The sequence below is a fragment of the Peromyscus eremicus genome, chromosome X (assembly GCF_949786415.1).
Source record: "Peromyscus eremicus chromosome X, PerEre_H2_v1, whole genome shotgun sequence".
NCBI classification, from domain to species: Eukaryota; Metazoa; Chordata; class Mammalia; order Rodentia; family Cricetidae; genus Peromyscus; species Peromyscus eremicus.
In genome coordinates, this window is record NC_081439.1 from 108787428 (window position 1) to 108931606 (window position 144179).

Below are 144179 nucleotides of genomic sequence, written 5' to 3' on the forward strand. Positions count from 1 at the left end.
ACTTAGAAGTCACCTGAGGAGCACAAAATGCAGGGATAGGGGGTGGGCCAGAGGACTGAACTGTGGATAATTTCCCAATTTAGGGGATGGAAGAGAAATACAGAAAAAGAAAGAAACATTAGAGGATGGCCAACAGAAGGTTTCATAACCTTAAGGATTTTTTTTTTCAGCATGCTGTGGGTCCCATCGGCCCAGATCATCTGGTATGACTGTTTCTTTTCTCTGACAGTCTTCAAAGTCCTCTGAATCCTTCTGGTGTGTTGCAGATAAGCATTTTGAAGCCCGCCTTCTGCTGGCCCGGCTCTGGAGTCCTAAAGTCCTTCGGGTGTCTGGCTGCAGTTCCCCAGGTTGGTCGCAGGGGGCGAAATCTGCGGCGGCCTGGCAGGCGGGCGGGGGCGGGAGGCGCCGCTCTCTCTCGGGTCAGACTCTCTCTTCCCAGCTCCCCAGCTCCCCGGCTGGCTCCCAGGCTCCCGGGCTCCCGGGCTCCCAGGCTCGCAGCGCCCGGTGGCGCCGGAGCCCTTTCTGTCCGCCTAGCCGAGGCGGGTGGGCGGCAGGCCGCAGGAGGCGGTGTCGTGGAATCCGCCGGCAGTCCGCAGCCCCGCAGAGCCTGGAGGCCGCCCTGATGGAGCCACAGCTCCCGATCGGAGCTCAGCCCCTGGCAGTATCCGTCTGAGAAAAGGGGGAAGGGGAAGGGAGGCCACACGGGCGGGGGTGCGCGGGCCGGGGTGCCGCACGTCCTGGGGCGAGCGGAGCAGGGGAATGGGGTAGGCTCGGGAGGGAACACTGGGGGAACCAAGGAGGGCGGCTGGTATGCGCCCGGCCCCGTGTCACCCCTCCTTGGCTGAGTTCGCAAAAAAAAAAAAAAGAGAGAGAGAGAGAGAGAGAGAAAGAGAGAGACCCTTGACCAGTGCCTGCATGTGGTGGAGGGTTTGGAGATGAAGGGTCCCTTCCGGGAGCCCTGCGCCCTGACCCTAGCCCAGAGGAACGGGCAATATGAGTAAGTAACCACCTGACTCCCACGGAGGAGAGAGCCTTCTTCCATAAGCCTCCTTGAGTCCAAAACTGCAAGGAGCCACCCACCTTAGCCAAGCGGGCAACAGGTTCACAGCCAGGTGTGAAGAGTGAGCTCTTCCTGAGCAGAGGCCTCCCATCACCAACTTCTAAGCTGCTAGATAACTCCAGGCCCTGAGGCTCAGTGGAAGGGCGCAATGGACAGGGAAGCAGGAAGACTGGGTTCTTAGTTCCTACACCCTGTAACTGACATGTGTTGTGTAACCAAGTTAATAAGGCTTTCTGAGCCTTGGTTTCTTTCCTCTTAAGTTGAATAAAAGCATAAACTGACTTGTGGCTTTTGGAGGTATGACTGGGGGATCATAAATGAAAAAGTGGCTCACAAAGTAAAAGTGCTATGGAAATGCTGTATTGTTAATGTTCCAGACTTGTCTTTTCCCCATTCGACTGGCCCTTCCAGTTCCTGGATCCTCTTTTTCCATTTGCTTGAAGGCATATTCATTAATTCACTAATGTGTTGGCGTAGGGCAGTAGCTGTCTCACTGGACTGGACTTTTGGAAAGAAAAGCTAATGAAATGTATAGAAATAAAGCGACATTTGACATTTTATCAGTGCATGTCACCTCCTTGGATGATAGGAGCTCAGTAAATACTGTTGACTGATTGAGCAAAAGATTATTTTGATAAGCTGTCGAACAGCTGCTAACCTTGCCCCCTTGCTACTAATGACTCATCTTAAGTTTCCATGGTTACGATTATATATCACAACACCCTGTCACTGTGTATGTACAAGCTACTTCCCTTGGTTCACTGGTTTCTGGGAATCAATTTTCCTCCCCATTTAACAATTGTTGATCACATAAATCCTACCATCTCTTAACATTGGATTCTGCATGAAAAACTGTTTGTCTCAGGCCCTATGTTTAAATCCTCTGTCTCAAGCTGTCTAACTCACACAGAAAAAAAGTATCACTATCCTGGCCTGAACTTAGCTGAGGCTATGGGTGCCATTGTTACACCACATGTAACTGTGGGTGCTGATTGTCAACTAGATCTGCAAAGTAGCTATTTCCTAGATCCTGCTTGCTTGGTTGTGTTGATATGAAACATTCATGCTATTTTCCCTAGACTTTATAAAATCCAGGAAGACTAGTATAATAAGAGTACATTCAATGGAACAGGGAATTGAAAGATGCAATTCCACTACCATGTCCAGAGGTGGAAATGGTGTGTAGAAGTGTAACCAGTAGTGCACAAACCAGTAGATTCTATGTATCTTGGTTTCCTCTTCTATATAAAAAAAAGTTATAAGAATGAGTGGAATAGCTACATTGTTGAAATAACCACAGCACAGGAATTGGTCTCCCCTGTTTAGTGGGTTTAGAACTCTAGTGAGGGAGCCAGCAGCAGGTCTGGGGATAAGTAATTTGTTCTGTCTAGTCTCTTGTACTAGAAGAACTTTTAAACTTGGCAAGGGGAGCACTCTTGACTATCTCCCCACAGAGAAATCAAACCCTTGTGCTCTGAATCTATATAAATGATAAGGGTATAGCAACAGCTACTGTGTGATGGTGTGATGATGGCTCTGAGCACTTATCATGCCCCTTTACAGGTATAGAAATTGAGATTAAGTATTGAGTTGCAACATTGCATAGCTAAGATCTAAACCTATGCAATATAATTCAGAATTCCACTGAGAAATTTCGTGTTTTGTTTCGTTTTGTAGACAGGATTTCTCAGTGTAGCCCTGGCTGTCCTGGAGCTCCCTCTGTAGACCAGGATGGCCTCAAACTCAGAGAACTGCCTGCCTCTGCCTCCAGAGTGCTGGGATTAAAGATGCAGCGGGGAAATTTCTTTTGAAAACATTCACTGGAGGCACCTAAAACTATAATAAGCCTCAAAAGTTTTTTTCTCTTAATGTCTTCTCTGACCTAGATGTCTAGAAGTTTTTACTTTGGGCGTTTTTGTCTTAGAACCTGAAGCCTATCTCCATATTTAGCTCTGTGGTTCTGAATATAGAAGAGCTTTGCTTGAGAGACCAAAATGAAAAATAAAAGTATGGAGGTTCAGGAGAAAATCAAATGTTAAAATTACTTATTTCTGGCCGGGCAGTGGTGGCGCATGCCTTTAATCCCAGCACTCGGGAGGCAGAGCCAGGCGGATCTCTGTGGGTTCAAGGCCAGCCTGGTCTACAGAATGAGCTCCAAGACAGGCACCAAAAATACACAGAGAAACCCTGTCTTGAAAAAAAAATACTTATTTCTTCAGAGAGTTTCATTTAAACGTTTACTTCTGCTTATAGTCTAATTAAAGTTGTTCACTTTTTCAACCAGTAGTCATTGAGTTTCTGTAGACTGTAGACAAAACTGAATAGGTTCTTTGCTCTGAAGGAGCTCCAATCAATGAGGGGAAATAGAAATAACTGCTGTTTAAGTGTTCTGTTGGAAAACCAGGCTAAGGGGATCTGCTTGGAAGTATTTGGAAAAGGCTTTACAGAGGAGGTCATATTTGAACTGGGGCTCAAGAAGAAAAAAAAACTGAAGAGTACTTGATGTGGAAGAGCCAGTTGATGTTTAGAATGGCAGTTTACCAATTAGGTTATACTAAAAAAAAAAAAAAAAGCCCAACATGGTGGTATTCATCTGTAATCCCTGTACTTTGTTTGGAGTCTGGGCAGGAAGATGATGAGTTTGAGATAAGCCTGTGCTATATACTGAGTTATAGGCCAGCCAGAACTACAATAGTGAAATCCTGTCTCAACAATGTAAGGAGTGAGTATACATGAATTTAGAAGTCTTGCACTTCATACTTGCGGGTCAGATTCATTTGTGTTTTCATAAAAATACCAGCCTGAAGTTAGAAACCAGAGGACATACACAAAGGGTGTGAAGACAACCCACTTACGGTTTTGGCTGCCTTTTTGGTTGCTGGTGTTATTTTGACAGTTCCAGGAATGACTGTTATTATTCCTCCAGCAACCTACATTTATGTGTGAAAGAGACAGAACCCTTCTTTGGTCAAATACATGAAACCGAATGTGAAAAGCTAATGAGCAGGTTGTCTAATTCATTGATTCAGTGCACATAAGTGTCTGTGACATGCCAGGCTCTGGGCCAAGCACTAGAAATACTATGACAAAAAGATAGCCATAGTCCCTGCCATCAACGAGTTCCCTTAAAGCTGGAAGTTCTTCAGTCTGAGGTTTATCCAATGAAGGTGTATAACTTGCAATGCATGCTCTGAAGACTGATTTTAGGAAATAGACTATTATACATTCTTCAGGCCTGTAAGCCAGTTTGGATGTTCAGATGTTGATCACCACTATTATCCTTTTAGCCCTTGAGCAACATCTACCAACCATGATGCTCAGATCGAGTGGACTAAATGCAGCAAGCCTAATAAACACAGATTATATTTGTGTAGCAAGACAACAGGTGTTTTGTTGCTAAAGATTTGGCATTTTCAGTAGCTATTCGTTAATACATTCTTCTATGTTCTAGGTTAATAATCCAGTTGCATGGGAAGGAACAGCATGTTCAAGATATCATCCCTATAAATAGCCACTTCAGATGTGTTCAAGGTACTTGCTTTAATGACTTAGCTAGTTTTATAAGACTTCGCCTCGGTCATTAATGCAGTGTATAATGTCATACATATTCAAATTTGTCACTGCATGTAAAATCACAGAAAAAGTTAACACTTCTAACCTGCCATTGAAAAGATAAGTGCTATGTTTAAAATGCTGAAGAATTATATTTTAAGATACATATATAACCTGCTTCCCTGAGTAGGGTTGGAGATAGGTGTAAGTAATCTTTTATGCTGACTGACATATATGTGGATTTAAATGACTACCTTGGGTTAAACCAACATTCTGTCCATTGTAAAGGATTCACATATTTTGGCACTTTGTTTCCAAAGTACTGGATTTAAGTTGCCTTGGCAACATGAAGTATCAGATTGTAATGTCTCATACTCAGTTATGTTGGTTCTTAAGCCTTGACATTGGTGAATCATAACTCTGGGGAGGGAATACTTGGCTTTCTGCCCTCACATTTGAGGACTGAGCATAGAAAAATCTTATTTCATTTGCTACAATGAAACTCAAAACCTGGGAGAGCTGTGTAGGAGGTATTGCTTCTGCAACTTCACATTGCTCTAGAAAGGAAACTGATTACTAGAGAACAAATATATTATGTCTCCCAAAGGTCCAGGTCCAGTGTTTCTTTCAGGGAGAAGCATTCTATATTCAGTGTAGAGTCTTGAGAACTGGAATCCTACCTTGCACGGGTGCTTTCTGCACTCAACTTTATCTTTTCACAACAGTAACATGCATGCTGTAAAAGGGTTGGAAAGAGCAGCAATGCACAAAGAAAACAAGTCACCTACATTCTCATCCTTTAGAGACACCTAGCATTTCTTTTTCTCTGTGCACATAACACATCATTTAAGTAGGACTCATCGTGTTCAACATTTTTTTTCTCATCCACTTGCTACTGTATTATGAATGTTGTCCATGCTGTTGATGGCTATATGCTGTTCCATTTTATGAATAGCTCATAATCTAAGTATTCCCTCTGGCTGACATTTGGATTACTGTTCACTGGTATAAATAGTAATGGAGTGAACATCTCTGTACATAAATCTTCCCACATATTTATTATTTGCTCAGGATTTATCCCTGTAAAGTGTGTATGACTTTTAAGACAGTATGCTGAAAAGAAAACACAGTACGTATTAAGAACTAAAAAATACTGAGCTGGCCATAGTGGCTCACACCTATTATCCCGGAGGAAGGCTGAAGCAGCAGGGTTGTAAATTAGAGGCCAAGCAAGAGTTCCAGGCTAGACTTGACCATGTGGTAAGACCCTCCCTCCAACAACAACAAAAAGCAGAAGGAACAAGGAGAGGACAGAAAAGGGGGAAGGAGGAAGAGAAAAAGGAGGGGGTAAATTGAAACACCTACAGGAGTAGTGTCTACAGTGTGGCAAAAAGCAAGTCAGCTGTTAGTCTGCCCCATGTGGGAGACATTCTTAACAAGGCCCCTGCATGCCGTAATAGGTTACTGCACTCACCTTACTTTGTACGTGGTAGCCTAACACAAAAGAGCCAAAGGTTTTTTGGTGTCTTACCATGGTTTTGGCCTTTCCTACTACTTCTAGGGTCTCGTTTCTATTATTATTATTATTATTATTATTATTATTATTATTATTATTGTTTTTTTGAGACAGGGTTTTTCCATGTAGTTTTGGTGCCTGTCCTGGATCTCGCTCTGTAGACCAGGCAGGCCTCGAACCCACAGAGATCCACCTGGCTCTGCCTCCCGAGTGCTGGGATTAAAGGCATGCGCCACCACCGCCCGGCTCATTTCTATTATTTCTAATAAGAAGTAGATGGCCTGTTGCTATATTGCAGTGGAAAACATGTATGCCGTTGTTTCCCCCATGACAAATTGAAATGTTATGCCCTTGAGTTTTCACTTCCTTTCCGTTTCCTGACTTGTGTTTCTATTTGGAAAACTAATCACTCAGTTTTGTGGAACTAAAGGGTGCTACAGAACAATGGTGAATGTAGACTATGTCTTCATTTCCTGCTTACATCAGTCACTCGGCACAGATAGTAGTGAGACTGCATTCTGCTATTAGACAACTAGTCCCTTACTAGTTGCTTTTTTGCACCTGAGTAGTAGAACCTGGTGTTGAATCTAGCGTGGTGAAGGAGCTAGAAAAATGTGTGGTTTCCCATCTGATCAAGAGAGGTCTGGGTTGATTCCAACTCTCAGAACCAAGAGTCAGCTCTGAGGCAATAGCCTGTGCTCAAATCTAGGGAAGTCTGAGAGGAAAAGATAGGTTAAGTTCAGATACTCAGGCAAAAAAAGGAAGTCCAGGAAAACCAACGAGAGAAAAGAGAACTCTAAACTTGCAAACAGCTTGTGCTGTCTTCTTCTTTTTTTTCCCATTGACACATAACTCCTCTGCATATTATAGGGAGTACAGTGTAACAATTTGAAACATGTTATGATCAAATTGAAGTAATACCGTTTCTTTCTATTGGGAACCCCCAAAGTCATCTAGTTATTCTAAGATCCGTAACAATGTGTGATATACTGTAGTTTTCCTGCTACACGGTGGAACACTAGAACTGAGTCCTCCTGTCTAACTGTACTTGGATATCCATTATTCCCTCTCATGATCCCTTCACCCACTACTTGATCCTAGTCTTTAGTGCTTCTACTCTGTGCTTCTATGAGATCACTTTTTAAAACTTCCACGTGTAAGTGAGAACGTGCAATATTTGTCCTTCTGTGACTGGTTTATTTCATAATGTCCTTCAGTTCCATCCAATGGCCCAAAGGACTGGATTTCATTTTTTTTGTCCTTAAATGGTATTCCACTGTGTGTTATGCACTAGATCTTCTTTATTCATCTGTCTGTGATCACTTCAGTAGATGGCTCTTGTGACTAGTGCGCCAATTGAGATGGTACTGTAAGAGTCTGAAACTTCTTATTGAGTATTATAGCTTTTACCCACAGACATTCACTGAAGCCTAAGAGAAAAGAACTTTAAGTATACTCTACTCTTAGACAGGGCAAAAGCAAAGATAATGAGATCATTGACAAATTTTCAGAGACTATGTCTGAGTTGAGAGAATCATTCTGAGAATAATTCTGTTCTGGGGCATCTAGTCACTTCCCTGGCTTTCTAAAAGATCTAAAGAACACAGAGAGCTAAACTTTCCTTCACTTGCATGAACATGTTATCATGTTCCGTACTACTAAGTCACTGTCTCTTATTATTCTTTGAGGAGCTCTAGTTGGGTCCTTGATCAGAACTTTTTAAAGTTGAATTGTACATAGTCTTTATAACCTGGGCCTATTAAAATTCCTTTTCAAAATATGCCAAACAAAAACAATCAAAGAATTCTTTAATGTGTTCTAAGACTCATGAGAGGTGACTGAGAGATGCTCTTATTTAGTTATGAAATAGTGCTTTCATGATAATGAGTAGTTTTCTTCTCCTCTGTGATTCTGTTGTGTTTTTTTCCTCCCCTTAGAAGCAGAAGAAACTCTTTTGATTGATATTGCTTCAAACAGTGAGTATCTTTTTGAATGGAGTTGATTTTCATTCTATATATACTGACTTTATTACTCTATATTTAAGAAACTTTTGGGGGTATATCTTATATTTTTGCCATCTCATTCTGTAGTCGCCATTTTCTTAAGGCTACAAATTATCCTCATCTCTCAAAGCCATTCCATCTGAGCCTGAGAAAACACAGGTAACTGCTAAGAATCCTTACAAACCTGAAATGTGATCAGCTCTTCTGCTGCTGAAGAGTTTTAAACCACTTGAAGCTGCAAGTGTGGTCACTACCAAGTGCATCACTGCTGTAGGACTGATTAATTATAAAGAAGAGCTAGAAAAATGCTTAAAGCACGTAAGGTTTACAGGTCTTTTTTTTTTATTGGTGTGGGGGGGCCCTTTTGCATGTGTTTTACATTTGTGTGTATGCAGATGAGCATGCATGTGTGTGTACATGTACATGTGTGTGCATTTGTTTGTGTGGAGACCTTGGGTCAGCGACAATAAGTAGCATTTTTTAGATGTTGTCCACCTTTGTTTTTGAGACAGGGATTCATCAGCTTGGAGTTCACCAATTAACCTAGGCTGGCTGGCCAGGAAGTACCAGGAATCTACCTAGTTCTGCTTCCCCAACACAGATTACAAGTATCCACCACCATTTTGAGCTTTTTTATGTAGGTTCTGAAGACCAAACTCAGGTCCTCATGCTTAAATGCCAGACACATTACTGACTAAGCTATCTACCCGGCCATATTAATTTTTTTTAAATATGATTACGTTCTTATCCTTCTTCTTTATCCTCCCCCAGCCCCTCTGAAGTCTTTCCCTTTCAATTTCTTCCATGGCACCCTACTCTCAAATTGTTAGCCTCTTTTTTATTATTATGGTTACATATGTATATGCATGCATGTATGCATAAATATATAAATACAACCTGCTGAATATGTTTCTGTTGTTTGTGTGTATATAGTTTCAGAGGTGACCACTTTTTATTGGATAACAAATTAGGGGCTCATCCCTGGGTGAAGCTAATTCTCCCCCTCTCAATAGTCATTAGTTGCCTTGTCTTTTGTTGTTAGCATACAAAGTAATAAATTTCATCGTGACATTTTCAAACAAACATTTTCAAACCAAATTACTTTGGTTTTATTGATTTTCCTCCCACACCAGCCTGCCTCCTTCCTCCTGACCCCTTTCTTCACCTCGCTGATCCTCCTTCTGCCTGCATGTCACATATATTCTTTTACCCTGTTTTCCTCTCCCCCACTTTCCCTTAAGATCTCTCTCATGATCCCCTTTCCAGTCTCATAACCTGTACCCCCCCAAACATATACAGATGCACCTGTAAACATATTAAAATTTAGGCTCTACATATGAAGGAAAACATGCAGCATTTGTCTTTCTGAGTCTGAGATACTTCGTTAACACTGTCATTGTAATTTGGTTACACCCATTTTCCTGCAAATGTCACGATTCTGGTTTTCTTTGTGGCTGAATAAATGTTCATCTTTCGACTACTATTATACTGTAGACTTTTCTCCCACCTTCTTTTTATGTTTTTGTGTAAATTCACAATATTTCCCCCTGTTCCTTATATTATGTTGAAAGGCACAGAATACAGTAAATTACTTGTTTGAGCATTCTTTTTTCTTTGTTGAAATAATTTGTGTCCTACTTAAAGCCCTGTTCCCTCAAGGCCTCCATTCATCAAAGGGAACATGGTCTTCTTTTTGCTGTTTCTGTGCTTTCATTTTTATCAGTTTGATGCAAATCACTGACTTTCTGTGCAAGATGTTCTTTGTTTATCATCTAATTGTACTGTGCTCTGGAGAGGAGAAAATGGGGGCACTTGATTGCTACTGTGACTACTGTGTGGTTGCTATGGAAAGTGTATCTGACCACATAAATCTAAATGAAATGGCTTGCCTTATCTCTTGCTGGAGTCCTTGGATAAGTAGAACTTGCCATTTAGCTTGGGGCTACAGGTTGCACAGAATTTTGTTTGGAGACAGTCTGTGCCCTTGGCACTATTAATTTGTGCTGAATGGTTTTCTAGTTTGGGTTCATTATTCCTTTCTTTAATCATAGAATATGGCTATCTTAAAGCTAGTCCTAACATGCTATGTAAACCTAGCTGCTAGCTTCTGTTGCAGGTATCCTAAAGAGAAAATAACTCAGAATCTGTCTTTCATTGTAACTAGACAAGAGAAGGCAAAAACAGCACCAGGTTGGAGACGTAGCTCAGTTGATAGAATGTTTGCCTAGCATCCAAAAAGCCCTGGTTCCATCATCCCCAGCATGACATAAACCAGGTGTGGTGGTGCACATCTGTAACCTCAGTGCTTGAAGTGCAGGCAGGAGGATCAGGATTTCAAGTCTATGCTTAGTTACATAGTGAGTTCCGAGGTAGCCTGGGCTGCATGAAACCCTTCCTGTCATCAAAACAGGGTTTTTTGGTTTTGTTTTGTTGTTGTTGTCTTTGTTGTTGTTGTTGTTGTTGTTGTTAAGGAATACAGAGTCAGGGAGAAAGTCTCAGTGAGTAAAAGCACTTCCTACACAAGACTGATAATCGGAGCTCAACGCCTAGAAAATAGTACCCTTTGTTAATGGGCAAGACTGATTTTAGTGTAAATACATATTGTCTAGATACTACTAGTAAACATCTTGAAAATAGTCCTTCTGGTTATAAAGTTAATACATCTTGATTATGTATAATTTGTGACCATCCAAAGGTTTTGAAGAATCAAATTAAAATTATTAGGTAGAATGGGAGAGATGGCTCAGGATTTAAGAGTAAGTAGTGCACTTGCAGAAGACCCAGGTTCAGTTCCCAGCACCCACTTCAGGTGGCTCACAACTGCCTGTAACTCCAACTCCAAGGGATCCAGTGCCCTCTTCTAGACTCCACAGACACCTGCACTCTATGTGCACAAATGTACACACATAATTAAATATAATCTTTGAAAATTATCGTATAATCTTGAAGTTATACTGTAGCTAACATTTATATGTGTTTCCTACTGTTTTAGATGTTATATTTCCATATAATTGGAATCCTTCTACATAGTTTTTGTGGGAGGGTTCTCATGCTGAGCTTTGACCCCAGAGGAACTGAGCTTTATCCCTACTGCTTTATTGACAGTTTTTATTATGGATTTTCACTTACCACTTTGCCATGACATTTCCGTTATGTCATTTCACATCATTTTAAACAGAATGTTGCTGTAGTTGTTGTTCTTCATTTGAGACAGAGTTCTATATATGCTAGGTTAGCATCAAACTCTAATCAAAGATGACACTGACCCTCTACCCAGTGCTGGGATTAATGTCTTACTCCACCATGCCTGGTTGTTTAAACATTATTTTAATAACCAATAGTTTACCATAGCTATTTTGTCATAGTTTTATTAAATTAGTTTCTTTATAAAATTAAATCATCTTGAGGGGACATAATTCATGTTATGGTCCTCTTTTATAGCTCTCTGTAAAACCATGTAGTTTCTTTATATACATCAGATTTTTAGGTTAAGAATTTCATGGTGATTTGATTTGCTGATATTGTGGGGGGTTTTCTGTTACCTTCTGATTGCTTATTACTAACATATAGAGCAACTAATAAGTCATGGGTATTTTATCCAGCCACTTCGCTTAATTTATTTTTAATATTTTTTGCTGTTTTTTTCCATTTTGGTAGATAGATAACCTTAATTATCTTCAAATAACTATTCTGCCTTATTTCTAATTGCTGCAGCCATTACTGTCTTTCATGTCTTACTGGACCAATGAGAATTTGGGGACCAATGTTAAGTAATGGTGTTAATCCTTGGGTGGCTCTGGGTTTCAGTGAAGATGCCTCAAGTGGCATTTCCCAGTTAAAGACATTCTTGCTCAACGACTTGCTGGTTCTTTTTTCCAAAATTAAGAAACTGCATTTAAACCAGACATGGCATGTTCCAGTAGTCAGAATACTTGGAAGACTTAAGCAAGATGGTGATGAATTCAAGGTTAGGGCTATATAGCAAGTTCAAGACCAGCCTGAGCCACATAGCAAAACTCTTGTCACCTACCAAAAAAACAAAACCAACAGCAAAAAAGGCATTTAGTTTTTGCTGTTCTTTAACATATGCTGAATTTATTAAATTTTCTCCCTGTTCATGGAGATGAATATATTTTCCCTTTTTCTTTCCTTTATATCTTTATGACCTTTAGATGAACTCTATTATGCTAATTTTTAAATATTACCCTACCTAGTCTATTCATTATTCCACAAATATTTGTTGAGTGCCTTCTATTTGTCAAACCTGGTCATAAATCCCACAAAATCATCCAAGCACAGCAGAGATAATAGTCCTGCTGTTGCTTTGGTTTTTCCTTCTGTGATTTTTGTTGCTAGAGCCACAGAGATGCCTATAATTCACAAATTTATTCAATAAACATCTGAGTACATTTGGGGTATATACGCTGTGCTACTCTCTAAAAACACAAGAAAAAGCAGGAAGGGTTACTAAGTTGGGCAGTGTAGTCGGGCAAGGCATTTACAAAGAAGAGACATTTTTGATTGGGAACAGAGGGACTAAGAGACAGGTAACAACTGGAGGGGGGAAAGAATATTCCTGATAAAGGGGGTCAAGAGACTCCAAATTTAGAAGTACCCTGACACTTTCTGGGAAATAAAAGCTAGGGTGCCTGGAATAGGGCTTGAACACCAAGGTAAGAGGGGCTATGGCCCCATCCCGTAGAATCTTGTAAGCCACAGTGTTGAATCTGCATCTTTAGATTTTAAAATGAGAAGTTAAGGATTTTATGCTGATATAGCATCATTTGCCTGGAAGCAGAAAGACCTCTTGAGAGGCTGCTTTGGTTGCATATGCTGGAGAGTATGATGGTGATAGAAATGGAGAGAAGTGAGCAGATTCGACAGATGAATTTGGAAGTGAGATCAAGAAGAATTGGCTTGGGTGTGGGGAGTGGGAGGAAGAGAAGTGTCAAGGATGAATACAGGCTTTCTAATGGTGCCCATTCGCATAACTACATTGGAGATAGAATGAGTTTTCCTTTGAGAGGACCGTCAAGAATTCATCTTTTAAGCTGGGCGGTGGTGGCGCACGCCTTTAATCCCAGCACTCAGGAGGCAGAGCCAGGCGGATCTTTGTGAGTTCGAGGCCAGCCTGGACTACCAAGTGAGTTCCAGGAAAGGCGCAAAGCTACACAGAGAAACCCTGTCTCAAAAAACCGGAAAAAAAAAATTCATCTTTTAAAATAGATTTTATTTGTTTGAGAATTTTATATAATACATTTTGATTGTTTTTACCTACTCCTGGGCATGGAGTCATCCACTACAGGGTGGTTAACCTACCAGGAGCCACACTCTTAAAGAAAGCTGACTCTCCCTCCCCTTGAAGCCATCAGCTGTCCATAGCTCTTCAGTTGGAGTAAGGGCTCACGAACTCCTTTACACTTGATGCTAGAATGTTGATTGGCTGATTTTGGGCAGATGCTGTGCACATAATCACAGCTGCTGTGAGCTCGAGTGCAGTGTGGTCCTGTCATGTCAGGAAGACAGTTTTGTTTCCGTCTTCCTCAGCCTCTGGCTCTTACTGTCCTTCTATCCTCTCCTTCAGATGGTTCCTGAGCCTTGGGAAAGGCGTGTGATGTAGAAGTCCCATTTGTGGCCAAGCATTGCCACTGACACTTACCCTTTGCATTTTGACAAGTTGTGAGTTTCTTCCTTAACCACTCTCCACTGCCCAAACTTTTGGATAAAGGCTTAGTGAGAGCTTTGAGGGAGGTTGATACTGTGTCTATTTAGCGGAGTAATAGCAGTAGGTTTAGCCCTAGGGCTTTTGAGCGCCCCCACCAAGGGTTTGTGACTAGACTTACAGTAACAGTGAATGCAATGTTTGCCATGTTTGACTGAGATTTCTCTGAGACACTTGTGTGTGGATGACAAATTGGTAGCCAAACCGATGTCACTCAGACGTGAAGTCTAAACCACTAGCACGTGAATGATATACAAACCATGAGAAATGATGTGATTGTGTCGAGAGCTGTGCTGTTTCACACAGTGGAGTCTAATGCATATACCTTACATGAATTAGAAGTAAAATTTAAAGTTCCCTGCTCCATTTCAGTACAAACTAGCCATATGTGTCAGTACTGGGTAGCCCAGCTCTAGAGCATGCACATCAATCATCACAGAAAATTTGGGACAGTGCTCTATAGAATGAGAAAATAATTTGAGTTAATTCAAAGAATTCTGTTTCTTCAAAGTTACATAAAAAGTTACAAAAAAAAGTAGTAACAACTAATGTCCATAGTAGACCAACTGGATGAGTATTTTTGTAAATTTGGAATGGAAAACATCTACCCAAAGAATATTAGTAAGTACAATTCCTGAGAGGGCTAGGGGATATGTGAGGAGTGATTGGGATCTTAGTGGAAGGGGTCTTCTTTGGATCAGATAGGAGAAGAGATGAGTACAAACAGGTAGGTTCTCATTCTTTCAAGTCTAGGTTAAGCAATCTGCTGAGGTGGGAGGACATGAGAAAGAGTTGGTCCACAATCTGAGAATACATGTGAAGATGTGAAATAGTTATTCCTGATAATATTAGGAAACTAGTTAACTGTGGGAAACTATTGATTTCTAGGCTAGAGGGTCCCTTTGAGGTTGGTGATCAAAATTTTATTATGATAACAAATCTGAATGTATATGTGTCTCAGTTCAGGTTTATATTGCTTTGATGGACCACCATAACCAAAAAGAAAGTTTGTCGGGGAAAAGGTTTACTTGGCTTATGTTTTCATATTACTGTTCATCATCAAAGGAAGTCAGGACAGGAACTCAAACAGGGCAGAAACCTGGAGGCAGGCACTGATGCAGAGGCCATTGAGGGGTGCTGCTAACTGGCTTGCTCATCATGGCTTGCTCCCCCTTCAATCACTAATTAAGAAAATGCTCTACTGGGGGGCCCACAGCCAGATCTTATGGAGGCATTCTCTCAATCAAGGTTTCCTCCTCTCAGATGACTATAATTTGTGTCAAGTTGACATAAATCTAGCCAGCACAATATGTATGTGTACTTGTATGCAGATTTCCTCTGGTTGCTCTGGTAGAAGTACAGAGAAGGCAATTAGTTGGACTTTTGTGGGTTGGCATTTAGCCAAATAGGTGCTGTGGGAGACCAGAGGTAAGGCAATTGTGGATTTTTGCAACAGACTATGATGATGACATCTGTTTGAGAAAAGGGGAAGTGAAAGCAAGAAGGCTTCCATGGATAAAAAGGGATTAATGGACCAAGATTCTGTGAGGTCCAAAACAATTACAGTAAAAAGATAATAAGCAAGTAAATTGGGAGGAATAATAGGTCACAGAAAGATGTTTGATTTGATGTGTGTTAGGTGATGGTGTTTCCATGATGAAAAATCTAGGATATTATTGAGGGAGTCCCTGTAGGGAGGGAGGAAATGATGGAATGGGAAGGTCATTGGGTGAAGAAATTGAAGGTGTTAACTGGATTTTCTGCACCAATTTTGAAACAAGACTGAATAATGACAGGAATTTGAGTGGAGGTTTTATGTATCAGGCGTTGGATCCTGAATTCTGAGGTTTGTGGAGAGTGGTGCTCTCATAGAGGAAGAAAGAGAATGCAGTATAGCCCAATGGATAATCCTCAGGAGGAAGGAGTTTTCTGAAAGAGATGGGGAGGGAGTAGTCTACAGGTGGTACTGAATTGCATATGTTTTAAGCCAGGCATGATAGTACCTGTCTATAGTGTCAGCTACATGAAAAACTGAAGGAGAAGGATCACTTGAGACCAGGAATCCAAGGCCAGGCTGTGGAAGAGTAACCCACTTGGAAACCAGTCAGTTTGCATTTGCCTCTGATTTTCAATGTGGTTGTATGTTGGAATCCCTAGCAAGTATTTCACTTAAAACTCCCAGTGGAGTCAAATGTAGTGGCACGTGCCTATAATTCCAGCACTTGGGAGCCTGAGGCAGGGTTGCGGGTTTGAAACCAGCCTGGGCTACACAGTGAGACATTTCTGGGCTTCCTCCCGAGATATTCTCTTTTTATTGTCCTGGGGTGGGGCCCACATGTCCATATGCTCTAAAAACCACCTCTACAGCTGGGGAGATGACTCGGTTGGTAAACTGCTTTCTCTGCAAGCATGAAGACACAAGTTTGATCCCCAGAACCCATGTTTTTAAAAAATAGGTGTGATGGCAAACGTGTGGAGGCAGAGACAGGTAGATCCCTGAGGCTCCCTGGTCAACTAGCCTATACTACCCTACGAGTCCAAGGACAATGAAAGACCCTGTGTATTTTTCAAAAAACAAAGTGAATGGCTCCTGAGGCATAATACCAGAGTTTAACCTCTGTCCTCCACCTGTATGTGCACACATGTATAGGTACACACCTATATGTGCACACATGTGTAGGTGCACACATGTATAGGTACACACCTGTATGTGCACACATGTATAGGTACACACACCTGCACACAAATAAATAAAGCTCTGGTAATGTAATGCAGCTGTGGTTGAGAACTACCAAGAGATACAAAGACTATTCAGATGAAGTGAAAGATACAGGAATGTTTGTTGCCCACAGAAGGCTGAGAGTTGGGGCAGGGTGGAAGAAAAGAGAACAGAAGGATGGGTCTTGAAATAATTGATTAGATTTTCTAAGCAATATGGTAAGAGAACATCCAAAGATAATTTGCAAACAGTTTCTGAAATCTTCTGGCCATCAAATAGATCTATTTTATATTTGCTAAATTCTATCTTTCAAGAGTTGTAGAAAAGAGATAAAATGTTCTTGTACTAAATTTGTGTCAGATAGAGATTGCTTTGTTTACCTATTCTGATTGTAACTGCCATGAGACAGGGAGGGCTCGGGTCCTGAAGCTTTGCCCAGGAGCTTTAAGGCTGCTCCTAATTGACATATGTCTCCCTGCCTTTGTTCTCTGTACAGTGGATCCCCCATTGAGTATCTTATCTGTGGCCCTCTTGGTTGTCTTTCGTTTTCTCCATTTTCATCCTTTTTATTCTTCTGACCAGTAATTTTATTTTCAAAAAAAAAATCACTGTGTTCTATGAAGATGGAAAAAAAAGAGATTTTTTTTTAAAAGACAAAAACAGAACCAAAGGTGAGAAGTGGGATATGAATTCCATTTTCCCCTTTCTTTATTATTTGTAAGTGTAGAAAAATCCTGTTCCACAGCCATTTGTTAAATGCCTTCTAGCTTTGAAGTCTGCCATCATTGTTACCAAGAGAGTGACCAGCTAGCTCAGGACTTTCTCCATCCCATTATCTGAAAAGTCTTGAAGCACACATGGGAAGCCCTTAAGTTTCAGACACCTCTGAAACTGTCGGTTACCCTCGACTGTGGAGATCATTGGGTGATGTGTATGTATGTCCTGCCTCCTGACTATGGAGTGTATAAGGAACAGGAGAAAGCAATGTATGCAATCAACCAATTAGAATAAGAATATAAACAAGTACATCGGCTCCCTAGATCACAAAATCTGAATAGTTGAGTCAGACGGTAATTTTAGGCCATCCAGAAACAGGAGAGAGTATGTTGTGCCCTTAAAAAGTCTAAGCTTGGGGCTGGAGAGATGGTACAACTGCTCATCCTGACGACCTGGGTTCAATTTCCAGAACCTTCATGGTAGCTCACAGCTGTCTGTAACTCCGGTTCTAGAGGGACCCAATGCCTTTTCTGGCCTCCAAGGGCACTAGACACACATGTAGTGCACAGACATATATGTAAGCAAAAACACTCATAAAATAAAAATAATATTTTTAATAATTAAAGCTAAGCCAATTTAAGCTAAGTAAATTTGCTTTCTTTAAGTATTACTTATTTTTAATGTGTGTAAGTGTTTTGCATGCATGTATGTATGTGCACCATGTGCATGCCTGGTGCCTGCAGAGGCCAGAAAGGGGCATTGGATCCCCTAAAACTGGATTTCTAGAAGGTTGTGATTTAACATGTGGGTGTTGGGAATTGAACCAAATCATCTGCAAGAGCATCAAGTGCCCTCAGCTGCTAAGCCGCCTCTCCAGCCCCAGTAAATTTGCTTCTAATTCTACTCTTTCTCAATTGACTATTCTTGAACCAACCCACTCTTGGAATAGATTATTATGTTACATTTTCAAGATTCTTCAAGATACTCATTTTTACTTGTATTTTTCACTTGTGTTAATGAGACATAGGTACATCTTTTCAGAACACTTCAAACCAGTCTTGCTACTTTTAATTTACTCTGAACCTAACCATGTTATTTCCTATATTACCTTCATGCTTTAGAATACTATATGATCTGGACTTGAAATGGTAGTAATTTCCATTGTGGAAATAGGAAGAGGGTGATTGATGAATTTATCTTTTGATAGAACTTAGAAATCCCTGCACTGACATCTGAGAGATCGGGACTTAGGAAGCTATGATTTAGTGTGCCTATTGCTAGATCAGTCTGCTCATTGATACAGTTCATCAGCACTGTGAGTACTGTCTTCCTGTAGGGTTTCTTCTCTGCTTCATCCCATCTACCACTGCAGTACCAGAGCCCTTGCTCTTAGACATGTGCTCCTTATTAAGAGTCTAGAATATTTGTAATCGGGACCTCCTACTGAGCAAAAAAAATGAGAATGTTATCTCAATAAAGCAGTATATCCCATAGCTAGGTATCTGTGGATTTAATTCTTTTTAAAGGTGGCTGCAAAATTCGGGTGCAGGGAGACTGGACCAGAGAGCGCCACTTTGAAATTCCTGATGAAGAACACTGCTTAAAGTTCCTCTCAGAAGTCCTTGCGGCTCAGGAAGGTAACTCAAGACTCGGCAATTTTCTTTCCACTATTTCAATGGGAGTAAAATACTGACATGCTGTTTCAGAGGAATGTAGCCATTAACAAAGCCCCTTGAGCCCTGATAACTGGTTTTTTTTTCCTTCAGGAATGAACCCAGGATAGATTAAGGAGCAAGTCTACCCAGCTCTAAACAGAAAGTCAGTGGCATGGCATGCAGTTTTCTGCAGCCTGTAATCCCCTGCTTCTGCCCCCAGATGACTCAGAGCTGTTGGTATTTCCTTAGTCTCTTCCATTCCCTTCCAGAATTGTGCTGACCGTGCACTCAAGGACTTTGAATAAACAAATAGCTTTGGGTTGTAGTTTAGTGATGGTCTTCCCAGTGTCTGACCTAAATCTTGTCTTTCCAGCTCAGTCACAGCTTCTTGTTCCAGAACAAAAAGATTCATCTAGCTGGTACCAGAAATTAGACACTAAGGATAAACCTGCTTATTCAGGTATTGGAATGACTCTTTCACCTCTGGTTGCTATGATCATTTTAGAGTCAGTAGATTGTATTAGTTCAGATTAATTGATTGTGTGGAGTGGTTTTATTGACCCCATGGTCATGGACTAATGCTTCCCTCTGTGGTATAGTAGCTCTTTACAAGCCAACTGGGCAAAAAAAAAAAAGGTAAAAAAGTACAAACTCCACAGCCAGACAGCCTAGGTTCGAATGTCAAGTCAGTAAAATACTGACATGAAACTTACTAATTACGTCATCATCTTTGAGTGACTCAACAACTCTGAACTTCTATTTCCTTCTCTACAATGTGGGAAGATTTTTAATGGCACATACCTTATGAGTTATTGAAATGTAAGGAAGACAAATGGCATATAATCCCTTCTGTAAATGTCGGCTTGTATTATTCAGGGTCCAGATTGGTATAAATTTCTATCATTACAGTTAGTGTGTCAGTGCATACCCCTGGGGTACCCTTCTGTTTAGCAGCATTACTGATGCAGTCATAAGCAAATAAAAGCCTTGCCTCTTCTGGCTATGTTGGAGGGTCTCTGTATCTTCACTTTGACTTTGGATCTTGTGTCCTTCAGGGCTGCTTGGATTTGAGGATAATTTTTCATCTATGAATTTAGATAAAAAAATGAACACACAAAACCACCCCACAGCGATTCATCGGGAACCACCCCCTCCACCTCCTTCAGTGAATAGAATGTAAGTCCTATGTTGTGACATACTTGCCCCCATAAGAGGCTTACATTTTAGCCAATTTTCCTCTTGAATCCCTGCTTGATTTGCTAGGCCTCCACGTGAAAAGGAAGCTTCAAACAAGGAACAGCCCAAGGTGACCAACACCATGCGGAAGCTATTTGTACCAAATACCCAATCTGGGCAGCGAGAGGGTCTCATCAAACATCTCCTTGCAAAGCGAGAAAAAGAATATGTCAACCTCCAGTCTTTCAGGTTTGTCTGTCTTCTACTCACTGAGTCTAAAAATTTAGGTATAACAGTATAAATTTTATTTATAAAAATACTAGCTTCATTAAGAGTCAAAGCACACTAATAAGGTTATGATCATCTGACTCAGGCTCCTGTCTCTGCCAAAACATGTATCTGAAATTCCACAGAAGCTATACTTTCAATTTCCTACCTGCTAATGATACCATGCCCACTAATATTTCTATGCACACTTAGAGGAACAAATCAGACTCACATATAATAGAAAATTGTCCTCTCCCACCTTCTATAAACAAGTATGTGTCCCATCTGGCCTGCTGAATCTTTGTCCAGCCAGTACTGAAATATTAAAGTCCACCATTATTACCATATATTAATTTACTGCTTTGATAAATTAACTAAAGTTTCACCTAGTCCCCTTGATTGGAAGATCTATCCTGAATCCTTTCCTATTAGTTTTCATTTCGCCTTGGCTCATTAACATCCCCTTTTCTGGACCCTGGTATATGTGGTATAAAGGGGAGGTGATGAGGTATAGCATGTATCACCAGTGTGTTACTCATGGGCAGAATAGCCTTTCTAATCCAAGACTCCAGTCCCATCCGCTATCTTAGCATGCATCATTTCCTCGAATTCAATCACAACTGCAGTTCCTCATATTCTACACAATGCTTACATGTGAACAATTAAGACAGTTATATGAGTCATCCCTTCTGCCTTCCCGCTTAGTGTACTATCTACTCATCGAAATTTCCCAAACAGTTGTCCTCATGAGCTTCGAGAAGTAAGTTGGTTTTTTCAGTTTAGCTATAGCTCTTTACAGAGCAGTTGTCCATATTAGACTGTGTCCAGCACAAAGATACCTCCTTCCCATCCTAACCTAAAGCTCTCCCTTAATGAATTTGGATGGACTTCAGTTGAGTGGAAATTTGGCAAAACAGTTAAGTGTGTTTAAAATACAGACCTAGTTCCTTTTTGTTGATTCACTTGATGTAAAATGTAGAGAAAATAAACCCATGCCTTTGTATTCTACGAGCAAAATTTTTTTCTTGTATATCTGGGAAAACACTTTGAAGAGTTATGTTAATCAAGATACCCTTTCATAGAAGTGTTAAAAGCAGTATTATGTTTGTTCATACGTTATCTTTGTTTTCAAATTAATTTTTTGTTGTACTATATTAGATTTTTTGTTGGAACTTGGAATGTGAATGGCCAGTCTCCAGATAGCAGCTTAGAACCTTGGCTGAACTGTGATCCAAATCCTCCTGATATTTACTGCATTGGGTAAAGACCACTTGTGGACCTTCCTTTTCCTATATTTGGTATTAATGTACCATGACTTTGGCCTCTCTCTCATCTTTGTTTGTGTATGTGTTTGTGTATGTAAATGTGTTAACGTGTACATGTGAGCACCAGGTCATTAGGGGATTCCACAATCACTCTCCATCTTACTTTCTTTCCATTTTTTCCTCTTTAACCATTTCGTTCATTTATATAATGAATTTTAGTTGTTTCTAGTCCCTATTACCCTCTCTCTGTCCTGCTGAAACCTTTCTTCCCAACAAGTCTCCCTCCTACATTCATGTCTTCTTTATATACGTGACCCATTGCATTTAGTTGGAGTTTCTCATGTGAGCATAGGTCGGAGGTTATGTACTGGAGCATGAGCAACTTATCAGTGGCTATTCCACCAAAGAAAGTTTCCTTTCCACCAGCAACCATTACCTGCCCATGGCCCCTCCCCTATCCATGATGAAATGTTGATGGGCCCAATCTTGTACAGGTCTTATGCAGATAACCACAGCTGTAATGAGTTCAAGAGGAGCAATGACTATATCATTCAGAAGATGTCCTTTTGCTGTACATGTCCCCATCTTCTGGCTCTTACATTCTTTCCAAACCCTCTTTCACATGTTCCCTGAGCCTTGGAATGTGTGACGTAGCTGTCCCATAGTAGCAGAGCACTCCACCATCACTAGTTCTCAGCACTTTGGCCAGTTATGAGTTCTACATTAACTGCCACCCACTTCTATGATAAAGCCTTATATACCTTTTTCTTTTTTTGAGACAGGGTCTCTCCGCTGAACCAGGGGTTTGCCTAGAGATCCTGCTCTCTCTTTCTCCCCAGTGCGGGGATTGCAGACATATGCCTACACACCCAGCTTTTTTTACATGGATGCTGAGGATTGACCTCAGGTCCTCACACTTGTACAGCAAGCACTTTCCTAACTGAGCCATTTCCCCAGCCTTGATCTTCCTGTTGTTTCTAAAACTTGTTTGGTACAAACTTGATGTAGACTATATGTGAGGGCTAATTTGTGGGTCAAAAGAAAATATGAAACCCATAGGAAACTGCTCATCGTAGAAACAGATGAGATCAGTTCTCACAGTGATTATTCAAAGGTTATAAAAAGAAGTTTCACTACTGTCCCTATGAGATTTTTGATTGTTATTGTTTAGTTTTTGTATAGCCCATGACTATAATGGTGGAGATTCTTTAAAAAAAAAAAACTATGTGTCTTTTATAAAATGTACCTTGCATTCTTTTTTTCCCCTTTACTCTAATGTCTTAGCAAATGGGAAAGGAGGTAGCCAAAAAAATTGTGGGCTGTGTATAGTTCCTGCATCCATTTTTTCCCTCAGATTCCAAGAGCTGGATTTGAGCACAGAAGCCTTTTTCTACTTTGAGTCTGTAAAAGAGCAAGAATGGTCCATGGCTGTGGAAAGGGGTCTGCCTTCAAAGGCCAAGTATAAAAAAGTAAGCTGCACTGGATTCTCCTTTTCAGTTATTCTATTATCTGAACCTCTTCCAAAAGGTTTGTTAAGTAATTGAATTCTTGCCCATGTGAAATACTGGGCTAAGGGGGCCTAATCTACCATAGTTACTTCTGAGGGCAAAAAAAAAGCATAAGTTTTCTGTTAATAATTTTTTATCACTTAGGTAGTTTTTAAAAGAAAACAATGTATTGGTTTTGCATTAATAGTTAAGTCAAAATAATTACATATAAGCTAACTGATCTGTCTGTGTAGTAAAAGTTTAAGATTGTCTTCCAACATGGCCAGAACTAAATGCCTACAAGAAAAGCAGAAAGAAGCTTATGGAGTGCATAAAGTATGCCTTAGATTCAAAACAAGAATAGCAGTATTGTGGGATTTAAACAAATTCTATACTTTTTTGTAGGTCAAGAATAAAGTTGAGGGGCTGGAGAGATGGCTCAGCAGTTAAGAGCACTGGCTGCTCTTCCAGAGGATCTGGGTTCAATTCCCAGCATCCACATGGCAGCTCACAACTGTCTGTAACTCTCAGATCTGACACCCTCACACAGACATACATGCAGGCAAAGCACCAATGCACATAAAATAAAAATAAACAAATAATTTTTTAAAAAAGGTGTGTGCCAGGGTTGGGAATTTAGCTCAGTGGTAGAGCATTTGCCTAGCAAGCACAAGGTCCTCAGCTCTGGAAAAAAAAAGACAAAAGGTGAGTGCCACAACACCCAGCTATTTATTAAAATAATAATAATAATAATAATAATAATAATAATAATAATAAAGTTGACTTGGTCCAATTTGTTGGTCTTTAGAAGATATCTGGAGAGGCATTTAGCTACTAGGAGAGTCGTTTTTCTAATCTCAGAAGGAGTAATCTAATGTTCTTCTATGCTTTTGAACAGTTGGTGTACGTGGCATCAATCGTGAAGATGTTACAGCTCTCTAGCTCAAGCTGAGACTAAAAATACTCAAAATTCAAAGGGTCACTGTTTGTAGATTTAAATATCTGAGACAACTAGAATTTAGAGTCTAGGAAGGAGAAGGGAGAACAAGCTGGGATAATAGCTTGCTCTTTACTGTTTGAACTTTTCATGTGCTCTCAGTAGGCTACAGGGTGACTTAAAAAGAGAGCTAAAACTGGGAATATGACTTAGTGGTAGAGTGCCTGCATAGCATGCTCAAGGTCCTTTATTTGATCTTCAGCACTGACAGAGAGAGAGACGGAGAGAGAGAGACAGACAGAGACAGAGACAGAGAGAGACAGAGACAGAGAGAGACAGAGGGGGGGGACTTATACACTGTCCTCAGGGATTCTGACTTTCATTAGTCAAATCGAGACTAGAGCTTCCACAGAGAACCTTGGTTTCCAAATTATGGGGTCCAATAGGAAATTAGAGGATGCATATCCAGATGTGGACATTAGTAATCACTTTGTGGGTCATTCTAGGAAGGTAGCTATGTAGCGGAGAGTGACGCTCACATTAGCTGTTTGTAACTCCCTGGAACTCATAGGTTCAACTAGTCCGCCTTGTGGGGATGATGCTTCTGATATTTGCCAAAAGAGATCAGTGTCGGTATATCCGTGATATTGCTACAGAAACGGTGGGAACGGGAATCATGGGGAAAATGGTGAGTTACTTCGGCAATTCATTTGATTATTGTTTATGCCTATGTGAAGTTCGATGATACCTTGTGCTGCAAACCTTTATAATTACTTTTGCTAACAGGGAAACAAAGGTGGAGTAGCTGTACGATTTGTATTTCATAACACCACCTTCTGCATTGTCAATTCCCACCTGGCTGCCCATGTGGAAGAATTTGAAAGAAGGAATCAGGATTACAAAGACATCTGTGCAAGAATGAGTTTTGTGGTTCCCAATCAGGCTGTGCCACAACTGAACATCATGAAGCATGAGTAAGTGGCCTCTCTGTGGCCTTTGAGATGTAACAGTGATTAAATAGGGGGAGACGCTATGGAGCTGTGCAGAGGGAGGGGTTACCATTTGGGGATTGGGGCCACAAAGAAGAGAATGTTATTTTGAAATTAGGTTTGGCATTAGGGGGGAAAAAAGTTTTGTAACTTCTAAAATAATGCTGAAGGAATCTGCACATTAGCATCATTTTTAAAAAATGAAATAGAAATGTTCACTGTAAGTGTGATGATAATAAAAGATAAAATGAATAAGCATGGTTTAAAACCCTTTACTTCCCTCCTTTTCTCCCTAGCCAGTCTCTCTCCCCAAAGGAGATTGTCTTGAACATTTGAGTGTAGACCTTTCTAGGGCTGCACTGTCTAGTATGATAGCCAGCATCTGGCTGTTGGCATTTGAAAGTCATTAGTCAAGCTGAGAGGTCTGTAAGCAAAAGCTATATTGGACTTAGAAGATTGCTTGGGGGAAATGTGGGATACCTTAATTTGCAAAATAGTAATCACACATTAATGGTTTGGGTGTATTGGATTAAATAAAAGTTGTTATTTTTACTTTTACATTTTAAGCGCAGCTACTAGAAAAAATGAAAGGATATGGAGGCATGCATCATTTTATTGAACAGTCTCTTTTCGACTTTTCTCCATACATATACAGACACACATACTTGTTGTATGAGAACATAGTGCCCTCTCTATCTTTCCAGCTTTGTGTCTGTAGATCTACATTATTCCTTTTACTGGCTGTGATTATTAAAAACAGGAGTGGCAGTGGCAGTTCTGTGAAGAATGAGGTTTCCTAAGGACGGGAGCAAAAATCCACTGAGGGATGGGTTGGGCAGTGATAGAAAATAATGAGTTGTAAAGACATGAATTGCTCTTTGAAATTCTGAGGGTGATTTGGAAGAAATAGTGGGAGGTGGGAATTGTAGTAAGTCAAGAGATAATTTAGGATTATTAGAATCAGTGGATATTAGGGGAACTAAGGAAAGAATAGGGAAAGATAGTGATACTTGAATGTGTCTGTACTGTCTCAACAGTTAGGATCATATAGAATTCTGTTTGACGGTGACAAAGTCAAGGCCTTGAAATTTATGATCATGAAGTCCCCAGAAATTCCACAAATTGATTTTTTAAGAGTCCAAACTTTCCTGTTGTCTTTGAGAACCTGAGATGACTCAAAAGGGACCCATTTTGATGTGGTAATTTCAGGGTCTTCTCAGCACATCTCAAGTCCTGCTTCTGTGACTGAGGACTAAGGTGCCAGTTTTGCTTCTTTCCTGGAACTTGAACTTCAGATCTTCAACAGATTTAGTCAGGTTGGCTACACTGAAAAGCCAGGCTTAATTTTCCTAGTGGGTTCTGTCAGTCCTTCCCACCCTCCAAATTGTAACAGAGCACCTACAAAACCTCGGGGCTCTGGGAGGCAAAAAGCATTAAGATTCTCCTCGCCTAGAGACCTGGCAGGCAGCCAGACAAAATTTTGAAGCTAATCCAGCAAATAAACTGCATGCTTCTCAGTCCATTAACTCCTTGGCTTCCAAATCCCATATGTATACTGCATTGCCCCGTTTTCACTCCGTTTTAAGTGGCGTGCCTATTTTCCTAGCTATTTTACAATCTATTGTCTTTCTTAGGTGTTAGTAGCACTTGCCCCTAAAGAATTAATTACATCTTTAAACCCCTTGTCAGTGATAAATAGATCCTTATAAGGAGTCTGCCCATTTTCTTCTCTCTGTTCTCCTCTGATTGACTTTAATGTTAATTACTGCTATTCTAATCTATTTCTTGGTCCTCAGTGTTGTCATTTGGTTGGGAGACTTGAACTACAGACTTTGCATGCCTGATGCCAATGAAGTGAAAACTCTTATTAATAAAAATGACCTTCAGAAGCTCTTGAAATTCGACCAGGTAAGTGAAGTTTCAATGGCAGAGATTGTGATAACTATGGGATAGACACATGGTAGGCATGACTTATGCTAGAAAGAGATGGCAAGTTTTACTATCTTGCAAGATATTGTGGCTGGGGATATAGAGATTTGGAGTACCTTGATTAAGTGCTAAGATTCAAGGGACATAATGTTGGTGACAAAAAGCAAATATAAAATTCATTCAGTAAGTCCTTATCAGGCAGAGATTTTAGAGATTTGTGTACATGGGCTACAGAATGGGTGAGGTTAATTGGAGAATACTTCCTAGAGGAAATGGCCTTCTGCTGTGTTGATGTGGTTTAGCAGATGGAATGGGGAAAATTGTTCTATGATTATTTGGCAGACTGAACAACAGTTTGGAGGTAAAAGAGAGAGGGGGGCCCTATGAAAGAGACTGGGAAACTACTAAAAGGAGTTTGTTTGGGATAATAGCATAAGCTATATTCTAATAGGGAATGATTGATAAGTTAGTGTTGACTGGTATTTAGCTGTTGATGTTAAAAACAGTGGAAAGGGCTGGGAAGGTGGCTCAGTAGATAAAAATGTTGGTTGCACAAGCATCAGGACTTGAGTTAGGATCCTCAGCACCCATGTAAAAGCCAGGCACAGTAGCATGTATCTGTAACCCCTGCTCTGAGGGAGATAAGTGTATCCTAAGCGCTTGCTGGCCTACCAGCCTAGTCCAAATAGTAAGCTCCTGGTTCAATGAAAGAGCCCAATCTCAAAATATAAGGTAGAGAAGTGATTGAAGAAAACATCCTGATACCACCCTCAGGCCTCTGCACATTCCCACATGGATGCCAACCCACATATAAACAAGCAAGAAAAACAAAAGTCCTTGTAGGAAAATTACTGATTATGGAGCGATCAGACAAAACCTGATATTCAATAAACCAGTCTCTATGAATAAGCCACTATGTTAGTGTATAAACCTGGTAAATAGTTGAATTTTTATTTTCATACATTTATGTTTTTCTTTTTGAGCTAGAATATCGCTATGAAACCTATCCTAGCATGGAACTAGTTGTATAGCCTAGGGCTGGCCTTGAACTTGTGATCCTCCTGCCTATACCTCCTAAGTGATGGTATTACAGGCATGTGCCAGCACACCTTGATCATAAAACTAATTTTTTTGGAATATAGGTACTGGCCAATAAAAATGAATGCTTCATGTCATTTCATATTTGATTAATATATATTAATCACATACAATCTTTGTGTTTATTGTGATGTATCAGCATGTAGAATCAGAGTATAGTAATCAAATCCAGACTCTGGGATCTGGGGATGTAGCTCAGTGGTAGAACACTTGCATAATCTATGTTAGGCTGTGTGTACAATCTACAGCACCATAAAATCACCCAGGTTATTTGTATGTGACCTCCCCTCATATCCCACCTTCTGATTGTCACTATTCTACATTCAGGTTGACTTTTGGCTTTCATGCCTGAGAGCTGAAATATAACATACGTCTTTCTGTGTCTGGTTTATTTCATTTAACACTAATTATGTCTAGTCCCATCCATTTTGCTGCAAATGATAGTATTTCACTCATTATGGCTGAATAATTTATATATGTGTCATGTTTTCGTTATCTAGTCAGTATTAACAGGCACTTTTCTTGGTTTCTTATATTTGACTATTATAAATAGTGCCACAGTAAACATATGTGTACACATATCTCCTTGGTATGGTGATTTCACTTCCTTTGATTATGTGCCCAGAACATCATGGTACACGAGTGAAAGTAAATGTTTCTTAATGAAGAAAGACAAAGTTTTGACTTGATTCAAATGTCTTTAAATCCTTATGAGAATCGTTTGACCTTTAGACACAGTAAGAATTCAGGTGTTTTGCAGTACAATAGTTTTTATAGTGAGTCTTTCTTAGCTATCTTCCTTTACACTGAGGTTGAATGGCTAATTCGTTTGTATTGCTTCCTCTTTCTTGCCTCCAGAAAGGGTACAGTTGGGATAAATGCTGAGTCGTGTGTAACTTTGGTAAAATATCTGAGTAGGGATAACTTTTACAACAATACATTATAGGGCTAGAGAAATGAGTACTTGCCTTGTAAGCCTGAGGACCTAAATTTGGATCCCAACAGTGCCATAAAAAGCCAAGCATGGTCACATGTACCTGTAACCCTAGCATTAACAGGGGGAGGTGGAGACAGGAGGATCACTATGTGTATGTGTGTTTGAGTATAGGTCAGTGCATGTCTGTGCAGTGCCCATGGAGGCCAGAAGAAGGTTGTGGATCTCTTGGAGCTTAAGTGACAGGTAGTTGTGAGCCATCCAACAAATTTGGGTCCTCTGGAAGAGCAGTGCCTCTTAACCACTGGACCCTCTCTACAGCCCCAACCCACCCGCTTAAAAAAGAAAGAAAGAAAAAATGTTAACTAGTCACTGAAATTGGTTTCAGAAATTATCCTTTCAAGGTTTATGTGGTTTTTTTGTTACAATTATAATTATGCTCGGTTGTGCCTGCCCAGTTCTCAACATTGTGGGATTATTCGGAATTCTTGTTTCCACAATTTTATCCTGGCCACACTTGGCAATAAAATGGCAATGTGCTAATAACAAGTGTTGTCAGAAGGTGAGTTCTGATGCTATGGCAGTGTTGACATTGAATTCAAAAGATAAGCCATCTTATCTGTGTATTTTTCCACAATTGAAAAGGCTGTGGAACTGGATACCTAGAAAGGGAGCAGCGGCAAATCAGCCTGATTATCAGCTCTGTTGATGTGGTGTTACTGTGCTTATGTGGTGTTTCTTTCTATCTGTAGTTAAACATTCAGCGCACACAGAAAAAAGCCTTTGTGGATTTCAATGAAGGGGAAATCAAGTTTATTCCCACTTACAAGTATGATTCTAAAACTGACAGATGGGATTCCAGGTAAAGTGATAAGAACTTTCTCACAGAAAAGGTTAAGGCTTGATCTTTTCTGTGTCCTTTCATGTCCCTCCTGACAGGCTAGGGTTTTTTTTTTTTTTTATAACATTCCATATGCAGAAAGGGAAATCTAATGGCTCAGTGTTATTACAGAAGAGTATTTCAAACTGAGCTTATATTAGGAAAGTATTAATTAGATGTCAGGGCTGGTGACATTTTATGAGCTGCCTCTGGTACCCTGTTTCTGTCACCTCTGCAAACTCGCTTAGATTTTTGCCTTCCTGATCTTACCCTTCTTTCTTACCTAATGCTCTTAGCCCCCTCTCCCAAACTACTTCTCTGCTACTTAACTTTGGATACCAGAAGGTGAGAACAAAGAGTCATAAGCAGTTCTTCTATATAGTCATTCTTGGTCCTGAGAACACATTAGAATCCATTGGTAAGGGCCTGGAAAGATTGCTCAGTAGCTAGAATACTTGGTGCTCTTGCAGAGGACCCAAGTTCAATAACTCCAGCTCCAAGGGATCTGACACCCTCTCCTGGCCTTTATATGTACACATAAATGAAAATTTGAAAATAGGTCTTAAAAATAATTCATTGGTGACCTCTTAGAAATCCTAATGTCTGGACCCACACCTGCTGTTGTTGGAAAAAAGAGAACTACTCCTTGGAGTCCCTTTGATTTCTTCATTTCCCAAGCAGAGTAGCCCTGTTGGTAAATCTTTAAGCTTGTCCCCTACATACCGTTTCTTTCTTTTTTCTAGTTTCCTGGGTAGCTCAGAATCTTGAAAGACAAAAGAATCCATGGGCATACTCATCTGCTTTAGACTCTGTGAGCCTTGGATGAGATTCTAGGTGTCGGGGGAAGGGCCAGTGTTTCTAAGGAGCCACTCAGCAATTGAAAAGGGACACCAAGGGACCTCTTTCACTTTGCTTGGTGTCTGCCACTTAAGAGCCAGCTCCAGAGCCACTGATCAGGAATATTTGAGTCCCCTACTAGATCAAGTGTACAAGGCATTTCTTATTTTAATGAACGATGAATAATTTTTTCTTGCCCTGGGTATTCTATAGACTGTTCTGCTCTCAGGCTTGCATGCACGCATGTTAGTTCATCTCTATCAAAGAAGCTAGATGTGTCCATAAAAGTCCAGGCTTAGAAGAGAAAGCTCTACTCTTCTCCAGAGATTAAACCCAGTCTAGGAATAGAGGATGGCAGTTTTCCACATGAGTAGTTGTCTATTATGAAGCACCATTGCAGTCAGGTGGAGCAAAGGAAGAGTAAATATTCAGAATGGAACCCTGACCTGAGAAGACTATTTTAAGAAGGTGCTATTCTATCTTCCTCTGTGGTGACATTGTTTAAGATGCAGACCTAAATTTAGGAAAACCATCCATCCATTAGTTGATACGAGGCACATGCTTTGTACTGGGCAGTAGCGCTAGGAGTTCAGTGGCTTACAAGCAGACACAGGCCATTCTCAGGACTTGCAATGTAGAGAAGAAGATGATAGGGGTCCTCCGGGAAGGAGAAGTATGTGGTTCACTGGAAGCATATAACAAAAGAGGCCTAATGTGATTTCTAAACCAATGTGTGTTACTACAGTCTAGTGTGGTATGTTCTGTGTGTGACTCATTCTTTTATTTACAGTGGGAAATGCCGAGTTCCAGCCTGGTGTGACCGAATTCTTTGGAGAGGAATAAATATTAATCAACTTCATTACCGGAGTCACATGGAACTCAAAACTAGTGACCACAAGCCTGTTAGCGCCCTGTTCCACATTGGGGTAAATAGTTGATTGCTCATTCATTTCCATATTAAGTAGCTATTTCCAGAGCATTATGTAGATACAGAGTGAATTCATAATCCAGCATGCCATAAACGTTCTCTAAACAAATAGTTATTTGCAGGGTTGAGTGGTTAACACCCACCTCAGCCCTCCCAAATGCTATCCTTAGTTCTCTTTGTGGTCCAGACTTTTTACTGATGTACAGGTATTTTATGCCACGTAGGCACAGACTGACCAGAATAGGACCAGATCTACTTATTAAAGAGAGAGAGAGAGTCCTATCCACTACAGTGGCATCTTCCTCTCAAACAGCTTAGATATTATGTTGTTTTGTACTTGGTTGCATCTTAGGCTGAATTTATAGCCAGTTATTGAATGTTTTGCCTCTATTGTGATTGCATTTTCCCATTTTTAGCTGTGTTATGAGTGTGCAAATTATCTCATAGGCTTGCTGATTTGTGTTTTGACTATTTCTTGTGGATTTTCCACATCTGTGGTTTTGTAACCTGTCAGGATATAATTAGTGTGATTCTCATTAGGATGAATTGGGTAGTCTACTACTTGGTTTTGCATTCCAGGTCAACCACTTTGTAATTGTGGAGACTGTGGACAATTTATTTAACATCCTTCTGTGTCAGTCTACTCTACGAAGTAGGCTGGTAATGGGACCTCCTCGTAAGAATTAATGAGTTCAAGCATGCGAAGGGCATAGTGGGACAGGTTACTTTTGTTTATGTCAGTTTCAGGAACTGCTGACATAGGTGTTACCCAGGTGTTTTATGGTTACTCTTATCCTGAGTCCTCTTTTTTTAAATTCTTTACTTGTCTTTATTTTATGTAGGTTGGCATTTGGCCTGCATGTATGTCCATGTGAGGGTGTCGGATCCCCTGGAACTGGAGTTACAGACAGTTGTGAGCTGTTATGTGGGTGCTGGGAATTGAACCAGGGTCTTCTGAAAGAGCAGCCAATTTTCCTGACCACTGAGCCATCTTTCCACCCCCACCTTCATCCCCTAGTCCTCTTTTAAAGAAGAGTGACTTTAGGGCATTTCCTTGAGAAACAAAATTAGTTCTTGGTCTTAAAGTATATTTACAATTTTTCAAGACAACCAACAACTTTATTTTTTTATCCATTTTTGGGTTGCAGTTGTTGTTTTTGTTTCTTATTACATTTTTAGTGGGGAGGCACATGCTGTGTGATGTATAAAGGTCAGGTGACAATTTGCTAGGAGTTGGTTCTCTCTTTCCAGTGTGCATAGCTGTTTTTCATGTGATGCTAGGAATCAAACACAGGGATTTGTGCCTTCTAAACATGTGCCTTCTAAACACATGCCAGATCACTGAGCTGTGCTCACTCCCACCCCTTCCCCCTCCGACTCCCACATACAGCAGCTAGTAGCATCTGTGTGCTAGAAATGGTGTTAGGTAATTTGTGCACGTCGGTTACTTACCACAACAGTGCTCACATAAATATTTCCCATTTTACAGATGAGCAGCTAAAAACCCAGGGAGCTTAAAAACGACTTCCTTGAGATTATTCAATTAGAAGGAGAACTAAGATTCAAATCTTAAGTCTGCGTAACTCCTACATCTGTGGTCTTTCCACTACCCCCACAGTGCTTTAATAGTTCTAATGTACTGATTCAATGGGCCTTCAGAAGCTACCCCATCAGAATCCAGTTTGTACTTCCAGGACATCCTCTTTTCTGCATTTGAATCTCCCTAATCTGTTTAAGGAAGGCATCACTTCTTAAATAAATTTTTGCTGTGTTTGCCTTTAGAACCTTGGAATATTTTTCATACTACACATCACTGCTAGACTCCCACTTAGATATTTTTTAAATTTACAAGGCTTCTTTATATGTCTGTATATCTTTAATAGAGTTCTCTGTTTCTGATTTTAAAATGATACGGCAATTTAAATGAGTTCTTTGTGGGGCTGGCAAGGTGGCTGAGTAGGTAAAGGCACCGTCACCAGGCCTGATGACTTGAGTTTGATCCCACAGTGAAAAGAGAATCAGCCAACTTCTGGAAGTAGTCCTCTGACCTCCACATGTGTGTCATGGCACATGCTCACACACACACACACACGAAACACACAAATAAAAAAATTAAAATTGCATTTTCTTTAAAATAGAGATCTAAGCAGAAATTACATAGAAGGCTGAGATTCTTTAGTAACTGTCATCTCCCACTTGAGACTTCCCCTAAATCCCTACTTCCTAGCCAGGCCAACACCACTTAGGAGTATTTGTCTTTCTAGATGTGTGTCATCATTGGCACTTTCTGTGATGATGGAAATGTCCTGTATCCATGCTAGGCTTCAGTATATGTCTTTCTGCTTAATAGTGTGTATGTGTGTGTATTATAAGTGGTCTCATACTATGTGCTGATCTGAAATATGCTTGCGGTATATAGTATTATCTCTCTCTGAGTCATTATGATTTTCCTTTTATACTGAATTCCTAATTTGCTGGGAATTTCCTCTTCTGAAATTAATGTATCACGTGGTAAAATTTTCCCCACCACCCTCCATTACCCTAATGGACTATTAAGTAGTATTAATCCACTGAGAAAAGGCTTGCTTTTATTGAGTAACTACTTCATACTTTAGAGCCTTGGGCTAGCTATGATTAGAGGCTTTAAAAACTACATTACACATTGGTGCACCACCACTGGCACCAGTGACTCGTAACAAAGCAGCCAACTGTTCTGTTGTCAGTTAATTTCTAGAGTTAATTTCTAGAGACTTGCTGTGGGCTGTCTGTCATGAAGCTCTTTTGAGACAATGTTCCACCCTGCACTGGGTTCTGTGATCTGTTGCATTGGCTCTCGGACTTCAGTGGAAATACCCATTTCCTAGAGAACTTTTTAAAGAGAAAAAAGGATGAACCCATGAACCCCACACCTCAAGATTGTGATTAATAGGCCTGGATACCTGTGATTTCAAACCTCAGCCAAGTTGAGGCTGTTGCTTACCTCGTCTTTCTGGAAGGATCCACATGGTAGTCTAGATCTTGCCAATGAGCCAGTTAGGTGAACTGCTCAACTCTCAGAATATTCCTTACTTCTATGGCCTTAAAGTTCTGAAAATGTTACAAAATTTTGTAAGAATTTAAGATTCATCTTAACCTAATGCTTACATACTGTGGGGCTTAAGTGATCAATCTCAGTTCTCTAAGTTATGGGTCCAATGTGTTTTGTTTTTTTTTTAATTAAGAAAAGTTTTTTATTCATTTTACATACCAATCAAAGATTCCCCTCTTCCCTTCTCTCGCCCCTCCAGCCTCCCCCTCCCAATCCACCCCCCATTCCCTCCTACAAGAAGGTAAGGCCTCCCATGGGGAGGTACACTTAGTAGAGAGGCAGGTTCAAGCCCCTCCTCCTCCCTCAAGGCTGTGCGAGGTGTCCCATCATAGGTAGTGGGCTCCAAAAAGCCTGCTCATGCACGAGGGATGGATTTTGATCCTACTACCAGGGCCTCTTAAGCAAATCAAGCTACACAACTGTCTTGCTATGCAGAGGGTCTAGTCCAGTCCCACACAGGCTCCACTGCTGTTGATCTAAATTAAGAGGGACACATGGATTGTCCTGGGAAGGGGAAATAGATGAGATCTCCATGAGCAAACTGGGGATGAGGGGTGGGCAATGGAGGGTAGGGGATGGGGGATGAGAACCTAAGGGAATGGGATGGTGGAGCTGGAACAGGGATGGAGTGGAAGAGCAATGAAAGAGATACCATGATAGAGGGAGACATCATGAGGTTAGGGAGAAACCTGGTGCTACGGAAGTTCCCAGGAATCCACAAGGATGACCCCAGCTTAGACTACTAGCAATAGTGGAGAAGGTGCCTGAACTGGCTTACCCCAGTAATCAGATTGGTGAATACCCTAACTGTCATCATAGAGCCTTTCTCTGGTAACTGATGGAAGCAGATGCAGAGATCTACAGTCAAACACCAGTCCAAGCTCCAATGTGTTTTAAAAAATAATCCCCTGGTCTGTTTAGCTCAGCTGTTTTCCACATCTGCCTCAGAACCTTTGCTGTATACATGAATCATTTTTAACATGGATTTTTGTGAAATCTTATACTTGATATAAAAAGGAAACTGATGCCTCAAACATAACAATGATATGTTACATTACTTATGCTAAATGGTAACATTAGTTTACATGAAGTTTTAATAATTTTTAAAAATACAGCTATAACAGGAAGTTGGAAGTGCTGTGTCACCTAGAAACTTTCTTGACCCATTAGTCCAAATGACTTGTCTGTTGTCATGGTTTTATGCCAGGACATTTTGTGGTGGCCTTTTTCTAAAATGGTCACTGGCTCCATTTACTAACACTATACCTTTCCTGGTATCTAATCTGAGCAATTATCTGATTCCTACCAATGTGCATAGCAACTAATGGATTTAAATGCTTTGATCATATCTTCTACAGTTTCACTACTTTATGCTTGTTAAAAATAGCAGAGGATGCATTTTAGCACTGTCATTTTACACACTGCAAGAAATCATTTTTACTACAATTATCTCATTTTCTCCACTGTCAGATGATTAATAATGGAGCAAAGAAAAATCCTTCCCAGATATATACTGTTATCAAGCATCTTAGATATTGTACTTTTCCAGAAATTTAGCCAATTGACTTTCTTTTCCATAAAGTGTATTTTTAATAATGCTTATTATTTTAGTTTGTTTTAGTGGCTTTTAAAATTTATTAGAGGGGCTGGAGAGATGGCTCAGAGGTTAAGAGCACTGCTTGTTCTTCCAAAGGTCCTGAGTTCAATCCCCAGCAACCACATGGTGGCTCACAACCATCTGTAATGAGATCTGGTGCCCTCTTCTGGCTTGCAGGGATATGTGCAGACAGAACACTGTAGACATAATAAATAAATAAATCTTTAAAAAAAATAAAATAAAATAAAATAAATAAATAAATAAAATTTATTAGAGACTCTTAAAGATAGAAAGGTTGAGATTACCTAAAACTAATAAAAATCTATTTCCTTTGAGGTTAAAGTTATGGATAAAGCAGGATATTGAAGTTTTTGAGGATGTTGATTATACTACAATTTAGTTTAAAGGTATTCCCATAATGCCCAGTTTGAAATTATTAGATACTCTCTGATGGAGCTGAGCTGGGAGCCTGTGGAACTGAGAATGGTGCCTTCTTTCCCGTTAGGTGAAAGTTGTGGATGAACGGAGGTATCGGAAGGTCTTTGAAGATATCGTACGCATTATGGACAGAATGGAAAATGACTTCCTTCCTTCATTAGAACTTAGCAGGAGAGAGGTGAGCAGAGCTACACAGCTTCCTGTTTGCTGTCCATTTTTAGTTAACACAAAGGAAAGTGTGTCACTTGAAGGTGCATCAAGGTTAACATCTCCACTGGTGGCAGACTGTCTGTTCCGGTGTCAGCTTTGCAGTTTGGTAGGTGGAGGAGCACATGAAGTGTCTTACCCTCTCAGAGGTACAGCTCCCTTTTCTGGACACAAGTTAATACATGATGAGCTCTTAAAACAGCACCTCCCAGCTCGGAAGCCCTCATATTGGTTACTCTTGTTTGGCGCTCAGTTCATGTCATGTGTCTGAGAGAACAGAGCCTAGTCACAGAATTGGCATGCTGGACCTCGATCATTTCATCTCAGGATCCCTGGAACAATCGGAGTAGCCTTGAACAAGGTCAAAAGTTACCTAACACCTTCTCTGCTGGTGTTAGCTAAATAATGTATGAAAGCCAGTGCTAGGAAGTTGTCTTGGTCTGTGAATACATGTGGTGGTTACACATCTGATTAATAATTACCTTATTCTTGATTCATATTGTCTATGAATAATCCAACTTACTTCCCCTACTAGTGATGCATGGTTGTGTCTGTCTGTTATTCCCCAGTTTATGTTTGAGAATGTGAAGTTTCGGCAGCTGCAAAAGGAGAAGTTCCAGATCAGCAACAATGGACAGGTTCCCTGCCATTTTTCTTTCATCCCTAAACTTAATGACAGCCAATACTGCAAGCCATGGCTTCGAGCTGAACCTTTTGAGGGCTACTTGGAGCCAAGTGAGTTTTCCCTTTACCATTGCCTCTGCTTGCCGCCACCTTGGCTTAACTTCTAGTTCTCTAACCACCTGACTCTCACTCCGCTGTCTTTATATTAGTGATAGCTCTTTGTGTCCCATCTCTCCCCTGTGGCTGTTTGGTTTTGGTTTTTTGAGGCCAGTCGATTTTCCATTGGGAAGCTCTGTGCTACAATGCACCATCTCTTTCATTTCAGATGAGACAGTGGACATTTCCCTTGATGTATACGTCAGCAAAGACTCTGTAACCATCCTGAACTCTGGTGAAGATAAGATTGAGGATATTCTCGTCCTTCATCTGGATCGCGGCAAAGATTACTTCTTAACCATCAGTGGGAATTACCTCCCAAGTTGCTTTGGTACATCCTTAGAGGCTTTGTGTCGAATGAAAAGGCCAATCCGAGAAGTTCCTGTCACCAAACTCATAGACTTGGTGAGAAGTGCCCTAAAACATAAACCATCTTCACATTTAATTTGCACATTTTGTCCCCATTATTTCTGTGCCTTCTCTTTCCTTCTGGGATCAGGGGAACTGGCAAATGATACAGAAGAATGTCACTTTATCTTAGCACTACTTTAATTCAATTAAGCTGGAAAAGGAAGAGAGGAGGCTAATGTGTCGTTAACTCTTGTTGCGACTATAGTAGATAATATATTCTACTTCTAAAATAAGATTAAAGGCTCTCGCAAAGCTCTAATGCTTGTTAAGCTCGTCACACTCTTTCACATAAATTGGCGTGTATGCTAGGTGTGGAAGCGCACCATGCAGTATTATCCTTATTACGCTTACAAGAAAATTGAGGCCCAGAGGCATTCAGTTGCCCATAGTCCAATAAGTTAGTGACAGATCTACCACCCAGATTTTCTGACTTCCCCTCCAGTATCCCTCCCTACAGTATATCAAATCAAACTTTGCTGCTGATGAGAACACACGCTGTTAGGGAAACTTACAGAACTTGCATCAGAGTCCCTAGGGGTGCTTACTACAAGTAGAGGTCTCTATCCCCATCCACCATTGGTAACAGACTCTTCAAATATGGAGCCTATGAATCTACATTTTACTAACATTCCAGAAGCTTTTTTCTTTGGTAGCCCAGGCTGGACTTGAATTTCCTGTTCAACTTAGAGTGACTTTAAACTTCTGGTCTTCCTGTCTCCACCTCCCCGGTGTGGGATCACAGGTCTGCGCCATATGTCTGGTTTATGCAGTGCTGGGGATCAAAGCCAGGGCTTCTTCATACATGCTAGTCAGGCACTCTGCCAACTGAGAGGCAAACTCAGCCCATAGATAATGCACACTGAGGCTTGTTCACTTCATGTGACTCAAGAAAGGACAAGAGAAATATTTCCTCCCCTTTCCCAAGCCAAGTTATGAGATAATATCTATATTCTTAAGAGGAAAAAGTATATTATTTTCAGTGGAAACATGATTTAATAGCAAGTTCATCCTATTAAAGACATTTCTGATAAGTGAAACTATTGTTGGATTTGTGTAGAGGTTGGCACTACAAGTTTATTCTTATCTGTTCTTTTTAACCAAATATAATGAAGAGCCAAATGTTATCATGTGTATAAAATCACACTGGTGCTTAGGCCTGGGCAGAGCTAGTGATTGTAGCATCTAGCAGAAAGGGTTAGAGCAGCAGCCACAGCAGCAGCAGCCGCCACAGCAGCAGCAGCAGCCACAGCAGCAGCAGCAGCCTGCTCGCTTGGATCTGTGCCGTTGCCATGGAACTGTTGCACCTGTGACTCAGAGAGCAAATTACAGCACTGGAATCTTTTTTGTTTCCATAGAATGGTTTTTACCTGTGTTTGAAAGAAAACCATTTTCTACAGAAATTTATATCCTGCCAGCCTGGTATTTCCCATAATTGTTTTTCTCCTACCACCATATTCCCTTTTTGTACTGAAAAAAAAAAATTATACAATGTAGTCTGATCACAGTTCCCCTCCCCCAACTCCTCCCAGAGCCTGCCCGCCCCACCCAACCAACTCCACACCCGTTCTTTCTCTCTGATTGCAGAAAGCAAACAAAGAGGCAAACAAAAACAAACTAGAATTTTTTTTAAAGGAAAAAAATCACAAGAAACACACACGGGCACGCACACGCACGCAAACAAAAACTATAAAAACACAAGATGGGAAACCATGCAAAAGGCCAGTAGAACAAAAAAAATGCCCAAACAAAGCAATATGAGACAAAAAGTCTACAAAAATACCATTGGGTTCATTTTGTTTTTGGCCATTTCCTATTGGGTATGGAGCCTACCACCATATTCCTTATTTTTCAAATTTTGTGTTTCACCTGTTAAAATAGATTATGCATGATTTTTTTCTACTTTATCCCAAATACTATTTCCTAGCTTTCTTTGTTTCTGCTTTTTATTGTATTATTTTTAATTTTTTGAAAACGTTTTTGTTATATATATATATATATATGGGTGTTTTGCCTGTACACATGTCTGTGAACCATGTGCGTGCCATGCGTACCCACAGAGGCCAGAAGAGGGTGTTGGATTCCTCTGGAATTGTGTGGTTGTAAGCCACTGTCTGGGTAATGGGAACCAAACTCAGGTCCTCTGCAAGAGCAACAAGTGCTCTTAACTGCTGAGCCATCTCTCTACCCCTTTCCTTCCTTTTATGAAAAATGTCAAATGTGTAAGAAAAAAAAACAGAATAATACAGTGAACTCCCACATGACTTACACACACACACACACACACACACACACACACACACACACACACACACTTTTCTGTACCATTTAAAATTAAGTGGCATTATATCATCTCGACACTATAAACACTTCAGCCTGTATCTCTTAAGAAAAAGGACAAATTTTTACAGACACACAGCACTATTATTGTACTTCAGAAAACAGCAATCCACATGCCATGTAGCATCTCATTTATATTCATATTTTTCCAGTTGTTCTATTAATGTCTTTTATAGATTTTTAAAAACAAAAATGCAATCTTGGTTCATGCAATATATCATATGTGTATATATATGTATATATATGTATACATACATATATTCATATATATGCTAAGGTTTCTGTTGTATTTTTCATAGTAGAGCAATTCCCCATTTTTTCTTTTTTATTTTTAATAAATATTTTTATTTTATAATTAATTTAATTTTACATATCAGCCACGGATTCCCCTGTCCTCCCTCCTCCCACCCCCCAGCCTTCCCCCCCAATCCATCCTCCTATTCCCATTCTTTATTGTCATTTGCTTTTTAAGAGTCTAGTTTAGTTGCCCAGGCATAGGTCTATTATTTCCTAAATTTGGCCATTTCTTCTTGGTATTTTTAACTTATCCCTGTATACCCTCTCTTTACTTTTGATTTCCTATCAACTAGACCATGGCTTATTTTTATCAAAATCAGTGGCAGCATAATAGTACCCTGACCATAATTTTTCCATATTCTGGGCGTGACTAGGAGGCTCAACCAGCTTTAAAGGGTCTTCCTGTATATAAAATATATTATCAGGCAAGTCGACCACATCCATAAATAGAAAGTAGACAAAATCATTAGAAGAATCAGTGGCTCTGTAGAGGGCCCTCTGTGCTCTTTTAGGACATAATTGACTCAGGGTTAAAGAAATAGAACCTTGGTCATTTGTAATTACATAATGACTTTTTATTATATTATGCGTGCATGATCATCATTTGTTCTTTTTGAAAGTTCTTATCTTGTAGGCTTTAGGGTTCTCATTCTTTCCACAGTTTATTGCATTTCAGTGTTATTAAATTACTGTATCTCATCAGTAAGGAAATTATCCGTCTTATTGTGCGGCAGTAAACAGGAATCTAAAATAATCGCTTCCCTTTCTGAACACCTTTCTGCCTGTTTTGACTCTGAAATACTTCTTTAGGTGTCGTGTTCACTCAAGCTTTTCCAGGACCCAATGGGCTATTTCCAAGCCCATGAGACAGTGCCCTTAGTACTGGTACATGTCCTCTATTATAGTGTGTGCTATAAATTCATGGTGAAGCCAGGACTGAGTTCAGTGCGTGTGCTCTGTCTCCATGTACTGATTCAGGAAGATTCTTATGTTACATCTGCTTCCTGCCAAATGCAAAATGAGATAATTGGCATGAATCTTTTTGTTCTTCCAACCATTTTCAATAGTAGAGATTCTACAATTCCTAGGGTATTTGGGGTTAGGTTAAGAGGGAACAGATGAGAATTATTTGCTGTTGTAATTATTTATAGTCTTTTTCAGAACAAAGATCCATTTCTCTGATTTATTAACTAACATGTTAACTAGCAAATAATCATCAATATTTATTACATGCTGGATATAAAGTAGTATGGAGATTATGTGAGTTTCTGTAATTTAGTGATCAGGAAAGTATACTTGCATGCAAAATATAGCTAAATTCAAAGTCATGGTTAATAGTTTTGTTTGAGATAATTTGAACATTAATGATCTTTACTGGCTACTATTCACTATGTTTGGTTAAGTCAATATTTTGGGAACTGATTTAAAGTGAATGTTACAGAGACTGTAATTTGTATTCACAGTAGATTCTTTCCTACAGTTATTCTAGCCCTTGTGTGCTATAAAAGCTTATCGATTCACCGGGCAATCTCTGTAAAATCAATCTCGGAATCAGCCTATTTTTGTCTTAATGGATATTTGATGCTTGTAATATTAACATGATCTAGAAATATGTCCAGTACATATTAATAAAGTAGATTAGAAAAGTGATTTGGAGTTGACCATAGGCATGTTTCCAGTCAAATCAGAGTACTTAAGCAACAAACATGTATGTAGGTATAGGCTGAGAGACTCTTTTAGAAGTTAGGTGGCACCTTGAATTTAGGATGCAAAATAAGAGAAAAGTGACAATGGATGGGAAATTCTAACATTTCCTGGAAAAGGTGAAGGGTCAGATTATAATACATGGAACTGGTTCTGTAGTACAGGGGTAGGCAATGGTCTCAAAATCAAGAGATGTACTTATGCTTGAGCCAGAGATTATCTAGAACCTTCAGGAGACTTTGAGAATACTACAAGGTTATAAATTGACATATTAGAAGGAACCTTCTGCTGTTGCATATAGAATGAGCTAATAGAAAGGAGACCAGGCTTGACGTGCCAGAACTGGTTAAGGGTTTTTGTTGCAAGTACAAACGTGGAAAAGATGAAGAATGATGGGTGGAGAAAATTCCAGTGAGGAGAAGGATATAAAGCCTGAGATAAGAACTTGGTGATTCATTCAGTACCAGGGTTCTCCTTACTCTGTGTTTGCTTTATCTTTCTGATCTAATCGTTCCTTTCTTGTCCTGTTACATGTATGTTTTGTTTCTTCTATATATTTCATATGAATTATTTCTTCTGAGAACTTCAATTTCCATTTAGTTATTCTTAAATTTGAACCTTCTAGTTGGGCCCGGTGGTACACACCTTTTATCCAGCTACTTGGAAGACTGAAGGCAGGAGGATCACAAGATCAAGGCTAGCTTAAGAAAGTTAACAAGCCTTGTCTCCATGTAAAAAGTTAAGAGGGGATGGGGGAGCTGGAGATGCAGCTCAGTGGTGGAGCACTTTCCTAACATACCCCAGGCCTTGGGTTTAGTCCTCAGTACGGTCAGTCTGAATCCTCTATTTGTAAAGAACCCTTTTATATTGTTTTGGCTACGTTCACTACTGAGAACGTTCTTCTTAGGGTAAATGTTGGAGTTAGGAATGATTTGCACTATACTTGCTATGTGTCATGTCACTCCAGGGAAAACAAATCCTGAAATAGGCTCCTGTTTCGAATGAGATCAACAGAGCCTTTTATAAGTACTCTTTCAAGTCCACTGAACTCCAAGATGAGTGACCTTTTATTAGTGGAGATTAACTACAATTTATAGTTTCAAAATTCAGACTAGTGTTGAATTAAGCATAATTTACATTTGTTTTCTTTAAGCCTACATCCAGAGAAGTAAACTCAACTCACTGTATATTTTTCTTTTTCCACTTTCAAGTGTATGTGATGTGCATGTGTGTGTATGCATATTTGTGTGTGTGTGCATTTGTGTGCACATGCATGTGAAGCCTAGAGCTTGATGTTGGGCATCATTCTCCATCTGTCTCCTACCTTATTTGTTGAGGCAGAGTCTCTCAGTCAAACCCAGATCTCAATGATTTGGCTAGTCTTGCTAGCCAGCTGAAGCTCTCATATCTCCCCAAGACTAGAATTATAGGTGGGTCACACTCACCTGGCATTTGAGTATGTTCTGGGGATCTGAACTCCATCACACTTATGTAGCAAATGCTTTAAACACTGAGCCATCATCCCAGCCACCAGAGGAGTAAACTCTTCATGTAAATTTGCTGCCGCTCCGGTTGCATTTAATCAGTCCTTTTGACTCTTTTGGAGTTTTCTCTTTTATTCATTCCTCATGTTTACAGTATTGGGGGTAGAACTCAGTGCTTCATTCAGGCCTTAGTAGTAGATAATCATTTTACTACCAGAAACACTACCTGGCCACTATTTTAAAAATATATATATTTTTCCTATTCTAGATTTTTAATGAATTTGTGTGTGTGTGTTTGTGTGTGTGTGTGTGTGTGTGTGTGTGTGTATACTTGGATAGACATGCATGTCCCACAGCACATGTGTGTTGACAACTCTTGGATGTTGGTTCTCTCCTACCATGTAGGATCCAGGGATTGAACTAGATCTGCATAAGTGCACCTCCATCAAGTGAGCCTTCTCCCAGGCCCCATATTAGTAAATAAGTTGATTCACTGGCTCATTTAGCTTACGCATTCACACAAAGGCACACATGTAAGAGGTCAGAGGACAGTTTTGTGAGTTTTCTTCTACCATGTGAGTTCCAGAGATTTAACTTAAGTGATCAAGCTTGGTGGTAAACGCCATTAACTGCTGAGCTCTTTCATGGGCCCCCATATTAGTTTTTGTTTGATTGGCTTTTTGAAACACTTTCTCTGTGTAGCTTTGCCTGTCCTAATACTCTCTCTGTAGACCAAGCTGGCCTTGAACTCACAGAGATCTGCCTGCTTCTGCCTCCCAAGTGCTGGGACTAAAGGTGTGCGTCACCACTATCTAGCCCCCGTGTTAGTTTTCAGGTGTTTTTCTCCCTCTTGACCTGTGTTGACAGCCATTTAATGTTCCCCTTTGTTTCTACACTTCATGTTTTCCTATTCAGTTCTAGCAGATTGAACTTTCTATAATGCTGCTCTAGTGGGGGCAATGGTTTTGCTTGCTCAAAGGTAGTGAGTGGCTCCCCCATGCCTGACGCAGACAATCTAGATTCATTAAGTTGTCATTCAGTGCCACCTTTTGTTTCTTGACATTTTTCTCAACATTGTCTAGTTAGCTTATGCTCCCCACAAACAAGATGAGTAAATTCTTCCCAGTCACCTTATCATTTAATTTTTCTGAGCACTTGTTTCTTTCTGCCTCTTCGACCTTTGCTTCGAGCATGGATCTTGCTATGTTATCCGGACTGGCCCTGAACTCCTGCATCCATGTGAACGTCCTGAGTAACTGTCGTCACAGGCCTGTGCCACTGCGCCTGGCTTACTTCCACTTGTTATAGCCCTTCCTCCAAATCCTGTGAATCAAGGGCTTACATGTGGCTTGGTAGTAGAAAGTTCGCCCAGCATGCACAAAGTTCTGGGTCCTAACACCAGCTGACAAAAAAAAAAAAAAAAAAAAAAAAAAAAAATCCTGTGGTTTTTTTTGTTGTTGTTGTTGTTCTTGTTGTTTTTTAAGTACATGTGGCCATATATTGGCAACTTGTACATATGAATTCTGAGAATATCAGGCTGTACATTCTAAGACTAGGGAGGACCAGACTCCATTGGAAGCCAGGGTCAAGGACCAGCCACGTCTTTCTCCTTTCTGTGTTCTTATTTGTCACTGCTCTCCTTAGAAGATATTTAACATAGCCCTTTGTACTGGTAGATGGTTGCCAATCAGAGGAAACGTCTTTCAGGGCCTACATTGACATAAAATCCCTGCTTCATTTTGTTTGGTATATCATGTGTCACGTGTTCATCAGAAGACAAATGTAAAGTCTGTCAGATGTGGTAAAAAGTATTTCTAGCTGGGTGGCGGTGGCGCAAGCCTTTAATCCCAGCACTCAGGAGGCAGAGGCAAGCGGATCTCTGTGAGTTCGAGGCCAGCCTGGGCTACAGAGTGAGTTCCAGGAAAGGCACAAAGCTACACAGAGAAACTCTGTCTTGAAAAAAAAACAGTATTTCTAAATTTAATAAAATGTTGGAGTACAAACTTTTGTTAAATTAGATGGCTGGCACTGAGAATCAACTTCACATTTAGAAGTATCATGATGATAGAACAATGTGTACCTTCTAAGTACTATGACTAGGACTCTGACTACTTTATTTCACATGGTATTTAAGTTTAGATAAACTTGGAAAATCATGTTCAATTCATAATGTACCTAACAGTACTAAAACCCCTAATTGTCATATATAACAACTGGGGAAAATAGGTTCAGGATTATCACTTGGAGTGTTAGGGAATACATACATACTCACTCCCACTCCAGGCACCCTTGCTTCTCTGACAGGCAGGAAGACTTAGCTTTCTCCTTAGAGCTACCAGACCTGAGATGTGATTTATACTCGATTTTCTCAGTGGTCTATAATGGGAACGGGAAGAGTCCAGTTGAGAGTCTCTGGGGCAGTGTACCCCACCTCTTCCTAACTTTAGATTGCTTCACTGTCCCTATGAGGAAAATATTTTACCTGCTTTAGAGCTAAAGACACTGAGACAATATGAATTTTGGTAAATTGCTTGAGCAATCAGTAAGAGGCAGAAGGAAGATTTGTACTAAGGCCTGTCTAATATCAGTACCTATACTCTTGGTATTGACCATGCTGCCTTGTGAATAGCATTTCTCACGGTTCCTAGCTGATTATAGTACTCTCACAGATTTCCCCTGCCTCTCTATCTAGGAAGCACTTGTGTTGTCCTTTCTGTCTACATGAGTATAGTGATCATGAATAAGGTTAGTCAGACCTGGGTTCCAGTTCTGATTCTGTCACTTATTACCTATGTGTGACCTTGGGCAAATAATTTAACCTCTCAAAGCCTCAGTTTCTTCATCTGTAAAATGGGCATAATATTTCACATTAATGTGCAGATAAAGTGACATCATATATAAACCCTTGGCTCGGCTGCTGCTGGTACATGGTAGATATTCCTGGGTGGTGGTGACCATTGCTGCTGCTCTCACTCATTGGGCTGTAATGACTTCAGAAGTAACAAGGAAGATAAAAGCGCTCTTTCCCCGCTGCTGCTTCTTTGTGTTCTGTGTCCACTAGGAAGATAGAGGCACGGATGGAAACTCGGATCCACAAAGCTCTGAGATAAATTCATTTACATTTCAATAGGACTTTCAAATCTGGGGAGTCTATAGGCCTTCGCAGAAGGAAGTGGGTGGGTACTGGGAGAGGGGAGAAGTTCTTGGAGGCTCTTGGCGATTCCGGGGACTAGCTGGGATGAGAACAGCAATGAAAAGGGGTAGCTTATCCTTCTGAGTGTTCACTCTCAGGCCAGCAGCCAAGTTCTTCCATGGAGGCACCATTAGGATGTGGTAAGAACTCCACATGACAGCAGATAAGCAGGAAGACACAGCACCAGGCTTGACTAGATCCTCAGACGGCTTCCCGGGGGCACAAAAGTCAAGGCCTGTGAAAGGATGGTTTTTGAGTGATAATTTCAGCGAACTATATAATAATATAGTATGCATGACAAAGAACTTTGCATGTAGAGAATGTGTTCTGTTTTCAGTGTTCATCATTTGAAGGATTCGGAGCTTTTAAAAACCTATGTGTCTAGCAAGCTGGCAAGATCTAATACTGAGCTGTTTCTAATTCTGTGAATTAACTCTGATCATTATCTATCTGCCAATGACTTTTCTCCTGCTCTGCTCTCAGGAAGAAGACAGCTTCCTAGAAAAGGTAATTCAATCCATTGGTGGTAATGAAGGTTTCCTTGTGCCTGATTAACACTTAACTGTGGTCCCTGGAACTTGTCCCTAAGCATTCTCATATCAGAGGCCTCTGACTTGGAGAGAATTCCCTAAGAAGCCCTGATGTCCTGCCAGGTGTCTTGAAGTATGCTCAAAATACAAGAACGATGTTTATTCGTCTGATAAGTTGTTGATACTCTGTATGTAAAAGAAATCAAACTCAAGGGTACAGATTTTTTTTTTTTTTTGAGACAGGGTCTCGTGTATTACAGGCTAGCCTCAAACTCACTATGTAGCAAGAATGACCTTGATTTTTTATCCTCCTGCCTCCACTTCCCCAGTGCTGGGATTACAGCACTCCTCATTTTATGCAGTCCTGAGAATCAAACTTGAGCCTTATAATAGATGACAGATAAGCATTCTACCGACTGAGCTACATCTCTAGCTACCAGTGTGTGTGTGTGTGTGTGTGTGTGTGTGTGACATGATACACAAATGTGCTGCCATTGAGCTATACCCCAGCCACATTTGCATTTCCTAATTTCCAGACAAGTGCTGTACCGTGAAGCTAGATCTGTAGCCCAGATTTGTCTTGATCTATCTCATCTGAAAACTCATGAGTTGGAGGGTACTGTTTAGCTGCCTCTGATTCCAATGATAGTAAAACCAAAAATTGCTATCCTGTTGCATTAGTAGTGATTTGGAAGCTGAGGAGATGGCCCGGTCAGTAAAGTATGTTGTTCGAATCTTAGAGAGTCTTTTAATAAAAAAAAAAAAAAAACCTAGAGCCAGATATCAGGGTGAAAGCTGAAAGCTTCTCTGAAAGATCAGAGAAACAGAGCAGCCAGCCACTAGTTCTTCTACAAAATCCTCAGGCTAAAGAGAGTGAGTTCCTGTTTCCTCACACTTTATATGCCTTTCTCTGCCCTGCCGTATTACTTCCTGGGATTAAAGGCACGTGTGCTTCCCAAGCAAAGGCATGAGATCTCAAGTGATAGGATTAAAGGTGTGGGCCACCACTGCCTGACCTCTATGTCTAATCTAGTGGCTGGCTCTGTCCTCTGACCCTCAGGCAAGTTTATTAGGGTGCACAGTACTTTGTCACCACAAAAGAACTTGTCGTCATGCAACCATGAGGGCCCAAGTTCAGATTTCCAACACCAGTGTAAACAAAAGAGCCAGGTAGAGTAGCACCCGTGTGGAATGCCATGCCAGTGCTGGGGAACAGATACCAGGTGGGCCCCTGGAGCTCACTAGCCAGCCAGTCTAGTAGAATCAGTGAGCTCCATGTTCAGTGTGAGAACCTGTCTCACAAACTAAAATAAAATGGAGACAGACTGAGGAAGACAACTGATGTCAACCTCTGGCCTGCATATACACACACACATACACATGCATCCACATGGACCTTACATACAACAAAGGAGTGTTTTAGGGGGTCTTGATAATAGTGGTTAATTACTCAGAGAATACCCAGATATAGTCAAGAAACAGAGTACAGAGTAGAATTGTGGAGCTAAATCATAGATGGAGTAAAATCATAAATCATCTAATCTAGCCATCTGTCTTTAGACACAGAAAGATATTTTCTGTGTTCTATCAGCCAAGGCCCAAGGCCCAAGGCCCAAGGCCCAGAAAGGTAGAAAATACTATGAAAAGTCCCACTGCCACAGAGCACCAGAGTATAAGGTATGGGTATACTGTTTCGTGACTCTCAAGTGGTATGCCAACTTACGTAGTGCCTCACGGCCTCTTCCATCCTCAACTGGAGATGCCAGGCTTTCCTCAGGGCTGGAAATGCTCAACAGACATTCCACAGCATGTTCATAGAGTGTTTGAGGGACCTTCCCGTTGGGTGGAGTTGAATGCATTTTGAAGGTGAAGATTCTTTGACCACTAGCATTAAGATTACAAAGTATAGGCTTATAAGGCAGAGTATGTCTTGTTGAAAGAAGGCAGAGTGTCTTGGTTCCCCTTTGAACATCAGAGTTCACAATAATGTACAGAACATTTTTTTGGTAAATATTCTTTCCCCATTTTCTTACTGTATCCTTTCCTAGACTTCAGAGTCACAAGTGTGACATTTCCCATTATCACACATGAATTTGGAAGTGGAAGGTAGATGCTGTATATAACCTACTGACATTTTATTAACCTTTTAAACCACTAAGGCTTGAGACATCTTTGCTTCTTAGCTCTTCTCTGTTAAGGGCAGTCCATGTTCTGTCTATTCAGTTAGACAGTGCCTTGTGTTGTCTTAATGCCTCAGGACAGGAAAAACCTTTAGTTGGATGTCAGATTTTTTTGAGTCAATGATGAATAATTTATATATGGTAAGTTTGGAGGCATCTGCTAAAGAATCTGTTTGGTCCAGAAAGTTAGTAGAGTACATTATGAAGTGTTTGGATGCCTGCATGTAATACATACAACCAGAATGAAGTCCATGGGTGACTCACCAATAGAAGTTATAGAAACTATGTAGAATATGAATATCGAGACATAACATCCCAGGGAAAGAAAGAAAATGAATGTGCAAATAGATACGTAGAGAGATTTGAAATAGTAACCAGCAATCACTACTCCCTTCTCTTCCCTGTAGCAGCTCAGAAAGTTCATTGGTGCTTATTCAAAAGCACCATGTTAAGAAAAGATCTGGACGCTGCCGAAGTTATGTGGTCCCTCTGAGCATAGTGATTTTTTTTTCTTTCTCTTAAAGCTATATGGCTGGAGGTTATAGGTAGAACAGTGTCAGGCGAGAAGCTGAAAAGTTGATAATATATAATGTATGACTTAGAGGTGGCAAAAGGAAGCGGATGCTAAAACCTGAACATGGCTTTCTCCACTGGAGTTCTTCTGAGGCTGCCTTCAAATGCCCTTTTAGCCTATTTTGAATATCTTTTCCATATGCTTTATATTTGAATCTATAAACCTAAGATAAATTAATACTTATTTTTGAGTGTTGGGAGATAATTGAGTTTATTTTACACTTTGAATTTAGTTATTTGTCTGGTATGTGTCACTTCTGGATTTTTATCTTATATTCTTTCAGAAGACTCTAGCAATAGAAAGGTAGGTAAAACAAATAATAGCCCTTAGAAATCTTTGCTGAGCTATTGATATAAATAATAACTTCTGGAAGTAGACCCTTGAGTTTTCATGGTATTCTAGCTCCTCAGTTGCTATTATATTCCAGGTTATTAGTTTTGGATTTTGGAGCTTATGGTTAGAAAATTGGATCAGGTTCATATTTGTGCATCTGATGTGCAGAATTGTCTTTAATTCCTCAGAACCAAATCAATTCAGTTAAAGAAACAATGAGAACTCCCAGTAGTATTTGTGGTGAGACCTGAAGGAGAGTTAGTGTAGAAAAAACTGAAACCTGAGTGTAAGCACAGTCCCTCAAGGTGCCGTGTTAACAACTGTGATTTCATGGTCCAGCTACTAGTCATGTGTAGACTCTACTGTGACTGTACTATATTCTGCCATGCTGGTTCTCACTGCAGAATGTGGAATGCATTCATAGGATGCACTCCCTAAGCACAAATTAAATGCTTACTGATTGAATGAAGCATTTGGGGAAGGAGATTGTTTAACTACTGGAATCATTACTGAGGGCCTCCTGAACATGGATGTCTCTTGTGAGAAAAAAAATACAAAAGCGGAAGAGACAAAGATCACGTTGTATCCACTTGAGCAGATTTTGAAAGAGATTTCTCTCTGTATTCTGAGGCCCCTTTGATTTTCATCCCTTTTCATCTGTTAGGAGAAATCCCTTCTGCAGATGGTCCCCTTGGATGAAGGTGCCAGCGAGCGACCCCTTCAGGTCCCCAAGGAGATCTGGCTTCTAGTAGATCACTTATACAGATATGCATGTCACCAGGTGAGTGTGAGAAAACCTTTCCTGAAACTTCAGAATGTGTATAAATCCTATAGGAAATTATAATGCAACCTCCATAGCACTGTCCAACCTCTAAAGCATATAAGCTAAGCAGGTACCTGAGACCACACTCTGAGTTTATGCACTTTGCCCTGAACAACTGAGTACTCCAGTCTGATGCCTATTTTAGGTGCCCTGTAGCCAATTGCAAATTTTAAAATTGAAGCAAACTTCCAAGCCCATTTCTTTAACATAGCACTGAGCTTTCTTTTCAATCCTATACTAAAACACTAGCCATGCCCAATTCATTCCCTAAAAGAAAGAACTTTCTTTGACCATGTTGAAGGTACTGTTCTCAGTTTTACTTAGACCAATATGACTTGAAAACCAAGTTTTATCAGGAATGTGCCATTTCCTCCTTTCCGGGCATCCAATTCTGTCCACATTTGGTATGCTTGGGATTATGTAGGGTACACTCTGCCTTATTTTTCGGAAGCTCAGTGGACTGCCTGGCTTCCTGATCTAACCATGTAGTCCCTTGCCCTATCAGAGGCTAACATGTCATTTTTGTTTTTTTTTTTTTTTTTTTTTTGGTTTTTCGAGACAGGGTTTCTCTGTGTAGCTTTGCGCCTTTCCTGGAACTCGCTTTGGAGACCAGGCTGGCCTCGAACTCACAGAGATCCGCCTGGCTCTGCCTCCCGAGTGCTGGGATTAAAGGCGTGCGCCACCACCGCCCGGCAACATGTCATTTTTGAACAGGTCATTTTCTTGCTTGAAATAAGCTTTCACATGGATTATAGAAACGCTAAAGGAAAACAATGCTACACCCATACCTCCTTCCCTAACCGTTAGTGCATGCCCCACCCCTCATCTTTCTTCTGCTGCCCTCCCAGTTTCTGGGCAAGCTTCATAACTTAAGTGGATGGATAGCTTGCCTTGTTCCCTTCATTCTGATTTCTTTGGTAGGAGGACCTGTTCCAAACCCCTGGAATGCAGGAGGAGTTACAGCAGATCATTGATTGTCTGGATACCAGCATTCCTGAGACAATCCGTATCCTTTCTGCTCAAGGCTTGGGAGGCTGGACAGATACGTGGCCAAAGTCTTTTCCCACCTGCATTTGATGTTTGTGTTTCTACAATGATTTTTGTCAGTGTCTTATTCTAAGATAGTCACTGACTATCCAATTATTTTCTCAAAACCTTTCAGGAACTTTTAGTCTCTCTCTTTGTGTTGGACTAAGAGGGTGGGTAAGAACAACTTTGAGTGAGCATGGGACATAGGCTCCATAGCATGAGTACTGCCATCCTTCAGCCAGCTGGTCATTGCTGCTAACCTTCCCACCCACATGTTATCACTAGGGCAGGAAGAAGGATGAGAAAAACACTGGCAACTAGTTTATACCCCATCCAGTGGACCCTATCATTGTGCAGGGTGTCTCCCTGAGTGTCTAGTTTAGTGAAGGGACTCTAAAGGGACTTTGGCCAATTCTGTACCTACTTGGCTGCAGAGTACCTGGACCAGTCAGGAGCAGTGTGTCCTAAAAAAAAAAAGAGGGAGAGAAACCATCCCTAGAGAGGCTTGAGGAAGGGAGCCAGTCAGATGTGTGTGTGGCTTTTCTCTGGGTCCCTCTCCCCTTGACTCGAGGGGATGCAGCTGGCAGTAATCACTCTGTGGCTGAAGCACTGCTCATTTTCCTGGAGGCCCTGCCAGAGCCCGTCATCTGTTACGAGCTGTACCAGCGATGTCTTGACTCTGCTCACGATCCTCGGATCTGCAGACAGGTGAGTCTTGCTGCTCTGAGGATATGCCCCGTGCAGGTTCTCCCAGAGAGAAATCATCGGTTTTACAAAGCTACGTGATAGAATGGGCCTGGGTCTGTCATTCATCACAGAACACCATTGTTCAAAGTTACAACCCTCGAGCCAGGCGTGGTGGCACATGCCTTTAATCCCAGCACTTGAGAGGCAGAGGCAGGTGGGTCTCTGTGAGTTCAAGGCCAGCCTGGTCCACAAATCGAGTTCCAGGAAAGCCAGGGCTACACAAAGAAACCCTGTCTTGGAAAAGAAAAAAGTTAAGACTGTGGGAGCCAGTGAGATTGTTCAGTGGGTAAAGTGTATCCCACTAAGCCTGATGACCTGAGTTTGATCCCCAGAACCGAAATGGTGAAAGAATCAAGTCCCACTAGTTGTTCTCTGATCTCCTCAAGTGCCCTGCCCTCGACACACACTATAAATAAATGAAGTCGAACCCCTTGATTTTAGGTACTATTATTTTCTGTTCTAGTGGAATGTTTTCTAGCTGATCTATTTCTGTTAACAGAAAATTTAGTGGGGTGGTTACTTGAACCCTTGGGGTATTTGGCAAAGCTAATGGAAAGTACAGTTCTAGCTGTCATTACCAGGAAAAGTGGGTAGCAGTTGGGAGCCTTTCTTCCTCCTCCTCCTCCTCCTCCTCCTCCTCCTCCTCCTCCTCCTCCTCCTCCTCCTCCTCTCCTTCTCTTTCCTTCTTTCCTTCTTTCCTTCTTGGTATGTTTTTAATCTTGAGAAAAATTTGGTCTACAATGGCTGAGACTAGCTGTGAATCACATTGGTGAGTGTTGGTAGGAGGTACTCATCATTGCCAAGTAATTGTAGAGAAAAACGCTTAAGTTGACAGATGCCTTTGCTGTTGGGGAAAAAGGAAAAAAAGAACAGATGAACACTTACCTTCTGGTGAGGCACTGTGGGAACATGACTCTAAGGTGAGTGGATGACCAGGTCATTGAATAGAGAGAAACCGAACCAGACTCACTTCAGAGTTATAATTCAGTAGGTAATATACTGGTCATGAGTAAGTAATAGAGTATAGTGACAGACAAATGGGGCCTATAAGAGTTAGATTACAAAATGTTCTTATGGCAGCTATAAATTCTTATTCCCTTCAAGCTATTTACCTCACTACACACTCCTCTTTAATAAACAGGTAATTTCCCAGCTTCCAAGATGCCATAGAAATGTTTTCCGCTACTTGATGGCATTCCTTCGTGAACTCTTAAAATTCTCTGACTACAACAATGTCAGCGCCAACATGATCGGTAAGGGTGCTTCACAAGAAAGTCTGTGTGGAGTGTTTGCTCAGAATAATCTGTAGGCATCGTGCATAATGTATACATACCTATTTGATATTCGGGAACATGGGAGTCACCTCCCTCCTGCTGTTCTTGTTCCCTGCACCCCGAACCTTGAGGTTTTGCTAAGGTCATGTCTGACAATGGGTTTCCCCTTTTCTTTCTCCTACCCTCCAGCTACTCTTTTCACTAGCCTTCTCCTAAGGCCTCCACCAAACCTCATGGCAAGACAGACTCCAAGTGACCGCCAGCGTGCCATCCAGTTCCTTCTGGGCTTCCTGCTCGGGAGTGAGGAAGACTAAGTCTTTTCCTATCTGAGATTCTAGAGGAGGAATATCTTGGGCTCCGAGTATTTCAAAGTGATTTGAAAAATCATGACACAAAAAGGGTCTACTGCAGGATCTTAAGTTCTGTTAATAGTACAAAGGGAAGAGTTTCTTAATCCCTCCTCACCATATCCTACACAGCAAAATCCTTTTAGACATATATTGCAAAGCCAAAGTTACCATATTTTGGTGTTTTGTGTTTACTCTTTGTAAAGCAAAGAGGTCTGTATTTACAGTCCTTTACCTAGGGCTGTGTTTTCTGCCCTGCTTCCCAGTCATCATGATTATCTTTAATACCCTAGGCCTAGATGGTGAGGCACTCCCAGTCTAGGCCTACAAGCACTACTTGCTGTAACTCAGACTTGTCTGGAGTCCTTTGTATCATGCACTTTGGATCCACCCTCACCCCATGTCACTACTTCACACTCCTCCTCCATTCATCCTATGACTTTGAAGGAAGCCTGGATGAGGCTAGTGACTCCATGGGTGTCCTCATCAACGAGGCTCACTGTCTACATGTGATCGTTCCATGCATTTGTGCATTTCTACTACAATGATGTCTGTGTGTCACTGTAACGTTGGCCTTCTTGTGGATCCGCACTTGGTGGAGCCGTATTCCCTTGTCTCAATCATATTAGCTTACATAATTTTATGACTGTAGAGATGGCATCCCACTGATGTGAGAAAATCACAATAGCAAGGAAAGCACTGTGAGTATTTCGGGAGTGAAAATGCCCATGCTTGGCAGTCCTGCTTCCTACTTCCCTTTACCTGTTCGTGTCCACACTTGACATGAGGAGTAATCCTGGATGTTAGGGAACCCATCTCCCACTAGAAACCCGCTTCCAGAATAATGTTTGCATCACAGTCTAAAAAGGAGCCTGTGCACCTCAAGTGAGGCCCCTGGATCTTTCCTCCTCCCCCAGACCAAGTATTGAGGGGAACCCTCAGAACCCTTTCTCCTATCTTCTGAAGTATCAGGGGGAGACATTGCCCTCTCTCAGCAGGGCTGACTCTGGGCTCCATATCTGGCTCCTTCAAGTAAAGAATTTAAAGACTGCCCTTGCCTCCTAGTTACTCTATCTAGTGCTGTGTAAAAGAGACTGGTCAGTGGGACCAGCCACACACATTACCTCTCCCACCTTAAACGACTCTGCAGTTTTCATTTCATTCAAGCCTTGTGGGACAGACAGACTTTCTAAAAACTAGTATGTTGGTTGACTAACAAACCACCAGCTACTGACTGCAGACTGCCTGGTGAAATTGGCTTGCTTGGTTTTCTTTCATCGAAACCAACCCAAGTTGTCTCATTCTTGCCTATTAACATTGGGTGGAAGGAACTTGTATAAGGCTCGGGTACTGGTTCCATGACTCTTGTAGCATCCAAGGAGAGGGCCAGGGAAACATCCACCATCAAATGGTTTTCCAGTTCCCTCATCTCCTCAAAATTGAGTTCTTTGGAGAACAAAAGGTATGTATCCTGCAATAGACCGCTTAAGCCCTTACCCAAATGAGAATTGGGAAATCAATCGGAGTCCAAGTGTTGGTGCCAGCTCACTGAAAATCTGACTGGTCAACAGTTAGTTAGTGGAAGACTGAGAGGGAAGAGTCTTGTCACTCTTAGGCCAGAAAGTAACCACCAAAAAAGCAGATGATAGGGGCTAGGGCAAGGTGGTCCACAGGGAAATGCCTCTCCTGTGCCCATTTTATAATATCTTGCCAACCTTGGGTGTTTGGGTGACCAAGAATATGGTTAGTAGGGGCTCTGTGAAGCATGCATGTAGTGTCCTTCCTTCATCAGGCCAAAGCACCAACTTGCTTCACTGCCTCAACCTTTTGTCCAGCTTGGCCTGGGATGTATATAGGGTTGAGGGTTTTAGACAATCTCCAGGTAGGGGATACAAAACAGATCAGATGGAAGAAACCTGCTTCCCTACCCTGCCGATTCAGCACGCCAACCTCCAATCCCTAATTCCTCCAAGGTACTATTTCATACTTCTTCTGAATTAAGGACTTCAGATCCAGCTGGTAGAGAAAGACTCAGCACCTAGTGTCTTAGGGAAGAAATGATTCAGATCTATTGGGTGATATTGCATTGGTTTCCCTTTTACTCTTTTCTGATTCTTAACCTGAAGTTCTTTGTTATATTTCACAAAAATGTCTTGGTCACTAAGCAGAGCTGCTAGTGGGATTCTGTATTTTGTGTCATCTTTTTTATTATAATTTATTGCAATTTTTCTGAATAAATATATGTTGTGTGAAAAATCATTGTGAACTTAGAAAGAACTGATGTGGGGAGACTTATGTCACCTGGTCTCACTTGGTTTTTTGGTAGTCCCCATCAACTATACCTGTACCTGTCACCACTCAGCTTACATAGAAATGCCATTTTAAATTTTTGCACTGGGTCTGTAATTAGTTACCATGCACAAAGCCTTGGGTTTGGTCCTCGGCACCAGGACCACAAAAGTGTGTTTTCCTGGGCTGATGAGATGATTCCACGGGTAAAGTTACTTGCCATCAAGCCTGATGCCCAGAGTTCAGTTCCAGAACCCACGTGGTAGAAGGAGGGAACTGACTCCTGAATATGTCCTCTGACCTCTACACATGTGTTGTGGCGTGGTCACATAAATAAATAAAGTTGGGGCAGGAGAGATGTCTCAACAGTTAAGAGCACTAACTGCTCTTCCAGTGGACCCAGGTTTGGTTCCCAGCACCCACATCTGGCAGCTCACAACTGCTATAACACCATCTCCAGGGGATCTAACGGCCTCTGCAGGCACCTGCACACATATGGTGTGTGTACACATACACACAAATAAAACAATAAAAATAAATATTTTAATGAAAAAAATAAAAAGATGTATTTTCCCTAAGAGATGAGAAGCCATGTATTTTCAGAGACTGATAAAGGAGTCATGTACTTTTGGGGGTCAGCAAAGATCCTTATTTTGACCATGAAGATTCAGGCAACAGTGAGTTCATCTATTCCATGACACACCCCACCCCACCTCCTGGGATGGGATGTGCAGTGGAATCCCACTGTATTGCTGAAGCTGGTCTTGAACTTCTAGACTCAATCAACCCTCCTGATCCAACCTCCTTTGTAGCTAGGGCTATAGTCACAAACCATCTTGCCTGGTTGAATGTTGATCCTTAATCCTATAAATGTCACATCCATGATCCAGCAGCTCCAGAAGTATGACAAGTCCTAATATAAACATTTCAGAGGAGCCCAGTTGCCCATGCTGTCAGCCTAGCTGGATTAGATGTGTGTAGCATGAATCTTAAAAAGTTCTTATTAATAAGATCAAACCCGGACCAGGTATTGGGGTGAATTCTGGAAGATCAGAGAGACAGAACAAGCCACAGCTAACCTCACCTGGCCAACTTCTCAGCTGGTCTTGTTTCCTCAGACTGGACACTTCTGTGTCCTCATCCCAATGGCTCTCAGCTGAACTGCTGCTCGAAATCCTGAAGCTTAACCAGCTAAAAGCTTAACCAGACAAATGCTTCTTGTTTCTGATCTTCACACCTTATATATCTTTCCTTTCTACCACCACTCCCTGGGATTAAAGGCGTGAGTCACCATGCCTGGCTGTTTCCAATGTGGCCTTGAACTCACAGAGATCCAGAGGGATTTCTGTCTCTGAAATGCTAGGATTAAAGGTGTGAGTGCCACCATTTTCTAGCCTTTGTATCTAGTGGCTGTTCTGTCTCTGACCCTAGATAAGTTTATTAGGGTGCACAATATTTTGGGGAACACAATACCACCACAGATGTGACTCCCAAAGAGCCTGTCTTCACATAATCCATTTTATAATTTCTGAAAACCAGTTTATTACTTGGGGTAATGAGGTGCATATATTTACCAAGACTTTGGGGAGGCTCTGGTATGAGCTCTCTGGCACGTGGAGGGGATGCTTGTGAGTTGAACAGGACACCAATGTTTCCTGGCCCATCTACAACATGAATTTGTAGCTTCTGATTTCATTACCCTGGAGACTAAAGAAGCTTCAGCTGGAGGTTTCTTCTCAGCCAGGGCCTTTTTCCAGTTCCCGCCCTCTGTGAGGCTGCCAGATGCATGTGCTGACTCAGTGTTGTTAGGAATCATTGTGGGGGTTTTCTAGCTCCACCCAAAGGCTTGGCAGAAGAAGGCGTTTCCTCCTGTGAGTGGCAACTGACACCCAGCAGTTTCTGTGTTAGCAGGGGGCAATGTGGCATGCCAGGCGCCAGAGCTGCCCTTACCTGAAGTTAGAGAGATTCCATTAGAGCCTTTTTGTTGCAAGGCAAGTTGAACAGGCTCTTGGTGTGGCTTAATAATCCATAGCCACATAGTGTAACTATAAAACCACAAAATGTTAAGGCGAGAGCCTCAGTAAACGATCTAATCCATTGTCATTGTTCCAATAGGGAGTTTCAGGGGGTCAGTGATTGACCTGTCATGTAGTATGATGGGAAGAAAAGGCTTAAGCTTCACAGGTTGACATGGGTCAATGAACACTACATAACCTTAACCTGTACTCCACGGTTAACATTTAACCACAGTTGTCTTGAGTCTGCTGTTCCATCCAGTTTCTGCCACTTCTTTATTGTGAGTAACTTCGCACTAGTTACCCTGTAGTTTTCTTGCCTGTAAAATGAAACAAGTATAATATTGGTCTTATGTGGTATAATTACATCAGTCATGTCACTTCCTTGTTAAAAAACAATCCTGAAGCATTACCCAGGAGATTTAGAATATTGTCCTGACTTTCTCCTGGCCTTCAAGGTCTGGCATTGTTAAATGGAAAGTAAATATGTGCCAGCAATAGTACATGGTACATAGAAGCTGCTATATGGATTCCCCACTCCCAGATTTCTGTTTCTATCAAACTGACTGCACCTAAGGCTTTAGATTTCTTACTTAATGCTAATAACCTTGTTCACTAGGCGAGAACCAGCTTGTACTCAGTCTATCCAACTCTCCATCATCATCTGACTATGAGACATGCCACCACACCACACCTAAGCTTCTGTATTTCAGACCTTATCTGTAACTTATTTTCATATTATTATTATTGTTGTTGTTGTTATTAGTGTGTGTGTGTGTGTGTGTGTGTGTGTGTGTGTGTGTGTAGACCAGGGAACAACTTTCAGAATTCAGTTCTCTCCTTATACTGGGATTCGGGGATTGAATTCAGGTTATCAGGCTTGTGTGAAAAGTTCTTGTCACTCACTGGCCCATCTGGGTGGCCCCCAGAAACCTTTTGGAAAGTGGAATTGGGATATAACTTAACACCAAATATAGTGGTATACATCTGTAAACCCAGCGTTTGCTTGGGAGGCCAAACCAATTTCGAAGCCAGCCTGGGTTATATGCTGAGATCAAGGTTAGTCTTAGCTAATTAACAAGACCCTGTCTTGATTGATTGGAGTTGGTTTGTTTTTTCATTCATTTCTCTGTGAGTGTGAGTGTGTGTGTGTGTGTGCGCGCGCGCGCGCGTGCTCACTTATAGGCACGTACAGGCATGTGAAGGTGCCCACAGGAGCAGAAGATGGCATTGGATCCCCTGGAACTGGACCTGTGATTACAGGTAGTTGTGAGTTACTTGATGTGAGTGCTGAGAACAGAACTCAGATCCTCCTCAGGACAGTATGGGCTTTTAACACTGAGCCATCTCCTTAGCCACACCTACTCAAATTAAACCACCACCAAAAAGGAATGAATAACAAGCACACCCATGTGAAACACCTGGCTGCTGTCCAACTTGAGGAGCCGCAGTGGCTGCTCCCCCCATTCCTCCCTGCTAGCTTCTTGCTCTTTTAAGGAGCTTTGTCGTATCCTGTGTGCCTACCTTCTACCCCTCTCTGCTTTGTGAGTAAATACCTTGTTTTGGCCTTTGTTACCTGGGCCACCTCCAACTCCTTACCTGAATTGATTCTTAGCCCACAGTGTTACTTTCTGTCTCCTCTGTCCTGGGGAAACTATTCCCGTCCCTCTGGCCCGCTCAGTAAAGAAAGGGAGTTTGCCTGCTCCTGAATCATGCTTTGAAGCCATGTTTCTGGACTGTTTGTTTCCTTCCTCATCTGCAGTTGAGGTGAGTGGTTCTCAATCCTGGCCTTCATTGTAGTCATCTACAGCTATGGTTCTCAAACTGTGCTCCCCAAGGACAGCAGCATCAGCAACACCCGGAAGCTGCTCTAATGGCTGCAGCGTGTAAAAATTACCACTGCCATGGCCCCACTTAAGACCCTTCAATGAGATTTCTGTCTCAGGTCTTAGGCATAAAAATACCTTTAGAGCTTCCTAGGACATTGGTCCTCACACTACAGAGAGTCACCTGAGGACTTAAGAACTACCAGGAAGACTTGAACTCAACTCCGAATTTCAGAGTAGGTCTATGGGTGGATATCTTGTTCCATGTTCTGTTACTATAACAGAATACTTGAGGCTGGGTAATTTAGATGAGATCGGGAATAATCAGGGTGGTATGGCCGTAAAGAAGACTAGGAATTTAAGAGGCATAGATATTTATTTTGACTGACAACTGTGGAGGTTGGAAGATCCCAGGAGCATGGCACTGGGATGTGCTTGGCTTCTGGTGTGGGCCTCCTGGTTCTTCAACTCTTAGCAGGAAATAGAAGGGCAAGAGGAGACATTTAGAAGTGAGAAAGAAGGACTGACCTCACTCTAGGTTACCCATTCCCACAAGAAACACATTAATCTCTGTCCTTATGAACCCAACCCCTCCCATTAGGTCCTACCTTCTGACACTGCTGTGACTGGGGACTGAACCCCAACATGAATTTTTCTGAAGACAAGTATATTTAAAGCCTAGCAGGGGAAATGACAAGCATTTGTATTTCTGACATGTTCTCAGGTGTTCTAGTTTCATTTCTCTTGCTATGATAAAATATCCTGACAAAAAGCAACTTAAGGGAGAAAGGGTTTATTTTTAAGAGAGAAATGGTTTATTTTAGCCCACAATTCTAGCTTACAGCCCATCACTAACAGGAAAGTCACAATGGTAGGAGCCTGAAACAGTTAGTCCTATTACATCCATAGTCAAGGTCAGAGAGAATCAGATGCATTCATGCTTGCATGCTTGCTTGTGCTCAGCTTTATTTCTCTACTTTTATACAGTTCTAGCCCCCCTGCCTAATGAATGGCACTGCCCACAGTGGGCTAGGTCTTCCCACATCAATTAAGACACTCACCTAAGACATGTCCACAGTCCAACCCAATGTATACAAACCCTCATTGAACCCCTCTTCCTAAGTGATTCTAGGTTGTGTGAGGTTGACAATCAAAGCTAGCCATCACACCAGGTAAGGCTGAGGCTGATGGACCAGAGACCACACTGGTTGCCTGTTAACCTCCACAATACACTTATCATTTGTATTGCCCTGTCTACCTCACCCCCTGCCATCATTCCTGACAATGGGGATGTCTACATTAATAACACTGTTTCAGAGCCTCTGAAACCTTCACCTCCATCCTCTTTTGATACAAGGTGTCACTACATAGCCCAGACTAGTCTCAAAACCAGCAGCAATCCTCCCACCTAGATTAAACCACCACCAAAAAGGAATGAATAACAAGCACACCCACGTGAAACACCTGGCTGCTGTCCAACTTGAGGAGCCGCAGTGGCTGCTCCCCCCATTCCTCCCTGCTAGCTTCTAGTGCACCAGGTCTAACTCGCCTCGTGTAGCCATCTACCCCATGCATAGGCTTCCTACAGACCAACTCGTGTTCCATTCTGTGGAACTAGATCTTCTAATGAGTCATTTAGGCTTCTTCACACCCATTAAGCCTCTTCTCCAGGGCTGACCTTTTCTTAACAGTTCTACTCTGCTTGTCCATAACTGCCTTTCATGGTATCTTATTATTTGCCATGGCCTTAAATATCACTACAATGATCCCGACTCTAAATGTCTATTTCCAGCTCATCTCTCTTTTTCTGCCCAATGTGTCAAATTAGTTGGCTGATATCTACCTTTGAAAAACCCATAGGCATCACAAGCTTCACATGCGCAAAATGAACTTTTACCCCAAATACATGTATTTCCACCCAATCTCAATCCTCTATCAGTTTCCTTCAACTCTAAGTATGCTAATGCAACCTATCCAATGGCTTAGGCTAAACATCTAGGTTAACTTTAGTTCCTCTCTTTCCTTCCAACTCCACCTCAGTGTTGGTACCACACATTCATCTTTCTCATAACCTCCACTGTCAACACACTATCCAGGCCACCATAATCCCTTGGCATGGCCTGTTGTCCCCCGTCTCCTACCTGGTCATCATCTTTCTGTGTTGCCCTTCAGTCCATCCTATAGCGGGCAGCATGATTTAAGACCATCACTCTCCTGAACTCCTAATTCATGAAACTGACACAGTGGGTCAGATCTCAGAAAAAAAGAAAACTTAAATTTTCCCAAGGCCTACCAAGCCTTGAATTTGATGGGTGCTAAGTCTCTGTGTACACAAGAATCACCTGGAGACAGGGTTCAAAAGCAGGTCTGCGGGCCTCACTCTCAGAATTCTGCTTTGGTAAGACTGAGGTATAGTAATCCACACTCGACATCAGTGGTTCTCAACATGTGGGTTGTGACCCCTTTGGGGTTGCATATCAGATATCCTATATATCAGATATTTACATTGCAATTCATAAAAGTATCAAAATTACTGTTTTGAAGTAGCAATGAAAGGATTTTATGGTTGGGGGGGCACCACAACATGAAGAACTGTATTTAAGGGTCACGACATGAGGAGGTTTGATGTATTAGTCAGGTTCTCTAGAGTCACAGAATTTATGGAATGAGTCTGGGGGGGGATTTATTGGAAAGATTTACAGGCTGCAGTCCAACAATGTCTAGCTGTGAACGGAAAGTCCAAGAATCTAGTAGTTGCTCAGTCCCACGATGAGATTGGATGTCTCAGCTGGTCTTCTGTAGATGCTGGAATCCCAGAGAGGTAGGCTCCAATTCCAGTGAAGGAATGCATGTGCTGACAAGGTGAGGGCAAGCAGGTGAAGAACGAACCTTCCTTCTTCCATTGTCCTTATGTAGGCTTCCTGCAGAAGGTGCGGCCCGGATTAAAGGTGTGCCTTCCAGTTTCAAGGTCTGGATTAAAGTCTGTTTCATCCAGCCTCAAGATCCGAATCAAAGGCATGTTGCCTCAAGATTCAGATCACAAGTGTGGCCTCCATTTCTGGATTATAGTTCATTCCAGATATAGTCAACTGGACAACCAAGAATAGCCATTACAGGTGAGCACCACTGCCCTAAAGCATCCAAGAGCACTTGATGCATGATTATTTGACCATACTTTGAAGAATTCTGCCCTGAAGTATCTTATTCATCTACCAATAACCCTTATCCATTACTGCTAACATACTCTGACACTGTTCTTTACCTCTCTCAGTGAGCTGAGACTTCTTTTCCAACTCAAGCCTTTATACAGGATGTAGAGTAATTCCCTCTTTGCCTCACATTTCAGATTGCTGCAGATTCCAGCTTGCTGTGCCTAACACTAGCTCACCATTTTGCCCCATTTCTCACCTCCCAATCCTTGGCTTTCTTTCATGGCATTGTGGCTGACTACCCCTGTGTCCATCACATGTGGCTCCATGAGCCTCTTATCCCCATCCAGCTGATCTTTTACATGTTCCACTAAGAACTAAAGAGATAGGAAATGTTATTGGCTTTTCCTTTAAGCTCCAATATGAGTTCAAAACCCAGATCTGCCATTCATATATATCTTTTTTCCTTAGGCAAAAGTTAATTGATTCTCTCTCTCTCTCTCTCTCTCTCTCTCTCTCTCTCTCTCTCTCTCTCTCTCTCTCTCAACATTTTCCTCAGCTTCATTGAGATACAATTGGCAAGTCGAAATTTTTATACATTTAGTTCATTTTATGTTGCTATAACCAACTACCTGAGGCTGGGCACTTATCTACAGAAGAAGTTCCTACAGCTCAGCATTTGGGTATCTCAGGCATGGTGCTGGAATGTGCTCAGCTCTAGTGAGAGACTTCTGGCTACATCACAACATAGTGAGTTACATCATGTAAGGAGCACTGCAATAGGAAGAGATCACATACATGGAGGAAGCAAGAGTTTTGGGGGGCCAGCTCTTCTCTTTTAACAGCAACCCACTTATGAGAATTAACCCAAGTCCTATGAGAACTACATTAATCCCTTTCAAAGGCAGCACCCCCAGTGATGACTATGTTCCACCTCTTCAAGATTCCTGCCATCTCAACACCAGGGACCAAGCTTACAATACATGAAGTTGGGCTTGATACACTCAAAATATGTCCAAACTGCAGTAATCCCACTCTTAGAATAGAAGCAATAATAGTCCTCCTCCTCCTCCTCCTCCTCATCCTCCTCCTCCTCCTCCTCCTCCTCCTCCTCCTCCTTATAGACTCATGATGATGACAAACTCAGTTAATGTATCTTAAAGGCTTAGAACAGCCCCCTGGTAAACAAGTGCTCAATAAAGGGCAGCTAACCTAATTATTCCAAAATGTTCCATTGGCTTCCAAGCTCCGACCCCTCATCTGCTGCCATTCAGTTCTCAGTAGATAACAATACACTTTGTAAACATGTCAAAGCTATCTGGCAAAGGCAGCCCTCTCAAGAGCTGCCCCTGCACATCACAATATCTCTATCTTCACCCCACCCATCTTTCTTACTTGTCTCCGAGATAAGTGGTGTTCTTCCTCGCTAAGGCCAACTCTTCCATCTATGCCTTTGAAGCTTTCTCCACCCACCTTTGCCAGACTTTCTCCCATCAACCCTGATACTTTCTCTTGCATCTTCAATAACAGTAATTCATTTTGATAAGTATTTCTGGGGTGCCTCCTATATGTATTGTTGCTATTGAGGGTGCTAGAGCCATAGAAGAAGTAAGCAAGACAAAGTCCCCACTCTGATGGTGCTTTCCTTGAGAGGGTGGAACAGCTGGAGGTGGACAGACACGCACAGAGTTAGCAAAGCACGGCAGAGAGAACACAGCAGCATGAGCACCAGAAGGTACAGCAAGATGACTTGCTCCGGGACAGTGCCTTCAAGGATGTAGCAGTAATCTTCCGAAATCCCCAGCAGCCAAAAGATACCTTATCTATATCTGACTGGTGGTGACACAATACATACCACAGAATCCAAACAGTCAGCCTCTGTCCAAGATTGTATCTCAACAAAAGAGGGGAGGAAACGTCCTGAGGCAGAAAAACAGCTTGTCTTGTTCTGAGGTCAGCAAGGCAGAGAGAGCACAGTGACAAGGAAGTTGTGCTGGGCAAGAGGTAGTTGGGGACTGGATCATGGAGAGCCTGAGAAGCCAAGGACAGGAGTTTCATTTTATTTCATATGCAACAAAAAGCTATGGATGTCTTTTCTCAGAAGAGTGATGTAGTGACCTCTCCTCTCTCTGCCTGTGTGTGTGTGTGTGTGTGTGTGTGTGTGTGTGTGTGTGGTATAGATAGATAGATAGATAGATAGATAGATAGATAGATAGATAGATATGATCCTTTCTTTCACAAGAGCTATAATGGTGCTACAGTGTTATAATGCATTTTTCATCACCTTTAGCCTTGACAGTGGTCTTATAAATTACTGCTTTATTCCCATTTCCACAGTTGAGGAAAGGCCCAAAGAGACTGTAATTTACTACTCTGATAACAACTGGGTAGAATATGACCCAAGAGTCCAAACTGGGCTGTTAGAAACAATTGTTATCTCCCGCACTGTAATGACAATGAATATAGGGGTGTGTGCTTCCCTTGTTAAAATAAAACACCTGAAATAATTAACTTAAAGGGGAAAGGGCTTCCTTAGCCCTTGATTTGAGAAGTTTGGTCCATAATTAAGGGATGGAATTTCTTTGGCCTTCTAACAGGGTGCAGAAGTCAATGGTGGGAAGTTCATGGTGGAACAAAGTCTCTAAGCCAGGACAAAAAGAAGGGATCGGGGTCCCACAAGTCCTTTGAAGTGCATGCTCCCCACTTATCTAAGGATCTCTGGGGAGTCTGTTCACCCCAAGACAGACAGGACGATAGACCAAAGAACTGATTCTATCGGGGTCTAGTTCGGTGGATGAGTGAGTTTATTCCTGTTACTTACAGGAGCATGGGTGACTCACACGCAGCTGCATCACCAGAAAGCCCCTCCCTAGCATGAATGATGACTCAGAAAAGCTGCATCTGTGGAGTCTCCTCCCCGCCATCACCTTCCACCGCCTATGTACACTCTACCACTTCCCTAAACCGTGCGCAGTTGGAACAAGATGACGCGTAACTGGGGGCGGACTAGAGGAAGTGAGTGGCTGGAATCTCAGGGGAAGGTCTGATTACCTTCCCCTCATGTTTCCTATACAGAAACGCTAATAATCTCATGAAGGTCTCATGCAAGTAATCACAGCTGCTCTGATCCCAAGATGGCAACAGCCATGCCATGGCTTGAAGACAGTTTTACAACACTTTCCTAGTATCATCCCCCTGAGGTGATGGATCTTTAGGGATCATTCAACATCCAAACCACAGTAGTAAAGAGGCCGTTTAAATTCCTTTTAGCTTCATCCTCGACACATAGCATCAGCTCAATATCCTGCTGGTGGCTGATATTCAACTTAGCTTAGACTTTAACCAGCTTCTCCTGGTATCTTCCTCTCTCTCAAGGCCCAGGCCTAAACCTTTGCCTGCTCCAGGCCCTTGGGCCCCAGCTGTAGTCATGTACCAATTAGAGTTCAACAAGCACTTAACAGGCACTCACTAACTACGGGCTACTGTGGAAGGGTCGAAGGAAACTGAAATGGATAAGATGGGAGATAAGACAAATATGTGGACTCTTTTTTTAAAAGATAAGACACAGGGGAAAGCAGGGGTTAAGAATGCAGAAGAAGAGGGTTGAGGGATGGTGGATGGGAGAAAGGAAAGACGGTGGTGAGGGGTGGGAGGAAGAAAGGAGAAAAACGGAAGAGTTGGGGTATGGACGTAAATGTAGGAAGAGACAGCCGAAGAAATGGAGCCAAGATTGGGACAAAGTTTCCCACATCTGGGCCCTCTTTGCCCTTCCCCACCTCCTGGGTCCCCGCAGAATCCAACCTGTCATCACGTAAGATCTGAGTTGCAGAGCTTGAGATCCTCTGGCCCCTGCCTACCTTTTCAGTGGCCAGTTTCTCTCTCAGTTTATCTTGCGCCATCACTGCGTTTCGTTGATGCCCCGCCTCTCGGTCGATGCCCCGCCTCTCGGTCGATGCCCCGCCTCTCGGTCGATGCCCCGCCTCTCGGTTGATGCCCCGCCTCTCTGTCGATGCTCTGACTCTCTGTGTCCTTTCACTCCCACTCACCACAGAAGTTCCAGTTTTTCAACCTGGGCTTCAAAGCCCTCCTCAGTCTTTTCTGCCCACTTCTGTGGGTGAATCTCCCACTCTCAACCTTCCTATGCACTCCCCTCACATAAACCCACCTATATTCTACTGCCCAGTCTGTATCAGTCCCTTGGATCCCTCTAGCTCAGTGGTTCTCAGCCTTCTTAATGCTGTGACCCTTTAACATAGTTCTTCATGTTGTGCTGACCCCCAACTGTAATTTTGCTGCTGTTAGGAATCGTAAATATCTGCTATGCAATCCTTGTGAAAGGGTTGTGACCCACAGGTTGAGAAGCACTGGTCTAGCTCCTATAGCTACATCTGTTCAGGCTCAAGCCAATCTACTGTCATGTCCTCCAAAAAAGCTGCCTCCTGCCTCCTGCCTTCCTTGAACTTTCCCTCTAGGCCACTCTTTTAGAGCACCGCCTGTCAAAGAGTGTTGCTGCCCCTCAGGATTGGAAGTCCCAAGAGAGAGGGACCCAAACCGAGAATATCTGGAGTTTTCCCACAGTGCCTTGCAAAGAACAAATACTCAATAACATTTGATTAACAAAAATTATTCCTCAAAATACATGAAGATGCAAGTCTGTGTGCAGTATGTGTTCCTAAATGTGTATACAATTAATTATTCATTCTGAGTTCTGCTAACTTCAGAGAAACTTGCGTGTATGTATGTGAGCAGGTGGGGGATTAGTGGATTAAGGTAGTACAAGAAGATAACAGTTTTGTTTTGTTTTGGTTTGGTTTTTAGTATTTCGAGACAGGGTTTCTCTGTGTAGTACTGGCTGTCCTGGAACTCACTCTGTAGACCAAGCTGGCTTCGAACTCAGAGATTTGCCTGTCTCTGCCTCCCAAGTGCTGGGACTAAAGGTGTGTGCCACCACCACTCTCCTTAAGACAACAGTTTTTAATGGCCATGCAGTACTATCATTTCTCTTGGATTGCAGGCAACAAAATCAGTCTTGTTGAATTTGGGTTGGTTTTTAATGAGTATGGGGTTTTGTCTGCATGCATGTTCATGCACCATATGCATGTCTGGTGCCCAGAGAGCCCAGAAGGGGGAGTCAGATCTCCTGGAACTGGAATTACAGACAGTTGTGGTGGAATTACAGACATGTGGGTGCTGGGAATCAAACCCGGATCCTCTGGAAGAGCAAAGTGTTCTTAACCACTGAGCCATCTCTCCAGCCTTGAATTTGCTTTTTTTTTAACTTCACGATTTTATTTATTTGAGTGTATGTGTGTGAGAGAGAGAGGTATACATACATACATACCATGGCACAAGTGTGAAGTTCAAAGGACGATTTGTGGGAGTTGGTTCTCTCCTACCACCATGTAGGTCCCAGGCATCAAACTCAGGTTGTTAGACTTGGTGGCAAGCACTTTTACCTGCTAAGCCATCTCACTGGCCCTTGAATTTCCTTTTCTTAAAGATAATTCTCAAAATTCCTCAAAAAAATTAAAAAATGGAACTACCATATAATCCAGAAAACATACTTCTGAATATATATCTAAAATAATTTATAGAAAGTTCTTGAAGACATATTTGCTCACTCATGTTTATAACAACATTATTCACAATAGACAGAAGGCAGAAGCAACTGTATTATCTATCCATAAAGGGAGGAATAAATAGTATGTGCTGTGGATGTCTTTCTGTATGCTGTGAATATGTGTTGCTCTGATTGGTTGATAAATAAAATGCTGATTGGCCAATAACCAGGCAGGAAGTATAGGTGGGGTGAGCAGACTAGGGGAATTCTGGGAAGAGGAAAGGGGAGACAGAGTTGCCAGCCAGACACAGAGGAAGTAAGATGAGAATGTTGGACTGAGAAAAGGTACCAAGCTATGTGGCTAAACATAGACAAGAATTATGGGTTAATTTAAGTGTAGGAGCTAGTTAGTTACAAGCCTGAGCAATAGGCTAAACATTTTATAATTCATATAAGCCTCTGTGTGTTTATTTGGCACTGAAGGGCTACGGGACCGGGCAGAACACAAACTTCCATCTACACCTCCATGTGTGGATTTATTTGGGAGCTGGGTGGTGGGGCCTCCGAAAGGCCAAGAAACAACCAACTACACTCTCCTCTAGTGGAATTAAAGCCTGCTCAACAAGAGGGAAATCATGCCTAGTACTGAAAACCTAGCCAGCTACCCAAGGCAAGTGAAGTCATGGTTATTGGAAGAGACCCTACAACTGCCACTTTACTAAGCCAGCGTAATTCCTGCATTGTCAATATTTATCCTTATACCTATAGATAAATACAGCTCTCATCCCTCATCAAATAATATTTTTGAAAAATTGTGTCATGGAAAAACTGGTAAGATGTAACATTAAGTAGAAAAACCAGGCTAGGTGTAGTTCGGTAAATGTTCCCAATTTTCAAAAATCAAATTTTAAAATAATATGTACCCACAAAAATAGTGGATATGCAGGAAAAGAAACAGTAGAGTGAAGAGAGCCGACAGAATAATGGAAAATCTTTGCTATGTATTCCTCTGACAAAGAAATTAATACCTTCTAGAATATATAAAACACTCAAAATTAAGCATCAAAAGAACAAATATTAAGCCAGATGTGGTGGCACACACCTTTAATCCCAGATCAAGAGGCCAGAGGCAGGCAGATCCAGATGAGTTCCAGGCCAGGCAGGGCTATGTCGAGATACCTTGTCTCAAACAAAAAAAAAGAAAAAAAAAGAAAGAAAGAAAGAAAGAAAGAAAAAAAAAGAAAAGAAAAAAAACAAAAAAATTGTGAAACAAACAATAAATAAAATGTTTTTCAAAGAACAAATAATTCAACCTATAAATGTGCAAGTTAATTGAACAACAATTCTCAAAGGAAGTACAAATAGTCAGTAAGCATATGAAAGTGTTCAGTGTTTTTAGTCATCAGTGAAAGGGACATCCCACTCTCTGTAGTTCTCACTTTTCCTTAATAAATCCACATTTTCTCTGCTATAAAAAAAAAACCAGCATGGTAGTGGTGACACACACCTTTAATCCCAGCACTAGGGAGGCAAAGGTAGGTGGATCTCTGAGTTTGAGGCCAGCTTGGTTTACAGAGTGATTTCCAAGATAGCCAGAGCTACACTGAGAAACCCTGTCTTGAAAAACTACCAAAACAAACAGAAAATTATTTTGAGATTCCATCTAACCCAGAGTGGCTTTTATGAAGTAAACAAATACTGGTGAGTATTTGGAGAAAGAGGAACCCTTACATAGTGCTGGTGAGAATGTAAACTGGTACAGTGACTATAGAAATCGATTGGTGGTTCTTCAAAACACCTGAAAATACAACAACCATATGACCCAGATATACCACTCTTGGCTATACTGAAGGACTGACTCTAAGTCAACATACCTCAGAGATATGAACAACCATGTTTATTGCTACACTATTCACAATAGCTTGAAAATGAAACCAGCATAGATGGGCCATCAACAGATGAATGGATAAAGAAAATGAGATATGGATGCCCAATGGAATTGTATTCAGCCATAGAGAAAACAAAAACCATGGTATTCATGGGGAAGTTGGACAGAGCTGGAGATGATCATTTTGAACCAAATAAGACAGTCTCACAAAGGAAAAGTGTCACATGCTTTCTACTATGTGAAAACAAAAGTTAAAGAAGAATCAAAAAAAGTAGAATGGGGACTACTTGGGGGGAGGAGAGACCAAAGAAGGGGGAGAAGGGAAAAAGAGAGAGTGGTTAGGTTAAATGTGATCGAAGTACATGGCATGCATGTATGAAAACCTCATTGTGAAACCTACCATGTTGTTCAATTAATACATGCGAATAATAACAAACTGTTGACAGCAGTCAGTGTGGACCGTGACACTGTTGTCCATTATGACGTCAGAACGTGCATGGAGGGAAGTTTAGAGGTCATTACAATGGAAACTGGAAGGTTTGTCTTGACGCTGCACATTGCCTTTATACGGCAAGCAGACTTTTGCTTTAAATTACATGTGCACCACCACACCTGGCACAGTGACTTTAGGAGTGCTGCTGGTAACTATGACAAAGTGCACCCCCCAGCCACTCTTTGATGCCAACCTCAGCGATTTTAGTTAACTTTGCTATTTCTCTGGGTTTCTAGAGGTTTTTACAATGAGCCTGTGTTGCTTTTTTTGCTCAGAAAAAGATTAAGGAAAACATTATTTCATGAAAGAAAGAAATGTCTGTGTGTGGGAATGAATGAACACAGTGTGTAGTTCAAGCACGGAGGTGACTGGAGAAGGGCCTGGCCAGCCCATGTCCTCACCCTCACATTGAAGGGTGTCTCTCCTCCAACTTTGACAAAGAAGATCACTGATGTCCCATCTTATCTAGAAAGAGTTCTATGGCATATAAATCTCTACGACAGCCCCCGACACACGCACACCCCACCCACTTTACTGACAATGAGCTGCATCTAACAGTGTCTAACAGAGACTCTGGCTTTGAAGAACAAGGATCGCATGCATATTGCAGCTATGGCCAGTAGGTGGCAGCAGAGGATGACTGTTCTCTGGTTAGAAGCGTTTAAAACTGGAGTTATTTTTTTCTTATTTTGGCATCATTTCCTTTCTACTGTGGCTCAAAAGGCCAACAAAAACAAAGCCTTTTTTTTCAAGACTAAATTGAAACTGTCTAAATGCAGTGGAGATTTCAACCCTGTATTCCATAGAACACCACGCCAAATCAAATAACGTTTTCCTTTGTCAGTTATTTTCAAAGCTCCAACCACGGTTGGAAGGTAATCTTGCTGCCTAAAGCTAATGACTTAGATCTTCTGTAGAGAAGAGGATGAAAGTGACTGGACCAGCTGGAGAAGCGGGGTGGGGGTGGGGGGACCACAAATGAGAATGGGGAAGAAACAGAATGATCCCTAGCCATGTAACTAGAGAAGGAATACAAGGGACAGAGGAGGCTGAAGGTGGACGAGGTTGTTGTGAGTTGCAATAGAACTTTCCAAATTCATATGTTCAAGTCTTAACCCCCAGTACCCATGAATGTGAGCTAATGTGGAAAACACTTTTCCTAGCTTTCCTCCAACCTCACTAGCACGGAGGTGTTGTTGCAGGCTCCCTTTGCTTCTTGGCCCCACCACTCACTGGTGGCATGTGCTGGGGTTAAATCACATCTCTTCTTACACTGTACTCTCCGTTAACCTAGCTCATTCTCTTGCCTGTAGTTACCACCTGTGTGCTAACAAGTCCCAAACCTCTATCTGAAGCAGTGTCCATCCCTGCCTCCTTCCACTTCAGACCCATTTTCCAATGGTGTCATAACCTACTCGGTTTATGTTCTAAAGTCAGCTACTTAAGGAAAACATTTAATGATTCGGGGAGGGGGATGTCCCTTTGACTATTCCCAATGTGAAGTAATGTTCCCTCTTGTTTTTTAAGACAGGGTTCCTCTGTGTAGCTCTGGCTGTCCTGGAACTCACTGTGTGGACCAGGCTGGCCTCAAACTCACAGAGATCCACCTGCCTCTGACTCCTGAATGCGGGAATCAAAGGTATGCACCACCACACCTGGCTGGCACACGCTGCTCTCTTTAAATGTAGGAATCATGCTCACTCCAGGAAGGTGATCATCCCACAAAACATACCTACTAAAAGGGCAACAGAGTGACATCTCATATTGATTCCAGAACACATTTGCTTAGTTCAAGCATAGTGCAGAATACTTTCTACCAGCATTTTCTCTTTTTATGAAGACATAAATTGGGTTGAGTTGAGACTAAGTGAATGCTTATATGTCGCCACCTGCTAGAGAGCTCCACTCAGATGTCCCACATCTATCTAGTACTGAACACATCACACCACCACAAGCCTGTCTTTTCCTGAGTTGTCTGTGTCCTCGGTGAATGGCAGTATAATCCTACCAACAGAAATAGTCTGGTGTAGGTGGTGAGGGCCGATGGGAGAGAACACACCTCTGTGTAATGGCCCTAGATGGGGTGCTCAGGGACAGCCTGGGAAACCCAGAAAGCCAAAACAGGCTGCTTTGTGGGAGTAGACACAGGGCATTCTTACAGAGAGACCTTAGCCAGAAGCCTTGCCCACCTGCCTAGCCACAACAACTCTAGTGACAATGTCTAGTGTTATACTACACAGTATGTCTATATGTAATTTGCCTCTGAACAAATCCTGTAGAATTCTGTTCTAGTGGCTCTCGAGTGGGTAAGCCATGGGCCAAATCCAACATACCATCTGATTCTGTAAATAAAGTTTGACTGGAGCGTAGCAATGCTATTTTTTCCATGTTATCTATAACTGTGTTTTACTACAATAAGAGATTTTAGTAGTTGCCACAGAGACCCACAAACAAAATCATTTACTGCCTGGTCCTTTACCAAAATTTTCCTAAACGTTGTAATCTAGACTGTTCTGCTCTGAGCCCCACCAGTGAAGTCTGGGCCCTTTAACACAGGCTTTGGTAGTAAGTCTATGCCATCCAACGTTTAACTCAAAGGAATCCACATATAAATGCTCAGAAGACCAACAGAAAGATAACAAAAATGGCTCCGGTCAGCCATTTTGACCCTGATCACTCACATCCAGAGTGAGCATGGAGTGGATGGGAATGGGTGCACCTGCTGTTCCCACATCTTTCTCAGTCCTTGTGCGCATCTCACTGTTCACGCTTCTCATTGTGCTGAACTGGTTCTCATGTCTGCACTCAATCAACAGTGCTGGGACGACTGGATAGCCATCTGGAAGAATCCAGAGTTGGAGCCATACCATACACTGAGAACAAGATAAATTCTCACCACCACAGACTAAGGGGTTTCCTCTGCCTAAGGAGGTCCCTGGAAGGATGATTAAGTTAGAGACCCAGAAGATAGGCAAATGCCTTGTGGGAACCCGGGGGTTGGGGTTTGATGAAGCTAGTATACAACAGGCAGACAGACCCCTTAGCTGGAAAGAAGTTGGTCCAGGCGCTTCACTTCGAGCCAACAGTGTGTATATACACAATGTGTATATGTTGGATTTGTCCAGGAAGTAGGGCTAAGGCTGACATTCTCAGAGGGAGCAGAGCAGGTCAGTGGCTGCTGACACAAGAAGAGCACAAGCCCCTCAGCCAGGATGTTGAGCAAACAGCCTTCATCAGTTGCTGGAATGAAGCTAGGGTGTTGCACAACTCAGGGGTCATGACTACAGTGCCGCCCACCCCTGATTCACCAAACCCCCAGAGGCTCACATTCTGGAAAACTTGCAGGCCATGGAGCTGCTCCAGGAACTGAGGTAATCCCAGAAAGGATGAAGTGATCCCTGCTTCATTTTTCAAGTAGACAACTCGAGACCCTGTGGACAAGGGAGAGAGATGGGAACGTGAGAGCAAAGCCAGCAGATGATCCTTGTAGAGACTCAAATCTTACAGTCTGAAACGTGTTAGAAGTACTTTTGAAAACACTTTACGTAGTTGACTTCCTTTAGCTTGTACAGATACTTTGTGAGTTTAAAGTTACACCGCATGATGAATTCTGTGTTGAACTCGTGTCTTGGCTCAGGACCGTAAGGCACTAACCCAAACCTGAAACTTGATTGAAAGCAGAGAGCATGTTGCTCCTCTTAGCTGGGTAACACCTGAAATGGGAGGGGGTGACACAGGGGCTCAGTGATTACCTCAGCCTCTACATCAACACCCGAGGACCCCCTGAAGTCGGAGGGCAAAGGGAAGAAGCTGAGCTTCCAGAGTCAGGCTCCTTTGGAAGTCATTCTCAGCACTTCGGAGTGTGGCCATCTTGTCAGGAATGAAGGTAGTCTAAAGCGATGCTTGGAGCCCTCCGTTTGGGTATAGGCCTATTGAAACATTGGACCCCTAACAATCTTTCCCATGGGAGATCCATGCTAGTAGAAGGAAAGGCTGAGGCCATGGTGCCAGCCAAGAGAGGAGTCTGTTTCCCGGAGATTTCACACAATTCTGACACCTTTTCAGACCACTAACAGGAGAGAGAGAGGTGGAGCCCATGCAGACAATGATGAGTCAGTGATGAGCAAGACCATATCTTCACTGGAACTACTTAATTCTGGCCCTCTGTTTAAATCTATGTGGCAGGACCCAGAAGATGGACACGGGGCGGCAGAGTCACTGGCTCTTTTTGTCCCTTTTCCTAATGTGACAGCACTGGACAAATATTTAAAATCCTTTCCCCTGCAAATTTTTGCTATTGCTTATTTGCTTAGTTGCCCTATTGAAGGGGAATTGCTGTACCTGGGTTGTTAGGGCCCAAGCTCTGATCCTAACAACTCTGGTAGCAAGAGCAGCTTTGAGTGCCAGCCCGAAAAGTCACGTGAGGCCTGGTTTTCTCTCACTGCCCGTTCTTTGAGTCTCGAACATTGCCTCTTGTACACTCCTAGTCTCCTCTGTGGAGGAGATATACGGTTCTTTTTTATTCTTGTGACTCCAGAAGGGAGAGTGGTATATAAAGAATGGGGCAGTCACCTGTTGTGGTGGCCAGCCTAGACGCCTGGCCTGGCTGCATGTCCGTCACGAGGAACTGCGTTGTGAGATTTGTGAGATGCCCCCCTCATACCCACACCAGTTTTCTGGGTGGAAGTGTTTACAAGTAGCTTTATTTGTAGGGTGGGATCTGTGAAACACAGAAGAAGGCTAGTGATTCTGAAGAGCCTGGGCAGTTTAGCCTGGAGCATCTTCCCACGTCTTGCCAATCGTGGAGACCTCAGGGCATGGCTGATTCACTGGTTGTTATCTTGGGCTCTTTACCAGCAGGCTGCCAAGCAAATGTATGACCCAGAACCTTAAGAGCAAGGAGCCTGCATAACAACACTCTTGCATAGTCAACTGCAGGAGCAGGGTCTCTGATTCCCAATGTAAAGCGTTCCACTGGTCTAGAAAGCAGCCCGAAGAAACCTCGGCCTGCATTGTTCCATGACCACTCAGAGGCACTTTTGTGCCACAAGCAGCCTGACAAAATCAGAATGCCATCTTGTTCTGAGCTTTCTTTAGGTGATAAAGCCTCAAAGGAAACTGGAGAATACTAAAACACCAGAATTTCCCTCCGTAGTGGCAAGAATCTATCCTGGTCCCAAGTGAGGCCTAGTCTGGGCGGCCCCTGCTTCCATTGCCAAGACAAGTGCCGAAAGGCAAGCCACGGGAAATGCAGAGAGATCCTAGCTTCTTCCCAGGCACCAGCCCCTAGCAGATGACCTGAGTCAAGCAAGGGATGAGGATTATGATGTAAAATGAAGCGGGAGGCAGAACTGAACTGGGAATGCCAGGGCTGTGGAGATGGCTGTGTTCCCGGCTTCCACAGTTCTAGAGCATGCCTTTGAGGGTCACCTGACCACAGGGCATGTGGCGGGTAGGCTGAGGGTGTGGTCAAATGACCAAACTGGACCCTGGCGTGGTTGACACCTCCCTCTCTTTCACATTCGCACATCCTTAGCATCCCAAGTTCTTTCCCACTTCTACCAAACTCCATCTCCGTTGTAGCCCAAGGCACTAACCATCACCATCTCTCTGTGGTGATTCTAAGACACCAGTGGCAGACAGACTATCAGCCATCAGTTGAATTTGCACCTCAGATAAATAGAATCACTCTCTATCTTGTACTACATTTGGGTAATACACTTACAGAAAGTGTTCTCTATATGAAGTTCAAATTTAACTGGACCATCTGTGTTTCATTTTGTTTGTTTCTCTTTTTCTTCCTTTTGTTTTGTTTCTAATCCTAGCAACCAGACCAAGAGCTTCCCAGCCCTGCATCCCATACAAGACAGCCAAAACGAACTTCCAGACATTCAGATATGGTCATGTCACTCACTACTCAAAGCCATCAATAATCCCTTCTCATCCAGGGATCAAGTCCAAGCTTTTCACGTGACACACGAGACTATCTCTGCCTGAATGCCTACCAGCCCTCATCTTCATCTCCTTCTGGTACCCTGAACCCACATTATGCCCCCAACATACCAAACACCCTGTACTCCCCTAAATGTGTTTCTTTGCTTTTTCATATACATATACCCATTGTGTCCAGCCACCTGAAGAACTCCAATTCACTCATCCAGAAACCACCACCACTGGCACACACACAAAAAGACATAGACTAAAGGATTTGAACAGAGAACCGACCCAGAAATAAACCAAAGCATCTACAGCTACCAGATCTTTGACAAGGGTGTCAAAAACGTACACCAAAAAGAAAATGTCCGCTTCTTCGGCAATCGTGCTGGGGAAACTAGATGCACATGTAAAAGAATGAAACTAGATCCCTCTCTTTCACCCTAATACAAACAGCAGTTCAAAGTGGATCAAAGGCCTTAACGTAAGACCTGAAGCTTTGCAACTGCTGTGGGAAAGCACAGATAAAATACCTCAAGACACAGTTAGGCATCGACTTTCATAAAAGGAAGCCAATAGCATAGGATGTAATACTGGGAACTGAGAAATCAGGTTGCATGAAATTAAGAAACAATCCCCAGAGTCTGAAAAGACAACCTACAGGCTGGGAGAACGTCTTTGCCAACTGTACATCAGACAAGAGATCAATATCTAGAATGTACAAAGAAATGCAAAAATTAAACACCAAAGCCTCAAATTCCCCCAGTTAATACATGTGCTAATGAACTGAATAGTCAATTCTCAAAACAAGAAGTACAAATGACCAATAAATATTTTTACCAAGTATCCAACATCCTTAGGCATCAAGAAAGTGCAAGCTAAAATTGCTTCAAGATTCCAACTCAAACCAGTTAGAGTGGCTATCAAAACACAAGTACTGGGGCTAGAGATATGGCTCAGTGGTTAGAACATGTGCTGCTCTTGCAGAAGATCAGGTATCAACATGGCAGCTCACATTCACGTATAACTCCAGATTCAGGGGATCTGACCCCTCTTCTAGCCTCCACGGGTACTAGACATGCACATAGTGCACATACTTACAGGCAGGTAAACATTCATACATATAAAATAAAAACAATTTTTTAAATGCTAGCAAGGACATGGGGAGAGAAGAACCTTTATGTAGAGGGGGTGAGCTGGTGTGAATATGGAGGTTCCCCAATACACTGAAAATAAGACTTCTAGAGGATCCAGCCCACTCCTGGGTATGTGCCCAAAGGATTCTCAGTGATCATCCTTGAAACACTTGAACAACCGTGTTTATTGCTGCAAGATTCACAATAGCCAGAAGATAGAATAGTCTAAATTCCCATCAACATATGAATGGAAAAAGAAAGCATAGTACATATACATAGTGGATTTTTTTTCAAGACAGGATTTCTCTATAGCTCTGGCTGTCCTGGCACTCTGTAGACCAGGCCAGCCTCAAACTCAGAGATCCTCCTGCCTCTGCCTCCCGAGTGCTGGGATTAAAGGCATGTGTCACCACTACCTGGCAACATAGTAGAATTTTATTCAGACATGAAGAAGAATGAAATCATGTCATGGGAGAATGAATAGGACCTAAAGAACTAAATCACATGAAGTGAAACAAGCCAGACTCAGAAAGTTGAATCCTTTGTTTTGTCTCTTATGTTGAGTATAGATTGAAACCCCGGCCCATGTGTGGGAGGGGCACATTGGAGACTGGGAGAGAAGAGGAGACATTACGGAGGAGAGAGGAGCTAGTAATGGAATACAAGTAACACAAAAGCAGAAGGGACAACCACCATCTGGGGAAAGGAGGAGATCAGCAAGAGGAACCAGGCGAGACAGAGAGGGCCATCAGGAGGGGGACAAATAACATGTAGTGACATATGTATAAAAACCCCAGAAGGAAATCCATCAACCTGCATGTGAACTTTGAAAGCAATTTTAAAATAATTTATCTTGAGGGAATAACAGATAATACAATCTAATTTTTTTAAATGAAGCTTTAAAGAAGCATGTTCTAGCCAGGCATAGTGGCACACGGAAAAAAAAGAAAGAGAGAGAGAGAGGGAGAGAGAGAGAGAGAGAGAGAGAGAGAGAGAGAGAGAGAGAGAAGGAAGGAAGGAAGGAAGGAAGGAAGGAAGGAAAGAAAGAAAGAAAGAAAGAAAGAAAGAAAGAAAGAAAGAAAGAAAGAAAGAAAGAAAGAAAGAAAGAAAGAAAGAAAGAAAGAAAGAAAGAAAAAGCATGTTCTTGCCAAGGTCTTCTGGATATCTCACTGCCTCCCTCAAGCCAAGCACAGCTAGACACAGCATTAAATGGCCCTTTACATTTCATTTTACTATTAAAGCAACCTATGTGGATCAGTGAGATGGCTCAGAATATAAATGTACCTACAACCACACACACACACACACACACACACACACACACACACACACACACATACACACACACACACACACACACACACACACAGATAACCTTTTTTTTAAATCTGTGTTTCTTCTATAAGCGTGTGGCCTCCTTAAAGAAAATATATCGGTGGTCTTCATCTTTGACGTCACAGTGCACAGCACAGCTGCTGGCCAGCGTGAACCAATCAATAAAAGTGTGAGGTGTGAATGAACCAAAAGGTGTGAATGAAGTATTGATTCTAACTCTGAAGCCTCCACAGGCCACTAGAAGTGATGCAGTAACAGTAGTGGACACCAGAGGGCAGAATAAGCTTAGTTTTATCTGGTGGGCGGGGCTGGAGGGGAAATGGTACTGAAAGCTGACTTGGCTTTCGGCGTCAGTTTCGAAGAGATTTCTGTTTTGTTTTGCTTTGTTTTAGAATCATGGAAACAGGAAACAGGAAGGAACCTTAAGAAAGCAGTTGAATCAATTGCCTCTATTCACACAGTGAGAGAAATCTTCCTATTTCTACCTAACTACTGGTTTCCGGGAAATATAATGACTGCATCCTCTGGTTTATGAAGAATAAATCACAGAGGTTGAGACACTTGCTCCAAGCCAGAGAACCAGTGAATGGTAGTAGCCGATCTGGGACCAGAGCTCTGCGGGCAAGACTCCATGTCCTCACTGCCTCCTCCCTACAAGGGAGGTGCTGTTCCTAAATTGCAGATGGAGGAAAGGCACCAAGGTGCTTTGGTAGAGTGGGGCTTGGACCCAGGTCTCCAGACCTCGTTTTTCATGCCCTGTCCTTCCTCACACTCAGAAAACTACTCAACCTTGGGATGCGATGTGAGGTGGCTTTGCAGGAGTCACTTCTGTCGTTGTAAGGCTGGCTGCTGTGCCCGCCTCAGTTCGCTACAACCTCAGCACCAGATCTCAGAAGGTTCTCATATTGCGAACCCTGGTGAGCCGCAGTTCCAGCCCAGGCCCTAAGGCGGTCAGAAAGAGGCAAGTGAGTCCCTGAGGTGGAAAACTTGGGGAGGCTCTTGCTCACTCAAAGGTGCAACCTGAGAAGGTGCAGGGTGGTAGCTTAGCATGTGCGCCTCAGAACACTCAGTGCCCAGGAGTCTCACTTGCCTCACTCACAGACCTGACCCGGGGAATAACGCTGAATCCCATATCCTAGTCTTCTTTTTTCTCACTGTTAGGCTGGCCTGGCCTCAGAGGAACCTAGAGGAGGCAGGGGGCTACTGGACATCCTTAAAAGATAAGATGGATCCAGGGTAATTGGGGGCTGGGTCTCAACCCTGCACACACACACACACACACACACACACATACACACACACACACACACACACACACACACACACACCTCCACTATACACTTTCATCCTCCCTTCCAGGGGATCCCCAAAGATCTTTGCTCCCAGGGCCCCTGACTTAGCCAGTCTTTGTGGATGGAATAAGGTAACACAACTCAAACATGCTATCTTCTGAGGTGGCTCCTGGATGGCAGGACATGGGGCCTGCTACAATGCACATTGACCAACTCTCTCCCATCCCTCCATATATCCCTCCCCCCCCCCCCGGCTCTGCTGTCATATGTTGACTGAAGGCAGAGCGACAAGCCTGCTACCCAAGCAAATGTCCAGCCAGGAATGACTTTCTGATCCACATGCCATTCTTCCCTTATCACAGCCCAAGCCCCACCCTTCTTGATGGAATTCTCTTGGAACTCCCTCACCCTTCTGTGAGCCTAGGTGGAGCAGAGGCCACAATGCTAGGCCAGAGTCTCCCGGTCCTAGGATGTCCCCAACTTTCCACTGGTATCGAGGAGGAGATGATGGAAGCCCTTAATGAGCCCTTAGGGAAAGCCTTGGCTTCCCTGTTATGGAAAGTTCCTCAGCACATCTTTCTTGAGGCTTGTCCTCAGCTTTGAGTCCTAACTGCCAGTTCCAGGGTCTCCAGAAGGCCGACTCACCCTGCTTGGTGAATGTCCGCTGAAGAACTCACTGTGCCTTGGCTCCAACACCAAAGACTGGAGACGAAATGAGCGCCACTATGGACCTCAGCTATTTTAGAAGCAGTGGAAATAAGGCTTAGCATACCAAATTGCCAGGGGAGAGGCGAAAGGATTAGCAGAGATGCCTTAGCGACTAAGAGGCACCTTGGGATACAGAAAACAAGTTGGGTGTGCTCACCGGGTGCATTCCCCTTGCATATCAAGAAACTCTGAGCTTCAGTTACCTTGTCTGTAAACTACACAAATATCTCAGGAATATAGTAAAGAGTAGATGAGATTATATATATGAAGGCAACCAATTTAAACTGTGGCGTCCTGTCTAAAAGGGTAAGTTTTTTGTTTGTTTATTTCACGTGCATTGGTGTTCTGCCTGCCTGAGGGTGTTGGGTCCCCTGGAACTGGAGTTCCAGACAGTTGTGAACTGCCATGTGGGTACTGGGAATTGAACCCTGCTCCTCTAGAACAGCCAGTGCTCTTAACCCCTGAGCCATCTCTCCAGCCTCTTGGTAAGTTTTAATTACCTAAAAGCAGTCATCCCCCGACACCAAGACCTTGCAGGGAGTACGACACTTAAAGGAAATGTAAAATCCACTTGTCTGTCTGCTTTTGTTTTTGTTTCAGAACAATTCAAGACAGGTTATGATGGGGGCTGAGATTCTGGGAACCACAGAGGGCCGTGAGTAGGATCAAGGCCTGGGAGTCAGATATGCTTGCTTTCCGGCTAGGCCATATGACACCTGTGCCAGTCTGTCTATGTCCCGTCACCTCTCTGAACAGGGTTCCCTGGGTGCAAAATGGGGATGCTAGCCACGCCTCCCTCTGGGCCTAGGAGGGCCGGATGAGATAGAGCAGAAACAATATGAGCCAGCACCGTGCTCAGGACATAGTGCCCTAGTGGACATCAGTTACAACTTCGTTACTAAGGTTCATGGGCATTACCAAAAGGTTTCCTTGCGGAGGGGTGGAGGCAGGGGAGACTCGGGCTTGAGCTTAGCCTTGAATGAGGAAAAGAATTTGGAAAGCCTCTTCTGATTGAAGAAGATCCTTATAGGTGAGTGTTGACAAAAATTAAATTAAACAAGATCCCCAGTTTAAATTCTTTCCTTTCTTATGAATGGTCTAAAGCAATGGTTCTCAACCATCCTAATGCTGAGATCCTTTTAATACAGTTCCTCATGTTGTGGTGACCCCCAACCATAAAATTACTTTGTTGCTACTTCATAACTGTAATTTTGCTACTGTAATGAATTCTAATGTAAATATTTTTTGAGACAGAGGTTTGCCCACAGATTGAGAACCAGTTGTCTGAAGAGTTGGGCATGTGGGTGGCATGGCCGAAGAGGGCACAGCAATGAGAGAGAAATTATAAGGAAATTCAAGTAACAGCACGTGCCTTCTACTCTTCAGAGATATCCAAACCTCCTCAAGGGGCAGCAGAGGACCGTGAGCTACGCTGTGAAGTCTGCTTCCTGCTTTGTGACCAGGAAGGCTCTGTCTGTCCTGAAAATCAGCCCTGAAGAATAGCTTCTGGGTCTCGGAAGATGAAGGCATAACCTCTGCTAAGGAAGTGATATGCATTTGAGTGGGGCTTTTCTAGACCCAATGCCTTCCCTCCACAGCGTCCCGTCTTGTGAACAGCTCCAGCTCCGCTCCTCTTCTCATAGTTGAAATGTTGACAGACTCCTTGAGACGTTTACACAGTCACTGCTGCATCCAGGGAGCCGAGAAGCAAGGCTTACATGTCTTAATTCCCAGGCCTTGTGCTCCCGCCTCCTCTTCCCCTCCCCCAGCTCAGTCGTGGAGGCCTGCCAGCACAGGGAGCATCCCTGGTACCACTTACCCGCTCGGTACTTGTTTGGATGGAAGTGGCGTGTCAGGTCCTTTTCTCTGCAAACTGTATACAGAAGGTCACGCTGCAATAACAGACACCCTGAAATCAAGGTGGTCCATCCACACAGGAACGGCTCCTTTCTTCCTCACACAGTCTAGCAAGGGCTGATCAACAGCTAGGGAAGCCATCTGAAACCAGTGGCCTCCAAGAATTCTAGACTAGGGCAAAAGAGACCAGGAGAAGCATGGAGTCGTAGCTCAGGCTGCCATAGCAAACAGCCAAAGCAACACCCATTTGGCACCCACTCTTGGTTCTGAAGCCTGGGAAGTCCACCATCAATGCACTGGAAGGTTCTGTGTCTAGGGACGGCCAGCTTCCTGTCTTGGAAATGGTGTCTTTTCACTGTATCTTCACTTCACAAAGAGAAAGGTCCCCTCTGATAAGGGCACTAATCCTAGTGCATTAGGGCCCCACCTTTCATAACTCACTCACCCTTAGTTCTTTGTTCCAGATCCAGACACTCTGAAATAACTTCCAAATATTTTGAGGGATATAATCCAGTCCATAACAGCATAGTAATTCCTGATACTGTGACCCAGTAAGAACATACAGAACCTTCACTGATTCTTTCCCAGTCAGAACTATTATACTGCTTAAACTTAAATGCAAGGGATGCTGGGAAATTATAGGGTAGCAAAAGAATATCTGTTGCACATAATCTTTACCATATACTGTGTCCTAGGCTGAGCCTTGCAGCATTTTTGAAGGCCAAAGGACAATTCTGAGATGTCGGATAGGAAACACACGAGAGACAGAGACAGAGACAGACAGACAGAGAGAGAGAAAGAGAAAGAGAGAGAGAGAGAGAGAGAGAGAGAGAGAGAGAGAGAGAGAGAGAGAGAGAGAGAGAGGATTATCTGCCAGGTAGTTTCAAAGAGCAAATAAACTGGGTGTGGTAACACACTTGCCTGTAATCCCAGCACTTGGGAAGCTGAGTCAGAAGGGTTATAAATTCAAGGCTAACCTGAACTACATAGTGAGACTGTCTTTAAAAAAAAAAAAAAAAGAAGAAGAAGAAGAAGAAGAAGAAGAAGAAGAAGAAGAAGAAGAAGAAGAAGAAGAAGAAGAAGCAGCAGCAGCCAGAATGGCCAAGGTGACTTGGAATGGAGTTCTTGTGGTGAGGGTGAAGTGTGGGGGAATTCGTTCCTTTGTTTGGTATATTTTGAAGTTACAATGTCTACTACTCAGCATGGGAACACATGTTTCACCACAGATATATCAATAGTCACTCAAGAAATTCAGATGAATTGCTCAGAGACGCGGCTTAACATTAATGTATAGACTATCACATACTGCATATCTCTCTCTCTCTCTCTCTCTCTCTCTCTCTCTCTCTCTCTCTCTCTCTCTCTCCCTCCCCTCCCTCTCCCTCTCTCCCCCCTCCTCCCCCCACCCGGCTCATTATTCACCACTACAAATCAGTCACAGTAGAATGAGACACTGGCCGGACGATGGTGGCACATGCCTTTAATCCCAGCACTGGAGGCAGAGGCAGGCAGATCTCTGTGAGTTCGAGGCCAGCCTGGGCTACCAAGTGAGTTCCAGGAAAGGCACAAAGCTACACAGAGAAACCCTGTCTTGAAAAACAAAAAACAACAACAAAAAAAAGAATGAGACACTGATGCCAAGGAAGAGTCTTGGGGAACCTGCCTACCATGTAAGTTGCCTGCCTAGCTGGCCCAGCTGCCCAGTGTGGCTTCGGGCATACCTGGAAGCTTGCTTGCTCTTTTCAGCACAGGGCGCTTCATTAGGCACCTATTGGGAGGCAGCTTAACAAACTCACTGTCTGCGAGCCCAGCCTCCGCCAGACATGACTGCACATGCCTTTAATCCCAGCACTCTGGAGGCGGGGGACAAGAGATCTGGAGTTTCAAGTTTGTCTTCAGCCACATATCAATCAAGTTTAAGGTGGGGGCTGAGCTACGAGAGACTGGGGCTAAACAAATGGAAGCTCAGTTTATGTGTGGATCAGTATGAAATCTAAACTGACAAAAATCAAAGATGGAGACGCTCGCTTTGCTGCTCTGAGATGTCTAAAAGCCAGACAGGGAAATGGATGACTGGGGGGCATGTCTTTCTCCTGACAGAATGTGGATGATTTTGTAATGTGTTATGGCAGGTTGTTTATATGGAATGATCTCAGTACTGTGAGACCACCCTTGTACTCATGGTCCTTCCACATCCTCCCTTCTGTGGCTTATTAGGCCTGCTGGGATCAGCTCATAGCTGCCTCTCCCAGCTGATGGTCCTTCAGCTATCCAGGAGCAAGGGCCTGCATTCCATTCTAGGAGAGCCCCAAGTCCCTTGATGTCTTGCACTCACTGTTCCCTGTGTCTGGAAAGTTCTTTTCCCAGGTCTTTCTGGGCTCAGCTTAAATGCTACCAACTCATAGTGATCTGACTATCCACAGTAACATCACAGTCCCTTCCCTCCCTCAGCTTACGTATTTTGTGCTGGACATATGGGGCCATGGGTCCTCTCTAGAGACACTTATGACCTACAAACAACAACACAGAGTAAGTAACATGTATATACTGATGTACTGTGCACCATGTACCATGCATTATTCCAGACATCTGCCTTCCATTAACGCATCTCAGTCTCATAGAAGCCCACTTTTCACATATGAGGCTATGCCCAGAGAGGTCAAAGAAGGTGCTTGAGGCCACACAGCTGGCAAGTGTAAAATGAGCTATTATTAGTCGCTAACCTGGGGAATTCCCCTGTTTTTGTTGTGCTTATTGTTGACCGAGGTTGCTTAGGAAGTGCTCCATCAACTCCTCCCGCAGTTTAGATCCTGTCTGCTGACAGTTGTGGTAAACAAACAATGGCCCCGATACTGCTGAGTTCTTGCATCAGTTTCATACCTAACCTCAGCCCCTCTCTGTGCACACAGGGCGCAGTCACTGATCTCAGCAGGGAAGTCATGTATGCAAGAGTCTATCTCTACTTGAAGTTAGGATCTCACGCTGGCCAGCTTAGTGGAGTCTACAGAGGCTGCTCCTAAACCCCACATCTCCCCCTGGAGAAGAGTCAAGGAGTGTTACAGGGTGCACAGCGTCACTCACTGCTCACCAACAGCTGCAGCTCCGACCTCCCTCATGCAGGTACAATTCTTGGTCCTGAGAGTCTGGCAGTGAATGCAACAGCCTAGAGTCCTATATGCTCTTGTGGTCTGCATGGTATACTAGAAAGGCGAAGACGACAAAAAAAATGAACACGCAGAAAGGTCACTTGGTGATCAACATCATTGGAGAAAAATAAAGCGTAAAAGGAGACTAAGGGATGGGAGCAATTTTAAATATGGTGGCTGGGATAGGTGTTACCAAGAAAGTGACTTCCTGGACAAAGATGGGAAGTGGGTGGGGCTGCCACCAGGAGCCAGGCTCCATGCTTTTGTACGTACAAGACCTTCTGCACTGGCCTGGTGTGGCCTAGGTGGATCTTTTCTCTTTGTGTGGGGCTTGGCATAAGAGACTATGTCCAAAGGCAAACCCCCATCCCCAAGCTTTAGAAGTTGCTGTGCCGAAGGACCCCATTCCCTACAAATGAAAGGGACAGGCAGAGAGCCTCAAGGACAAGTGCCTTGCTCTCTGCCAGCCTTCTCTGTTTACTAGTGTGTATCTAGTGAAAAGAGCCGTGGCCTAGGTGTCCTCCATCATTCTCCATACAGCAGTCACTCCCCCATTAAGAGTTGCATTTGAAGAGGCATCTTCAAACTCGGGGTGTGTGTGTGTGTGTGTGTGTGTGTGTGCGCGCGTGTGCGTGTTTAAGGGGGTATATCCAAGACTCTTATATTTCATAGATTTCATAATGTCTTCTGATTTTAGCACAGTGCTAATGAGATCATTGTCAGGGATTTAATTCAACACTACAGTTTGACTGTGAACCTGACTCTAGCATAACAGACTTGAACTGAAATATCAACCTAACCATATACTCGGTGTCTGACCTTTTATATAAGTCCATTTTACCCTCTGAACAGTATTTACTCTTATTTGCTTACTTACATATTTCAAAACAGAAAGTCTCATGTAACCCAGAGTGGACTTGAACTGAAGTGTAGACATGGATGACCTTAAACTCCAGATCTTACCTTCTGGGTGATGGGGTTACAGGCATATACCACCATGCCCAGTTTATACAGTGATAGGTATCAAACCCAGGGCCTTGTGGATGCTTAGCAAGTACCAGCTGAGCTATAGCCCCAGACCTGATTTTTCAACTATAAAATGAACGTCAAATACAGCACTGTTCAGGTAGGGTTGTCAGGTTGAGATCATCTTTGTAAAGCACCTAGCATAGCCTGCCACATAGTGGGTGATCTATAAGCACAAGATTCTATTACTGTTCATTATTGAGACTGTGCTGAGCACACTGTACTCTAGGAATGTTGCTAGGAGAGGTAGAGGGAACAATCAAAGTCACACAAGGACCGATCTGTCTGTTCCTCTCATAGGTGCTGATGCTCAAATCCAGGTGCCTCAGGAGACCTTGCATCTAGGGGGATGAGCATGTGGTATGATGTCCACAAGGCCCAGACCAGGGAATGTTGCTGGCTGGCTTGGTACAGCACCCATGCCCCATCCTGCACAGCCACACTACTAGAGACTCCTTGGAGTGCCAAGTGGAAGGGCTGACATAGTGGAGGAGAGGGAAACTGAGTCAGCATTTGTCTGTTTACTCTCCTCATATACTTTTCCGTTTTTATAATGCTGGCGATAGGATCCATGGCTGGTGCACACACTAAGAAAGTACTCTACCACTGGCCTACAGGCCCTGCCCTCTTCCTGTTCTCTTTTGTATTCCATTCTATGTGCCACCAGTCCGTTCACTGTCCCTGTCCCCAGTCACTACTAGTCAAGGCGGTCACTTGATTGCCGTGTTGATCAGGAGCCTGCTGGATTATAGCAACATCTCACTGGCCCACAGGGCATCACTTACTGAATGGAAGGAAAAGAGGGAGAGGAGAAAAGAGGGAAGTCGGTACTCTGACGGATTGGGTTTACTCACATAGGAGGCTGTTAGGAAACCTATGAGCTCTTTGGTACATGGCTCAATGCAAAAATGTTGCCGCCTAGACACGGGGAGGGAAAAGGCAGTGAGAGCCATATCAGACAAAGGGGTTAACATTGGACTATGAAGGAGATGGAATTAGCTCTGTGTCGGCTGGTAGCAGGATCCAGTAGGTGATGAAGAGTAAAAGAGAGGTTAGTCTGGCCCAGGCCACAGGTCAAGCACCCAAGATGGAGGCCTGAGAGGAAATGAAGGAAAAGCATTGAGGGACTTTGGGCATGATGGCTGCAGAGACCCTGTGCATAGACCTTGTTCTCCAATTCTCAATCTGCTCTCTCTCTCTAGCCTTGGTCTTCAGCACCACCCCTCCGCTCTTTCCCGTCTTTGGACAACTCCCACCACACCCCGTACCCCGTTATCTCATCCTCAAATGAAGATGCTCCTACTGCAGGCAGGTGGTGATGCCTCTCCAGTCTTGCATTCCAGTTCTGAAATCTGATTCAGTGAGAAGTGCTGTCCCCGGCTACACCGCCCGCCCCCAAGGCCGAGCGCTAGCCCTGGCCTCCTGTAAATGAATACCTCCTGAAAGAGGTCTGAGGGTCGAGGTCTGGTCTGGCGTTCTATGTTGCTGCTTACTGGGTGTAATGGGCAAGACTGTTCGCTTTCTGACTCAGGCTGGAGTCAGGTAGGGACATCAAGCCTAGATGTTACCTTGCTTCAAGAATCAAATGGCTTCCTCTCAGCACCACAGTCCCTTGAAGATGAGAGAAAGGTTAGAAGAGAAGATCTTTGATGTTGCTCAATTGAGAAATTTCATTAGGAGGGAGCAAGTCCGGAAATGCCACAGTGAAGGGCTCCACAGTAGGCTGCATTGGCCCGACCCTGGCCTGGACTTTGTTTTCTGATGGTAAACGTCCCCTGACATAAACACAGGCAGAGCAGGGAATAACAACATCCAGTCCTCAAACAAACAAAACAGGACCGGAACCTGCCTTGCATGTGGGATGGCTCCTGCTGCAGGGATGCAGCTCAAGGGCCTTCACTGTGGAATTTCCTGCCTGGAGCTTGATGGATTTTCCACTCTTGTCCTCAAATGAACATTGGCTTTAGAGCCTAGTAGATAGTCAGCGGGGCTCAGTGAAGCCCTTTGGGAAATGGGCAGCCGCTGGGTACAGTCGGGGTCGGGGGCATCTCCTAGGTTGAGTCACACATGGATGAGTGCTGCTGGTGGCGAGACCTCCAAAGCACTATGGCACTCTTTTTCCTTGGGCACCTGAAGATGTAGCTTGAAACTACTTTTTTCTACCTGCTCTTGGATGGCTTCTCCTTCAGGCACCACACACTAAAGCTCTCCAGATAATATCTGCTTTCCACAAGATACCAGGTGTTCTTGCATCCGTCCCTGATTCTGCTTATTCAGGTCATAGCTTGCACCTACCATTTCTGCCCATCCCAGAGGTAGTATGAGTAGTAGCTACAGCATGGACTCTGCTAAGTTTGATTCTGGCTCCATCCCTAACCAGCTGTGTGGCCTTGAGCAATTCACTGAGCCTCACTAAGCTTCTCTTTCTATATCTGTTCAATGGGGATGGTAAAGGCACTTACTTCATAGGATTGTGGTGAGCCTGATTACTCATTATGTGCAGTGCACATAGAAAAAGACAACATGGGGCTGGGAAGATGGCTCAGCAGTTAAGAGCACTTGTTGCTCTTGCACAGGACCTGAGTTCAGTTTCCAGCACCCATTCGTTAGCTTACCACCATCTATAACTCCAGTTCCAGGGGATCCAATGCCTTCTTCTAGCCCCCATGGGTACCAGGTACACCCACGGTGCATCTGCATACATACAGGCAGGCAAAACACACACATTTAATAAAATAAATAAATCCGATGTTTTTTTAAAAAGCAATCTGATATGTGCAGTCAGCATCTTCATAAAGTTTTAAGAACATGTCATCCCTGCCTTCTTTTGAAGCCCAAATCAAATGTCACGCCTTTATGCAGTCTTCCTGACCCACCCCAGGGGAAATGTCCCTCCACAACCTTTTAACTGGATCTTTCCTGGGGAGCAGTTTCAGGTTGCAGGCATCATACACTGGTTTTAGCTAAAGATATTAGTATTTGGACCAGAGGAAGGCTTTGCCATTTCCCTGAGCCTGATCGGGGGAGAGGGTTTTGCTATTACAATGGGTCTGAGGCATTGGGGTCATTAACATAGACGTGTTCAGGTCAACAAGACAATTCACTCGGGACTTCATCTATTCCCAGAAGGATATCCCAAGTTAGACTTACCCATCACTATCAAATTGTGAAGATGTACATGGCAGTGCTTCTTCCTTAGCACCAGCAGACCTTGGAGAAGGGTGCGAGGGAACAGAGTGATAGTATGCACCAAGTGGCCTCCATCACATTGACCCCTGTTGGTGACCATGAGATACCCTGAGCCAATCTAGACAACTTTCTGCCTACTCTCAGCCCAGAATTGTCAGTACACATCTTCCGAGAAAATATAAGTCCCTGGTGTGCGTGTACTGCCAGATGCTGTCTGCTTTCACGCTTTCCCTCCTCCCCAAGGATTCTAGACAGAATCGGAAGTCCCTTGAATCAGGCCCATTATCCAGCCAAGCTGGACTCAGACTCTACCACCCTGCTGAGCATTTTTTTATGCTCCCCAGAGTTCCTGTGTCCTTCAACTACCCTGCTATCTGATTTCTGTCCATTGTGCTCTCTTGTTGAAATTACTTCTCTGTAGGCTTCAAGTGATTGTGCTTTTCTATTTTGTATATTTTGCAACACCTAGCATGATGAGTGGGGATGGAGATTAGCTTTGCATGTCATAGAAGCTTCCTTAGTCCTTCTATGATTATTAAATTGTCAAATCAAGAAGTGGGAGGTGGTAATCAAATCTACAGTCACTCTGTTCTTCGCCTTTGCATTTCTAACCACTTAAGTGGATTCCTGAGCTTTCCCCAGGTCCCCATGCCCTTTGCCAGGTCAGTGCCAAGAGAGTACTACCCATGATCTTTGTGAATTTCATAGGGTGTGGAAATAATAGGGAAAGTGTATCTTGTGCTCCTCTTTGCCCCCCAAGTTACTGTGGTTTGATGCATGGTCTCCGTTTTTACCACAGTGAACAAGGTTTGAAACCTTGACCCTTGACCAAGGTTTGAAACATTGACCCTTCCTCAATTCTCCCTAAGAGAACGATGAGAGAGAGCAAGAACTTCCTGAAGCTCTTTGGTGGAGTACCCAGACTTCCTCCACCTGCCTGGGTCTTCTGACTCCCTTTCTTCACAGCTCCTTGCCATTGTCCTTCAAGATTTCCAAAGTTCTTCCAAATTCTTTCCCTGCCTCCCAAGGTCTTGGTACCTACTACAGGTGTGAACGCCAGGGACAAGCACCTTTTCTACCCTTAAAAGTGGACTTCAAGGTTTTTGCCACCATACTTTTACTTCTGTGGATGCTGGTACTAGCCGTTAGGTGAAAATATTTTCTTCATCTCATTGCATGAACAGGCTCCTTCTCCTTTCTGTGCCTTAGTTTTACAATCTGTAAAATGAACCAGAACCTCTAGGTTGGCCCTGCTTAATAGAAATGCAATGCAAGTCACATGTATAACTCAAAATATTCTAGTAGCCTCACTGAAAAAAAAAAAGGAAAGAGGTAGAATTAGTCCTTTCACCCTCTAGTGCAGTAATGGCAAAGCTACTGAGGAATTTTTTCAGTGTTATTGCTATACAGCTGGCATATAATGAACTGCATATATTGAAAGTGTGCACACTTTGATACATGTTAGCATCTGTGAAAACATCATTACAATAAGATAATGAGTGTATTCCTCCACTTCAAAGGGCTCTGCCTGCCCCTTCACAATTTTTTAAAGTTTATTTTTCATGTTTGTATGCACGCATGGTATGCACATGCATGCATGCATATGCCTACTGGTGCCTGTGGAATCCAGAAAAAGGAGTTGCATCTTCTGGAGCTGGAGTTGCAGGCAGTCATGAGCTACCTGACATGGATCCTGGGAACTGAATTCAGTTCCTCTGGAAGAACAGCAAGTATCCTTAACCACTGAGCCATCTCTGCAGTCTCCCTTCCCTTTGTAATTTTATATATTTGGTAGTCTATTTTATTTGATTAGATACAAAAATTTACCGGGCAGTGGTGGTGCATGCCTTTAATTCCAGCACCCAGGAGGCAGAGTCAGGAGGATCTCTGTGAGTTTGAGGCCAGCCTGGTCTACAGAGCAAGATCCAGGACAGGCACCAAAACTACACAGAGAAACCCTGTCTTGAAAAACCAAAAAAAAAAAAAAATTAAAATATCATTTTAACATGTAATCAGTACAAAGAGTATTAATGAAATATTTCACATTGTTTTCCTCAGGCAAATTCTTGTCCTTCTCGTATCTCTTCGTCTCTTAGAGAACATCTTCTCTTGCAATAGCCACATTTCAAATGCCCTGTAGCCAGATGTGGCTGATGGTAATGGTTCTACACAGCAGAAGTTTAATTGATTTCGAAGCACTTTTTCCTCAGCTATGGTTTGAAATTCCATGTGTTGGAACATTAATTCCCAGTGCAGCAGTGTTGAGAAGTGAGGCTTCCTGGCAGGCGCAGCCTCCATGAATGGATTAGAGGAGTGCGTTGGTTCTGACAGGAGTATGTCCATTCTTCTTAGAGTGGCTTTTTTACACATTGTCACTTGCCCTCGTGTGAAATCCTCCATACAGCACTGAAGCACTCAAGTCCTCACCAGATGCTGTCAGCGTGCCTTGGAACATCGCAGCCTCCAGAACAATGAAGAAAAATAAGTTAATTCTCTCCTTTGTAAATTACCAAGTCGGTGGTTTTCTGTCACAGTAACAAAATAGACTATGGTGCCAGGTCTTACGCTGAAGGGCCCTAAGGTGTCAATACAGCATCGCATCCTTAATTTGGGTCCTCAGCTACTCTGTTCCCTGAACCACTCCAGCTGACCTGCTGTGAGTCAACACTAGCTTGTCGGTGTGCACCTACAGGGTGATGAGCAGGCTGCTCTCTGGTGCTCGAAGGAGGTCGAGTCAAGCATAACTGTTGCTGTACCTATTGCCTGGCATCTACACCTGAGGTCATTACTACTCCAACTGGCTTCAGGTGTCTGTGGAAGAACCTTCTACTATAGGGTCCTTCTTATGCATTCCTTAAAGGTCCATGTGTTAAAAGACTTGGTACCCAATATGGCATTGTTGTGATGCAGTGAAACCTTTCAAAGTTAGGGCCTAGCAGAAGGAAGTTGGGTCACTGGGAGCTGTATTAAACAGACTTTGTGTCACTGTGACAAAACACCTGAGCAGGTCACTTACAGGAGAAAGACTGGGGGGCTCATGGTTTCTTGGCCCCATCTACTTGGGTAGACCATCATGGTGGAAGGAGTGTGTGGCAGGGGAGCTTCTTCAATTCATGGCAGCCAGGAAGCAGAGAGAATGCAACTGTCCTCTGCTGTCTCTCTCCTTTCTCCCCTTCTATCCCACCCAGGCCTCCAGCCTATGATGCTGCTAAAATTCAGAATAAGACGTCTCCCTGTGTTATTTTTTATTGTCAACTTAACACAGCTTAGAGTCGCCAGAGAAGAGGGAGCCACAACTGACAGATTGCGCTGATTAGATTAGCATATGGCCATGTCGGTGGGGACATTGTCTTGATTGCTAATTGGTGCAGGAAGGTCCAGCCTACTGTGGCAGCACCATCCCTAGGCAGCTGGTCCCAGGTTGTATAAGAAAGCCAACTGTGCAAGCCAGGGAGCAAGCTAGTAGGCAGAATTCCTCCATGATGTTTCAGTTCCTGCTTGAGTCCCTGCCCAGACTTCCTTCAATGGTGGACTGTGACCTGGAAACGTAAGTCAAATAAACCCCTCCCTCCCTTAAGTTGCTTTTGGTCAGATTACTTTATCACAGCAACAGAATAAAGCAAGAGCATCCCCTTAGTCAACCCTCCCTGAAAATAACCTAATGGACACACCCAAAGGAGTGTTTTGTTAATCACATAGGTGCCTCTCAATCTAATCAAATTCACAGTCCAGCCCAACCAGCACAGGGGTGCTACTCTTGAAGGAGATTGTGGGACCCCAATGTCATCATCTTTCTTTCACTTTTCAGAGATGAGATGAGCAATTCTCTCTGCCACATGCTCCCACAATGAGGTGCTACCTTGCTGCAGGCCCAAAATGATGGGGCCAATTGATTATGAACTGAAATTCCTAAAATGGAACAGACCTCTTCTCTTTACAAGTTGATAATCTCAGGCATTTGTTCCAATAATGGAAAGCTGATGGCCTCTGGTGGGAACCCCTTTCAAACAGCAGAGTCAAGACAGTTGTAGAATGTCATCATAAAGTATTAAAATTTGCAACAAAATGATTTTGCATTACATCTAAGGTTGCATCATGATGATCTTCACTGCAGGGGTGCAGTTGGAATTATTCCAAGAATGAGCTTACTTTCCCTCCAGTGAACCTTCTTCAGTAGGACAGGAATGTATAGCTGCTATGCTAGGAATTGCATGTGACCCTAGCTTGTCCTCTCCATGCTGAAACCTTGTATAGCCGCTAAGGATGGCTGAGAGCTGCAGCCCCAGTGATTTCAAACTGGTGGGGGGTGGATTATCATACCGCAAAGGAGCCAAAGGAGCACATTCAGTGTGTGTTACAGTGCAAAAAAGATTTCACAGTCCTGGAATGGAGTACCAAGGTGGGGAATAAAAAACAAGAGGGTCTTTAAAGAGAAAGGCTTCAATCTGCCTGTGACTAAACATTGTTCACCAAAGCACCCATAGAAAAGATGGAGGCTGGGCAATGAATAGCGAGACTAGGAGGTAGGTAGGCCTCAGTGAGAGCAAGAAGGCAAGCACACCTTCAGACCCAAATGCCCTCCTCTCCTCTTTCGGCAAAGATGAAGAAGGACTACATAGGCAAGCACTTTGAACACCCCCTACCACTTTCCTTTAGGCCAAGATGGCACTCTACGACGGGGTGAGCTACGTGCTTGCTCTCCTCTGGGACTGGGTGGGGTGGCAAGAGTGGACGTGGCTCACTGGGGCCCACAACTCCGGAGTTCTAGAATGGACTTGGGGGGCCGGATGGAAGTTGCAGCTTTTGCTTTTGCAGCTGCGGTGGAAGTGAAGAAAGCAGGAGGGCATCCTGAGGCGGGAAATGCCGATCGGTGTCATCTCCAGCTGCTTCCGCCTCTTCCTTCAAGGATTCCTCAGCCCCTCTGTATCCCTGCCAGCCCCCCTCCCCTCCCCTGAGTTCTGGCCAGCAGCTGTGCATTCCCCCTTTAGGGCCCACGTCACAGATCCACAGAGAGGCTGTCAGCTCCCCATTGTTCTTGGGGCTTCTCCGGCATTCCTTTGGCTCAGGAGGGGAAATGCCAGAGGCTTGGCCCCCACCTCCTCAAGATGCTTGGCCTACTAGTCACCAGCACTCCTGGCCCCTCCAGGGACACTGGAAGGATATCACTAGATCCTAGTGCCAGCCACACTAAGGACACCTGCTGGATGCCAAGATGGGACCTACCTATAGGGCTAACTAGGCCTCTGGGCCTTGGGCTTACCCTTCCCCAGCCGAGCATATTTTAGCTCTCCACTCCAGAGCATGAGCACACAGTCCCACAGTCACACCCTGCCTTCCATTCCCAATCCTGCTCACATCCACACAGGTCTTCACACACTCTCACATGCGTACTCTTGTCTGATCTATTGTTCTGGGAAGCCTTCAGGAATGGCAGGGCCAGATGCTACCTTTGCTGCAGGTATACAACTGAGCCACATCCAGGAAAACGTCCATGACAAAAAAAAGCAAAATGTCCTAGATGGAGGCTGTCCCTAACCCCACCTGCTGCATAACCCCTTCAGGAAACACAACAGACAAAAGCTCATCTTCTTAGAGCAGTGGTTCTCAACCTGTGGGTCACAGCCCCTTGAGGGCCAAACAGCCTTTGCACAGATGCCCTGCGGATCAGATATTTACATTGCAATTCATAACAGTAACAAAATTACAGCTATGAAGTAGCAATGAGAATAACTTTACGGTTGGAAGTCACAACATGAGGAATTGTGTTAAAGGGCTGCAGCATCAGGAAGGGTGAGAACCACTGTCTCAGAGTTCACAGTCTCATGCGAGGAAAGCAATAAACAAAGAAGTAAAACATATCTGATGTGATGGTCAGTGATGTGGATGAAAAATAGAGGAAGAAAGAGGACTGGTTAGAGCATTTGTATTTTAAAAATCAGAATGCTTTAAGGAGGTATCATTTAAAACAAATACTGAAGGCCATTATCTGAGAGAGGAACATTCTGGACCAAGCACAAAGGCTGTCAGGTGGGACTGTGCTGAGTGGACAGGGACAAATCAGCAAGCTGGTGTGTTGGGAGTGAGTGGAGGGCCTAAGGTACCAGCAGCAGAAGGTCATGCTAGGAGGCACTGAGACTAAATCTGGAAGGGTCATTTGTCGTCACACTGAGGGAGATGAATGCTAACAAAGGGTTCTAGACAGACGACTGGCCATAGACAGTCAGTGATCATTTCAGGGAATAAAGCAAAAGGCTGGAGACAGGGAGACTGATCTCAAGCCTTTTGTAACATGCAGGGTGAAAGTTGATGTATTAGTCCACAGCAGGGATGCTGGGTGTCCAGTAACTTTACTACTGTGATAAAACACCATGACCAAGACAACTTATAAAAGAAAATGTTTTTAACTGGGCTTACAATTGGAGAGTTGGAGTCCATGATTGTAGAGCAATCTTGGCAGCAGGAACAACAAAGAGGCTACATCTTGATCTGCAAACAGAAGGTAAAGAGAACACTGGAAATGGTGAGTCTTTTGAAACCTTAAAGCCTACCCCTAGTGACATACCCGACTCCAAGAAGACCACACCTCCTAATCCTTCTCAAACAGTCCTACCAATTGGGGACCAAGTATTCCAACATATTAGCCTGGGGGGGGGGGAGGCACATTTCATTCAAACCACCACATTCCACTCCCTGGTCCCCATAGGCTTGTAGTCATATCATAATGCAAAATGCATTTAGTACAACTTCAAAACTCCCTAGTCTTTCACAGTCTCAACACTGTTTAAAAGTCCAAAATCCAAGTCTCTTGTGAGACTCAAGGTAATCTCTTCATTGCAACGCCCTGTAAAAATCAAAAAGCAAATTACATACCCAGCATACAATGGCACTGTATATACATTATCATTCCAAAAGGAAAGGGTCAGGGCATACTGAGGAAATACTAGGTGAAAGCAAGACCAGACCCAGCAGGAAAAACTAAATTCTGTCATTCCATGCCTGATGACAGGGAGCTTAGATGGCTCGACCCTTTTGACTTCGTTGCCTGCAACACACTTCTCTCTCTTGGGCTGGTTCCACTGTCTGTGTGCAGCTCTTCTTGGTGCATATTCCACAGCTTTGGCACATCTAATATCCTGGGATCTCCAATGCAATCCAGGCTTCCCTTTTCCAGCTTGATGCAATAGCCTCTCGGGGCCTCCTCCCCGCTGCCACCTGTCTTGCCTCAGTGGCTCTCCTTAACCATGGAGGAAGCCTCCATAACCCTTTTGCTCATGTACCCTTCATGACTCTGAAGCTCGCCCCACATGAATAACACTATCAAGTCTGGGTGCTGACTTGTCCCCCTTGAATCAAATTGGCAGCAGCTTTGATTTTTTTTTTTTCCTTTCTAGGAGGAGAAAATTCTTTAGCCCTTTTCCTTTTACAAGTTGGAAGCTTAACTGGATGGGGTCTTGCCCTGAGGGCACCCCTCCCTTTATTCCAGTGCATATCAGGCCTCTCCTTAATCTCCTCATCTCTTTCAGCATAAGCCTTAGTGCCAACATTAAATTTCCTGGAGCTTTTTCTCTTCAAAATGTTTATTTTTTTATTTGTGTTTGCCCTGCTTGCTCTTTGTCATTGTAGACCTACATAATAACCACAGTGTCTTGAAATCTTCTTTGCCAAAGAAATTAGTTCATTACTTTTTTATTTAGCCCCAGGCAAATTCTTAGAACAAGGGCAGAAAGCAGCTACAATCTTTGCCAAAATATCACAGGAATGGTCTCTAGTCCACTTGCTAATATTGGTCCCCTCTGAAACCTCTTTAGCTAGGCCTCCACATTCCACATTCCTCTCAGCACTACTGTCTTCCATGATCCTACTAGAATGGTCCATCAAGCTCTGTTTTCAACATGCAACCATGTTTCTAGTCCAAAGTCCTCCATATTCCTAAAAAAAAAAAAATTGTCAGGTTCTTCACAGCAATAACCCACTCCCTGGAACCAACCAACTTCCACCTTAGTCACTTTTCTATTGCTGTGATAAAACACCATGACCAAGACAATTTATAAAGAAAAATGCTTAATTTGACATGGCTTCAGAGGGTTAGAGTCCATTATGGTAGAGAAAAAGCATGGCAACAGGAACAATCAAATGCTCCCATCTTTATCCACAAGCAAAAGGCAGAGAACAACACAAGTCTTTTGAAATATCAAAACCAACTTGCAGTGACATACCTCCTCCAAGAAGGCCATATCACCTAATCCTTCCCAAACAGTTCCACCAACTGGGGACCAAACATTTAAACATATAAGCCATTCTCATTCAAAACACCACAATTAGTATGGTGAGGCATAGGCAAGATTCTCCATATAAAATCATAGAATACTTTACAAATTTGTACAGAGGTCGTGCTACTCTATATAGTTCAAATTTTACTGTATGTGCAGCTGAAATGAGCATTATTTTAATACTTTTACAATGCATTGCATCTATAAACAATGTAAAAGGTGGTTTTATGAGTATTTAAACTTTATATAAAATAATAACTTGTTGCGGAATATTTGTTTACACTGTAAAGATGTGTCTCTGCCTAAGGCACCTTCTGATTGGTTTAATAAAAAGATGAACAGCCAGTAGCTAGGCAGGAGAGGATTAGCAAGATTTCTGGGGAGAGAAAGGAAGAGGAGAAGGAATCTAAGTGCACAGGAGACGCCAATGAGACATGAAGAGGAAACAGAGGTACAAGATAGAAGAGAGGTAATGCCATGTGGCAGAACGTAGATTAATGTAAGTGGGTTCATTGAAGTTATAAGAGCTAGCTGAGACAAGCATAAGCTAAAGGCCAAGCTTTCATAATTAATCCCCATGTTGTTATTTGGGAGCTGGCTGGAAGTACAGAGAAAGACTAGCTACAATATCCTGTTCATATCTTTTTTACTGTTCATACTCTTTTTACTCAAAATTAGGTTTTTGAGATTTAGCATGTTGAAACATCTATTTCAATTTAACTCTATAGAATCCTACTATATAAATGTACCCCAATATGTATATCTACCTCCCTATTAAGATAACTTCAGCTGTTTGACTTTTTGAATGCTTTGCTTGTATTTCTATAGATTGTGATGCAGAGCTCTGTGGTACTAGTCATATACAGAATACATGACTGACACAATGCATGATTTGATACACACCTATAATCCTATCACTCAGGAGGCTGAGGTAGGAGGATTGCAAGTTCAAGGCCTACCTAGGCTATAAGAGAGTTAGAGACCAGCCTTTTTAATTTAGTGTGACCCTGTCTCAAAATAAAAAGTAAAAGAGAGAGGTACTAGAGAGATGGTTCAGCAGTTAAGAGCACTTACTGCTCTTGCAGAAGACCCATGTTTAGTTCCTAGCACCCGTATCAGGTGGCTCACAAGCATCTATGACTCTAACTCCAGATGCTCCCATGCTCTCGTATGGCCTCTTTAGTCATCGTACTCATGGCCTCTTTAGTCATCGTACTCATGTACACATACACACACAAAATAAGATAAAAACAAATCCTTCGAAGATGAAAGGAGAGCAGGGCATGGTGGTGCATGCCTTTAATCCCAGCACTTGGGAGGCAGAGACAGGTGAACCTCCATGGGTTCATGGCCAGCCTGGTCTACACAGGGAGTTCTGGATCAGCCAGGGCTACATAGTGAGACCCTGTCTCAAAAAAGAATGTGATGTAGTTCAGTGGTGGAATGCTTGCCTGGTATACACAAGACTCTGGGTTCAATCTCTAGTACTTCAAAAAAATGTTTATAATGACTCATAATCACTGAGTCAAGAATCTAGGTGTAGCTTAGCTGGATCCTGCATCTTAAGTTCTCTTCCAAGCTGGGGTCAAAGTGTCAGCCAGTCTGGAGTCATTGCAGCACTCAAGTGAGACTTCACTTCCAAGAGTGTCCTGGTGCCTGCCGGTTATTGGATGGAGAGTCTCAGTGACTTGCTGGTTTGGGGCAGCCCTCAGTCCTTTGCCATGTGGAACTCTCCAGATCTCCAGAGGGTAGCTCAGCTTTCTCTGAGCAAGGAAGAGGTGGAGAGAGAATATGAGAAAGACAGGTATCACTGTCTTATAGTGTAATCTTAGAAATGCCTGCCTGTCCATCTACCATCGTCCATTTGTTAACCTTTCTAGGATCAGTCCACAGTTGAAGCAGGTTAGACTGGACAAGGATAGGAATACCAGGAGCTGGTGCTCTCTGAGGACCATTAGAACCAAAAGGGTCTGCTGGGACCATAAAGGAGGATGAGAGGTGAAGAGTGACATCAAGAACCAACAGATAGGAAGGTAAGGATGAAATAAAATGAAGGCATATGGTTAAACACCATTTATATGAGAAGCTTGGTTGTGGAAGAATGTTGGAGATAGACAGGGAATCACTGAGCACGTTTGAGGGCCAAGGAAGGAGGACAAGGAGTTGGTAAAGGGAAATACACTTCAGAGCTTGGAAGAGAATGGTGAAAGCCAGATACCTAGGAAAGTTAGAAGGGCATTGTGGTATGTAATTGGCCCCCATAAGCTCATAGGGAGTGGCACTATCAGGTGGTGTGGCTTTGTTGGAGTAGGTATGGTCTTGTTGGAGGTATGGCCTTGTTGGAGGAAGTATGTGACTGTGGATGCAGGCTTTGAGGTCTCATATATGCTCAAGCCACACCCAATGTTTCAGACCACTCCCTGTTGCCTGCTGGATCAAGATGTAGCTCCTTCTCCACTCTCAGCTCCTTCTCCAGCACCATGCCTGCCTGCATGCTGCCATGTCCCACCATGAAGATAATGGACTAAACCTCTGAAACTATAAGCCACCCAATTAATATTTTCCTTTATAAGAGTTGCTGTGGTCATGGTGTCTCTTCACAGCAATAGAAACCCTAAGACAGGCATCTTGTCACCTCCTATGGGTATTTATAAGCACATTGCAGCTTGAAAGGGCTTTCAAGATGGAAAGATCCATTCTTATGTGAGCCTCATATTTCCCTAGTGAGACTGATAGACTATCGCCTCAATTTCACAGATGAGGAAGCAGTTACAGAGAAGGAAAATGACCTTCCCTAAGTCATATACACAATGCAGAGATGAGCCAGAATGGAGAACTCAAGTATTCAATTTCAGTGCTAGTTCCTGTGCGCCAGCTGAAAACCAATCTTGGTTGAATTCCTTGTATCTGTGAGGCTGAGGAACTGTCCTCATGGCACAAAGAACTGAATGAAGGACCACGGTTTAGGTCCAAGCAGGAAAATGAGCAGAAATTTCTTCACTATTAAGAGGCTGTAACTCAAATAGTAAGGCTGGAGTATGAGGGTGGTGTGTTGGGAAAAGCCTTGCAGACTGGCCTGTTGAACTTGAAGCCACAGGAGTTAGTTGGGCTTGGATAAGACCTAATGAGATAGTGCATGGAGATCAATGCCAACTAACAATGCCCTGCAGGGACAGCAGGCAGGCAGGTAGCCCTGCTTGAGATCTACCTTTCATGTCCCCCTCTCCCAACTGCTCGGCCTCTCTTGCTCTTCAGGAAGCTACCTTCAAGCCCAGTGCAAGAGTTTTAGGTTAGACCTGGTAGGCACTAGGCAAGCTTGGGAGGGGGGAGGTTGTTTTTATCCAGCCTCATCCTGTAATGGAGCAGAAGTTGAGATTGGGGTCTCCCTTTAGAATCTCTATCTTAGGCCACATGCCTGCCCTGCCCTGGCCTTCCATCCTTCCTCAGGAGAGAGCTAGAGCCCTTACAGAAGCCAGGGACTCCAGCCCTCCATGCCTAATCTTAGGTAGGACAACCCAGTAGAAACGCACTTCACTGTAACCGTCTGTGCTATCAGGGGGCCCAGAGACTATCCAGACTCTCATGTTCTAGAAAATGGGAGTACAAAGCAATGGGGAGTATGGCTCAATATCACAGAGTCACTGGGGCAGGGCACAAGGAGAGGGCTGCAGTTGGAAGGAAGGGCCGTTAGGCAGCTACAGTAGGAATTCTGAGCGGAGTTAGCATTGCTCCAAAGGACACTCAGGGGAGCATGAGAGTAGTACATAGTAGGTGCTCAACAAATGCATCAGAAATAAATACAAGCTCTGCTCTGCTCTGAGTCGCAATCAGTGAGACTAGAATAGACAGACAGTCTGGGCTTTCTTCCCACGGGACAGTAGGACAACTCTGACCAGACAGTGGAATGGTGGCAATGGGTAGAACATAAGTGGGAGGGAAGAATGTCTCACCCTTGATGGGAATAAAGAGTTTCTTCACCTCCCCCCCTTCTTTGGGGTGCAGAGGTGCAAACCCAGAACCTCACACACACTACACAAATGCTTGGCCACCAAACTACAGCCACAATACTTCTAGACCATGCATTTTTGTTGGGTGCTTACTTGGTACCAAGCATGACCTCACACAGAGAGAATTAACATGGAAGAGCTGTATAAGTAGAAACTAGCAGGGCCTCCATTTTCCAGATGAGGAAAACAGCCTTTAGCCACTTCCACACTTCGCCTGTAGACACGCAGCTTCTAAGAAGCAGAGCTGGGACTGGAACCCAGGCCATCTGGTTTTACTGTTCCCATCCTGGAGAGACACGTACAGTCGTGCTGCTGACTCTGCTGGCCAAGGGGCCACTCTCATTCAAGACCACTCAGAAGTGGCACAACAGGACATGATTTGGAGTTGTTGGAGGCCCACATTTCTCCATACAACCTGTACATGCCCAGGTGCCTGAAGTGCCTCCCTCCCGGCCTCCTGTCAAAAGGGAATGAGTCCCAAGGAAAACTTTCTCATGAGGCTCTCTGGCCTTTGTAGGAACAGCAAAGCTTTAAAGACACCAAATGAGGGTAGAAACACAAAGGAATAGAGGAAAGGTGTTTATGGCCATCTGTCCTTATCTCTCTGTTCATTTGGCGTTTATTAGGCACCTAGTATGTGACCGTGAGAGGTAGTCAGGGAGAGGCAGGAAAGTGACCCTACAACAGATAGAATTCAAGGGAGAACGATGACCTAAATAAGTCCTCTGAATCCAATATGACCGTAGTAAGAGGTCAGGTCTTGGGCTGGAGAGGTGACTCAGCAGTTGAGAGCACTTATTACTCTTCAAGAGGACCCAAGTTGGGTTCCCAGCACCCATGCTGGGTGGTTCACAACTGCCTAGAACTCCAGCTCCAGGGGATCTCATGTCTATGGCCTCTATGGGCACCTGTACTCATATTCACATACCCCCTATGCAGATGTACTTATACATCTTTATGAGGTAAGTCACAAGGGTAGAGCCCTCATGGAGACTTCCTGGGAGACTGAAAAGATGACTTGAGAAGGAGATGGGCATCCAGTTCTACTCTTCTGCCATGTGAGGACACAGTGTTCCTCCTCTGGAAGACTTGGCAACAGGTTGCCATCCTGAAGCAGATAGCAGGCCTCACCAGGTACCTAACCTACTGGCACCTTCCTCACGGATTTCTAGCTTCCAGAACTATGAGAAACAAATTTCTGTGGTTTATGAATTATCCAGTGTTCAATGGTTTTCCCAAACAACACAAAGGGTTCAAGGTTAGAAAAATGTTCATGTAGGGACTGGAGAAATGGCTTTGCAATTAAGAGCACTGATTGCTCCTTCCAGAGGACCGGGTTCTATTCCCAGTACCCGCATAGTGGTTCACAGCTGCCTGTTCCAGGGATCCAATGCCCTCTTCTGACCTTCGTGGGCATCAGGTACAAATGTGGTACACAGACATACATGCAGACAAAACACTCATACACATAAAAATAAATGAAAATAAATTTTTAATGAAAAAAATAAAAGGCTGTTCAGTGGAGGGAGTGGTACATCCTAGAAATCTCAGTGCTGGAGTCCAGGTAAAGTCCTGGGGAAGCCACTGGCAAGCAGCCTGAACATTTTGCCAGTTGCTGTGGTACGAACAAAAGGGACGACATCCACCAAACTCATGAGTCAGACACGTGGCCCCACAAGTTCATACACTCAAGAAGTGTGAAAGCGACTGGGCCGCTGCCCGAGACCGAAGGAAGTGCCGACCTTTGAAAACGATTTTGTTTGTTCTTACTGTGGGTGTGGTGTGTGTGCAGGTGCACCGGTGTACAGCACATGTGACAGTCAGAGAACAACTTTGTAGAGGCCACTCTCTGCTTCCACCTTCATGTGGTTCCAGAAATTGATCTCAGGCCGTAGGCTTGCACAGCAAGTGATTTACCTGATGAACAATCCTGCCGGCCCTACAAACTGTTTTTGTCACTGCTATTTTAGTTTAGTTTGATTTGAGACAAGGTCTTAACTAGACCAGGCTGTAGACCAGGCTGGCCTTGAATTCTTTATCCCCCCGCCCCCACTCAGCTTCCCAAGTACTGGGATTTTAGGTGTGTACACCACATGCAATAAGTGCAGACCTCTGATGCAACTCATGTTCATACACCTTCCTGAGTTTCCATGGTAACTAGGAATCACCATAGTTATCCTCATACTAACAAGATCGTGTGCCTGTTATGGCCTGCAGCTGTGCAACATTGTGAAGAAATAATGCTTCCTGCTTTAAAGAGTAGAGTTGCCCTTCAATGCCCCCTGACAAGGCAGTGTATTGCATGTGGATATTGGTGGGAGTCGGGGAAGCAGGTAGTAAGGGGTCTCTAATGACTTGGATGAATCTGCCTGCTTCCGCTCAGTGTCACGAGAGAGAGGTCATGGGTCAACACTGTCCACAAAATTCTCTGCTGGAGCTATTAGGTAGCACCCCTATGAAGTGATAGATGCTCACCCAGGTTGGTGCACTGGGGTTCACTTTTCCCTGCCTTTAGATTCCTTTTCCTGATCATGCCTGCTTTGACAGCTTCTTAGGAAGACGACATGTTGACTAGCTCGGAAGCACGTCTTAGTCTACTGGCTAGCACACAAGTGTGGGAGTCAATTCTGGAAGGACCACCCTAAATGCTTCTCCCTGGCCCCACAATGGAACCTTCTCTCCTCCCCACACACCTTTAATATAAACTCCAGAAACAGGTAGAAAAACTAGTAGTCAAAGAGTCCAAGTTAGAGATCTTCCAGAAGTTCATAGCATCCTGATTTAAGAGAAGCAACTCTACAAACACAAGACCCCCAGGGGCTGGTCCTTGCTAGATGAATGACTGCCTGTGGGGCTTTAAGCAAGTCAGGCAATCTCTCTGGTTCTCTGTCTCTCCACATATGGAACACAAAACAGACTGACCCAAAGTTGGGACTTTTCAAATTGTGTTCCACAGAATTGTAGGTGCCTCAGGGAGACACTGGTAGGAAGAATGAGACTTGATGGTTGATACGGAGGACTTTGATCCTGCTTTCATACAATTCATTTGTTTGGAAAGTTTGAAAACTCTGGCCCCATGGTCTTCGCTTTGCTCCTCGACTACATGAACTCAAGTGGACTGAGAGCAGCCGCAGCAAGAGACGTATTCGACTCCAAAGGTACCTGAGATCTATTTGCTCCCACATCGATCAGGCTAAGCCCTGTTCCTGTCCCAGGCCTTCTTCCAGACCCAGGCTGCTTCAACCAGACACTCTGAGAAGCAGTATGGTAAGCAGAGTGAGACTGAGGGCGGGGGGAATAAACCTGGACCTTCCCTTCTCTCTGCAAAGGAATGGCAAGGGCCAAATCCTAAGCACACTGGGCTAGGGGGCCCACCTTCCAGGGTGTTCTTTGCTGAGGGTGAAGGGTGGGGGCCTAATCTGCATTCGGGACAAAGCCAACCGGGTGTTCGAGTGTTGTTGTCATAGAGACTCAGAAAGGTGTTATTAGCATCTTTTCAACTCAGCGGCCGTGTGTGGTCCAGTCCCGTGCAATCTTAGCAATAGCGCTCCGTCACCCTGGCAACCCATTAGCCTAGTGTTGTTACCATGGAAACCCCAGCAAGGTCGATGGGCCCAAGAACTTCCCTGAGGAGATGTGCTCTGGGGGATCCGCCCTTGGCAGTGCCTACTCCTCAGGTCTCCCGTCTAACAGTGGCCTGCTCCTCAGACACTGGAGGCATTTAGGGTATTTTTTCTGGAGTGAGCTCAGATTCTGTGTGACAGAAAAGAATTTGGCCTTAGAGTGGCAAGTCTATGCTTTGTTACCATGGAAATGCTGCTTTTAAGGATCTCAAAGCAGGATGTAAAACTAACTCTTCCAGGAAATTGAGGCCAGCCAGAAAGGAGGCTGTAGGCTTGCACTTCACACTCTTAGGGCCCATTCATTCATTTGGCATTAGTGAGTACCTATCAATACACTGGGTGCTGTGGATGCTCTGGGTTATAACTAGAGATGAAACCTGATTATCCACTGTCCTCAGCTGAAAAGAATGCTGAGGCGAACAGAACCATTTTAAATCCTGCTTTAACTGACACAAAAGCTTGGGCAAGTCACTCTCCCTATCTAGTTTTCAGCCACTGCATCAGGACCATGAGGTAGCAAAGAAGCCTAGGTACCTTGGAGGATCCTGTGATCAGGAGAGAGATGTGAATGAATGCCAGCCCCCCCCCAAAAAAAAGTGATGCCATGATCTATGTGAGGATGCACAAGGAGAATATTTGCTATAACCTACTCCCTGCTTGTATCTCCAGGGAACTTAGACCATTAAGGTCTGGATCACTAAAACTTGGCCGGACTTACCAAAAGAGTCTACCAGTGTGAAGCCACAGCAGGCTACCTTGGGAAGTAATGAATTCCTCATTACTGGACAAAAGCAAACAGAGGCAAAACAACTCCTCAGAAAGGATTGTATAGACTGTTAGATCATAGTAGTGACTGTGTCAAGCACAGGTTCCAGAACTAGGTTACAATCTTTAAATCGTGGCACAGCTTACTGGCTGTGTGACTTTAGGCAATTTGCTTAGGCTTATGAAGCCTTGCTTTCCCCACCCACAAAAGGGGGGTGAGAGTTTCTACCTGGTGGAGCTGTCCTAGGGAATCAATGAGTATAGTAGATATAAAGAACACAGAATAGTACCTCATACATCAGTGCTTGATAAATATTGGCTTGCCTAATGGTATGATGGTTCAGCATAGGTTCCCATCAAGTGGGGGATGCTATAGGACTGTAGGCTGTGCACGCTCCTGCACCAGCTGGGAGAAAGAAGGCATCCTGCCAAGGACAGGGCTCTGTGCTGACCCAGGGGCTTTGAACTCTCCACTTGCGTGCTTCTAGTAGTGATTTTTCTTTTCAGGTTGCTTTTGGTTTCCGTGTCTTCTTCACGGAGCCTAAAGACCCCCAGCAAGAGCTACTAGGGTCATCTCCACAGTGTAGATAAGGAAAGTGAAGGGAGGTGATCAGAAGGGATCCGGTTATCTGTCGTGTAGAGCTGCCACAACAGCTTCCTTTCTTTCACAGCCCTTCTCAGACTCAGGACCACCCTATGGAGAGGACGGCAGACGGAAAGAGCAAGGTGTAGAGTGGATGAGAGAAGAGCCATGCCTGGCAATGGTAAGCCGAGGCAAGCAGCTCCTCCTCGCTTGTACGTGTGCATGAAAAGAGTCATAGCCACAGTTAGGGAGCTGAAGAGGGTAATTCCTAGAAATGCTGCGAGTGGACTGGTGTGCTTTACCTGCGGGGAAAGGACAAAGTGATGCCTGCATGTGAGCACTTATTTGAAGCCAGTTTCTAGAAACCGAGTGGGCCTTTCCAAAGCTCCCATGTCTCTGAGCTCACCCAGAAGCTTTCCCTTTGACTGAAGTCCAGGGATTCATTAGGATCTGATGTGACACTTTTGTCCCAATATAGTGGCTCAAATACTCAGCTAATAACCTCACCAGGGGATTTTGCTTGCTGAGACTAGGCAGGGTGGGCTAGTATTTTTAGTCATTTAGAAGAGGCTTGGAAACAGGAATGATTACCCTACCTCATGGTCTCCTAAAGCTCTGGGTTTAAAATACACATGGTGCCCACGAGAGTGGGAAGTAGGTGGAGTGACACCTTTGAAAATCTTGGGTAACAACCATGGCACAGAAATGTCCAGCAATCATAATGTTCTCTGGGCAGAAACACCCTATACAGCTGCACCAGCACAGACAGGGGCAAAGACGATCCCAGGGTATGGGCCTTAGCAGAGGCTAGACATGCTCCTTGAGAGGTTTCCAAAAAATACATGCAGTAATATCTGCTGTTGCCTGAAAAAGCTATGCAGCTTCCCTCAGTCACTCCCTGATATGGAAGAGACCAGTGATAATATGGAGTTCACTGAAGGAAGCATTCATTGAGGGCCAAAAACCAGTCCAGGACAGTCCTGAAAAGACACCACCGAAGAGGCAGGGTTGCTGCTCTTTCGCACCACAGGATTCATGCCCGGCACCCTTAGATGTCAACCTCTCTCCGTGTTTCAAACACATACGCTGCTCAAACACAGCTCGTACAGTCAGAGGCTGTCGTAGGCGTAGTAGATAGAGCGGAAGCAAACAGCATAGTAGCCATTGAAGAGTTCACCGGCAGGTGGGGAGCTCAATGGAGGAGAAAAAGTCGCTGCAGTTCCAACACTGCGCCAGCAGGGGGAAGCCTCTCACGCCACACCAGATTTCACCCTAAAACTGAGCAAGCCGACTGGAGATAGCCCCGCTGAGCCACTGTTTAGAATGGCAGAATTAGAAGCTTTCAAAGTATCCTGCCAGCCTGAAAGTTGGCCCAGGTGCAATCAACCACCCCGTCCTGTAAAGGGGAGGGGCATTGCCCTTCCTAAGCAATTGGTAAAATTGATAAGAGCATCTGAGCAAATTACCAGAGACAATACCTTAGCTATCTATCATCAGGTACCCAGCCTTCCCAGTCTACGGCAGGGAAGGGAATCAGTCCAGCATGTCGGAGGTCAATGGACTCTCTCATTGGGCAAGTCACAACCTCTTTTCCTTACCTGTAAAGTGGCTTTAAGAAGAAATCATATCCATCCCGTCATACATCAGTGTTTCAATAGGATCCCCAGGCTCCTTCTATAAGGACTTCCCTCCTTCATGCTCCAGACTCATTCCGGAGGTCTCATCTCCACAGTCTCCTGTAGGAAGCCTTCTGAAAGCTGTACAGTCCCCAGAGAAACTGACTTAGAAGCCTTGACCTTTCTTCCAGGGCCCCATGGTTAAACATCTACTGTGATTTTGAATGACACCTGTCCCTCTCTCTCTCCAACTTAGACGGAATGTGGTGCATAATAGGCACTCTATACACATTTGGCAAATGTTAAGATTTCTTTTTTCTGGGGGTGGTGGTGGAAAGCTGGACTTAACGCATGCTAAGCACACACTCAACTACTGAGCTATAGTCACAGCCTCAGGAATGAATTTTTATAGCTTTCTACACCTTATAAAACACTTCCATGTGCAAAGCAGGGTGGGGGGGGGTGTCATAAGCACCTGCTGAAGGAGGCAATGTTTTACACATACACACACGTGTGCGTGCGCAGACACTGGCTCATGGCACTGTACCAGGCTTTTTTTCTTTCAGGCCGTCAATCAGCTCCCAAATCATGACACAGAGACTTACTAGTTTTGAACGCTCAGCCTAGTTTAGACATGTTTCTGGCCAGCTCTTTTAACGTAAAACCTGTTTCTCTTATCTCCCTTCCGCCTCAGGGCTCTTCACCTTTCTCACTTTCACTGCTTCTCTTCTGTCCAGTGGCTGCCTGCTGCCTGGCTTCTTGCTCCAGGCATGTCCCTCTTTCACCTCTTCGTTCTTCCTCTTTCAGCCTAGAGCTCTCCTTCTTTTTATTCTCTCTGCCGGCTAGCCCGGCTTGTCCTTTCTGTGCCGAGCTATTGGCCATTCAGCTCTTTATTAGACCAATCGGGTGCCTTAGGCAGGCAAGGTGAAACAATTGCAACACATCTTTACAGAATTAAACAAATGCAGCATAAACAAATGTAACACGCCTTTACACAGTTAAAGAACTATTCTGCAGCATAAACAAATGTGCCACATCTTTGTCTTGTTAAGGTGACATTCTACAACAATAGCACTATACCAAACATTTTAACTTCAGGAACTTCAGTTACTATAAGCCTGCAAAGGACTATGATTTTTGTTTCAGGAAGGATAAAATTGAGGCTCAGAAAGACGAAGTGATGGATCCAGTCTCCAGCTCCATTGCCTTCCTTTAAAGAAAAATGACTTTAGTTCTCTGAGATCACCTGCATATGCCATGCAAGACCCTTCCACTAGTGGGTGATTTAGCTCTTCAGTGCCTCTATCTCCCAGCTACAGAATAGGATTGTGATGGAGACCGAGGCAGAGCAGGGCACACTCCATGCATGGCACCTGAGAAGCACTCTGGTGTTCCCTAGTCACGCCCTCCTTTCTGTGCCACTCTCCTGGTCTGAGTCTCAATTTTGCCATCTGTAAAAATGAAAGAGTTTGACTCACAGAATGGCCTCCCAGGCTCGTCAGCTCTGACCTTGGGATTCTTGATGGCTGAGATAGGGAGGCCACTGGTAGATTTTCCTATGCAAATAGATGAGGGGAAACGGGAATCCCAAAAGATGAAGTGACCTGGCTGGAATCACATGGTCAGCTACTGGCCAAGCTGGGGAAGGATCTAGAGCTCTGAGCTTGGGAGTTTCATGCTACTGGGCTCCCTCGACTATGGCTTGTCAATTCTTCAACACTGAAGAAGATAGGAACGCATTTTGTTTGCACAATGAGAGAAACACAAGGGGGTACCAGCCTCCCTGGAGTAAAGGGAAGTGGTGTAGACACACATAACCCAGCAACGGCCTTCCTCTCAGTCTGAAGTTGATGTCCCACCCTATGTCCATTTCCTCTCCCAGACCGGAACTGCCACCACCCAACAGCCCAAAGCACCTGAAGCACCTTCACTATTTGCTAGGATCCCAGCTATAAGCATTATTCATTCACAGGTGTTTCAAAGCCATCTATCTATCCAAGCTGACCTAGTTGGGGGGGGGGGGGGGGGAGGCGGGGCTGAGTCCTAAAGCAGCCAAGGAAAGGCATGGCCAAGCTGCCTGGAAAACCAATGCAGAAACAGATTCAGGACTGGAACCCAGGTTTACAAGCCCCCAATCCTTAGAGAAAGGATCCCTAAATACTAAGTCAGTCTCCTGGAACAGTTGTCTAGCTCCACCATTGCATCTCAGGGTCACCAGATTGAGTTCTTGGCGTCTTTGGATAGGCCTTCCATGCTGCAGCCCAAGCTAAAGCTGGCACAGGGGAGAATGCCGTGGGCCTAATCTGTCCCTGGAGAAGGCCTTGTGTGTTGTCTAGGAGAGCTGAAGTTTCCAGTGACCAAGGCACACTCAGCATGGCATGCAGACCTTTGGGGAGCAGTGAACCCATGCTGAGGCTAGCCCTGGGTTTAAAGCTTGGCTTGCCAAGTAGAGCTACTCCATGCACTTGAACAAGTGATTTTACCTCCTCAAACCGGTTTTTTTTTCTCCCTGTATAAAGTGGAGGTAATGGCTTCCCTATTCACCTCTCAGGGCTCGTGTGAGGCTGATCCATTTAGTGAGCGAGCCAGTCCTGGGAGCTAAGGTCTGTGTGGAACCCTGCACCTGTGGGGTACTGTGCAGTCCTAATCACAGCACTGGAAAGTAAGCAGCAGCAGCCAGGGCGAGAAGGAAAAGAGGGCTCACCCTGGCCATGACCTTGCTTTCAAGGTCACACAGATGAGTAAATGTACCAGGATTTGACCCATGATCTTAAAGTCAGACTTCTCCTTCCACTGAAAGCACTTTGGGAGAGTATTATCACATCCTGGCTCAGTGGTCATATCACAGCCAGTTGATGACATTCCCTCAACTGTAAACTTGGCTACAGAAAGTTAGTCTTCCCGCCTTGCCCCGGGCACTGTCTGACGGGTGAGTTGAAGAACTGGCTGATGCTTCCTTAGAGCGGGGTTGGCCAAACTATGGCCTGCCACGTGTTTTTATAAATAAAGCTTAGTTGGAAGAGAGCCACACCCATTGATTTATGTGCTGTCTATGGCTGCTTCTGTAGGACAAGGCAGACGTAATAATTAATAGGTGGGACAGATTTGAAAACACTGTACAGAAAAAGTGTCTGACCCCTGAGGTGAGATGTTCAAGGAAGTGTCTCCGTTTACCTCTGACCTTTCGGCTGTAGTCCAAAGCAGCAGCACGGGAGTTCCTTGCCAGGCTACCTCTCCAAACACTGGCCACTAGTAAGGGAAAAGTAGGTTTTCAAAGGAGACCTCGCAAGGCCTTCCTTTTGGGTGTTCCAGAGAAATGTTGGCAGAGTGAACGGCCTTTGCTGGCCAGGACAGGAAGGTATTGACTAAGCCTTCTCCACCATTTTCTTTGGTGGTTAGCTGGCACCGGTTCAATCTGGGCAGAGAGAAACCTTGGATTGAGAAATTCGGCTGAATAGTCTTTAGATCTTAGAAACAGAATTATATAAACACCCTAGAATGGCCTCTTAGGCCAGGCCCTATGGGCTCTCTGGTTGTAGAAGAGGAGCCCAGCCCCAGTTAGGGGTCCCAAGTCACTCAGAGAGTATGAAGAGAAAGGCTTCACAGAAGCCATGGCTCACTTGACACAAATACCTGGATCTAAAAAGCCATGCATGTCCCAAATCTTTCCCCCAATCTCTGTCATTTCAAAGGCTTCCTTGTTTCTAGATGGATTTGGAAGTTGTGGTGTTTTCCAGGTTTTTTGCCCAGCCCCTCAGCCCCTCAGTCTGGGGCCTCTTGTCCAGAAATAATCAGGTGAATTGCCGTTGGTTCATCTAGCACAGGTATCTAACGTCGACTTGTAGGTTGGAAGAGTATGCATGCATTTATTTTGTGTGACCTTGACATCTCCAACTGTCACACTCAAGAACTGCACAAGCCTGACCCTCCATGTGCACACTGCCAGAAGCAAGCCCACATACATGCACACACATACACAAATAAATAAATAAATGAAAAAGAGAAAGAGCCACATAATCAGGTTACAAAGAAAGCTCAATGTTTTAAGTATACTTATGATTTTATGCTGGGCCACATTGATAGCGATCCTGGGCCACGTGTGTCCCTAAGGCCCTGGATTGGATATCTCTAGAAAGCTCAGCATTTTGACAGTCAACACTGCTCTGATTTTACTGTATTTGTTCAAGTCAAGATAGCTCCAATGGATATAATCTATATGGTCCTGCTCTAGTTAGATCTCAAGTCATCTTTACAGAGGGACATCAGTTTTCCTTCGCCTGTCCTCTGTCCCAAGGAAGTCAAGCCCGCACCCACTCACTGGTACCCAGTTCACTACACTTGCCCTGTGCAACCTGGTGGCTGCTGTTCCTTTCTTATCCCCTACTTCCTCTGCTCACCATCCTCTTCCCAGATGCTGTTGGGTCCTCATGGGCCAGTTTGAATCATCACTCAGCCTCTCTTCACTCTCTGATACCACCAGGCCATGATGTCTCCTACTCCAAAGTTCAGTTTCACTTATTGAACCAAACATCATGTTTCTCATGATTAGGAGACCTACTCTACAGAGTTTGCATTCTGGAATTCATGATGTGGACTCTATAATCACAAATTATGAAACTTTAGGCCAAGTGCTTCGCCTCTCTTGGAGTGTTTTCTCACTGTAAGATGGGAGTGACGTCTTTTTGTTCAAGATGTCAAAATGACAAAATGAGTTTGTATTTTTCTAAAGAGTTCTGTTAGCCTACTAAAAGCCTGAATACTTGTGGGTCAGAATACTTGTGGCCCAGCGCCACCCCTTTGCCTTTGAGTCCATGTGAAATGAGAGCTGTTGCGGGGGGAGTGGGGGGGAGGATTAGGGTCATGACAAACCAATCACCAATCCCTGTAAAGCCCACCCCAAATCCAAGCTCTGCCTAAATGTGCTAAGTTCCTCTGACAACCAGTTCCCTTAAACGGCAAACCAGCGATTTCAAAACTACATGTTTTCCTAAGAGGCAATTCCAACAAAATGCCGTATCTTTAAATCACCATGGCACAATGTGCAGCATTCTGTTAATGATGAGATACTTAAGCATGCTTGTAGGTGACTTTTTCTGTGATATTGCCTATTGAGCAGTTTTATGGCTCTTTAGCAAGTTTGTCTGATGGCATTTTCTTTAAAATTAAATCTTTTTGGCACTAAATACTTGTCAAGTCTACAGAATTTCTCACAAGATTTATCAAACGTATCTATTCTGACAATTTCTGTCTCCTCATTGTGTTTTTCTCTGCATTGTGTTTGCTTGTGCGCACCTAATGGGTTTATTAACCAAATTAGCATGTACCCAATGTTCCTGTCTATTCTGCAAGATATTGACATTTTGACAACAAGCATGAAAAAGTAAGACAGATGGGGCCGACGTGTATTGAACTCCTTGCATTTTATTTTTCAAGCAACTCCACTTTGTGAAACATAAAGTGATACATACAAAGTCATTACCAAATGTATTTATGACTGAAAACAACATTTTTCAAGACAGGCAACCTGGCTAAAAACTCCTGAAAGTATTCCAAAGCAGATAAAACAGTAGACACCCACCAGGGATACAAAACGTTGAGTACAAATCCCACCTTTGATCAGCATGGCCTTAAATGAATCACTTCTGGAAAAAAAAAAAAACAAAACAAAACAAAAACAAAAACAAAACTTTAAATGACACTGCCAGAAAAACGGGGACATTCGAAGAGACGCCGAAGGACTTAAAAGGGCTCGCATTTATGTGAACTGGCCCTTAAACATAGAGAGTCCTTTTGTGAGCTTGGGGAAAATCGGTTGGAGGCCAGTTGACCTAGAACCAATTTGGGAAGCAAGCACTTACCTCCCGACACGTGCAATCTGTGGGCACAGGGACAAGGACGGCCCTTGGGGGAAAGGAATGCCCCTCCTGAATATGACCTCAAAGAGTAAGGGCAAATTGTCAGCTTTTAACTCTTTATTATAAAGACATATTTCCACAGAACAATCTTTACAAACACAGCAAACACAGTTAAGGGGACAGGTGTTTTTAACTCAAAAGGCCTTAATATCTTTATATAAATTAGTATAAGAATCATACACAACCACTTTAAATAAGACAGCCCACCAGGCCCATTCACTCCTCTCTTCTCTTGCGATCTCCCCTCTTTCTCAGCCGCTGTCCTCTTCTCTCCTGTTCCCTGTGGGGCTGGGCATGGCAGGCTGATAAGGCAGGAGATGCAGAAATCACAGAGGAAGGAGGCCCGGTCCCTGGTAGGGGTACCAGCAGTAGAAGAGGCACCAGCCAGCCCTCACTTCAAGCCCAAGGGGTGAGGACGAGATGCCTGGCCCAGCTCCCCAGGGCGGGCTTTGAAGCACAGCAGCAGCAGCAGTAGCAGCAGCAGCATTAGCAGCAGCAGATGGGAAGGAGAGGCTTTGGGGAGGGGTGGATAGGCAATCTTGGGGTTACTATGGGGCTTGAGGGTCCTGACTCCCCCTGCCCTACACATATGTAAGTGAATATCAAGCTTCTGTCTTGTCTTTTCTCCCTCCTGGGAGGCCTCTGAGAAGAACATCTGCTCAGGCAAAAGATGAGGGTCTCCCTTCAGGGAAGGGCTGCAAAAGACTCCTGGCAAGATATGGGGCCTCAGCCGGGTGGCGGCGGTGGCGCATGCCTTTAATCCCAGCACTGGGGAGGCAGAGGCAGGCGGATCTTTGTGAGTTCGAGGGCAACCTGGTCTACAGAGCAAGATCCAGGAAAGGCACAAAGCTATACAGAGAAACCCTGTCTCGAAAAACCAAATATATATATATATATATATATATATATATATATATATATATATATATATATATATATATATGGGGCCTCTTGGTGGAGTGATAAACCCCACATACACATCCTCCCATCTCTCCTCCTTTCTTCATTCTCTCCTTCCTTTCTTACCCCTTCTCCATCCTCTGACCCTTCCCCCAAATCTGCAAGAACAAGGGTCTACATAGGAGATCATGACAACCAGGGTCAGGGGCTCAATGGTAGATTCAGTGCCTGAGAACCCCAATTAAAGTAGCTTGAGCCCGGGCTTGTGGCTGGGACCTGGCCTGTGTGGCATATGTCACCACTTAGGGTATCTTCCAGGCTGGACTGGGAGGGGGAAGATCCATGCTCACACTGGGTAGTTCACAGCTGGCTTATCTCTCCCTCCCCGTCCTTCCCAGCCACCCTCTGCACTAAACCCAACAAAAGGCACTTCATTTGCTTTGAAAGGACATCATCGAGAGGAAAAAGGATATCATAAAGTGGGAGTTGGGGAGACCTGGTCCCCACTGAGACTCTGCAGTGGTCTGAGCAGGTCAGTCCCCTTTCCAGGGCCTCTGTTTGTGCAAGCTTTTGCATAAGGAAGCAAGTGATCTTCAAGGGTCCTTTGGACTCTGACTTTCTGTGACTTTTATTTTTTATTTTTTATTTTTTATTTATTTATTTATTTATTTGGCAAAAATAACTCTCCTGCTTAGTTAGCTTTTACTCCGAGGAGAGAAGAGAACCATGTCAGGCTCAGCACTCTCCCCTTGGGACTTGGAGACTGAACTAGCTGCAACAGAGCAGAGGATGAGGATGGGGAAGACACAGTGACAAAATTCTTCATGGGCCCCTCTCCTTTGCCTCTTCCTTGACAGGGCCAGAGAGAGCTGAGAAAGAGGCCGTGACAGCTATTCTCCTCAGCCCCTCACCATGCCCACATTTCAGTGTCCCCAGTGCGCCTTCTCTGGATCCCAACACCCAATCCCTCTCAACCAAAGTCTCTTGTTGCACATCTCTGTACTCCGTTGTACGAGAGAAGTCCAATTGATAAGAAAGTGTGAATGTGTTTGGAAGGAATGAAGGAATCCCTTGAAGAAGGGAGTGTTCCTGTCCAGTTCCCAAGATAATGAGAAGAGGGAAGGGCCAAGTGAAGGCTAAGGCCAATGGATAGGGACTAGAACATGGAGCAGGCTGAGGAGAAGCAGAGTCTCCAACGGCAGTCCAAGGAGTGGCCAGGAAGATGGGCCAAATGGATCCTTGTGAGAGAAACGGAGTCATCCAAATGAGGGGCAGGACCATGCCACTAGAGGAACTTGGTGGGTGAGAAGAGCCGAGACCATCAGCAGCTAGAACAGGTGCAAGCCGTGAACGTTCCAGAGAAGAGAACGAATCTGTGGAGTAGAGAGAATGGCACCGGCGAGCACTTGCAGAGCCCTTCAATCCTAAGAAGACAAAATAACCAGAGAGAAGTCACAGACATATACTAGGTCCAGGGAACCTCCTGGGAAAAGAGAGGAAGTAGAAGTCATGCCCACTCTACCCCTACTCCCAGGACTCCAAGATGATCCCCCTTGTTTCCGGCTGCAGTGGGAGGGGAAGCAGGCCAGACCTCGGGGGCCCTGCTCTCGCTGGCCACCTTTCACTCTTCTCTGCTTCTCACAGCTCTGGACACTACCACCCAAGCTCTCCTGACCCCTGCCTGACAGTCCCGAGGCTCTCTGCTGTCTTCCCATTCGCCCCTGGCCCTGGGAAGTGTGCACACTGGCTGTCTGTAGGCATGCCCTCCTCACACCTCTCCAGCCAAAGCCTTCTAAGACTTCCAGAACTTCTCAGCGGCACCGGCTTGTCTAATCCCAGGCAGAAGGGTGGAGGAAAATAAAACTCAGCTCTTGGGAGGGAGTCAGGAGATTGGCCTCAAGTGCTAAGCCCTTCTCTGGGCCACAATCTCCTCTTCTATAAAATAGAGGAGTGTGATAAGCACTTTACTAGCTCCCAGGAAGCTCTAAGGCCCTGGTGTCTGCCCTTCAGTAGCAGGCTGTCCATCCCCTTTACCAACTGACAAGGGGATCTAATACCTGATTCAGAAAGGCATGGGGCCCTTATGGGAGAGACGGGGCCGCTGTCTGCGGAATTTCCTCCTTCCTCCCTGCCAAGGCCCTGGTCCAGTCCTCGAAGCTCTGGGCTGCACCAGGTAGCGCACGTTGCCTTCTTCTAGCCCTTTCCCATCTGGAGGCAGCATCAGGGGCACTGTGGAGAGGAGAGAATCGCTTAGCCAGGAAGATGGATGATGGAGACAGCAAAGGAGGCCACGGGCCACGGAATAGTGCAACTTCTCCACAAGGTGGCGCCTCTCATAATTTTCTTTTGACCCTGATGAAAAGATGTGCCATTTGTACACTGCAAGCAGGGCCACTCGTTTTGCCATTGCGGTCACTGATTTTATATTCTTTGGACAGTTATGTCATGTATCTGACAGGCACAAACAAGCTCTTCCTTTGGAAATGTCATGATTAGGGGTGCACTCTGCAGCATCAAGTCTATCCTTGGCTGGAGTGCACAGACAATAATCCCTACAGCACCCGTGAAGCTGGCGTACTTCAAACATTTCAGAAATACAACATCACAATGATGCTCCTTCATGGACCCATGCCCAGATGTCACAGTTATTGAATGGAATCATATTCCTTTTTTTTCTTGGCTGCAATATTTTAAAGCAATACCAAATGCATGACTCCCTATGCTTACATCCTTGGACAGGCAGGGTGACCCACTTCTGTGTGCTAAAGATCTCATCTGTCCTTCTTGGACACCTCATCAGTAGTTAGGGATCTGTGAGGCTTTTCCTTGCTCCTGAGGCTTCCTTGTGGATGTGGCTGGGACATAGTTGACTCAGCCTGCTTTGCACTGTGGTCTGTTCAGCCTATGACCACATTTAGAGGCTAATAATATGGCACAAGTGAATGAATGCATATGTACCAGGAGTGGGGTAGGCTGTTGGGGTTGGCACCACCCCATCAACCTACCATTCTAGATCACACCTCCTATTCAAAATGTGATACAAATTCTTTCCACCTGGCTTCCGTTATACCCTTCCAGGCTCCCAACTCCATCTGCCTACATCTGGCTTAGTGCAGAAGTCATCTGATGCCACTGAGCCCTAATGGAATCCAAGTTGTGCAGGATGTTCTTGGGAAAGATGAGGGAGAAGGCACATTTGCCAGCTCTCACAGCGCCAGAAGTCCAGCCAGGAAAGCTGAGCTAGTACCCAGAGACACCATTGGACACTAGAAGCAGACAGTGTGCAGGAATGAGATGGTTCTGGGCAAGAGGCAGATGAGTAGGATGCTTATGCAATGCCCAGTATGGGAGTGGCCTTCAGAAACACAGTAGTGCCTGAGGCCAATGATAATGAACACCAGTCTCTGTTCCCTACACCATCAGATTTGCCTTCAGCTATATCCCTGTTCCTTGAGTCTCATTGTCATCCACCAAGGAATTCCCACCACTGGCTCAGTTTCCACATAGCATCCAGCTGGCTACTCCTCCTTCCCACAATCCTCCCTGCCTCCAACATCCTCATACTCTTCCTGGGCCCCTTGGTTCTTATAATTTTTTCTCAGCTTGCATACAATTTCCAGGCATTTAGCATCCTCTTGGGCCAAAAGTGGGTGAGGTTTGTCCTTGTGGCCCTCTTTGAGTAAACTTTAGGCCTGCTGTTTTTCCTCTCCACTCAGAGCCAGACAAGCACACTATACCTCCCCGCAACACACACACACACACACACACACACACACACACACACACACACACACACCCTCTCTATCCCTACAACACCCTTCCATTTTTGTCCAAGAAAAAGCACCAGGGCCATTAGGACCCAGGGGTTTACAAGGGTTGACTTGCCACACTTCGGGGCTCAGGATTAAAGTGTGTCAATGTGTCAACTGAGCCTCTAAACCTATGATTCATGAAAGCTGAGATTAAAAAATAATGTTAGTGCACTGGAGACAGAAGAATGATAATGAGCAGGGTTAGTGATTGCTGCCGTTGGACTAATCTAGAGCTGCCCTCCTGCTACCATCTGTGAAGGGGCTCGGGGGGCACCATTATTAGGTCCCCACCAGTTGATCTAGCTGATGTCCTAAGTTTTAGGATCTCATCAAAGCTTGCCCTGAGCCTTGAGGGTGATTCTTTTTTTTTTTTTTTTTTTTTTTTTTTTTTTTTTTTTTTTTTTTTGGTTTTTCGAGACAGGGTTTCTCTGTGTAGCTTTGCGCCTTTCCTGGAACTCACTTGGTAGCCCAGGCTGGCCTCGAACTCACAGAGATCCGTCCGCCTCTGCCTCCCGAGTGCTGGGATTAAAGGCGTGCGCCGCCACCGCCTGGCTTGAGGGTGATTCTTAAGTGATGCTGATGAGAAGTCAGAACCACAGACACTTTTGAAGGACTGTGTCCAGCACATGGCCATACACAGGGGAAGGACCCTAGGGGCATTAAATAAGTGAGACCTTGGTTCTCATGCCCATGCCTTCAACTACTGGATTTGGAACAACGGTCCAGGCCATTGTCACCCTAGAGGTATAGCAAGCATGGGTTAACTAGGTATGGATAGTGCCAGGAAGGAGAAAGTATCACACACACATGCACACACACGCACACACACACACACACCATGTCTTCATGGCCTCAGACTGTAAGGGTCTGTGACCGTCAGAGAAGACTGAGGGTAGGGCCCTATAGGAAGGGAAGTCAAGAACCAGGATGACAGTGGCTCGGACTCAGGCCAGGAAGACGTCTAGACTCTAGACCTGCAGAGAAGATCCACCCTGAGCTCAGCCAGGCCTGGGAAAGTGGCCACCCCAGAAGCCGCTTGGCCTCTTCCATCCTATTGGGTTGGAGCTCATTGTCCTCCCCATGGCAGGAAGTCTGTGCTCCTCCTGCACTCTGATCCCATCACCCACTCATTTCCTACTTTTGCTGCAGAGTCTAGTCAGATAAGCCGATACCTGAAACCCTGGCTTTGTCCTGTCTGAAAGAACAAATTAGAGGCCGTTGATTCTCATCACTGCAGAGGTCCTGGCTGTACAAAAGGCACTCCCCTTTAGAGATGGGGAATACCCCAATACACTTCAATATGCCCTTCCAACTCATTTTCTGCTTAAAAGGAAGCAGGAGCTATTTCCCAGAGAATCTCAAGCCAAGAAGATTGGAGCCCTTGTTCATAGGAGTGAGGCAACAGCATTTCCAAGCTGGGAATTGCAGCCAGGGGAAGAACAGGATTCGATTTTCATGCAACCTGAACTGCAACCCTGCTGAGACACAAAAAGGAGTCTGTGAAACTTTTCAGGAACATGCCGACCTCAGCAGGAATGGTGCAGCTATCTTCTTGTTCAGGGTCTGGTCTGCATAGTGATTGCTTTAAAAGCCCACCCCTAGGCTCTGGTGGAGATTCCACCAGTGATGCTCTGTCCACTGCTCTGTAGTAATGCTTGTGTCTCTGAGCTATGAGACACTCTTCTTTGACTGTACATCCACCTTCTCCGAGACTGTGCTGTCTTCCAGTGGCACCTTTGCTTGTCTGGACCAGGCTCTGGAAAGGCTGCCCTTCACTTGACTAGCCTTAGGACTTTACTGCCGACAGGCCTGGCTCAGGTTACAAGGATACCTAGAGTTTAGAACTGGAGATGGAGTGGCGTCGATGTCCTCCACAGTGGGAGGGTACAGTAAGCTGTCCTGACGCTGCATGCTGGAGTAGAAGCTGCCAAGGGGGAGGAGAAAGAGAGAAAGCGGTGCTCAGAGACCAAGGGACACTTGGCCAGGACTCCGAAACTCTCAGACTCAGAAGAGCAAAGTGTATCCCAGGTCAGGAGGCGGTGAGAAGTCTGTGTAGTTGGAGGAGGGGAGAAGGCAGGTGAACATTCCAAGTCAGAACAGAAAGCGGAAGAGAAAAGGAAGCATGGTTTTTGAGCCTGAAACTTTGAGGATTCTAGCTGTGGAGAGTTCATGCAAGTCTGTGTGCTAAGGACAAGGTTCTTCTAGGGCTCCACTTTCTAGACCAGGACACAGGAGAAGTAGAGTGCACAAACCTGAAGCTCTGGCTGCTGGCTACCTCCACGAAGGTGCCCTCCTTGGCTCGGGGAGTGATCAAGAGGTGGGAAAATACTGGGAGTTTTAGAAGTCACCAATGCTAGTCTTAAATAAAATGTAAGGGTGATGCTTATACCCACATTAGGGTGTGCAAAAGACTTAATGTAAAAGGACGAGACAAAGCGAGAAGTTTCAGGGTCTGGACCAGAAACCCAAGGTGTTCCGGCAGCCTGCTTAACTTCCTTGAAATCAGGTCAGCCCTGTACTAGTAATACCTCAACAGCTAGACCCTGAAGGGCTCACAGAGTATCTACTAACCTAAGTCTCCCTTATACCCTCCTCTCACCCTCTGGAGAAGTATGCAGCTCCAGGTGGTCCAGCCTCCTCTGGGGCACCCTTTCTGTACCCAATCATGTTCTCTAAAGGCACCACTCGGACTGTTTACCTGAAGTCAAACTATGAAGGTGTAGTTGTCTTGCCAACCATGTTGGCTGTGTAAGCTCCAGGACGGAGGACCAGGCTGCTGTGGTATCTTTATTCATACCTTCTTGCCATTGCCTGACCGGCAGGAGTGGCTGGGGAGAAAGTCTGAACCCTTCTTCCCAAGGAGGAGGCTGCCCCAGTGCTAGGGTCTTTCAGGAGACCACTGGACAGCTACCTAGAGGCAGGAGGCATCAACCAGGCCAGTGTGCTTTCCTGAGAAGCCTGACAATATACTGAGCGCAGGGCAATGCCAGGAACAAGAACACAGAAAGGAGGTGGCTACAAAGAGAGGCAGGCAGAGTTGGCCAGGACCCCAGAGGCTCCCGGGCAGCGGGCCATCCTCCTGTTCCTGAGCTCTTCCTCTAGGAAGCCCGCTGTCCTGCTCTCTCTCTCTCTCTCTCTCTCTCTCTCTCTCTCTCTCTCTCTCTCTCTCTCTCTCTCTCTCTCTCTCTCGCCACTCTCCACTCTCACTTCCCTGTGACTCCAGCCCTGGCACTGGCAACTGTCCACCTGGTCCTGACCTTCCCTTTGTGCTGTGCCAGGCAGGCTGCAGTGACAGCCAGATCACAGGACTGGGGCAGCTGAAGGTAGGAGCTGGCAGCTTCAGGAAGCTGTGACGCACAGAGGACAGGCAGCCTGGGCAGGGGCTCCTGGGACACTGAAGACCCGAAGTAGGCAAGGAAGTTCCAGTGCCAAGAATTTCCAGGTGGAGGGTTGGTCTAGGTGGAAGTGAAGGGAGTCCCCTTCCCTGAGTTGCATGGAGTGCCCGTGTTTGCTGGTTTGGTATCTGGAGGGGGGAGGGGAACCAAAGTTATACCTGGGGCAAGAGAGGAGGATGAAGCCAGAATTTAGAAGAAGCAAGTCTCTGGAGAGATGGAGGCTGTGGGCCAGGTGTCCCACAATGGAGCAGGGAACAAGATCATCCAGGACCTTCGGAGTACAGAAGGAGACCAGCCTGACCCTGTCCAGTCCAGATATGCCTAAGTAGGCTGCCTCTGCTTACACAGAGGCTGGAAGGAGCAACAGCTGGGATCCACTAGCCACTGCGGTCGCCCCCGCCCCCGCAGCGTGCTCCTGACTATGCAACAAGTGTCACGTCTACATGTTGGCACTTCATCCCCAGCCGCTTGAGCCCCTGAACTTGCCAGCAGCCCCTAAACTACAAGACCCAGAGACCTTCAACGTGGAGCACTGGCTACTCGGCTCAGGTCAGTCGCCTCCGCTGATCCACGAGGTGAGCTGGACATGCCCCCATCCTCCTCCCCGGCACCACGTGGGGTGCAGGGTGCAGGACACAGGGTGCAAGTCTGTAGCCCTGAGAGCCTTAAACTGCACACGGCATTCAGGAGGGGCCAAGTGGTGATGTACGAGATAATAGCGAACCCCGCACGGTCCGATGATGAAGCAGTACCTACCTAGCATGTCGCCCCCTGGCCCCGGATGCCCTGTCAATCGGCCTCCCAGTGTGGCTGGCGCGTGGCTGCTCCTGCAAGACTCGCGCCGCCGGGCTTTCAGGGAGGCGGGAAGAGCGCGAGTGGGGCAGAAAGAGAAGAGAGCGCAGGCTGCAGCTCCAGAGAGCCCCGGGGGAAGCCCGGGCTAGCGGGAGGGCACGCACTCACCTCCACACACAGCAGTCAAGGAGAGCCAGAGCAGCAGCAGCGCCTGCACGCAGAGCCGCAGATTCATGCTGCAACTCGGTCTGCAGCGGCCCTGAAGAGCCGAAGCTGGGCTGAGAGGCCGGGTACCCCGGACGCTGAGAAAGGCGCGAGCCGGGGCTGGCGCGTGCGGGCACGGAGTTCGCGTGGCTCCCGGACCACGGGAGGGTGCGCTCCCCAGCAGTGCCGCTCGCTGCTGGCCCCACGCCTGCTCGCCGCCTCTGCTCTGCAGCAGCCTCCTCTGCCTCCGCGGGGTAGCGCCGCGAAGCTGGCCTAGGTGGCTCTGGGACAGCGGCAAAAACTCTCCAAGCGGCAGGCTGTGCTTGCTCCGCTACTCGCAACTACCCGCTGGTCCAGGCTGCTGGAGAGAATGCTTCCCCGCTCACTTCGGGGGCTGCATTTTGTAGCTTGTGGTTTGGCCGCGAGCCCACTTGGTCATGTGGTCATCGGGAGGGCTGGGGGGGGGGGGGAAGAGCAGGAAGAGGGAGAGGGAGCGAGCCTCCCGCACCGCCCCCCTCCCGGCAAGCACGCTGCAGCCCTATCCAGGACGCGAGAGGGAACCCCGAGGTGGCCCCACAACAAAGGCTGAGCGACTGCTCGGACAACCCACAACCGGTCCCCGGACAATGCCTGCCTGGCCGGGGTCCAAAGGGTTTGTAGGGACCTGAAGGATTTCAAACACAGGAAGCATTTGGATCAATGGAGGGGCACACTTAACCCTTTCTCACCTGGATTCCTTAACAGCTGTTAGGATACCTGGGCATTTGGAGGAGGACCCTATTTGGGATTTCCACTACACCCCAATCCATTTCTGACCCTAATCATGTTCTTTTCCCCCTTGTCGCTCTGTAGTCTCAAGTAGGGGATTTACTCAAGATCTTCCCTGACTCCGCCTCCTTTCTCCTCTGCGTCTTCAACTGAATTAAATTGGAGGTGATTGTCTAGGTTGTGCATAAGACTTGGGTAACTGCCTGCCACCCTTATTTCTCCTGCTGTCTCTCAGCAAGTACCCTCTACCTAGACTGGCCCCGTAAGTGAGCTCTTTGTGCGCGCAGCAAAACCTTAAAATCCCACCCAATCTAAAAGGCGTCCTTCTGTCCCTGTGCCCCAACCCGTCCCGTGGAGATGCTGCCTCCTGGTTCACTGTTGGGAGACATTCTGCAGGTACTGTCATGTTGCCATTCTTGTTGCTTGGAGCTGTCCCCTACTTAGTTTTGTCTCATTGTGGGGAGGGACCTCCCAGCTCCTTCCAAACTCAGCTGGATTTCTTTTACATTCAACTGGGATTCCCCATTATAAAAGGGCCCTGGGGTCGTTTATCTTTCTACTCTGGACTCTTAGCTTCTTTTACAGCCTGGGGGTTCCCAAAGAAATGCACCTCTTCTTTCCTCAGACTGGGAACCCCCTATGGTCTCAATCTTCTGGATCTCTCCAAACTCCCCAATATCACTCTCTGCACATAGGTGGCACTCAACACATGTTAAAAGACAGAATCAAAAGGTGTTTCCACCTTGCATCGAGCAGGTTTGTTCCAAGTGTACATCCAAATGTATGTCTCTATGTACCACAGAAGAGGCGAAAATCCATGGTATATACTATGAAATGTCTTTGAAATGTTCCAAAATTCTAAGGCACACACTTTGTCAGTCTCCCTTCGCCAAAACTGTCCACAACAAAATGACCTTTGTCTTCCTTATAAATGCAGCTCCAGACCAGAATGGTGCCTCGGAGATAGCCCGTGCTTCTGAATATGGGATTTTGAATATATGAGTAAGCGATTCAAAGAAATCAAGGGAGTCAGATGTGGGGAGTCAGGGTTCTTGATAATGGCCTGCAAGCCAACTGGACATGTTGAGGAGGAGAGGCACCAGGAAGGAAAGCATCTCTCTTCATCCGAGGGACCCAGGCTGTGAGCAGGCAGTGTGGCTCATTCATTCTTTTGTGCTTTCCTACCAGAGAAGAAGAAACATTGTCCTCTAGACATATATGCTGTAGGCCATTGCTGCCCTCACCCAGACTTACTGGATCTTGTGGCAAGGATAATCTCTGCTCTCCCCACTTCAGGGTGCTACAGGAACAAATGAAATCATGTGCCTGAAGGCACTGTACCAACTGGGAATAAGACCTTACAGAGTCTTTTTTTTTTTTTTTTTGAATCTTACTGCCCCATTTCTTGACTGAGCAAGCCTGTGCATATCCAAATATGTGCCCCTCAAAGCCTGATAGAAACTTTCATATTTAATCGCATGTTTACTAGAATGTACGTGGCTATTGCTGAGGCAGGGGCAGGGGCACAACTCGGTGTATGTATTGTTGGGAAAGAGATGAGATTGCTGACCTATGTGAGACCAGCATGTCATTAGTACCCACATGAACACTACGCCATACAGTTCAAGTGTCATATGTCATTACCATCAGCTGTTTAGCTGCTCAATTGACTTATCTACCTCTACATACTATGAGTTTATTGTTTTTTAAACCTCAGATCTTAGTAAACTATTTTAAATTCTGCCCCTCAGTACCTCACATTAGCTGTGTGGCTCCAGGTGCCTTATTTATCTCCTCTAAGGCTTCGGAGCTGCTTCTGCACAATCCAGGTATATATCCCTTTAAACTCAGATGCTGGAACTAAACCCAGATGATAGTATTAAGGGGAGCCTTTTGGAAGGTGATTAATTCATGAGGGTTCCATCCTCATGAGTGGATTGGAGCTCTTATAAAGGAAGTTGAAGGAAACAATCTGATGTTCTTTTCTTTTTCTTTTTTATTCTGAGATAGTCCTGGTTGTCCTAGAACTCGCACTGTAGTCCAGACTGGCCTCAAACTCAGAGATCTGCCTCCTCGAAGTGACATATTGAAAGCAAAAAGAGTTTGGAAGCTGTCACCAGACACTAAAACCTGTTGGTGCTTTGATCTTGGACTGGCCAGCCTTTACAACTGTGAGAAATATATAATATATTTCTACTGTACACAAATTACCCTGCCTCTGACATTTTGTTATAGCAGCAGGAACAAAGAGTTATAGTTGGGCAGTTCAGTGAGATAATGCACATAAAGTACTTAGCAAGTCTCCCTCTACAGTAGGTGCACATGCAATGTAAGTTCCTCCTTTGCCTGACCTATCCCCATCCCCACCTTGGAGTCTGGCCTCTGGCCTCCTGGAACTGGTCAGGTAGGAAGAGCTCTGTCTTTTCCCTGCTTCCTCCACATCTGTCTTCTTAATAGCCAGCAAACTGATCATTATCTTATTGCCTCAGAGCACTGATACTTTGGAGGGCTAATCTGATGAATCCAACTGATCTAGGGAGTTGAAGTGTGATAGTGACTTAAGGTTATGCTTTCCAGGTACGAAGTTCATTCTAACAGAGCTTTTGGGAGCCAATGCTCCCCGCCCCTTGCACCCTGTGTGCCCGTGCCCCCCACCCACCCAGGGAAAATCAAACTCTACCTTGTCAAGCAAGGAGACTCCCTGGTGACTTTAATTTTACATTTTTCTACCCAAAGCTAGCTTGGTTTCAAAAATCAACTTTCAACTCAAAGGTTCATCCACTGAAGCCTCAGAATGCAAGCCTGTTGCAGCCCCTTCCTCTCCACCTGTCCCCATCGATGATGATAACATAACAGCTAAAAATTTATTATACAAGTGCTATGTGTTAAGCACCATCCTGAGTGTGCTAAATATATTAAGTTATTTAATCCTTCCATCTGTGAGGCAGGGCTGATTCTTTATCAGCTCCACTTCATCGATGAGTCACCTAAGGCTAACAGAGGTCAAACCATTTCCTCAGGTCTGTCTAACCTCAGAGCCCATACTCTCCTGTTTCTGGGCATCAAGAAGCAATTTTCCACTTCTTGGGTCCATATATTGCTTGATTTGAGCCTCTAACATCTAAGTCATACTCTCTTGAATTAGGAAGTAATGAAGCATAGTGGGAAAACACACAGGGCTACTGTAGCAGCCCTGTCACTTACTAAATGGGTAACTTTGGACGAAGCATTAACCTTTTCTGAGCCTTCACTGCCTTATGTGGAAAACAGGCTGCCCTGGCACTGGCTCCCTAGGTTTTTGGAAGGTTAAATGAATCAGAATCTATGAAGTACTTGGAACAAGGCTCAGTTTTCATGATGAGGTGAGCATTGTATAATTGTTACGTACTCTCATAGATGTGGATATAGCAATATAAGGTAGTAGGACTGTGTCTTACTCTTTTTGTCTTCTCTCCAGCCATACTGTTACCCAAAGTCAATTCTCAGAGACTGTTCACTGAATGAAAGAAAGAATTGTATGTATGATCATACTAATCATCATTCTAGGTTTCAGACATACCAAGAGTCCTTATTTTGGGCAAAATCATCACAACTTTCCCACAGGATTTTAGATGAGTCAACACCAACAGTTAACAGAAATATTCAAAGACGTGACTACCTTCAACCCTAATTGGACAGTGGTTACTTTTTACTGGAGCAATGCAAATAATGGAGTGAGTGAGGAGAGAGGTCATCTGGGTAATGACGGGCCTGACCAGCAACAACCAGAGAAATTTCATAATAACAAGAATTCCAATCCCCCTCATTATGCAGATAGAAAAACTGAGGCCCAGGAAGGAAAAGTGGTGTGCACCAAACTGGTGCAAATTCAGGACCGGGGCACATGAACTCCCATCCTTGCTTTTCCTCTATACCTTCCCAGCACTGATCTAAGAGGGCACATGCAGAGCAGTTCCCAGTGGCTGTGGTTAGACACGGGGCTCTCAGTTCACAGTCCAGTCCTTCTCCAGCCAATGTTGCTCACCAACTTGTCCCCTAAGACATAACAAAATTTGCTAGCCGAGTTCAGCAGCAATGGCACTATTTCCTGTTTGTTTGTTTGTTTGTTTGTTGTTATTGCTTTTAAGGCATTTAAGAAGAGCATCAAATCTCCTCGTCTCTAGTGCTGCTTAATCGAAACCTGATGGGCAAACCTAAGGGGTCAGCTGTTAGCTGATGCCTTGCTAACTGGATCCATGACAAATTAACTTCACTTGCTTAAGCACAAATAAAGAATGTGATTTTTCGTTGTCTAGTGTTCAAATTCCTGGGTTTGGGTTTTTTTTTGGGGGGAGGGGGTTCTACAGATGACAGTTGTGATCTTTTCCACCAGAGTGACCACCACAGTGCTTGCCGTATATACCATGGCAGACACTAAAGAGTTAACTTTCCCATATGAGCTATAAAACCACAGAATGGAGAAGAGAATAATAAGTGTTAGCATTTAGGCATCTGTACTGGCCTGCCCTTAGGGTCCTGACAGGATACATCCTCAGCTGCAGCCACTAAGAGCACCCCCGTATGCCTTTGCTACACTCCTTTATAAAAGGCAGGCCCTGGCTGGCTCCTATCTTTTTCTCTTTCTCTTCCTTCACTCTTATCCTCGGGAAGACGGGTCTCTGCCCCTTCCCTTCCCTCCCCTCCCTCCCCTCAATAAACCTCCCACGTGGGCCCTGTCGTATGGTGTGACTCCTTCCAGTCATTTTTAAAATACAATATGTATATGGAACCTGGCCTGAAATGTGAATCAGAAGAACCTAATTACCATTCAGAGGAAGTAGCCATATTGTTGAGGTTTCAAGGATTTTTTTCCATTATTTCCTCTTCAACTAGCCATATGATTCTTCCCCTAGTCTTGTGCCCAATACCTCCTTATCCTCATCACCTATCCCTGGCCACAGAATGAGATCTTGTCTTTCATCCGAACCCTTTTCCCAACCACACAGATTAAAATACTAACCTTTTATTGTGATTAACCTTGATTGTCAACTGGATGGAAATTAGGATCACCAGGGAAACAAACTTCTGGGTATTGACTAGGAAAGATTGTCTATATTAGGCTAGTAGATGGGAAGACCCACCTTAAACGAAGGTGGCTGGGATTCTGGATTAATCATAAATGAGAAAGTAAACTGAGGTGGAGAGATGGCTCAGCAGTTGAGTTCTTCCTGCCCAGTCATGAGGACTAGAGTTCATATCTCAAAACCCATGTAAGAAGCCAAGCCTCCTGAATACTCCTGTAACCTCAGCCTTAAAGGGGGCAGAGACTAGGGGGTCACTGGAGCATGCTAGTTTCTGGCGAGAGAGAGAAAACACAAGCCCCAGGTTCAGGGAAAGACCCTGCCTCAAAGAACTAGGCAGAGAATGGTAGAACATACAGTGCTCTCTTCTGGCCTCTAAGCAAACACATAGGCACATACACCCATACTACATACACACACATTCAAATACATTTTGATGCCCCCCTCCCCCGCACACACACAATGAATGAATCTTCTCTAAAAAGATAAGACTGCTCTACTAAGATGAACTAACTATACCTTCAAACATCAACACAAATAACCCTTTTTCTTTACATTTCTTTTGTCAGATATTTTGTCATAGCAACAAGACAAATAACTAATAAAACATCCATACAGTATCCCACCATCCAGAACAATGTCATGACTTCTAGTCCCATCTTCGGCATTTACTAGTGCTGGTCCATGCTAATTCCTTCTACAGGTGCCTTTTTAGCCACTTTCAAATTGGCTCCACACACCCTGGGAATGTTCGATCCACTTCCACTACATGCTTCTTCCAAATTTCTCAAAAACTATGTTCATTCTCAGGTTGTTTAATATATTAAGGAAGAACCATAGGTTCCCACAGATATGTCTCACTTGACTAACAACTGTTTCTGAAAAACCTTATGCCAATAGGATTCAGGTAGTCTACCATATCTCAATTGTCTTTGAAGGGTTCATTCTTAACAACTCAATAGGTTCTAAGAAGGATCTTCCAAGAAGAGCTCCACCTCAGCCCCGACCCCATGACCCTAGCCTAAGCCACACCAAGGTGTGCTTTTTTCCCCTACATCCTGTCTGATTCCTTCTGATCCTGCCTCTTCCAGAGCTACAGAGATCCCTGCTCCTCTTGTTTGTCTTTCAGAGCAGTTTCATTTCCTCTCTACATCCTCTATGACGTCTCCCAGGAGCCTCCATCCTTCCTCTCCCCTAGGGTCTATAAATACTCTGGTACCCAGGGGAGGCATGGGAATTCTTCCCTCACCAAGCAAGGCCCACTGAGCTAGGAGGGCCACACCCAAAATAGCAGGTTTATCTCCAAGGTCCCATGTGCCAGCAAACCTTTCTTCATCTTGCATTGCTGGCTGTTATCAAGACTTGAATTAGACAAGGTATTATATGATCTTGAATCTGGAAACGTGGTGTGCTGAGCCAGGGCAATGACTGTTGGGGACTGGGTGTTGGGTCTATGGCCAGCTGGGTTGTGTACTTAATAATAGCATCAAAGACAGAGAGATGATGAGGTCATCTTTCAGCTCCTCAGGGGCAGTCTAGGACTGTCTTGTTTTATGACTGTCCTCAGTATCTCGTTGGCATTTGACAAGTACTAAGTATTCAATTGCTTTATGAATGAATATATAATGAGCAATGAATGAATGAGTCAGAGCATCTGTGTTTTGGTACCTCAAATTCTTCTAAAAAGTAAGAAAACATGCCTATCTTACTGGATTCAGTAAGAACTCAAATGAAAAATGTGAGGTGGACTGGCGATATAGCTCAATGGTATAGCCCTTCCCTAGAAATGGAAGGGAAAGGACTTTGTAAACCGAGAGTTACTTTCCCAGCTCAAGGAATCAGGACACCAGTTAATGTAACTAACCATTCCCATGAGTGAAACATGAACTGCTCAGCTCTTCGGGACCGCAGGAGAAACAGAGTTGGAACTGGCACAGGACTTGATGTAGGCTTGATGCCTACATCCTTCCGGATAAGAAGAGTTTGTGTAGCTCTGCCATAGAGTTACAAGAGCTTCCAATTCCCATGCTCTCAGGCTTAATGCTCATAACTTATCAATCACCCTCCGAATCAAAAAGAAAAGGGCATTCTCAGCTGTAAATATTGCCTGGAGCCATCTCAAGTATTTAGGGTTTTCAATGTCTTCTTTTAAAACTTCTGATCGGGTCAGGTTGAGGATAGGGTGACAGCACTCTGGGCTAAGTCTGTCTTTGTGGTGCTTCCCATTAAGTGATCCATCAGCCATGGCACTGGCTTAAGGCATTGCCCAGCTGACAAACAACTTTGAAGCATGCCTCTTGGTTTTGCATTCTACTTCCATGCCTTCTTGGCTTTCACTGTGAACAAGCAGGGAGGGTATTCACCTCCTTCCCCTTGCTCCTGTAGCACATCCATCTGAGGCATCCCTAGAGGCTCAGCATTCCAGGTTTGGTTTCTTCCATTTAATTTCCACAGACCCTATCAAGTCATAATCTCCTTTCCTGCAGGGAAGGGACACTTCCACCTCTTCCTCCATATCCTCTTAGCTGCTTGCATTTGGGTCTGGAGACCTTAAAGGGCCGTTTCTCATTTCCATCTTGTCTTCCATTGTTTTCTCCCCTGGGATATCTATATATTCACAGCTCTGAGATGTCTCACTGGTCTGGAATGTCCAGCGAGCTGATCCTCTGAATCATATACTTAAAGAAATTGGAAAAGAGCGGTGCTCATTAGGCTGTCATTTCCCCAGTTTCCTCCTCCAACCTGGATGTCTTCCCACTTGCTTGATGGTGTGCTTTCCTGTTCTGTCCCCTGGCCTATGCAGCCCCAGGGAGGTGGGCAGAGACATATTCCTAGCTTTGTCTCCCTGACTTAGATATCCCAGGAAAAACATATTTCAGTAGAAGAGTTCAGGGTAATTTCTTCCAATGGGTACCACAGAATCAGAGCTTGAAAGGATCTTCCCAAAGACCTCCTCCTCTTTTATATATGGTATTATTGAGACATAATTGACATATAATAATTTATATAATTATAGTATACAAAGTGCACCATTTACTAATTCTTCATGTGAGTTCGTGTGTGTCAGTTTGACACAAGCTAAAGGCATCTAAGAAGAGGAAGCCTGTGAGCAAGTCTTTGGGGGCATCTTCTTGATTGATAACTGATGCAGGAGTGCCCAACTACATGGACAGGTGGTCTGGGGTTGTATGAGTAAGCCATTCGAGAGCAAGCCAGTAAGCAGAATGCCAGCATAATGTCTTCTTCAGTTCCTTCTTGAGGTTCCTACTTTGGGTTCCTGCCCTGATACCCATCAGTAATGAACTGTGACCAGGTAGCTGTAACATCAAATAAACCTTTTTCTCCCCAAGTTGCTTTTGGTTATGATGTTTGTCACAGCAATAGAACACAAACTAGAGCACCATATAAAACCATCACCATCATCAAGTTTCTATCGTTCCCTAAAGCTTCCTTCTGTCCCTTCAAATCCCTCCTTTAAGCCTCTCTCTTCTCCCATGACATCATGAAACTACTGGTCTTTTTCCGTTACTATAAAGTTGACATTTTCTGAGATTTAAAAAATGAAACAAAACAATATGTATTGTCCTTATTGTTGATTTCTTTCATACAATGAAATTGTTTTTGAAATTCATCCATGCTGTTGTACATATTAATGGCAGCATAATTTTAATTTCTGAAGTTTCCACCATACTTTGTTCATCCACATGCCTGTTGATGGACATTTATTATTTTTAATGTTTACAGATAAAACTGCTATGGACATTCATGTACTAGTCTCTGGATAAAGAAATTTTTCAAATGGGTTTACACTGTTACACCCTGGAACCTGCCATGACTGTGGCAGGTCACCTTTCCTAGCATTCCAGTGCTGGATGTGAGGTCTGTCCTCAGTTGCATCAACCTCTTCAACAATTACAGCAGCTTTGTCTGAACCTGCCCTCTATTTGCAACTTTAACTGTGTTTATCTTCCTTTCCTCACCAAACTGCATATTTAGATATCTTTCTGCTTCACTTTCTGCTCCCTCTCATTACGAACCTGACTAAGAGTAGCGAGCAGTAACTGTGCTATAGCGGTAATACAAAGCTGTCTTGAAATTTATTCCCCCAAGGAAATCAATGACTTTTGAATTTAGCCTCATTCAAGGTTTTAGGACATATGGAGAACACAGCTGGATTCCTTGCCAGAATATAATATGAATGGCTTCTACTCCTATTTCTAATAAAGTCCATGTTCCCTTCTAAAACCTCATGAAACCAATCTTTGCTGTCCACGTTTTTATTGGCATTCAGTCTTCTGAACTCCCATCAGAATGGCCCATTAAGTTCTGCTTGCAACATTTTAAGGCTTCTTTAGCCTGCAGTCACAAATTCATCTACAGTTCTCCCACAAACCAATTCCCAAGGCCTATGAATCACCCAGGTTATTCACAGCAACTACCCTACTTCTGAGTACCAATTTTATGTTAGTTACTTTTCTTGTTGCTGTGATCAAATGCTTGACAACAGCAACGTGAGGGATGACGGTTTTATTTTGGCTCATGGTTGAAGGGGATGTATAGCCCAACACAATGGGGAAGATATCACAGCAGGTGGCTCCATGGCAGAGGGAACGTGAGCTTTGGACGCCTCATGTTTGAGACAGGATACAGAGATTAAACAGGAAGTGAGACAGGCTATATTATACCTCAAGGTTTGGCCCCACCATGACTCACTTCTTCCAGCAAAGCCCCACCTTCTAAAGAGCTCACAAACTCACAAAACAATATCATCAATTAGAGAGCAAGTGTTCATATGAGTCTACAGATTAAGTTTCACATTTACATCATCATACTTGTTAAGTTGTATGTTCAAATATTTAGTACATATTTTATTGGCTGGTTTTCTTATAGCTGGGTTAAGTATATTGAGATATAATTCATATGCATGAAACTTACTCACTGAAAATGTAAAATTTAGTGTTTTTTTAATGTACCTACAAAGGTGGGGGCCTATCACCATAATCTAATATCAAAATATTTTCATCATCCTAAAAGAAATCTCCATACCCATCACCCATCACTCTTTATTATGCTCTTTCTTCAGCCTCTAGAAACCACCAATTTACTGTCTCTGTAGATTTACCACTTCTGAGCATCTCATATGAATTGAGTCATACAATAAAGATGTCTTTTTTTTTTTTTTTTGGTTTTCTCTGTGTAGTTTTGGTGCCTGTCTTGGACCACTCTGGGATCTCACAGAGATCCGCCTGGCTCTGCCTCCCAAGTACTGGGATTAAAGGCGTGCACCACTGCCGCCTGGCCTATGTCTAGACTTTTTTTTTTCAACATAGGTTCTGGGAATCAAACTTAGGTCTACATTTTGCATGTCAAGCACTTTACCAACCCAGTGAGAAGTTCTTTATACAGAATGGGTAGAAGACGTTTATCAGATAATTTCCAAATAATTTCTTCTATTTGATACATTGTCTTCTCACATTTTTCATGCCCAAAAGTTTTTAATTTTGATAAATTTCAATTTGTCTACATTTTTCTTGGTGGCATGTGCTTTTGGTATCATATCTAAGAAACAGTTGCCTAATACAAAGACACACAGATTTATTCTTATATTTCTTTCTAACAATTATATAGATTTTCCTCTTGTGTTTAGACCTATGATCTGTTTTAAGTTAATTTTATGCATAAAGTAGGGTGATTTGGATATTCATTTGTCCTAGCATCATTTATTGAAAAGTATATTCTTCCCCCTATTAAATTATAGATGGTAATAGTTTAAATTTTAACATTTGATTGTTTGAGGCTTGTAAATAGAAATAAAATTGATATATGTATATTGATTTTGTATCCAAAATCTTTGCTAAAATAGTTTAATAGTCCTGGTAGATTTCTAAGAGACATTCTTAGAGTTAACAGAAGTGATTGTCACCAGCAAATAAAGAGAAATACCGCTTCCTCTCCTATTTGAATGCTTTCCATTTTACTTTCTTGCTTTATTGCACTAGCTGGAATTTCCAGTAAAACACTGAATAACAACAGACATTCTGTCTCCCTCCCGACTTTAGGAGAAAAGATTCAGCAGTTGATCATTAACTGTTAAGTGTAGTTTTTTTCCACAATAGCCTTCAAAATAAGAACATTTCCTTCTATTCCTACTTTGCTTAGAGTTTTTCTTTGATACAGATGTTGTTTTGTGTCAAATGTTTTTCTGTGTATGCAAAATTATCATATGGCTTTTGTATATTTTTATTAATATGGCCAGTTATAATGCTTGACTCCCAAATGTTAAATAAAACTTGCCTTGTGGGAATAAATTTCACTTAATTATGGACATATTCTCCTTTTATGTATTGTTAGATTTGATTTACAACAAGTTTTGCATGTTTATCTTTGTGTGATCTGTATTTATAAAATATTTTTCTGCTTTTATTATCAGAATAATAAAAGGTAATAGGCCTTTCTTTTCATCTTTACAGAAGAGTTTGTATAAAGCTGATATTATTTCTTTAAATGCTTTAAGAATCCACCAAGAAATCCATCTGGCTCTGAAATTATCTTTGCTGATTATTTAAACTATCAATTCAGGTGTCTGTAGTAGAGGGCTATTCATAGTACCTATTTACTCTGAATGAGTTTTTTTGTGTGTGTACCTCTTAAGAAATATATCCACTTCATCTAAATTGTCCAATTTGCAGGCCAAAGTTGTTCATAACATTCCCTTAGTACCACTTTAACATCCACAGAATCTGTAGTTACTTACCCTGTCATTCTTCAAACTGGTCATCTGCGTCTTCTTCCTTCTTGTCCTGATCAGTCTGCCTGAAGATTTATCAGCTTTATTGATCTTCTCTAAGAACCAGCCTCTGGGTTCATTTATTTTTGTACTGTTTGTTTATTTTCCGTCGTCTTGGTTTCTGTTCTGATCTTTATTTCCGTCTACTTGGGGTTTCATTTGCTCATCTTTTGCTAGTAGCTAATGGTGGAAACCGAGGCCATTGATTTAAGACCCGTATGATTAATTTTATGTGTCAGCTTGCCCGGGCTACAGAATATCTCTAGATAGTTTGTGACAGTTTTCCAGAAGGGATAAGGTCTTGAAAAAAAAGATCAGTCTCATCAACATGAATAGAAATCCTCTAGCCTGTTGAGAGACTGAATGGAACAAAAAGTTTCAAGTGTTCTCTCTCTCCACTTGAGTTGAAATATCCTTCCCACCCTTGACACTATTGTTCTAATAGATTTTACACTTACACATATTATAAATTATACTCCTTTGGTGTTACTTCTCCTTAAACAGTCTCTTATTTTTAGAGCTAGTTAGACACTGTTTTTGTTGCTCCTCCATCCTTCCCGGATCCGTGTGGTTACTTGTTGTCTTTTTTTTTTTTTTCCTACTAGTGAGTCTGATAGATATTAGTTCTTTGAGCATTTGTATACCTGAAATGTCTTTATTTGGCCTTCAGTTTTGAAAGATGATTGTTTTCATGAGGTGTGATACATTAACAGAATACCGAAGACTGGGTAATTTATAGTAAACAGAAACATGTTGACATATGATTCTGAAAGCTAAGAACTCCGTGATTGCGGTACCAGGAAAGGATCTTTCCTTTGCATCAATCTGTGACAGATGAGCAAAGAAAGGATGAGAGAAGGCAAGAAGTTAAACTTCATTTCAAATGAGCTCAAATAAGCCTCAAACTCATTTAGAGCTGGCATCAATCCATTCCTCACGGTGCCTTTTTTTCACTAGTGGAAACTTAACCCAGCACCTAGTATATTGCTAGGCAAGTCCTCTACAACTAAACTATATTCCTCCAACATCAAAGCACCTCCTGGGGCTGGAGGGATGGCTCAGCTGCTAAGAGGATTTGCTGATCTTCCAGAGGACCTAGGTTCAGTTCCCAGCACCCACATTGTGGCTCACAACTATCTATAACTCTAATTTCAAGGGGATCTGGTGTTCTCTTCTGCTGTCCATGGGCACTTACATGCATTCAGACAAAACACGTAAACATGTAAAATCAAAATAACAAGCAAATATTTTTAAAGTACCTATTAATAGTTCTACAATGATAATTAAATTTCAGGGGGAGTTTGATGGGCAACACTCAAACCACAGCAATATTTTTGCCTGTAATAAATCTGTGACATTTTTCTTTATTTTGGTATTTTAAAGATTTTGCTCCAATCCTCTCTATACATAAATGTGCCCCCTCCCTCTGGTAGCTTCTAATATGCCGTGTTTTGAGGAATTTGGTTATAATGTGCCTCTGTGTAGTGTTCTTTTTGTCTCTCGTACTTGGGGTTTGTTGAGTCCCTCAGGTCGACAAGCTTACAGTTTCATAAAATTAAAATAAAATGGTTACTATTTCTTTGGGGTTTCGTTTGTTTTCTTTTCCCTCACTTCTCCTTTTCTCCTTCAGCAACTCCAATTACTGTATCAGGGTGTATGATTTCCCTAACATTCAGAGGTGCCTGTGCACTTTTTACATCTGCTTGTCTACGCATTTCACTTTAAATTGTCTCTGTTGCTTTGAATTCAAGTTCACTAGCCATTTCTTCTTCAATGTCTAATTTGTTGTTAATCCAATTCATCTTATTTTTTTAACTTCGTATGTTGTAGTTTTGACTACTATAAATTTTAATCAGGCATTTTCATAAATATCTTCCACATCTCTAATGATTTCAGCCTACAGATGCAATTATAGTAACTGTTTGTAATGCCTTTGTTTGATAATTTTGTCATTTGTATTAGTTCTGATCTTGTTTCAATAATTTGACTAACATTCTACTTTTGGTCAGCTTCCTATTCTGGCCATGCCAGGTAATTTTTAACTGAGTTCCAGACATTGTGGCTTCTACGTTATTGAATTTTTATCACTGGATTCTTATAGTCAGTGGTTCTCAATGAAGGATGATTTTGTTTGTCTGGAGACATGCTTGGTTGTTAAAATTGGAAGGTACTATTGGTATTTAATGGGTAGAAATTGAGTGTATTAGTAAATACCCTACAACACACAGAATAGCCTCCACAATAAAGAATTCTCAGGCCCAATTGCACTAAAGTTGAAAAACCCTGCTCCAAATCTTTTAAGATTCATTCTGGGATCTGGTTAAGTTTCTTCTAACATGTTTGGTCATTTTGGATCCTGCTGTTCAACTTTGTCCGATGAAACCAGAGCAATCTGAAGTCTCAGGCTAATTATTCCTGGCTCGTTTGCATAGATAGATGTCTTTCATTACATCTTCACATGGGCAGAAGGAGGGAGTGAGAGAAGAGTATGGAAGGAAGGACAGATGGAAAGGAGAAAGGGGGTGCAGGGGGAAGAAGGGGAAATAGAAGAGAGGAAGAGAAATGGAAGAAGATAGGGATGGAGGAGGGAGAGAATGAAAGAGAGAGAGAGAGAGCTCTTATCTCTTCATATGAAGGCAAGAATCCCATTTGTGAGGGCCCCATTCTTCTTCCAATCATCTCCCAAAGTCCCCACCTCCTAATACCATCATGTCAGTTGTTAGGAATATAACAAATGGCTTCGACATTCAAGCCATAGCAACACCCCAAACCTTAGCTGGTTGGGAAGAGGCACTCTTACCAGCTCTGAGTTCTGAGTATAGCTTCCTCTAACCATTCGTTAGTAGTGGTGCCTCCACAGCTATGAGACCACTCCCTTCAGGTGCTCTGGAATCTACATAGCTTGTTCTAACCCCCATTTCATCCCCAGCATCCAGCCCTGACTCATCAGTAGAGTCTAGAGATGCTTCTACTCTTGCCCTGACCGCTTCTCTTGTGTTTTAACGAATGGGGACAATCCCCAAAATTAACAATCTGGTCTACCTTCCTCATCAGCTCACCATTCCATCAGCCATCAAGCACTGTTTAATTCAGTCTTACCTATGTCTCCTCGAGCCGATCTTATCTTTCTTCTCCACTGTCATTGTGCTACGTTGGATTCTTCATAAAATGACATCAACTCCATCATCAACATTCCTGCCTCTTGCCTTACAGACCCTTACCTCCAGCACAGAATCTATCGCTGCTTTTGAAGTGAAAAGATACTACTACTCTGTCGCTTTGTGCATGTTAAATTTGCTTTGCCTGAAATTTTGTTCTTCTGTCAAATTATTTCTCTTCCCTAAAGGGCCAGGTCAAATAGGACCTCTTGTAGCAAGTCTATCTTGATAGTTTGTTTTTTCAAGACAGGGTTTCTCTATGTAGTCCGGGCTGTTCTGAAACTCACTCTGTACCAGGCTGGCCTCGAACTCAGAGACCTACCTGCCTCTAGAGGATTAAAGGTGTGTGCCACCACCACCTGGACCCATCTTAACATCTTTAGGCACCTGTTCATCTCTGACCCTCTGTATTCCTACTGTTCTCTGTTCACACTTTAAGAACACTGGCTGCATTTCTTTATACCATTGTCTTATCCCTACTGTAGCTTTTTATGATCAATGATCCCCACAGGAGCTTGCTATGGACTCAATCCTACCCTTGTATGCTGAAGTTTTAATCCCTCCAATGTGTTTCTGTCTGGAGATGGGGCCCTCGGGAACTAATTAAGGTTAAATGAGATCATAAGGGTGAGACCCTAATCAGATAGAAGTGTGGCCTTGTAGAAACAGGAAGCTAATCTCTCTCCCACCCACATCCCGATTCTCTCCTTGACTATCACCTGACCTCCCTGGTATCTTGTGCTTGGACTCCCTGGCCTCCAGAACCATGAGAACAGTAACTTATGATGTTTAAGTTACCCAGTCTATGGTATTGTGTTGCACAGCCGAGCTAACACTTATTAACGGAAGATTGGTGCATTATTAAAGGAATCAGAGGAAAGAGCACAAGAACAGGAGGGGTAGAACAAACAGGAAGGGAAAACTAAGAAATCTGGTGGCAAGACAAGCAAAAGAACAACTGTGGAGACTAGAAAAAAGAAAATGGGAGTGGGGGCTTGAAGGAGCCAACATGTCAACAGAGATCATACCCAAGCTACTACCAAGAGGGGAAACGTGTGTGTGTGTGTGTGTGTGTGTGTGTGTGTGTGTGTGTGTGTGTGTGTGTTCTTTATCCTTTAAGATTGGCTTTTGCTTTCTTCAGAATCTATGTGTCCTTCAACAAAAGGACCAAAGCCTAAAGCTTTGACAGGAGGTAGGCTGGCTTATTGGCCAGGCAACAGCTGGGTGCTCTTGCCTCCCAGCCAAAGGCAACTGCCCCTGTTCACAACCAGCTGCCCGAGAGACAAGGAGAGTGTTTACCCAATGGCCTGGGTGTCCTCAGAGGACTCGGTTCTCAGTTACACAGCAAACAGCTGGCTCCGAAGAAGCTAGGTTCTGGACACTATAACCAAATGGCTCCGGTGGTGTTTAAATGTTTCCTCCACTCTCCTGCCTCCCAGGGCGTTGTTCCGCTGACAGGTGACTTTGTTTAAAAAACAAACAACAACAAAAATCCAGAACTGTCATTCTGGGGAAACATTCTCCAAAAGTAACACAAGGCTTTCTGTCGCCCAAGGCTTGTGCAAATTGGTTTCACACGTTTGCCACACTCTGCAGCAGCAGACAGCAGGGTCTTTCCAGTCCGAAGACATTTCCTGGCGCGGTAATTAGACAGACCGGCGGTGGCGCAGGGCTGTGCCAGCCAGACCCAGAAAGAGGATTAGTTTGGTCTGCAGAGACGCTTGTCGCCCGCCCGGAGGGGGGCAGTGAAGTGCCCGCACGCACGCACGCACGCACGCCTTTGCCAGTCAATGGCCACTCCTGTCCCAGCTTCAGGAGCCGTGCCCGGGCGCTGATGCCCTGGCTGAGGACTGGGGGAGGCGTGGGCACTGTGGTGGCGACAGCACTGCGGGCCCTGCCAGGTCGTGAGTTCCCATGCTTGCTGCTCAAAGCCCAGGAACTACACAGCTCAGCTCGAAGAATCAAGACTCTTGAACAACAAAAATTTTTAAAGAGCGGCGGAGGGGGTGGGGGGATGACATTTTAGAAAACAAAAGTGAGACACACTGATCACTTGTTTTACTTTTCTTTTAGGAAAAGAGATAAGCCTTGCGGGTGGAGCTGATGGAGCAGTGGCTTTGTGAGCTGGTTCCAGGCAGCGAGCACTGCTTGCAGTGCTGGCGATTATGACCAAGCTAGGCCTGTGGTTAGTTGGGTGCGGGGACGCGACAGGACAGCTCGTTCTTTATTCTATTGTTTCCAATCATTAAAAAGAACTCTGGGCTAGCATATTCTGCCGAGCTTTCTTGGTGGAACAGGGTGCCTGCCTTGCTTGCGCTTGCTACTCAGAATGGGGATTTTGTCCACGTGAAGACCTTATTCACACTGGGACGCAGATCCAGCAGTCTGGCAAACGCCTGAGCCAGCCATTAGCTTAGGACCTGGAGAGGAGTGGTGATTTGCTCCCGCTCCAAGTAGCTACACCCCTCCCTGGAAGCTAGGAAGAGCACCACTAAACTCGGTGCCCTCTTGCTTGGCTCCCTGACAGCATTTCCAAACACTAACTATTTCCTTGTTAAAACGCGGGTTCTGACTTGGAAGAGCTGAGGCCCGAGACTGCATTTCTAATAACCTCTCAGTGGTTAAGAGCACGTACTG

At 43.8% G+C, this 144179-nt stretch overlaps 2 protein-coding genes and 1 long non-coding RNA gene across 3 annotated transcripts; 1 reads left to right on the forward strand and 2 right to left on the reverse strand.

Moving 5' to 3' along the window:
• The first annotated feature begins 333 nt into the window (after window positions 1-333).
• Ocrl (OCRL inositol polyphosphate-5-phosphatase) lies at window positions 334-57303 on the forward strand. The gene is made up of 23 exons (XM_059251445.1): window positions 334-347; window positions 4512-4591; window positions 8066-8104; window positions 18816-18926; window positions 19318-19404; window positions 20000-20120; window positions 20208-20369; window positions 21546-21647; window positions 23007-23121; window positions 24648-24764; window positions 24863-25050; window positions 26862-26973; window positions 29779-29888; window positions 31534-31669; window positions 36862-36972; window positions 37571-37736; window positions 37951-38186; window positions 47691-47714; window positions 51489-51605; window positions 52569-52653; window positions 53257-53384; window positions 54565-54676; window positions 54887-57303. Exons 6-23 carry the CDS (start codon window positions 20032-20034, stop codon window positions 55009-55011), a joined length of 2235 nt encoding a protein of 744 aa, XP_059107428.1. The 5' UTR covers window positions 334-347; window positions 4512-4591; window positions 8066-8104; window positions 18816-18926; window positions 19318-19404; window positions 20000-20031; the 3' UTR covers window positions 55012-57303.
• Window positions 57304-62710: 5407 nt separating this feature from the next.
• On the reverse strand, window positions 62711-68201 carry LOC131899910 (uncharacterized). Its single transcript, XR_009376144.1, has 3 exons — window positions 68125-68201; window positions 66179-66354; window positions 62711-64095 (listed from the first exon to the last, which is right to left on the reverse strand). It is a non-coding gene; the product is annotated as an uncharacterized LOC131899910 (long non-coding RNA).
• A 51427-nt stretch (window positions 68202-119628) lies between these two features.
• Window positions 119629-125855, reverse strand: Apln (apelin). Its single transcript, XM_059250134.1, has 2 exons — window positions 125734-125855; window positions 119629-119795 (listed from the first exon to the last, which is right to left on the reverse strand). Exons 1-2 carry the CDS (start codon window positions 125798-125800, stop codon window positions 119629-119631), a joined length of 234 nt encoding a protein of 77 aa, XP_059106117.1. The 5' UTR covers window positions 125801-125855.
• Between the last annotated feature and the right edge of the window lie 18324 nt (window positions 125856-144179).

Coding starts and splice junctions, on each gene's coding strand:
- Apln (XM_059250134.1), bottom strand. CDS start 125,800: ATGAATCTGCGGCTCTGCGTGCAGGCGCTGCTGCTGCTCTGGCTCTCC. Junction 119,796..125,733: donor CTTGACTGCTGTGTGTGGAG/GTGAGTGCGTGC, acceptor TCCTCTCCACAG/TGCCCCTGATGCTGCCTCCA.
- Ocrl (XM_059251445.1), top strand. CDS start 20,032: ATGAATTTAGATAAAAAAATGAACACACAAAACCACCCCACAGCGATT. Junction 20,121..20,207: donor CCTCCTTCAGTGAATAGAAT/GTAAGTCCTATG, acceptor TTGATTTGCTAG/GCCTCCACGTGAAAAGGAAG. Junction 52,654..53,256: donor CAGCATTCCTGAGACAATCC/GTATCCTTTCTG, acceptor GAGGGGATGCAG/CTGGCAGTAATCACTCTGTG.